General features: G+C 32.5%; 6 protein-coding genes and 2 long non-coding RNA genes across 12 annotated transcripts; 2 read left to right on the top strand and 6 right to left on the bottom strand.

The window, feature by feature from the left end:
* The first annotated feature begins 6,196 nt into the window (after positions 1–6,196).
* Positions 6,197–15,148, top strand: LOC134697890 (heat shock-related 70 kDa protein 2-like). Its single transcript, XM_063560176.1, has 3 exons — positions 6,197–8,102; positions 9,130–9,148; positions 14,384–15,148. The coding sequence occupies exons 1-3, from the start codon at positions 6,204–6,206 to the stop codon at positions 15,136–15,138; spliced, it is 2,673 nt and encodes an 890-aa protein (XP_063416246.1). The 5' UTR covers positions 6,197–6,203; the 3' UTR covers positions 15,139–15,148.
* Positions 15,149–24,419: 9,271 nt separating this feature from the next.
* LOC134696794 (heat shock protein 68-like) lies at positions 24,420–26,751 on the bottom strand. Its single transcript, XM_063558739.1, has one exon. It carries the CDS (start codon positions 26,717–26,719, stop codon positions 24,794–24,796), a length of 1,926 nt encoding a protein of 641 aa, XP_063414809.1. The 5' UTR covers positions 26,720–26,751; the 3' UTR covers positions 24,420–24,793.
* A 7,118-nt stretch (positions 26,752–33,869) lies between these two features.
* LOC134697093 (serine/threonine-protein kinase PLK4-like) lies at positions 33,870–52,791 on the bottom strand. 5 transcript variants are annotated; one of them, XM_063559132.1, is made up of 17 exons: positions 52,589–52,791; positions 43,275–43,466; positions 41,813–41,927; positions 41,446–41,558; positions 41,088–41,176; positions 40,637–40,869; positions 40,034–40,092; positions 39,543–39,793; positions 38,657–39,314; positions 38,203–38,447; positions 37,901–38,016; positions 37,568–37,645; positions 36,929–37,062; positions 36,480–36,686; positions 35,971–36,213; positions 35,580–35,686; positions 33,870–35,234 (listed from the first exon to the last, which is right to left on the bottom strand). In XM_063559132.1, exons 1-17 carry the CDS (start codon positions 52,622–52,624, stop codon positions 35,117–35,119), a joined length of 2,994 nt encoding a protein of 997 aa, XP_063415202.1. In that variant the 5' UTR covers positions 52,625–52,791; the 3' UTR covers positions 33,870–35,116. The 5 variants fall into 5 exon arrangements, with proteins under 5 accessions (XP_063415202.1, XP_063415203.1, XP_063415200.1 ...); XM_063559133.1 differs by lacking the exon at positions 52,589–52,791 and adding an exon at positions 45,199–45,301; XM_063559130.1 differs by lacking the exon at positions 52,589–52,791 and adding an exon at positions 43,608–44,165.
* A 176-nt stretch (positions 52,792–52,967) lies between these two features.
* Positions 52,968–76,082, top strand: LOC134695781 (97 kDa heat shock protein-like). Its single transcript, XM_063557191.1, has 17 exons — positions 52,968–53,291; positions 55,555–55,759; positions 58,007–58,129; positions 59,993–60,092; positions 61,132–61,265; positions 62,335–62,579; positions 63,083–63,159; positions 64,951–65,206; positions 65,897–66,030; positions 67,333–67,586; positions 67,977–68,069; positions 68,590–68,694; positions 69,678–69,803; positions 70,414–70,521; positions 71,541–71,660; positions 72,387–72,548; positions 73,777–76,082. The coding sequence occupies exons 1-17, from the start codon at positions 53,188–53,190 to the stop codon at positions 73,969–73,971; spliced, it is 2,541 nt and encodes an 846-aa protein (XP_063413261.1). The 5' UTR covers positions 52,968–53,187; the 3' UTR covers positions 73,972–76,082.
* Positions 76,083–80,433: 4,351 nt separating this feature from the next.
* On the bottom strand, positions 80,434–84,102 carry LOC134696780 (uncharacterized). Its single transcript, XR_010103012.1, has 4 exons — positions 83,688–84,102; positions 83,262–83,358; positions 81,534–81,698; positions 80,434–80,646 (listed from the first exon to the last, which is right to left on the bottom strand). It is a non-coding gene; the product is annotated as an uncharacterized LOC134696780 (long non-coding RNA).
* Positions 84,103–85,373: 1,271 nt separating this feature from the next.
* Positions 85,374–110,414, bottom strand: LOC134697046 (uncharacterized). Its single transcript, XM_063559062.1, has 7 exons — positions 110,383–110,414; positions 100,140–100,212; positions 89,282–89,381; positions 88,744–88,868; positions 87,169–87,268; positions 86,634–86,758; positions 85,374–85,580 (listed from the first exon to the last, which is right to left on the bottom strand). The coding sequence occupies exons 1-7, from the start codon at positions 110,389–110,391 to the stop codon at positions 85,507–85,509; spliced, it is 606 nt and encodes a 201-aa protein (XP_063415132.1). The 5' UTR covers positions 110,392–110,414; the 3' UTR covers positions 85,374–85,506.
* Positions 110,415–111,776: 1,362 nt separating this feature from the next.
* On the bottom strand, positions 111,777–118,513 carry LOC134696483 (uncharacterized). Its single transcript, XR_010102955.1, has 4 exons — positions 118,386–118,513; positions 114,398–114,558; positions 113,250–113,509; positions 111,777–112,016 (listed from the first exon to the last, which is right to left on the bottom strand). It is a non-coding gene; the product is annotated as an uncharacterized LOC134696483 (long non-coding RNA).
* LOC134697104 (uncharacterized) lies at positions 115,125–116,391 on the bottom strand. Its single transcript, XM_063559144.1, has one exon. The coding sequence runs from the start codon at positions 116,332–116,334 to the stop codon at positions 115,261–115,263; it is 1,074 nt and encodes a 357-aa protein (XP_063415214.1). The 5' UTR covers positions 116,335–116,391; the 3' UTR covers positions 115,125–115,260.
* Positions 118,514–121,896: the final 3,383 nt, after the last annotated feature.

Below are 121,896 nucleotides of genomic sequence, written 5' to 3'. Positions count from 1 at the left end.
ATAGTTTCAAATAATGATACAAATATTACCAAAACGTCAAAATTATGCGTGTCAGACGTAACAAATTATTCGCAAAATAACTTTTGCCGGAATTTTTGTGGTCTAATAAAAAGATTAAAATCCGCGAAAATTCGCATGAATGATAAACGTCTAATATAATCTTTGACGCCATTGCTGTTTTTTGTGTTGATCGAACGGTAAAAAAATATTTTTTCAAAAATGAATAATCCTCGCCATGGTCAGGTTTCTGAAAATGGTAAGTTATCAAAACTTATCGCTTTTTAAAATATCAGATGATATCAAATTTTGTTTTTATAAATTATTCCTACAAATGTGCTCAGATAGACCATTTCAAATCCGGAATTTTAAAGCACTCGCACCACAAATAAAAACGCATTGGCCTCGGGAAATTTCTTGCAAGATTGTCCAATGTCGAATTTCGCCGCTTTTTACAAAAACACTGTGAGTTTCAACGTCATTTTGTTAAATATTCAATTTGTAGCATATAAAACAGTGCTTTTTCGTAATTGTGCTTTCACCCCACAATACGATAACATACTTTTTGATAAGCTGTTAAGTCGAAATGACTTCGTTTTTCAACAAATCAAATGTCTTGCAAGTTTGTCCACTGAGCAATTTTCTTACGTTTTGAACGTTTTCGATTCGGGACGCTATACATATATGTGTTTTCAAATTATTTCTAAAAGTTTGTTCTTTGTTTTGGTGTTAAACACCACATCAATGTATAAGCGACATTTGTTTTATTGACCTGTCATCAAAGGTAGGGGAAGCCGGAAATCAGGCGACCTTAAGTTAAAATAGTTGCAATAACTGTCGATTAGGATCGGAGTCGAACAAATCTCGCCACGAGCGTATCTTAAAATTACCATGCTTTTTATCACTTTTATATGTACTCATTAGGCCAATCATCCTCCTAGGCCATCGAATTTGAAAGCAGTTCGTATTATCATATGATATATGAACGATATTTCATTGTTTTTAAAAAACAAGTACGGTTCGATTTTATGTTTTAAGATCAGAGGACAAAACAAAATAACCAAATTACAAATTTCGAAAATAGATAGAATCATAGAAACCACGATAAGAACTACAATATATAATAGTAGTTATAATCAAATAGAAAATGAATAATTATCTAAAATGAAAAAAACACATATGGTAATTTGTCAATAAATAGGTAAAATATACATTACAGAACAAAAGAATTTCATATCCGAGACAAAGAGAATTAAATATTGTAAAGAGATAAAGAAACTAAAAAGAAAAGAGCAAAAAAATAAAAGTTACAATAAATATAAAGAAAAATACAACACCAGCCGAATCAGAAGTCCAAAAAGTTCATTTGCTTGCGTATCTACCAGCAGCAAATATTTCATACATATTCAAGACTTTGAAGTATCCATATCGATCAAAAATGATTACAATCAAAACGAACAAATATACTCGATTACCGACGTAAAACGTCAATTCTAATGCAGCAACGTTTGTAACGTTCATTTTGATTGGATAACGTCACTTTCTTACATGGCATCAATTGACAATTGATGCTATGGGACCTACGCGCAAGCGCAGACGGCATATGACAGATTTTAAATACATGTTTTAACGTTGTTTTCTGTCAGTTTCATTAGAATGGAGATAACAATATTGTATTTTAAGCTCCGACGGCATCAATTGGGGATTTGATGGTCGCAAATACCCGTTTACTGTCTCCGCTAACGCGTCGCCAGTAAACTTAATTTGCGACCATCAAATCCCCAATTGATGCCGTCGGAGCTTAAAATACAATACAGTTATCTCCTAAATGTTGACGTTACCAATTGGGACGCAATATCGTGCGTAACGTCAAGACAATAACTTTTATTAAAAATCTGAACCATATCATGCGCATTGTTGGTACGTCAATTTCCCCTCATGCATCTGAGGTAAGTGTTGCTAGGTGTGCTGTCTTCGGCTTTAATGGTTTTGTGCAATTATAGGACCAAATGATGGTTATTTATATTTGTTATGATTGTTTAAATTGTTTCAGAGAAGATAAAAAAAAAATTATTACTATGAGGTTAACATAAGAATTATGTGTTACAAATACTGCAATATCAACATATATTGTTGATATTTCTTTCATCAATCCTGTATAGTTTCAAGAAAAATCTATTTGCAGTTTTAGAACAAAAAATTCATTTTAAAATGACCAAACAAAATCGACGGTTGCCACTGACAGCAATGTTTCTCATACGAGCATACCAAACGATAACTGTTTGCAATGAAGCTAGAATTGAGAATGGAAATGGGGAATGTGTCAAAGAGACAACAACCCGACAATAGAACATATAACAGCAGAAGGTCACCGACAGGTCTTCAATGCTGCGAGACATTCCCGCAGCCGTAGGCGTCCTACTTTACTGGCCTCTAAACAAACATATATATACTAGTTCAGTGATAATGAGCGCCATACTCAACTCCAAATAATACACAAGAAACTAAAATTAAGAATAATAGCAGACTAACCAAGGCAGAGGTCCCTGACCTGGGACAGGCGCAAAAATGCGGCGGGGTTAATCATGTTTATGAGATCTCAACCCTCCCCCTATACATCTAGCCAATGTAGAAAAGTAAACGCATAACAATACGTACATAATAATTCAGTTCAAGAAAAGTCCGAGTCTGATGTCAGAAGATGTAACCAAAGAAAATAAACAAAATGACAATAATACATAAATAACAACAGACTTCTAGCAGTTACCTGACATTGCCAGCTCCAGATGTCAATTAAACTGATTGAAAGATTATGTCTTCATCATATGAATATAATGCACAATCCATTCTGTTAGGGGTTTAGTATCATACCATCATATCATATATGAGAAGAACATAACCCGTGTCATGCCAACAACTGGTTTTTAAATAAATGTGTTTAGTTCCGATGCAAAGACCCAAAAAATGAATCTACCATACGTTATTCCGGAAGCATATATTACAGAAACGTATCTGTTTTTTCTTGATGATATAAAAAAGAAGATGTGGTATGATTGTCAATGAGATAACTCTCTACAAGAGACTAAATCACAGAAATTAAAATTAAAGTCACCGTACGGCTTTCAACAAAGAGTAAAACCCATTCAACATAGTCAGATATAAAAATCCCCGAAATTCTTTTTTTTTAAACTTCAAACGAAAAAACTAACAGCCTGAATTACGTAAATACGCAATGAACGAAATATAAATATAATACACAGCAACAAACGCCAACGACTGAATTACAAGCTTCTGACTTGGAACAGGCACAAGCAGAATGTATGCATTTTTCCTTAGCTAAAAAACAGAATTAGATGAAATATTTCTATGAAGAAATATTTTTTTTGAGGAGCCTAAATTTGAAGTTTTCTCTTTCGGAGCCTTATAAACTATAATAAATTACAGTCGAAATGATCTTTAATCTTATCAAGACTATTACATAAATCTTCTCCTCTGAAACTACAGGCCAAATTTAACCAAACATCATGGGGGTATCTAGTTTTGTTTTTTTTTGTTTTTTTTAAATATGTCCGGTGGCCGAGCCAACCAACCAAGATGGCCGACATGGCTAAAAGAACGTTGGGGTAAAATGGAGATTTTGGCTCACATCTCTGAAACCAAAGCATTTTGAGTAAATCTGACAAGATAAAATTGTTCATTAAGTGAAGATCTATCTGTCTTGAAATTTTCAGACCATTCAGGCAACCTGTTGTTGGGTTGCTGCCGCTGAATTTGTAATTTTAAGAAAATTTGCAGCTTTTAGTTATTATCTTGAATATTATTATAGATAGAGATAAACTGTAAACAGCAATAATATACAGCAAAGTTCGACTTTTGGGTTTGAATGTCACTCTCGTATCTTTCGCCTATTTTCAATTGTAAATTAAATAATAATTATCTGAGACAACGTGGGGCCAAATGAGATACAAATGGGACTAAATTTCGACTAGCGGCTTGATATTTTACAGTTTCTAGGCTGGTATTTTTCGCAAATACCCCTCCATAACATAACATCTGTTCATATTTATATAGTTATTGTGTATGTAAATTCTATGGACCTATGCTTATGCATGTTTTTCCCTTATACTTGTATTCTTCTTTAGGCCCTTAAATTGGCAAAACCATATCTTATCTATCTATCTTAACGAATGACATATGACAGTCACTGGCAATGTTCCTGCAGTGAGGCAAGATAGGATTAAACCAGTTATTACGACATGGACCCTCACCATTTAATCTGAGTCAAAAGGAAAGGACAGAACGTATAAGGGACCTATAATTTGATTTTTAAGGCGGGGCTAGGATGAAAAATGTTGACCTGCTTTTTTTCAGTTTTAACCTCTGTCCTGTTTTTTAATTCTATTTTTTTACTCAATTTGGTGCTGCCTTTTTATTTTTTGCTCTATTCGGTCCTGCCTTTTTTTTTTTGCTAGTTTATGCTTCATTTTTTACATAGATTGTCATCCTGCGATATTTGTTTACCAAGTTGCTCATCCTTTCTATTATCTTTACTCAAAACTTCTGTCCTGCTTTTTTCAAATTTCACCCTATTTTTTTTTTATCTTATCTAAATTCGACTAGTTGTGTGGTAAGAACAACTTTTAATTATAAAAGTACCTCAGAATTTAATAACATTAGTAGTGGTGGTCTGGCATAAGGTTTTAGAATAAAGAATAACGGGGAAAATAGTACAGAATAGAGCACAAAAAATAATGAATAGAGAGAGAGACAATGCAGAAAAGATAATAATTGGGGGCTTACATATAAAGAATAGATGATAGATTGGCGGGGAGGGGAGGGATTTAAAGAATAAAGTAAAAAAATAACATAAAAAAATATTTATTACACTTATGAAGGTCCCCCAATCGAGGACCTCTTGGTAAGCATAACACCGAATAAAATTGTTATGATGCAATATTTTTTTATGACAAAATAATCGATATTTAACAAAATATTACAGCAGACTGTATCGTTGACCTAGTAAGAATAAGCTGGGCGTCCAAGAAAGAAAGAAAATATTTGAACAAAATTTGACCATAAAAAGCTTCGGTCTCACATACGTTGAAATGATCTAAAATGACCTGTCCATGCTTCCAAGTTTTTAAATTCTAACTATATCCTATAGTGGGAGCTATATATATCCTACTGGTGTTCGTACCTATTTGTCGATCGAATTTATTTCAATTTTACAGCGATCAATTTCCACAAACTTCTACCACTTGCCTTTAACAATTTACTTTACATATTTATCATATTTGTAATCACCCAACAATTCTTCATTTATTGACTAAACGCGTTAATTCGATAACATACTCGGAAGACTTCACTTACACTTATTTTTAGAACATTTATGTTTATCAATCTAAGAATAGAAAACCCATATTTTTATTAACGTTCGATGTCTTCGGACGTCATCTCTCGTAAGTACGATGATAAACGAGAATCTTCGAGTTAAAAATAGAAACACCTGATTATCCGAGAACATTCGTTTACTTTGTATATATAAGTAGCACGCTACGCCAGTGTCAGAATCATATACAAAGTAAGACGATATACAGGCAGAACACAAAGATAGATATTACAAGACAGAATTATTGTTTAAACGAAAAAAGGTATGTAATAATTAATCAATATTGTATTTTGCATTATGTTTTGCTAACTAAACAGAAAGATTCAACAATACAATGTTTTTATGATGGAATCTTGCCTTATATTGGCACATGTAAGAAATTTGTTAAAATTGTAGGTGCACGAATTCAGCTCAGCATCCGTAAAACGTTCATCTATTTTTTTCAAAATTGGTAAACATCCACTTCATTTTTATGAAATTTTAGTTCCTGTATACATTGAAATAAAAGGTGGTTTTTATTATAATCAATGAAATAAATTGTATCGTGATGAAAATTAAACATAAGCTCATCAAACATTAGATAAATGGGGGGGGGGGGGCATAAATCATAAATGGTCAGTGTCTTAACTAACGTCAGTTGTTTATCAGAGCAGCGACTCAACAATAAAAAAAGAAACCAATGACATACGTTGCTGTAACATACTTTTAATATTTTTCATTCTAACACTATACTGATTTTTATTTCTGATTTTTAAAATTATAATAAATAATAAATGAATAGTTAGATAAAAAAAAATACTATTGTTATATTTTTAAGATGGCAGGAAAATCTCCAGCAATTGGAATTGATCTTGGAACAACATATTCATGTGTCGCTGTTTTCCAGCACGGGAAAGTAGAAATAATTGCCAACGACCAGGGTAACAGAACAACTCCTAGTTATGTTGCCTTCACGGATACAGAGAGACTTGTTGGCGATGCAGCAAAGAACCAAGTAGCACTGAATGCAGAAAATACTATTTTCGATGCTAAGAGACTGATCGGAAGAAATTTTACCGATTCCGCCGTACAGTCCGACATGAAGCATTGGCCATTCAAAGTTATCAACAGTGGCGGTAAACCAAAACTACAAGCCGAACACAAAGGAGAAACAAAAACATTTACACCAGAAGAAATAAGCTCTATGGTTTTAGTTAAAATGAAAGAAACTGCTGAAGCGTATCTGGGAAAAAGGATAACAGATGCTGTCATCACGGTACCTGCATACTTCAATGATTCCCAAAGACTAGCCACAAAGGATGCTGGGTGTATTGCAGGACTGAACGTACTAAGGATTATAAACGAGCCAACTGCTGCGGCATTAGCTTACGGTCTGGACAAAAATCTATCTGGTGACAAGAACGTTCTGATATTTGATTTGGGAGGAGGAACATTTGATGTCTCCATTCTGTCGATCGGTGAGGGTTCATTGTTTGAGGTACGTTCCACAGCTGGAGACACTCATCTTGGAGGGGAGGATTTTGATAACAGAATTGTTAAACATTTCATTACTGAATTTAAGAGGAAGCATGGTAAAGACATTTCTAGAAATAATCGTGCAATCAGAAGATTATTAACTGCATGTGAGAAAGCAAAAAGAACATTGTCCAGCAGTACAGAGGCTAACGTGGAGATTGACTCATTGTTTGAGGGCATGGATTTCTACACAAAAATCACCAGAGCACGATTTGAAGATCTATGTCAAGATTTGTTCAGAAAGACTATGGAACCGGTCGAAAAAGCTTTGAGGGACGCAAAACTGGACAAGGGAAGTATTAATGAGGTTGTACTTGTTGGAGGCTCAACAAGGATCCCAAAAATACAGAAAATGTTATCGGAATTCATGAATGGAAAGGAATTGAACAAATCTGTCAATCCTGACGAAGCTGTGGCCTATGGTGCAGCCGTACAAGCAGCTATCCTATCAGGTGATCGTAGTGACGTCATTAAAGATGTACTGTTAGTAGACGTAGCTCCATTGTCCCTCGGAATCGAAACAGCCGGTGGTGTCATGACAAAACTAATTGAAAGGAATACAAAGATCCCTGCAAAAGCGTCCAACACTTTCACAACATATTCAGACAACCAGCCAGCAGTAAGCATTCAAGTTTTTGAAGGAGAAAGAGCAATGACCAAAGACAATAATACTCTTGGAAAATTCGACTTGACTGGTATACCTCCAGCTCCTCGTGGTGTACCTCAAATCGACGTAGAATTTAACATTGACGCAAATGGACTATTACACGTATCGGCTAAAGACAAAAGTACAGGAAATACAAAGCAAATTACAATCACAAATGACAGAGGAAGGCTCAGTAAAGAAGACATTGATAGAATGGTTTCCGAAGCAGAGAAATACAAAGACGAAGATGAAAAACAAAAACAGCGAGTTTCATCAAGAAATCAACTTGAGAACTATATTTTCAGTGTTAAACAAGCGACAAATGACTCTGGTGACAAGCTGACATCTGAGGAAAAACAAACTGTTACAACAGCTTGTGAAGAATCACTTAAATGGTTAGATCAAAACTCATTAGCAGAGAAAGATGAATACGAAGACAAAATGAAAGAACTTCAGAGAGTGTGTTCACCCGTCATGACAAAACTTCATGGAGGTGCTCAAGGTGGACCGGCTGGTAGTGCAGGGGGACAACACGGGGGACCAACTGTGGAAGAAGTTGATTAAGATATAAATTATAAATTATAAATGACATTGCTTAAGGTGGTATGGGTGTCTTTCGCCATCTTGGATTGTAAAAAACAGAGAATCTAAGGTCCATATTTTCTATCAAATTAGCAAAATTTGATGCAAGAATGCAGATATTTCATGTGTTTTTACATTTAAAAGATTCAATTTTTAAGAATATAACTTATAAATATAAATATATGTACAAGTGCAGATTATTTTTGGTTATTTTTAAATATTTTGAAATTGTCATTTTAAGGGGAGGTAACTCTAAAACAGTGCATTTTCTGTTGGATTGTTCATGGAATTTTCCTACTTTGTATTTTAGCCGGAAAAAACGTACGGTGACCCTATCTTTTCTTTTGATATTATCAAAGCATTGTTTGAAAGCTATATTTTCCTAATTTATTTTACAATTCTATCATTTCGTTTAGTTTCTATTCACAAAATGGTGTTTTTTCCTGTATAATCCATACAAAATGTGTCATTTTGTCATGACCCGTAGCTTAAAAAAATGCACGGTGACCTATCATTTCTATAATATTTTTTAACATGTATCAATAGATACTACATTTTGGCAAAGTATGAACAAATTCTATCATTTTTATTTTAGACTCCCATACCACCTTAAAGTGATTTTCGAGATTGCTTGTCGTTAAAATATAATTATGCAAAAGAATATGTATTGGACTTTGAATGGCATTAACATTGAAAAATAATTGTATATGTGTTATCATATTAAGTTTTGTTATTTTTCTAAGTTACACAAAGCTTTTAGAAATACGGAGTTATTTAGTAGAGTGCTATAATCATAACATATTTTAGTTGTACATGTGTTGGCATTAACATTAAAACATATTTAGTTATCATGTAGTTTTTCAGTAGATAAAACTTAATTATGACATATTTAGTTTTGAAACATAAATATACATTTTGTAAACTATTTTGTTATTCAGTAATAAACTGTGTTAAACATTTAATGATTTATTTGTTCAGTAATTTAGATTTTTTTCCCCAGAAAGTGATCTCTAAAAGAGGTGATTTATGTCAATGAGATAAATAAGTCTAAAATTGAGAGATGTTCCAAACATTTGAAACTCTTGGTACGGTAACAATAACATGTGGTATGATTACCAATAATGCAACTCTCCACCAGAGACCAAAGTCCGTAAAATTTATTACCGTCTCCGTACGACATTTAACAATTAGCAAATTGATATAAGAGGATGTGGTATGGTTGCCAATGAGACAAGTCTCGGAGTCCGTCCAAGTCACAAATGTTAAAATTAAACTGATGGAAAGTCATCTTACATTTACAATAAGTCTTATTATTGTCATTATATTAAAGATGTGGTATGATTACCAATAAGGCAACAATAATTACCGTACAACCTTCGACAATTATCAAAACCCACACTGCAAATCAATTTATAAATGACCCGAAATGATAAATTGCAAAGAAAAGAAAGAAAAAAAAACATAACGGTCTGATTAAAGTGCATGAAAAAGCAACTGAGTACATTATTACAAATTTTCATATTCTCATGGTATTGCTTCGATAAAAATGACATGCACGTAATAAATTTTAAGCGTCAAAAGCGCTTTCCTGGATTTAATTTCATCAGGAAAGCTTAAACTCTTAACATCTTATTACCAGGAATTGTGAGCGTCAAAGGCGCTTTCCGGACTGAGCTAAACTTCATCAGGAACGATCAAACTTATAAAATTGAATACCAGGGACGTGTAAATACGTATTAAAGTAGAGGAGGATATAAAAGGAATTGAGTTATAGTCTATAGCAGTTGATCTCTAGAACTAAGATGTTGACACCTATAACTGATTGACCAATAGCAGTGGTATCGCCCGAGGGTAACGACACATGATACAGTAAAACCTGACTAAACCGAATTCTGCATAAACCGAGAATCTGTCTAAACCAAACATGTTCTTAATCACCGTCATATCAAACTGCATGCGTTGGGAACCTGATAAACCGGAACAAAATCTAAGTCCCGGGGATGTTCGGGTTAAACAGGTTTCACTGTACATGCAACTTAATGAAACAATTCATTGCAAGAGCTTAATAAGATATAAAAAGATGAGGAATGAATGCAAATGAGACAACTCTCCATCCATGTTACGATTTGTAAAAAAAGTAAACCATTACAGATCAAATATAGAAAAAGAAGATGTGGTATGATTGACAATGAGACAACTGTCCACAAGAGACTAAAGTAACACAGACATTAACAACTATAGGTCACAGTACGGCCTTCAAAACTGAGCAAAGCCCATACCGCAAAGTACGGTCTCAGTCAACACGAAGCCTTATCTCATACCGAACAGCAAACTATAAAGGGCCTTAACATTACTAGTGTTATACCATTTAAACGAAAAACAACGGTCTTATCTATAAATATAAAAATGATAACCGAGAAACATTTATGAACCACACCAACTAACGACACCTAGTTAACAAGATATTTTTGTCATTTTTTGGAAAATTGTCCCCTCCCCCCTCCAATGGTAATGAATGGATATGTTGTATTCATTCCTTATACTAAATTCATCCATGGCAAATCTAGAGCAATGGCATGGTTATCTGTTTGCTGAGCTTCATCTTAAAGTCAAGAAAAGATTACTTTTGGTTTTGGCGATATTGACTTCATATTCAATGTTATTTTCTCGTAATGTTTTTTTGTACATTTGGTACAATATATCTACCATGACTTGATCAATTCAAATGGAAGTATTATTTCAAAGTTTAATGCAGTTGATATAAAAAAGAAGATGTGGTATGATTGCCAATGAGACAACTATCCACAAAAGACCAAAATGACACAAACATTAACAACTATAGGTCACCGCACGGCCTTCAACAATGAGCAAAGCCCATACCGCATAGTCAGCTATAAAAGGCCCCGATAAGAAGTTCCCTTTTAATTGTGATAATTACACTAGTCACATTAGAGACATGGTTTATGAAATAAACCTGCAAATTAATTGTGTGTAACAATCACACACTTAAAAGATTTATACAGTTGCTTTGGTATACATCAACGAGAAAGCAACCCAACAACAACAACAACAAAAAAACAGGCAGGTTGCCAATCACAAGGTTACAAAAGCTTTTTTTGATTCAATGGTTTCACTTTTTGTTTTTAGATATCTAAGATGTGGGATTATTTTCATGACAAATGTGTAATACTCTATTTATTATACAATTATCAAACGGCCTGCTGGGTTTTTTTTCCTTCTAAGGTAGCTTTCTCAGCATCAATTACCCCACAAAATCATCGCAAATATAAGATCAATGAGATGTGGTATGTTTGCAGATGAGACAACTTATCAAATCACGAATATGAAAACAAATACATGTCACCGTGGAGACTACAACAAGAAAATCCGTACTGTACAGTTGGCTGTAAATGAGGAAAATATATGACAAGACAGAAATCAGCGATTAACACTGAAAACAGGGTATTATATCAATCCTTTTTCTACTTGAAGTAATAGAATTTAAAAAAAAAAAGACACTACATCAGATATAACATTTCCAAATTGTGAATTTTCCATTACTATGTAGCAATGTTCCAGCAGCGCCTGCATACGGAATCTATATATCTCCCAGTTGATACGATATTCCAAAACTTGTATTTCCTACCATGATTTCCTTTACAAAGAAGCTATTGAACCAAGAGTTCCAAGTGGTGAAGTTGAAATCATCCCTTCGTAAATTATACGGACGCTATACAATTCGGTTTTCTGTTATTTAATATCCGGTTTACAGATGATAGCGGACATGCATGTTCCTTATGTCGCAACTACGATTCTGTCCCCTTTTCGCGAATGTAACCTAATGAATTAGACATGTTATCGGGTTTGTACTTACAAGAATAACAGAAAAGGTGCCACATGTGGAGCAGGATCTGTATTTAAGATGACATAAGATCACCCACATTTTTTGTTTGGGTTTGTGTTGCTCAGTCTTAAGTAAATTCTATGTTGTGTTTTCTGTACATTTTTGTCTGTTTTTCTTTTTTTACCATGTCGTTGTCAGCTTATTTTTGACTTGTGAGTTCGAATGTCCCTCAGGTATTTTTCGCTTTTCTTAGATGATAATATAAAAGTTTAAAACCATGGAAATTACAACTGGAGTATTTGCAGTTTTTCTTAAAATGTGTCCGACTAGCTGGTTTAACATCTACTTTGTTCTTCTGAGATTGAAAACATGCACGGGGGCCTCGGTTAAGGGTTCCTAATTTCTTAATTCTTTAATTTTTGTACAATTTTTATCATTATTTATTTATTTAGTGCATTATTTTCTATTCTTTATAGTTAAGCATTCCGTTGTTCTCTATTCTGTATAATTTGGCAATAATTTTTTTATTCATTGTCCTCTTTTTTTCTATTCTTTATTTTTTTGCACTTTATTCTTCACTTTTTGACTCACTTTTCTATTTTCTGTAATCCTTTTCCAGACCCTCATGCATGATCAAGAATACTCTAAGTTATATCAATAAATCTATGCGAGACATATATCAATGGAACAGCAACCCAACGACACACTATCAAATTAAACACTCGAGAATTCGACATAACAAAATGGAGAATGGGGTTTGTGTTGCTCAGTCTTTAGTTTTGTATGTTGTGTTTTCTGTACTTTTTGGTATTTTTGTCTGTTTGTCTTCTTTACTTTGACCATGACGTTTTTGTCGACTTGTGACGATTTTCAAGAAAGAAGACAACACATGCTTTTCACCCTTGTATTTCACTTTAAGCTATGTACTCAGTGTTGGATGAAAGTAAGGATCATCGGGAACAATCCATCAATTAAATAGCCAAATGATATGTTTGGCCAAATTTGCATTCGTCACAACTCGGCCAATTACGTACCTCATAGTGAGAGTAGCGGAGTCACCCGAGGGTTGCCGATTGGCCAAGTTTGGTTCCAATTGACCAATTATTCTCAGAGGAATGGTTGCTTATACTTAATTTTTGCATCAACTTAATTTAGACTCTGATAAATAGTTGTCACTTAGTTGGCAATATTATACTGGCAAGTATGGACACAACATTTAAGCTTGATACAGCTCTGAATTTGGATTGTGATGAAATAGTTGACACAACATAGGTTTCTGACACAGAATGAATGTGGTCTAAGAACTTAAACTTAAAAACTTTAAAAAAAAATAAAAAAAATTGGACATTTACCTATTATGGTCCAATATTCAAAATCTAAATACATTGTTAGATTCAGCATATCATAAAACCCCAAGAATTCAATTTTTGATTAAATCAAATAATGTTCAATTTTAGACCCTTTATACCACAATGTGGACCAATTTGATAACCGGGCCCAAATATTAAAAATCTAAATAAATGGTTAGATTCAGCATATATTGAAGAACCCCAAGAATTCAATTTTTGTTAAAAAAAAATTTAACGAAACGCAACACTAGATTATTCTTTTTAAATTTCTGAATGAATTTGTCACCGTTAAAAGCAATGACTGCCTGTGACAAACGCCAAAATGATTGTCAGAAAGGTCAACCAATTCTGTTTGACATGTTTTGGGTTCTGTTTTACACCTTCTGAATTTGCCTTTGTACCACCCATTACTATGGGGTTTGGCAATTATGCAGTTTATATCTTTCGGGCTTTAGATGTTTTTCTTCAGCCGATTCTTTGGCAGTACAGTTTATGCATGGGAAACATTTATTGGATGAATCTGTGCGCAATGCTATTCCGCAATTGGATTACCAGTTGTAAACATTTCTCGCAAATAACGTTGGGTAATCAAATTCTATTGACGTTACATTGTCACTGCATGTTGATCTGGTCATTGATGGTCGACAACACATCCCGTACAGTAAGGACAGTAAGACGAGTTTCTAAAGTCAAAATTTATGTTTGCAGCGCGTTGTCATATGTTGATTATTTCTAAATAAAAAGAAGCATGGGTAAGCATAGATAGTAGTTGTATGAGAATCAAAGATCATTTGGTAAAAATAAAACAGAATGAGTGTTGCGTTTTTAAAGTCAATCAGTATATCATGTGTAATTTATTTATTTAGACTCGGTGTGATTTGTAGGTTGACATATCGTATAGACCACTGTCGTCTGTCCTTGTAGAAGACTATGTCTGTTTATTCTACATTGGCTCCAGTGGCAGATCCAGCCATTTTAAAAAAGGGGCGGTTCCCAACTCAGGACAAAAGGGGGGTCCAACTATATGTTCCCATTCAAATGCATTGATCGGCAAAAAAAAGCGGGGGTTCAAAACCCGGACACCCCTGGATCCGCCAACGTAGCTCCATTGTCCCTCGGAATCGAAACAGCCGGTGGTGTCATGACAAAACTAATTGAAAGGAATACAAAGATCCCTGCAAAAGCGTCCAACACTTTCACAACATATTCAGACAACCAGCCAGCAGTAAGCATTCAAGTTTTTGAAGGAGAAAGAGCAATGACCAAAGACAATAATACTCTTGGAAAATTCGACTTGACTGGTATACCTCCAGCTCCTCGTGGTGTACCTCAAATCGACGTAGAATTTAACATTGACGCTAATGGACTATTACACGTATCGGCTAAAGACAAAAGTACAGGAAATACAAAGCAAATTACAATCACAAATGACAGAGGAAGGCTCAGTAAAGAAGACATTGATAGAATGGTTTCCGAAGCAGAGAAATACAAAGACGAAGATGAAAAACAAAAACAGCGAGTTTCATCAAGAAATCAACTTGAGAACTATATTTTCAGTGTTAAACAAGCGACAAATGACTCTGGTGACAAGCTGACATCTGAGGAAAAACAAACTGTTACAACAGCTTGTGAAGAATCACTTAAATGGTTAGATCAAAACTCATTAGCAGAGAAAGATGAATACGAAGACAAAATGAAAGAACTTCAGAGAGTGTGTTCACCCGTCATGACAAAACTTCATGGAGGTGCTCAAGGTGGACCGGCTGGTAGTGCAGGGGGACAACACGGGGGACCAACTGTGGAAGAAGTTGATTAAGATATAAATTATAAATTATAAATGACATTGCTTAAGGTGGTATGGGTGTCTTTCGCCATCTTGGATTGTAAAAAACAGAGAATCTAAGGTCCATATTTTCTATCAAATTAGCAAAATTTGATGCAAGAATGCAGATATTTCATGTGTTTTTACATTTAAAAGATTCAATTTTTAAGAATATAACTTATAAATATAAATATATGTACAAGTGCAGATTATTTTTGGTTATTTTTAAATATTTTGAAATTGTCATTTTAAGGGGAGGTAACTCTAAAACAGTGCATTTTCTGTTGGATTGTTCATGGAATTTTCCTACTTTGTATTTTAGCCGGAAAAAACGTACGGTGACCCTATCTTTTCTTTTGATATTATCAAAGCATTGTTTGAAAGCTATATTTTCCTAATTTATTTTACAATTCTATCATTTCGTTTAGTTTCTATTCACAAAATGGTGTTTTTTCCTGTATAATCCATACAAAATGTGTCATTTTGTCATGACCCGTAGCTTAAAAAAATGCACGGTGACCTATCATTTCTATAATATTTTTTAACATGTATCAATAGATACTACATTTTGGCAAAGTATGAACAAATTCTATCATTTTTATTTTAGACTCCCATACCACCTTAAAGTGATTTTCGAGATTGCTTGTCGTTAAAATATAATTATGCAAAAGAATATGTATTGGACTTTGAATGGCATTAACATTGAAAAATAATTGTATATGTGTTATCATATTAAGTTTTGTTATTTTTCTAAGTTACACAAAGCTTTTAGAAATACGGAGTTATTTAGTAGAGTGCTATAATCATAACATATTTTAGTTGTACATGTGTTGGCATTAACATTAAAACATATTTAGTTATCATGTAGTTTTTCAGTAGATAAAACTTAATTATGACATATTTAGTTTTGAAACATAAATATACATTTTGTAAACTATTTTGTTATTCAGTAATAAACTGTGTTAAACATTTAATGATTTATTTGTTCAGTAATTTAGATTTTTTTCCCCAGAAAGTGATCTCTAAAAGAGGTGATTTATGTCAATGAGATAAATAAGTCTAAAATTGAGAGATGTTCCAAACATTTGAAACTCTTGGTACGGTAACAATAACATGTGGTATGATTACCAATAATGCAACTCTCCACCAGAGACCAAAGTCCGTAAAATTTATTACCGTCTCCGTACGACATTTAACAATTAGCAAATTGATATAAGAGGATGTGGTATGGTTGCCAATGAGACAAGTCTCGGAGTCCGTCCAAGTCACAAATGTTAAAATTAAACTGATGGAAAGTCATCTTACATTTACAATAAGTCTTATTATTGTCATTATATTAAAGATGTGGTATGATTACCAATAAGGCAACAATAATTACCGTACAACCTTCGACAATTATCAAAACCCACACTGCAAATCAATTTATAAATGACCCGAAATGATAAATTGCAAAGAAAAGAAAGAAAAAAAAACATAACGGTCTGATTAAAGTGCATGAAAAAGCAACTGAGTACATTATTACAAATTTTCATATTCTCATGGTATTGCTTCGATAAAAATGACATGCACGTAATAAATTTTAAGCGTCAAAAGCGCTTTCCTGGATTTAATTTCATCAGGAAAGCTTAAACTCTTAACATCTTATTACCAGGAATTGTGAGCGTCAAAGGCGCTTTCCGGACTGAGCTAAACTTCATCAGGAACGATCAAACTTATAAAATTGAATACCAGGGACGTGTAAATACGTATTAAAGTAGAGGAGGATATAAAAGGAATTGAGTTATAGTCTATAGCAGTTGATCTCTAGAACTAAGATGTTGACACCTATAACTGATTGACCAATAGCAGTGGTATCGCCCGAGGGTAACGACACATGATACAGTAAAACCTGACTAAACCGAATTCTGCATAAACCGAGAATCTGTCTAAACCAAACATGTTCTTAATCACCGTCATATCAAACTGCATGCGTTGGGAACCTGATAAACCGGAACAAAATCTAAGTCCCAGGGATGTTCGGGTTAAACAGGTTTCACTGTACATGCAACTCAATGAAACAATTCATTACAAGAGCTTAATAAGATATAAGAAGATGAGGAATGAATGCAAATGAGACAACTCTCCATCCATGTCACGATTTGTAAAAAAAGTAAACCATTACAGATCAAATATAGAAAAAGAAGATGTGGTATGATTGACAATGAGACAACTGTCCACAAGAGACTAAAGTAACACAAACATTAACAACTATAGGTCACAGTACGGCCTTCAAAAATGAGCAAAGCCCATACCGCAAAGTGTGGTCTCAGTCAACACGAAGCCTTGTCTCACACCAACCAGGCAGCTTGCCAATCACAAGGTTACAAAAGCTATTTTTTGGATTCAATGGTTTCACTTTTTGTTTTTAGATATCTAAGATGTGGGATTATTTTTATGAAAAATGTGTATTACTGTATTTATTATGCAATTGTTAAACGGCCGCCTGCTGGGTTATTTTTCTTCTAAGGTAGCTGTCTCAGCATCAATTACCCCACAAATTCATCGCAAATATACGATAAATAAAATGTGGTATGTTTGCAGATGAGACAACTTATCAAATCACGAATATGAAAACAATACGTGCCACCGTAGAGACTTCAACAATGAACAAGAAAACCCATACTGTACTGTTGGTTGTAAATGAGGAAAATACATGACAAGACAGAAATAAACGATTACCACTGAAATACAGGCTCCTATATCAATTCTTTTTCTACTTGAAATAATAGAATTAAAAAAAAAACGACACTACATCAGATAAAACATTTCCAAATTGTGAATTTTCCATTACTATGTAGCAATGTTCCATGCAGCAGCGCCTGCATACGGAATATATATCTCCCAGTTGATACGATATTCCAAAACTTGTATTTTCTACCATGATTTCCTTTACAGAGAAGCTATTGAACCAAGAGTTCCAAGTGGTAAAGTTGAAATCATCCCTTAGTAAATTTAAGGACGCTATACGATTCGGTTTTCTGTTATTTAATATTCGTTTTACAGATGATAGCGGACATGCATGTTCCTTATGTCGTAACTACGATTCTGACCCCTTTTCGCGAATGTAAATTACTGAATTAGACATGTTATCGGGTTTGCACTTACATGAATAACACAAAATGTGCCACATGTGGAGCAGGATCTGTCTTTAAGATCACCTAAGATCACCCACAGTTTTGTTGGGGTTTGTGTTGCTCAGTCTTTAATTTTCTATGTTGTGTTTTCTGTACTTTTTTGTCTGTTTGTCTGTTTTTCATTTTTTACCATTTCGTTATCAGATATAGGAAGATGTGGTGTGCGTGCCAATGAGACAACTCTCCATCCAAATAACAATTTATATAAGTAAAATATAATAGATCAATGTACGGCCTTCAGTTTCTTTTTTTCGACTTGTGAGTTTGAATGTCCCTCAGGTATCGTTCGACTCTCTTCGTTTAATATAAAAGTTTTAAACCATGGAAATTACAACTGGAGTATTTACAGTTGTCTTCTAGTTTTCTTAAAATGTGTCCGACTAACTGGTTTAACATCCGCTTTGTCCGTCTGAGTTTGAAAACATGCTTGAAGGCCTGGATTTGAGGTTCCTGATTTCTTAATTCTTCAATTTTTGGACAATTGTTATGCAATCTTTATTCATAACATCAATTTCTGTTTCTTTATAATTTAGTACTTCATTGTTCTTTTTTTTCCATTGATACCTATATTATTCAATATTGGTATTATTTTAGTAGGTTTCTCTATATGAATTGGATTTTGAATAAAAAAGCATTCACCCGTCGGCCTCAGGGAATATCAGTTTTTCAAAAGTCAATAAAACCGCATATTTACCTTAACAAAAGACAGTAATTGTATAATATTCTTTTTTTTTTAATAATAATAATTTCATTTTGTCCATTCTTTGTTTTTTGCCCTTTATTCTTCACTTTTTGGCTCAGTTTTCTTTTATCTGTAATCCCTATCCAGATCACTATGCATGATCAGGAATACTCTTAGTTATTTCAATAAATTATATGCGATATATCATGGATCAATGGAACAGCAACCTAACGACACAATATCAAATTACACACATTCGACATAACAAAATGGAGAATTGGGTTTGTGTTGCTAAGTCTTTAGTTCTGTATGTTGTGTTTTCTGTACTTTTTTGTCTTTTTGTCTGTTTGCCTTCTTTACTTTGACCATGGCGTCTTCAGTTTATTATCGACTTGTTATTCAGTGGTTCTCGTCTGCCATTCTTTTATTCGAAAATTGCTTTGTTTAAAATTTATCGGTTGTTTTTCTCTTTAAACTGATTCACATATTTCAGCCGACTTAGCAGTCAGGTAAGTCAGATGTTTCTAAAGAAAAAGAAGCATGGTAAGCATAAATAATAGTTGCATGAGAAACAAAGATGATTTGGTTAAAAAACCAACAATGATTGTTGCGTTTTTAAAGTCAACCAGTATATCATGTTAAATTCATTTATTTAGACTCGGTGTGATTTGTAGCTTGACATATCGTATGGACCACTGCCGTCTGTCCTTGTAGAAGACTATGTCTTTGTTTATTCTACATTGGCTCCAGGGCGGATCCAGCCATTTTAAAAAGGGGGTTCCAACCCAGGACAAAGGGGAGGTTCCAACTATATGTTCCCATTCAAATGCATTGATCGGCCAAAATAAAGGGGGTTCCAACCCCCGGAACCCCCCCCCCCCCCCCCCTGGATCCGCCAATGGGCTCAATGTATAGGGGAGGTTTGAGATCTCACAAAACATGTTTAATCCCACTGCATGTTTTCGCTTGTCCAATGTCAGGAGCCTCTGGCCTTTGTCATTCTTGTATGAAACATTCCCAATTTTCATTCTCAATTTTATCAGGCTACACTCTCGAGTGCGTAATTCAATCATGTCGTTGGATTGCAGAGGTGGAAAATCCTTAGTTAATTAAAAATTAAGTAATGGATTTGATTTTATGTCTTTACTTCAAGTACACAAAGAAATGATATAGAAGCCTGTAAGTGGATTTGATTTTATGTCATTACTTCAAGTACATAAAGAATTGATATAGGAGCCTGTAAGTGGTTGTCGTTAGTTAAGTCTGTCATATTTGTATTTCGTTTGTTGTTTTGTCAATTTCTGCCGACTGGACAGTCTATGTTTTCTCATTGTCGAAGGCTGTACGATGGCATGTAATTAATTTCATACTCATGAACTCATCTGTAATCATACCACATCTCATTGATCTGGCGGGACAGACGGACGAACGGACACACAGAGTGAAAAACATAATGCCCCTAGGTTGAGAATAACTTGCAGTCTAACACCATATCTTAACAACATTGAGGATAAAAAGTGAGTATCATCAAAACCAAAAGTGAACTTTTTGTGACTTTAAGATGAAGAACAGCAAACGGATAACAATAGGCATTCCATTGGAATGATACACCATAGCCATTCAGGAATGAAATAACCGATCATATGACTAAAAAATTTGTGAGGGTTCCGCGGAACCCAGTGTCTCGCCTTCTTTTGCTGTTAATCACACACTCAACAAAAATGATGAAAAAAATCAATAAAATATTCCTCTCGATACTATCTTTTGATTGTCAGAAGTGTCTGTCCAAATTTGGTAAAAATCCAGAATAGTTTAAGAATCTTAAAAATGTCTAAAAACTTTAACTACAGACTGTTTGTAATATGTTAATTTAAAGGAAAACTAAGTCCATTTATAAGTAAAATACGGGAAAAATATGGAATTTTTTTTTACTAAATTTACTTCTGGATACTATTTTATAATTAGAAACATGCATCTGTCAAAGTTTGGTACATATCCAGGATAGTTTCAGGAAGTTATCAAAATTTTAAAAACTTTAACCACGAAGTGAATGTAATGTTTCCTGGCAGAAAAACTAAAGCCATTTATAAGAAATATACAGAAAAATTGGAATTTTATTTTTACAAAATTTACTTCTGGATACTTTCTTATGATCAAACAAGCTTCTGTACCTGTTTGATACAAATCTAGGATAGTTTAAGAAAGTAATTAAAATTTTAAAAACTTAAACCACAGAGTGAATGTAATGATTCCTAGCAGAAAAACAAAGTTCATTTATAAGTAAAATATGGAAAAAATGGAATTTTTACTTCTCAATATTATCTTATGAACATAAACAAGCTTCTGTCGATGTTTGGTAGAAATCCAGGATAGTTCAAGAAAGTTATTAAAATTTCAAAAACTTTAACCACAGAGTGAATATTTGTGGATGCCGCCGACGACGACGGAATATGGGATCGCTATGTCTCGCTTTTTCGACTAAAGTCGAAGGCTCGACAAAAATAATAAAAAAAACTTAGTATCACAGATAAACTCCCTTGGGCTTACTCAATTCTTTGTGCTCAAGGTGGACAATAAAAACTTAGTATCACAGATAAACACCCTTGGGCCTACTCAATTCTTTGTGCTCAAGGTGGACAATAAAAACTTAGTATCACAGATAAACTCCCTTGGGCCTACTCAATTCTTTGTGCTCAAGGTGGACAATAAAAACTTAGTATCACAGATAAACTCCCTTGGGCTTACTCAATTCTTTATGCTCAAGGTGGACAATGAAAACTTAGTATCACAGATAAACTCCCTTGGGCTTACTCCATTCCTTGTGGAGTAGGCCCAAGGGAGTTTATCTGTGATACTTAGTTTTTATTGTCCACCTTGAGAACAAGGAATGGCTCAAGGTGGACAATAAAAACTAAGTATCACAGATAAACTCCCTTGGGCCTACTCAATTCCTTGTGCTCAAGGTGGACAATAAAAACTTAGTATCACAGATAAACTCCCTTGGGCCTACTCAATTCCTTGTGCTCAAGGTGGACAATAAAAACTTAGTATCACAGATAAACTCCCTTGGGCCTACTCAATTCCTTGTGCTCAAGGTGGACAATAAAAACTTAGTATCACAGATAAACTCCCTTGGGCTTACTCCATTCCTTGTGCTCAAGGTGGACAATAAAAACTTAGTATCACAGATAAACTCCCTTGGGCTTACTCCATTCCTTGTGGAGTAGGCCCAAGGGAGTTTATCTGTGATACTTAGTTTTTATTGTCCACCTTGAGAACAAGGAATGGCTCAAGGTGGACAATAAAAACTAAGTATCACAGATAAACTCCCTTGGGCCTACTCAATTCCTTGTGCTCAAGGTGGACAATAAAAACTTAGTATCACAGATAAACTCCCTTGGGCTTACTCAATTCCTTGTGCTCAAGGTGGACAATAAAAACTTAGTATCACAGGTAAACTCCCCTGGGCTTACTCAATTCCTTGTGCTCAAGGTGGACAATAAAAACTTAGTATCACAGATAAACTCACTTAGGCTTACTCAATTACTTGTGCTCAAGGTGGACAATAAAAACTTCGTATCACAGATAAACTCCCTTGGGCTTACTCAATTCCTTGTGCTCAAGGTGGACAATAAAAACTTAGTATCACAGGTAAACTCCCCTGGGCTTACTCAATTCCTTGTGCTCAAGGTGGACAATAAAAACTTAGTATCACAGATAAACTCACTTAGGCTTACTCAATTACTTGTGCTCAAGGTGGACAATAAAAACTTAGTATCACAGATAAACTCCCTTGGGCTTACTCAATTCCTTGTGCTCAAGGTGGACAATAAAAACTTAGTATCACAGATAAACTCACTTAGGCTTACTCAATTACTTGTGCTCAAGGTGGACAATAAAAACTTCGTATCACAGATAAACTCCCTTAGGCTTACTCAATTCTTTGTGCTCAAGGTGGACAATAAAAACTAAGTATCACAGATAAAATCCCTTGGGCCTACTCAATTCCTTGTGCTCAAGGTGGACAATAAAAACTTAGTATCACAGATAAAATCCCTTGGGCTTACTCAATTCTTTATGCTCAAGGTGGACAATAAAAACTTAGTATCACAGATAAACTCCCTTGGGCTTACTCAATTCCTTGTGCTCAAGGTGGACAATAAAAACTTAGTATCACAGATAAACTCCCTTGGGCTTACTCAATTCTTTGTGCTCAAGGTGGACAATAAAAACTTAGTATCACAGATAAACTCCCTTGGGCCTACTCAATTCCTTGTGCTCAAGGTGGACAATAAAAACTAAGTATCACAGATAAACTCCCTTGGGCCTACTCAATTCCTTGTGCTCAAGGTGGAAAATAAAGACTTACAGATAAAGTCCCGTGGGCTTTCGCAATTCCTTGTGCTCAAGGTGGACAATAAAAACTTAGTATCACAGATAAAATCCCTTGGGCTTACTCAATTCCTTGTACTCAAGGTCGACAATAAAAACTTAGTATCACAGATAAACTCCCTTGGCCTTACTCAATTTCATGTGCTCAAGGTGGACAATAAAAACTAAATATTTTACAAATTTTATAACAAAATAATTAAATGGGTTAAATTAAATCCTCTACTGTCATTTAGCCCTAACTTTCTACGTATTTGTAAAACAAGCAAACTGCAAAAGCAAGATACAAATTGGCCCGAAATGATAAAAGTCAGCCAACTGAAACGAGAAAACCCATTGTTGAAGGCCGTACGGTGACCTATAGTTGTTAATGTCTGTGTCATTTTGGTCTTTTGTGGATAGTTGTCTCATTAGCAATCATACCACATCTTCTTTTTTATATAATGGCTTGATTTCAGATGCACGAAAAACAAGTATGATATTCAGCAACACTGTGAATATGTTCAATTTTCAGATTCTTCAGTTATTGCTTCAATAAGAATATTAACTTCACCAGGAACGCCCAAACTTAAACATTTGAATACCAGGAACGTACATTTGTTAAATTCCACGGAATTTGTTGTCTAGTGAAGAGTGGCCTTATTGGTAATTATTCCACATGTTATTGTTGCAATACGAATTTTGTTGTTTCCATGGTTACGGTGGCCATTTAAAAAAAATTCCAACTTCTAAAATCAGCTCTGCTTATGCCAGTGACCGTTTCTGCAAAGTTTCAAAAAAAAAATCCAACTTCTAAAATCAGCTCTGCTGATGCCAGTGACCGTTTCTGTAAAGTTTCATCCAGTTTGCAGCATTTTATTTATTTTTTTTAAAGTTTTGACCTTTTTGCATTGTGTTCATGGTAACAACAGACATTTCAAAAAGTTTCAAGTGTTTGAAACCTGTCTATATTATACTGATCTATCTCATTGACATGCATCCCCACTTTAACGGTCACTTTCTGGAAAAGAGTGTCTAAATTACTAAACAAATAAATGTTTTATACAGTTTATTACTGAAAAACCAAATATTTTTCAAATTTTATAACAAAATAACTTAATGGATTAAATTAAAGTTCTTTCTTCTGAAAAACTAAATGATAACTAAATATGTTCAATGTTAATGCCACTACATGTACAACTAAATATTTTAGGATTAAAGCTCTTACAAAACAACTCCGTATTTTAAAAGGCTTTGTACTATTTAACTACAAAAATAATAAAACTTATGATAACACATGTACATCTGTTTTTCAATGTTAATGCCATTCAAAGTCCAATGCATTTTCTTTTGCATGATTATATGTTAACGACTAGCAATCTCGAAAATCACTTTAAGCAATGTCATTTATAAAAGTATTTGTTTCTTAATCAACTTCTTCCACAGTTGGTCCACCAGATGTGTTCTGACCCCCGTGTTGTCCTCCTGAACTACCAGCCTGTCCACCGTGAGCACCTCCATGAAGTTTTGTCATGACGGGTGAACATATTCTCTGAAGTTCTTTCATTTTGTCGTCGTATTCGTCTTTCTCTGCTAAGGAGTTTTGATCTAACCATTTAAGTGATTCTTCACAAGCTGTTGTTACGGTTTGTTTTTCCTCAGATGTCAGCTTGTCACCAGAGTCATTGGTCGCTTGTTTAACACTGAAAATGTAGTTCTCAAGTTGATTCCTTGATGAAACTCGCTGTTTTTGTTTTTCATCTTCGTCTTTGTATTTCTCTGCTTCGGAGACCATTCGATCAATGTCTTCTTTGCTAAGCCTTCCTCTGTCATTGGTAATTGTAATTTGCTTTGTATTTCCTGTACTTTTGTCTTTAGCCGATACGTGTAAAAGTCCATTTGCATCAATGTTAAACTCTACGTCGATTTGAGGTACACCGCGGGGAGCCGGTGGTATGCCAGTCAAGTCGAATTTTCCAAGAGTGTTATTGTCTTTGGTCATTGCTCTTTCACCTTCAAAAACTTGAATGCTTACTGCTGGCTGGTTGTCTGAATATGTTGTGAATGTGTTGGATGCTTTTGCAGGGATCTTTGTATTCCTTTCAATCAGTTTTGTCATGACACCGCCGGCTGTTTCGATCCCGAGGGACAGTGGAGCCACGTCTACTAACAGTACATCTTTGATGACGTCACTACGATCACCTGATAGGATAGCTGCTTGTACGGCTGCACCATAGGCCACAGCTTCGTCAGGATTGACAGATTTGTTCAATTCCTTTCCATTCATGAATTCCGACAACATTTTCTGTATTTTTGGTATCCTTGTTGAGCCTCCAACAAGTACGACCTCATTTATACTTCCCTTGTCCAGTTTTGCGTCCCTCAAAGCTTTTTCGACCGGCTCCATGGTCTTTCTGAACAAATCTTGGCACAGATCTTCAAATCGTGCTCTGGTTATTTTTGTGTAGAAGTCCATGCCCTCAAACAATGAGTCAATCTCCACGTTTGCCTCTGTACTGCTGGACAATGTTCTTTTTGCTTTCTCACATGCAGTTAATAATCTTCTAATTGCACGATTATTTCCAGAAATGTCTTTACCATGCTTCCTCTTAAATTCAGTAATGAAATGTTTAACAATTCTGTTATCAAAATCCTCTCCTCCAAGATGAGTGTCTCCAGCCGTGGAACGTACCTCAAACAATGAACCCTCACCAATCGACAGAATGGAGACATCAAATGTTCCTCCTCCCAAATCAAATATTAGAACATTCTTGTCACCAGATAGATTCTTGTCAAGACCATAAGCTAAAGCCGCAGCAGTAGGCTCGTTTATAATCCTCAGTACGTTCAGTCCTGCAATACAACCAGCATCCTTTGTGGCTAGTCTTTGGGAATCATTGAAGTATGCAGGTACCGTGATTACAGCATCTGTTATCCTCTTTCCCAGATACGCTTCAGCAGTTTCTTTCATTTTAACTAAAACCATTGAACTTATTTCTTCTGGTGTAAATGTTTTTGTTTCTCCTTTGTGTTCGGCTTGTAGTTTTGGTTTACCGCCACTGTTGATCACTTTGAATGGCCAATGCTTCATGTCGGACTGTACGGCTGAATCGGTAAAATTTCTTCCGATCAGTCTCTTGGCATCGAAAATAGTATTTTCAGCATTCAGTGCTACTTGGTTTTTTGCTGCATCGCCAACAAGTCTCTCTGTATCCGTGAAGGCAACATAACTAGGAGTTGTTCTGTTACCCTGGTCATTGGCAATTATTTCTACTTTCCCGTGCTGGAAAACAGCGACACATGAATATGTTGTTCCAAGATCAATTCCAATTGCTGGAGATTTTCCTGACATCTTTGATTATAGTACTCTGAAAAATATAATAATAGTATTTTTTATTGATCAATTCTTGTATTTTATATATATATTTTGAAAGCAGAAATAAACAGTTAGGAAACGACCATTTAACTTCCATGAAAAAGGGGGTGGGGGTGGGGTGGGGGTATTTTTTTCTAAAAAAAAAATGTGTTAAACTGACAAGCATTCTGGTCAAGCAGAAGACAAAAAAAAAATATACTGAATGCAAAGTCCCACATACCTTAACGATTATACTGTTAAATTTTGAAAAAAGTAATGATTGATCGAGTTGAAAAACTACAATAAATTTGTTTGCGCTTTGTGCATTTGGGTGGGAAAAAAAGTTCTAACTAAGAAAAAAAAAAACCCGCCCCCTTCCGTTTTTGAAGTTAAATGGTTGCTGCCTTAGTATAGTGTTAAACTAAAAAAACATTCCGAAGTATATGAAAGTATGTCTTATTTATTTGTTGTCGTTGGGTCGCTGTTTCGGATGAACATTTAACGTTGAGGCACAGACCATTTATCTATTTTTTGGGGCGCATATATAGTGTTTCTTTTATCATTACGCGAAAATTCATTTCATTATTTTAATTAAAAACAACCTATCATTTCAATACATACAGGAAGAAAAATCCATCAAAATGAAGTGGATGAGGTGGATAATATTTACCAATTATGAAAAGACACAATCTAATTTTTTTTTCACGTCCCCTCCTGCATGTCTAATAGGAGTTTTTCCGACTCTCAAAATGTTTATAAAATAGAAGCTAATAATTAGATACTCAGGTTCGATCCGCCATTTTCTACATTTGAGAATGCCTGTATCAAGTCAGGGATATCACAGTTGTTGTTCGTTGGTTTGATGTGTTTTGATCATTGATTTTTCCATTTGATTATGGACTTTCTGCTTTGAATTTTCCTCGAAGTTTAGAGTTTTTGTTATTTTACTTTTTACGAATGCTGTGCTGAATTCATGATTTTAAGATTTTAATATATTTCTAACATGTGTGCTAACATTAAAGCAAAATTCTCTGAAAGTTTATTTTATAATAATTTTATTTGCAAAATACACCCATTTGTGTCAAGCAAACACAAACATTTGTTGAATCGTTCTGTAAATTGTGTAAAGTTATAGCTAAAAATAATGCAAAATATAATATTAAAAAATTATGGCTTACCTTAATTCGTTTAAACAATAATTCTGTCTTGTAATATCTCTTTGTGTTGTGTCTGTATATCCTGTAACTTTGTATATGTTTCTAAAACTGGCATAGCGTGCTACTTATATATACAACGTAAACGAATGTTCTCGGATAATCAGGAGTTTCTATTTTTATCTCGAAGACTCTCGTTTATCATCGTACTTACGAGAGATGACGTCCGAAGACATCGAACGTTAATCAAAATATGGGTTTTCTATTCTTAGATTGATAAACGTAAATGTTCTAAAAATAAGTGTAAGTGTAGTCTTTCGAGTATGTTGTCGAATTAACGCGTTTATTCAATAAATGAATAATTGTTGCGTAGTTATGAATTTGTTAAATATAAAAAGGATTGTTAGAGGCAAGGTAGTAGAAGTTTGTGGAAATTGATCGCTGTGAAATTGATATAAAATCGATCGACACATAAATGTACACAATAGGAGGAATAAGTAAGAATAACAGTAAGAATCTAAAAACTTTTTATAGGAATAGGTAATTTTAGATTATTTCAACGTAAGTGAGACAGCAGCTTTTTGTGATCAAAAAGACTACGAGCAAAAAACATTTTTTTTTTTGATAATCTCATTTTTTATAGGGAGGACTTCATTTTTGTATAGGGAGATCTCATAAAACACGTTTAACGCCGCCGCATTTCAGTTGCGCCTGTACAAAGTCAGGTGCTTTTGACCTTTGTTAGTTTTGTATGGGTTTTTTTCATGCAATTTTAGTTCATTTATTTTATATGTTTCGGAGTTTAGAATGACGTCCATTTTCACTGAACTAGTAGACATTTTTGTTTAGGGGCCAGCTGTGGACCACCTCCGGGTGCGGGATTTTCTTACTGCGTGGAAGACAAATCGGTTGTCTTGGGCTGTTTTCTGCTCTTTGGTTGGGTTGTTGTCTCCTTGATATATTCTCAATTTCCATTCTCAATTCTATTATGTTGAACTAGCTCTCGAGTGTGCAATTTGATAGTGTCGTTGGGGTGCTGTTCCATTGACATATAAAAATTATATCGCCAGAGACATATAATACATAGAGAATAATACATGGCAAAATCCGTATCATATGTCGTATCATCCCGAGACATCAATATCAGCCCGAGGGCCCTTAGGCCCGAGGGATGATATTGGTCGAGGGTGATACGGCATGTGATACGGATTTTGCCATGTATTATACGCTTTATCATATATTTCAACAGAAGAGTTTTATATTATATGAACTGTTTTCTGATCCATAGCACTGGGTTACCTTCAGTTCTGCTTTTGTCTTGTTTCAAAGCTTTAAAATAACTGCTCAATTATTTATACGAAGCACCTAGGTTACCTTACAATCTGTTGTTTTGAAAATATTTTGTTTATTATTGTATTATTGAGTGTTTTGTATTTTTTATAGTTGAATTTAGTGTGCCGAAAAAATTGTTGTAAAAACTTGATGTTCGTGACGTTACATACCAAACAATGACGTCATTAAAAAAATTACCTATTTTTTTTTTTTTTTTTTTTTTTAAATATTTAAAAAAAAAAAAAAAAATTTTAATAGAAAAAAAATTCTTAAGCAAAAAAAAACCCAAAAAAACTGACTTAAGTTTAAAAAAAAAAAAAAAAAAAAAAAAGGTGCGATACGGGTTTTACCATGCGATACGGGGTATGCGATACGGGTTTAGCCATGCGATACGGGGTATGCGATACAGGGTAGGTGATACAGACTGGAAAAAAGAACCTTTATTAGATATACAAAATAGCTGTATTTTGTACTAAATATATGATAAATTATTTTATCATATGTTTAGTAGTAAATACAGTAGTTTTGCATATGTGATAAATAGCCTGCTGTTTAATCCATATCGCGCAACTTTGATGCGCACCCTTTATCGCATACCCTTTATCACACCCCTACCCTTTATCGCATCCCTACCCTTTATCACACCCCTACTTTTTTTTTTTTTTTTTTTTTTACATAAAGTCAGTTTTGGTTTTTTTTTGCTTATGAAAAATTTTCCTCAATTTTTTTTTATGACGTCTTTGTTTGGTATGTGACGTAACGAACGTCGTTTTCATATTGTATGTGACGTCAAGAACGTCAAAAAAAATTCTTATTTTTTGGCACACTAAATGCAATTATAAAAAATACAAAAATAAACAAAATATTTTTAAAACAACAGCACGTAAATTGTAAGGTAACCAAGGTGCTTCGGATTAGTAATTGAGCAGTTCTTTTTTAAGGCCATTGAAACAAGACAAAAGTAGATCTGAAGGTAACCCAGTGTTATGAATTAGAAAACAGTTCATATAATACTCTTCTGTTGAAACATATGATAAAGCGTATAATACATGGCAAATCCGTATCACATGCCGTATCACCCTCGACCAATATCATCCCTCGGGCCTAAAAGGCCCTTGGGCTGATATTGATGACTCGGGATGATACGACATATGATACGGATTTTGCCATGTATTATTCTCTATATATGTCTCTGATATCGCATATAATTTAGTGATATATAGTGTTCTTTAATCTACATGAGGGTCTGGATGGGGTTTACAGAAAAAAAGAATAATGAGCAAAAAAGGAGAAATAAAGACCAAACTTGATAATAAAGAAAAAATTAAAAAAAAAATCTCTGAAAATTAAAAAATGAAGAACCCCAAATCCAGGCCCTCATGCATGTTTTCTATCTCAAAGGGACAGGGTGGATGATTAACCAGTTTCTCGGACACATTTGAATAAAATAAAAAAGAAGACATGCATGGTTTTCAGGTACATAAAGAATTGATACAGGAGCCTGTAATTCGGTGCATGGTTGTTGTTGGTTTCTGTCTTGTCATATTTGTTTTTCGTTTATTGGTTTGTCATTTACAGCCAACTGAACATGGAGTTGTCAGTTTTCTTCGTCTTTGGTTTTTCGTTTTTTGCCATGGAGTTGTCAGTTTTCCTCGTCTTTGGTATTTCGTTTTTCGCCATGAAGTTGTCAGTTTTCTTCGAATTTGGTATTTCGTTTTTTTTTGCCATGGCGTTGTCAGTTTTCTTCGTCTTTTGTATTTCGTTTTCTGCCATGGAGTTGTCAGTTTTCTTCGTCTTTGGTATTTCGTGTTTTGCCATGGAGTTGTCAGTTTTCTTCGACTTTGGTATTTCGTTTTTTGCCATGGAGTTGTCAGTTTTCTTCGTCTTTTGTATTTCGTTTTTTGCCATGGAGTTGTCAGTTTTCTTCGTCTTTAGTATTTCGTTTTTTTGCCATGGAGTTGTCAGTTTTCTTCGACTTTGGTATTTCGTTTTTTGCCATGGAGTTGTCAGTTTTCCTCGTCTTTGGTATTTCGTTTTTCGCCATGAAGTTGTCAGTTTTCTTCGAATTTGGTATTTCGTTTTTTTTTGCCATGGCGTTGTCAGTTTTCTTCGTCTTTTGTATTTCGTTTTCTGCCATGGAGTTGTCAGTTTTCTTCGTCTTTGGTATTTCGTGTTTTGCCATGGAGTTGTCAGTTTTCTTCGACTTTGGTATTTCGTTTTTTGCCATGGAGTTGTCAGTTTTCTTCGTCTTTTGTATTTCGTTTTTTGCCATGGAGTTGTCAGTTTTCTTCGTCTTTAGTATTTCGTTTTTTTGCCATGGAGTTGTCAGTTTTCTTCGACTTTGGTATTTCGTTTTTTGCCATGGAATTGTCAGTTTTCTACGTCTTTGGTATTTCGTTTTTTTGCCATGGAGTTGTCAGTTTTCTACGACTTTGGTATTTCGTTTTTTGACATGGAGTTGTCAGTTTTCTTCGCCTTTGGAATCTTCCGATTCTCTTTTATTTAGTACATGCATAATTAGTTTGACGAAGATTGATTGATTGTTGGTGTATTAACAGCACTTTCAAGCGCCACTTTTGGGCTATTTCGTGGCAGCCAGTTTTTATTGGCGGAGGAAGCCGGAGTACCCGGAGAAAACCACCGACCTTCGATAGGAAAACTGACAATCCTAATCAATTTAGATTAGAGTCAAAGTGCACCCGCACGAGCAGGGTTCGAACTCACTACCTCAGTGTTGACGGGCTAGTGATTACATTAGTAGAACTACTTAGACCACTTGGCCACCAGTTTGCATGCAGAAGATTGGTCTACTCAACTGATTTGTAACTTATTACCAATGGTTTGATTGGTTGATTTATTAATTCAATTTGATGTCCAGCAAAAAATATTAATAATACTCGTGTTAGATAACATATAAATGAAATAACTCTGTATTGTTATAAACACTCTTAAAATCATATATTTAATGTGCAACTAAAATGATAACACTATGCAGCGAGATATATCACCCTACACGGATACATTATTCAGACTCCATTCTCATTAGTCTTTGACCTTACTCCTAAATGCTGCATTCTTACTGGAGAAGCTGACCTTACTCCTTAATGCTTCATTTTTACTTGAGAAGCAGCAAATACCTATTCGGTGGAGGTTACAAGCTCCAGTCCTTGAGGCAAAAATGCTACCATGAGCAGTGGCAGATCCAGAAATTGTCATAAGGGGGGACCACTCCAGTCATGCCTCAGTGATACACTCCCACCCCCAATAAATCTGTCTCTGATGAGTCCAAAATTATGTTTCAATAGTTTGACATATTATTCATTTTGTATGCTCTATCATCTGCTTGTTATGATCAGAATACAAAGTTTGATAATGACAGATAAGAAGTCCAATTATTTCATTTTTACTGAATTCAGTGAGGTTAATATACACCATAACATAAAACACATAAAAATTCTTAGTTTTGTAGTTATTTGACAACTTTAACATAAAATGGCTGTCTCTATATATAACAGTTCATAGTGTTGATAAACTAGAATTCTTATTAAAAACAAATGGGAGTTACATGAATTACTTGTATTTCGATAGCAGACAGACTCAACCTGGGTCCTTGGTCATAAAGCTTACTCAGTATTAAGTTCAAAATATGTGCTTGAAACACCAAATCCAGTATTAGGATTGTTTGAATTCTGAGTCCGAGTACAGTTATCATATGACTGCAAGGCCAAGTGTCACAAGTCATTTTGTGAGGTATTTTTTGGGTTCTAAGAACTGATCGGATTTCTAGTCCTTTCACCTGATTTTTTAATGTTGTACTGTTTCAGCAATGTCCTAGTTTTGTCAAGCAAACATTTTTAATCCAGTCACATATTTTATATGTCCCATTAGTGTCCAGTGGTTTCAATTTGCCATAGTTGTTTTTTGTTATATTTTATTTGCCTAAACATGGTTTTCTTCTTTTAGAATTGTTTCATATGTTGTTATCTTGTGTAGTGTTATTGCCTTCTCTACAGTATGAGTTTTGCCCATTGTTGAAGCGTGAACTGTGTCCTGTAGTTGTTTACTTCCTACAAATTTCATATAGGATTGTATATGTACTTTTGTTAAACCATGAAATCAAATATCAATGAAAATGCCATTTTTCCTTAATCCAAGACAATAAATGAACCCACAGTCCATTTAAGGTGGTACCTAGCACTACAGGGAGATAACTCTGAAAAATCAGCTAAACGTTTTAATTACGTTGTGTTGTTAAATGAATATTAAGCTTCTCAATGACCAAAATAAGTGTTTGTCAAACTGCAATATGACCAGTGTAATTTTTCTAATAAAACGGTTGGTTCAAATTTTCTGAAATTTTTATATTTTTGTAAAAGGGTTAAAGTAAATACTTTGTCAAAATTTTAAGAAAATTAAACGAGTCAAATTAATTTTATTTTAAGTGGTTGGTACCACCTTAATTTAGATTCAGGGGTTTTACTGAGATTGACAACAGATGATGTTTGGAAAAACATTCCCCTTTGCTCTTTGCCAGACTTCAAATGTTTTTTGTTGTGACGCTAACAAATACCTGTTGTTTTTTTATTACTTCCTTCAATGCAGTCAAACTAGATGTAAAAATTACCCATCTTTGTTTAGCAAATAAAAATCAATATACAATATTATTATACTCTCAATTTTATTTCTTTAAGACTAGTTTTTCTTCAATATATAAATGCATAAATAGAATAAATTAGTTTTCAGATGAATATCCCAACTTAACAAAAATAAAGAAGCCAACAATTCTATAAAGTGAAGTTCAAATTGATATAAGGATGAACACTGAACATTTTTATACTCAATACTATTATTTAGGCTTGAGAAAAAAATGTTTGTGTTAACCTGAAGCAAGTGAGAAAATTCTGTAATGGCTGACTAAGTGTATAGCTTAAACATAGTATATTTGATTTTTTTTTTATCTTGTGATCACTTAACAATGTTTTTGGAGAATTTATAACAAAGATAACTCTTGAAGTAGGTAAATACAGTTTATGTGTTGCAGAGCATGATTTTCCAAATAAATTCTCAAGAAAAGCAATAACTGTTGAAGTACTCTTGAAGAGCAGAACTGATTTTAAACTGACTCATTATACAAAATAAACAGATTTTAAGTAAGGCAAACTCACTTTAAAAAAACTGATGCGGAGCCATATTTACCAATTAAATTGCAAATTAGCTGATTTTAAGTAATAAGGCAGTTTATTTCAGGTAATAGAAAGGATAATAGGTTTTTCTTACAAGAATTGTTGGCTTTCGAATAACAAACATTTCATTTAAAATAAAATATTTGAATTTAAAAAAAAGTTATAAAAATTTTATCTAAAAAAAAACAAACCTAAATTCAGATTGACTTGTACATGCTAAAACATTTCATCTCCGGTAAAATAATAAGAAAAGTTGCAATTTTCAGTTGTCATGGTAATTTAATACAAGTAAAACAAGTACAAAATAATTTAAAAACATCTAAAAATACTTTTAAAACGTCAGATAATAAATAAATTAATCTAAATGCTAAAAATAAATTAAGGTAAAAACCAAATTTAAACAAGAATATGGGATATTCAAGTAAAACAAGCACTAATAATCTAGTATGAACAATAACAAAGAGATTCTACACAACAAATACTATACACTAATATCTACATGTCTGTACACAATAAATGCAAAGAGTCTATACATATATAAGTCTATGTACGGAGGTATACAAGTAAAAAGTCTAGAGAGACACAGAATGAGCAGCTGCCTGTTGAGTCATCACAGGAACAATTCTGACACTACTATACATATCACAGCACTAGAGAAATCCTGACCGAGGTCATGGACGAGGACGGATATGGCACTCTATGGAATGTTTTTAAAACAGGTCTCCTCAGCGTGGGGTCATTACTGAAGATGTTGGTGAGTCCTGCAGTAAATGTTCTAACACCAATGGGACCTTTTCCAGTCTTGCTCGCACAATATCGGGTAAAATGTCTGTTCTTTGGAATCTAAAATATAAGAGAATAAAACATAAGTATATTGTAAAGTCAAAATTTTATAATTAAAAAAAATTTACTTTGTAAGATTATATATTCTCTGATTTTCTTAATTACATTGTCAAAATAATTACTAGCTTTTAACAGTACAACTTGATAATTCTACTTGTGATTCTATTCAACTTATCTTTATACAATCTCTTCTTTACCAATAATTTTATTAAAATAATTCTTATATAAATGCATATATGAACTCAGTTAATATCCACTTTTTAATAAATTTTTTTGATAAATAACGACAAATTCTAATAATTGCTTCAGATTTAAGATTACACTTCTTATTTGAGAGAAACTTACCTATAAAGTTTTCCTTGACAGTCAATATATTTGACATTTGTTGTAGAAGACTTGACACCAAGCTGGGTTCCGTCATTGAATTTTACCCATATTTCTCCATTAGAGTGCTGCAAAATAAAATATAAAGCCATTAGAAATATGTTTCCACAAAATTTATAAATCTTGCATTTGTAAAAAGAAAGAAAAAAATGTCTGTTTTCAAAAGTTCAATTATTTGATAAAAGAAAAAAATAATTCTTAAAATTATTATTGTCTCTTTAAATTACCAATATAAATTTTCTAAAAATTGATAATGATAAAGGTTTAATGATGAAGAAATTAATTCAGAATTTAAATTAATTTTAAAATATTGTGTAATTTTTTTAATTCAAGACAAGGAAATGATATGTACCTTTGACGCCCATCCAATATCTTGCACGAAAACTTGTTTAAGAACATCTCTGGTGACTTTGCGTAGCTGACTTGAACCATTGAGACTTGAGGTGGGACTAACACCACCATTGCTGACTGTTGATTTCTCGTTGACAGACTTGGACTTTAGAGTTACGTCCCTTGATGTGTCAGATGGTGCTGTTTCCACTCTGCTTGTACAGTCTGTTACAGCGCTTACTACTGTGCCGTCAAATGAAGACATCTAAAAAGAAGGAAGAATATTGTTAGATATTTTTGTACATCTAGAAATACATTTATTTAGTGACTAAAACATTGCAAATAAGAAATTGTCCATGTTTATGTTGACTTATTTGTATTACAGTAAAACTGAAAACTTTTTTTTGGAAGATAACTTTGAAATTTGTTTACAACAGCAATTTCAATGTATTTTCTAATTCTTTTGTTAAAATAATTCTGACAATTGTTTGACAATAATGAAGTAAAGAATTACTCAGATTAAAAACTTACTGTAGCGTGTCTGTTGGAGTCTGATGAAGGATTGCTGTTGATTTCTACTGCCAGGGAACTGCCTGCCCCTGTTGATGGAGAGGAATCATTTAAATTTGGACCGTTTGGTCGTCTACCAATGATCACTGGGAAGAGCTGCTCTCTTAACCCACATCGGCTGTGTACAGAACTGATTACCCTGTCTATTTCTTCACACTGTTGCCGACACTAAAAATAAACAAAGAATGAACAATTAAATGTCTAGTTATTTATTTTTATTCAAATTATTTTTAAAATTACTGAAGTAAAATTGAATTTTTTTATTTTTTTATTTTTTTTTAAATAAAAAATTCTCGTCAAGTTTTTACAGCTTTAAGTTTTTTCTATTTACATGTTCATTTAGAAAAAAGATGAATACTTTTTCAATCTTCAAATAATAATTTTAGGACTTCTATTTTAAGTGAACATACCTGTTTGACATATTCTAACAATTGTTTGGTATCTTCAGCCAGTCTCTGGGCTGTTTCCTCTGAATCTAGCACCAAGGATGTCCCAGTTTTCTCAATAATTCTCATACTACTAGAACTCATTGTGAATTTAGCACCTGAAAAATTAAAACAAACCCCATTAAAATATGAAATAAGAAACTTAAAACATAGAAAATTTACAGCAATTCATATACTTTCATCAGTTTTGGGTGTGTTTATAAATTTAAATGATGATTTCAATATATCTTACATGATTCATTTTAGTTCTAATTTTGATTTCAATGTTTTCATTTTTTCCATTGTTCTTAATTTAATTTAATTTTTTTAAATATAAAGAAATTTCAGAATTTTAAATTCATAGGCATAAAAAATATGAGAAAAATTACTACAATGTGCCAAAAAAGCCAGAAGTATCAGATTTCCCATATATATAGTGTTAAAAAGAAAACAGGAGTACAATATACACACTGTGAGCTATAAAGCATGAAAATACCATGTGCAAAAAAGGTGGGAAAAAAAATCACACACAACATTAATTCTGGTAAAATGTGAGAGGAGTGAGTATGCACATCTATAAAGAAAGTAGTTCTGGTTAGCTATAGCCACAATGTGTCGACTTACTCCACGAAGGGACAAATGGATACGGTCTGGACTCCATTAAATCGCTTAGACTATCATCGTCTTCCAAAGGATGGGAGCCTTTACAAAACATTTATCATGTTAATATTTCAGAAAACTTCATCAAACGTTAATAAATCTATATATGTATATATATTTCAATCATTCAAAGATATATATGGGGAGAACAAACTCGTGCAGAAGACTTCATTCGTAAAACATAAACATTCACAATTTATATAGTTCACTCTTGTAACATAAAAATTAGTAATTTTAATATTGAACAATTATTTTCAAAAAAGATAACATATACATGTTTCAATTTTCAAAACCTACCATCATAAAATACTGCTTCAAAGTCTGGAGATGGACTGTTTTCCATCAACATACATTTGGCTTTCTGTGTATACATAGTTATCTTTGGAGTCTTGGATCTCACCAGTTTGACAAATCTATAAATAAAAAGTTCTTTTATTACAAATGTTTGACCTTTAGTTAAAGTTTTTTTTTCTTTCTTTTAATTAAATTAAACAAGTTTGGGATCATGAATTAATCTTACAAGAATAATTAAATAAAAACAATTATTTCTAGAAAGGAGTCAGTAGAAGATTCAAACAAATGAAAGGGAAGACAATTACCTTGCTGCATACTGGTACTTCTTCCAATACTTTTCAGGTAACAGATCAAATACAAATGATTTGATTGGTTCAGTTGGCAGAGCAACAGGTTCTTCTCCAACTGGTTCCCCTTTGCCTCTGTTTGGCTGGTAAACATTGATTTTCTGACCATCAACAGATATCACCATGACTTCAACAACCTTTTCAACCTTTTGCTTCAGTTTGACAAATTCCATGCAAACTTCTCCCGATTCTAAAATGTTGACCTGTAAAACAAAATATAACCATCTTTACAATTCATAACAACAAAGTATTTATTACCAAATATTGAAAACAAAGAGAATGTTTTACTTTCTATGCAAATTATTTTTCAACTTAAATTCTCAAAGAAATATTTTTCTTTTAAGCATCTGAATCTTAATGATTATTAAAAAAATTTCATTTCATAATTACACTGCTATCTATATAAACTTACAATGGCATTTCTCGTTCTTTGTCTGATTGGTCGAAGACGAATGGCAGTTAATGGCAATACAACATCTCTAATTGTTTTTGTTGTTGAGCTAGAAGCTTCCTCTACCGATCGTTGTGATTTAATTTCTACTTTAGCACCTTGCGAATTACAGTTAGAATCTTCTTCATCATTATCGAGGAAGTTTTCTAACGATCGACTGCGTCCATATTTTTTCATCTGACTGTGTTGTCGTTCCATATTTTTTACACTGTCTTTAGATTTTTCATGCCAACTGCCATGTTGACCAGTCGAGTGACTGTCACTATCAAAATTGAGTATTTTCTTTGTATTGTGTAGACTAAATTCATCTTGAGATGAAACGTCAGAGGCTACGGAAGGTTTGCTGATGTCGGTATGACTTGGTTTGTCGTTGCTATGCAAAGACATGCTACAGGACCAGCCTGACGAGTTACTTGGTGTGTTGGCACGATCTTGATATTTTGCTGGATCAAACTGTTGACCAGCACGGTTGTTTTGTTGCTCAAGGTAATTCTCCATTTGTTTAGCTTTGAATAGTCTTTCTTGAGCTTTATCTTGGTTAGTATTCCTAAGGAAATGTCCAGAATCACCCTGCTGCTGTTGTTGTTGGTTCATTTGCATTCTTGCTGCTTCACGTTCACTGAAAATAAAGAAAATCATTGATTAATACTAGTCTTAACAATTCTTTAAATTTTCTTATTTATAAATGTCAGAAATGGAACGTTTGCCAATAAATATGCTTTATATTCAATGAGTGCAGCAAAATAAATTATGGAAATCATAATTTTTATATTTTTTTTATAATTTCAGTCATAAGTAGTTTAATATTTCTTTTAACGTTTTTAAAAAGTATAATTGATATGCCTACCTATCCCTTAGTCTAACTGGAGGAGATGGTGGATGCCTCAATTGTGGCGTATTTGGTCCAGAAAAAAGGTTCAAATCCTCAGAATTCTTTGAGTATTTGTCTTTCTTCAATTGGTCCTCGTCACCTTCAGAGATTCCAGATTCCATAGGGAATGCTGGGAAGGGGCGGGGCCTTGTTGACACCCTGGATGCTGTGGTAGAAATAGTTGCCATGGTTCCTCTACCACTGTCTATAGATGTCTCACCGAAATTCTATGAATAGAAAATATCATCATTAAATTATTTCAGTTACAAATCTTGAAATTTTTAAAACTTTGTTAAAAGAATTACTCTTTATACTATGTTTTTTTAATCAGTTTTAATATCAAGTAAATCTAGATTTTTTAAATTCTCTTTTTTTTTGTTTAGTATCAAACAAGATAAACTAGACAAAGAAAATAATATAAATGTATAAATTATATAAGCATAAGATAGGTGTTTGTAGACAATTACCTGTGGACCTTTAAATTCTGTTGATGCATATTTGGTCATGAAAGGATGATTTAGCACCTCTGAAAAATAAAATCAATAAATATTAAAACAAATAAAAACAAATCTAAAGAAAATTTAAAGGAAAAAAAATCTATTGTTAAAATTAACTTTTATCTTTATATAAGTCTGTGTACCTAAGCTTAACATCTTGTAACTTTTAACAGTGAAATGATTAAAACAAATAATTTCCAGTATAAATATATGAGTAAATGATAGTCATGTTTATTCTTGTTTCAAAAACTTTCCTTGACAAATTTTAAACTATTGAATATGATTAAGGGGTATAAAATATTAATTAATTGATGGAATATAGTCAATGGTTGGACTAATTTAATTTCCAATGACTTCAAGTACCTTAATTGGATAATATAATTAACTGAACATGTGTTTAATTTTAAAAAAAAATTTAATTTAATTTAAATAAACAAATAAATGAATTACTAAAAATAATTTAAAAATATACAGCAAAGATTTTGAACTAAATACAAATTTTAATTAATTTTTTTTGAAATATTTTCTTCATACTTCTCCCCCTCCCCCCAATATAAAATCTTTTCTACATACCTGGTAAATGAATTCTATCTTTGGGATTTTTCTTTAACAATGACTGTAAGAGGTCTTTGGCCTCTTGTGACAAATGATCGGGGAGATCAAATGCTGCTGTAATAACTCTGTTCAGTGTACTCCTTACAGCATCTGTATCAAATGGAGGCTTGCCTACCATAAATGTGTACAACATACAACCCAAGGACCAGACATCAGTTTCTAAACCATGAGCTCCTCTTATGGCTATCTCACTGAAATATAAATTAAATTCATGTTAAATCTTCATAACTTAATTTCACAATGTAAAGACTACAGTTTTGCAGTGAATCTTTAAAACTTCAAATCTTTGAAGGAGAAAAGTTAATAATTTTAATTCTTTTTCTTGGCTGAAATCAGAATATGCAACATCTTAAAATTTGAGCATATTGAGTCACTATCATTTTCTTTTTCAAAATTATGATTTACTTACGGAGAAATATAATTAGGTGTTCCACACATTGTAAAATGTTTTTCTTCAGTATAGTTCAGTTGTGTAGCAAGACCAAAATCTGCTATTTTCTGAAAATATAAAAACATATAATTATTAATAATGTTAAGCTTTCCATCCAAAAAATTTAATAAATATTTTAAGTTGACTTCTTATTCGATGAGACATTTTCTTTTTTTTTTTAATATGTTTCTCTTCTTCTTACATGACATATAATCACACTTTTAATTTTTAGTTTTACATCATTTTCTTAGAAATTTAAAGACAAATCTTAAAAGAAACAAAAAGAAATGCTTAGACATGTATGAAAATAAAATGAATGATTTTAATATACACTTACAACGTCCATAGATTTTGTGAGTAGTAAATTGGCAAGAGTCAGATCCCTGTGGAGTATTCCATGAGAGTGGAGATATAACATGCCCGATACAATCTGTACCATGAAGTGTCGAGCTGAAAATATAAAGACGAAGGTTAAATAAAGTTGAACACAAAAAAATTATTACAACTTAAAACTGCAATGTTAAAAATTAGTTATTTTAAGTTTAATTTATAGAATGGGTATACTAGAGGTACGTTGAATGCAGCTAAATTTTCGAAACCCAATATTTTTATTATCATAATAGCAACTGTTTTCATCTTTTCTTGCTTAAGTTGAATAAAGCTCCATAGTTTATTTATTTTTATAAATAATGAAAAACACTAACCTTCCAGTTCAGATAAAACTTTGCAGTTGGCTTTAAGATATCTGTTGAGTTCTCCATTAGCACAAATTTCCAGCACCAAGTACACATAATTGCTGTCTTCGAAATAGTTGTACAACTGCAAGAAAAAACATACAATGTTTCAAACTTACAGGTTTAAACATGGGGGTGGCAGTTATTTAATCCATTCATATTTCCTATAGGGTTGCATAATCTGATCATAGATTTAAACGGATTACTATTGAACAATAGTTCAAAGGAAAGTTCAACTTTTCCCCTGACCTTTGATCAATTGGACACTTTAAAGTAATAAACTAAAGGTTAAATCAATACATTTAACATGCTAAGCATATTACTGCTTTAGTATTTGGTCTGGATACCATTTTGGCACATATACACAATCTGTGATTAAATTTTGAACTTTACACCTAAAAACTGACCAGTTGCAACACTGCACTTAAGGAGTAGTGCATATCTGCACAGATTTGTTCCAACCTGCACTGAAAGTTACCGGTTAATGTTCGATTATCAAATTTTTTAATGCATTCCATTATGCCAAAAAGGTTTGGCTATTTAGGTTCAAGTGCCTTTAAGACTGAATGATCAAAAGAAAAAAATGGAAAGGCTTGCAAAGGTGTGTTTGAGATTAAACTCTTCAACATCATTATAAAATTTAAAAAATTTAAGCATGTTTTTTTTCCAAAATCATTTTTTTATTCCTCAATTATTTTTCATGAAAATTAATTTCTTATTCCATATTTTTATTGTGATCTATCTTATTGAATTAAAGTAATTCATATTGTTAGCTGATTTGTTTATTGATAGGTTTGGACAATACAAGCTAAGTAATAAAGAAATTTACAGTTAATTTCTTACAACACCCAAGCCAAATGATCAAGTACTGTTTTGATAATTAACAACATACAAGCTTACTAAAACAAGCAACCTAACACCCTTACTAATCATTCCTTTTCATTAAAGTGTTTAACTAATCTCATTTCAAATGTTAATTTCATGCAATTGATGTCATTAAGGTGAGTATGGTTGACCTCATTAAGTATCTCACAAAACAGCTGATTACTCAGTAATAATGACATAAGAAATACTTTTACAACACCTTGATTAACGAGTCTGCAAGCCACCTACATAGATGATAATGTTTATAGCTATGAACAATCAATAAATGTCCCATCTTACTCATCGTCAGTTTCATCATCTCAAATCTAATATGCAATTGTACAAGTGCATCAATGATACTGACATACCCGATAATAAACATGATAAATATCTGCATACTCCAATTATTGGGAAATTAACATAGCTACAAGTGATGAAGTCACTTTGAATTAGCTCTTTATCCTTTGTGATGACAGCTTCGTCAAAAGATAACTATATAGTAGTGTAGTATATAGTACTATGATAATTTTCATAGTCAGCATTGTGTTCAAGTTAAATTTATATTTACCTCTAAAATTGCTGGATGCTTCAGTCTTGAATGAATTTCTACTTCTTTTTTCACTCTAGCAGCCATGCCAGCTGCCTTCATCAGTTTCTTGTCAATCATCTTGATGGCGACCTCTTCGCCTGTTTTGTTTGACCTTGCCCTGTACACACATGCGAAACCCCCCTTCCCCAACAAGTTCAACACTTGATAATCCTGAAAAGATAAATGATTCTGTATTAGAAGTTGCATTAACACTTAAATAAGTTAAATTCAAGGATGCATTTAACCTTCAAATTTCAAACAATCAACAAAATATTTATTTTTTTAATTATGCAAATAAGTTGACAAATTTACCTCAATGGAACCATTATCCTCATTGATACTGAAGTCACATGGTTTAATAAGTTCATCTTCATTAATTCTGTTAATTTCACACTGATCACATGAATTATCTTCAACACTCATAATGTCTATTTCATTTATAGAGAAATCACATGGCTTGCATAATTCCACAGATTTAATAACATCTAATGGTTTAAGTATTTTCTCCATGTTGGTATTGACCAAGTCAAAGAAAATTTGAGCTTTTGAAACATCACTATCAGAGAGATGATATTCCTCTAAGTTTTTGATCAACATTTTGAGATTTCATAGCTAACTGAATCCAAGCCCTGGATATATATACTATATCAAGGTTAAACATTGTCCATTTCATGTTTTTTCTTGTATCAAAACATGTATTTCACTTGTTTATTAGATTAATTACAAACTAATTAATTTAGTCCAGCAGTTAGATGATTGAAACACAATCATTAATTAATCCCTTAATTGTAATGGGTGAGTGTTCCATGTTGTTATGTGCCATGTCCGGACAGACCATGCCTAGCATGACACCTATAGTGTAATTTCAGGATTAACAGTCATGTTTAGACTTGGAAAATTTATTCACCTGTACAAGATTATTTACCTGAAGGAAATATTTAACAGTACCATACATTCTTCACATTATATCTTCAAAAGCATATAAGTTTGTTTACCCTTTAAACATTGTGTAGATTTCAAACTTTAAACTAAATTGTCTTTTTTAATTCCTAATTGATTTTTTTGATAAAAAGCTATATTGATTTCAATCTATTGTCAACAAACTTGTCACCTTTTTAACAACATTAAATATTAAACAAAATAAATTATTCAAATGTTTTAGAATTGATTATGATCTAATATTTGAACTAAACATTACCTTTTTTTTTAATTGCATGCCTAAAGTCATTGAAAGTCATATATAAATTTTATTTTGAACACACCCTTTTACTATAACAGTGAATTTATAGAGATGGATTTTTTTATCAGCATGGTTAATCCTAAACAAATATCATATTGTCAACCAATTTTATTCCATTTCTTTGTTTATAAATATGATCAAAATCATTGTTTTAATAGAAGCCTGAAACACTATAAATGATAGCTTACTGTAAAAGTGTGTGTGTATGTAGAGGGGAGGGGGGATTTCTTAATGCATTACAGTTTCATGATTAACTTTGAAAACTGTACAATTGTACAAAATTTTATTTTTTACTTCAAGTAGGCCTTTAACAGTAAGGGTTGGACTATATAAACATGACATATGTATATTTTTTTTCTGAATTATTTTGTGAATTCGACACAACACAATTATTTCAATATAAAAAAGAAGATGAGGTATGATTGCCAATGAGACAACTCTTTCTTAGGGGTTTTTCCATAGTCCAACCATATTTTTTACAAAAAGAAAAGTTGATACTAGCTAGACAATGGAGTACGTTTGTACAGAGTTGTCAGAAATAAATTTTAACCCAAAATGACAAACAAGTTTCAAATTTCAACAAGTAACTTTACAGCTAATAAAGCAAATTTTGAAAAATTAACTATTAATTTTCATTGAATAAGCTATTAATAATAAACTTACTGTAATATTTTCCATGCATGTGCATAACAATATCCACTTTTATAATAAATAAAACATATAAAAGATGGACAAACACATGGTCAAGCGTTGTCACATCTTTAATCCATAGGAAAATCCCTCTTTAATGAGCACATGAGATTTAGAAATTCTATAAAACGACGCTAACTTTTAACAAATAGCTTTAAAATTTCAATAAAAAGACTTAAAAATACTTGAGTAAATCTATGTGATCAAACATGGCTTTTAAAAAGTTATGTCAACAAGCTAAAGCGACCACGCCAAATTACTAAATAAGTAAAACTAACTGTACATTGAGTGAATTTAGAAGTTATTTAAAACCATTTAACTGTTAGGTTACAATGAACTTTGTATAAATTTACCAAATATGATGAATTTAATCAACATCATGAACATCTTAAGAAATAAATTGTCAAAATTGAATTTTGAATCAAATTCTATACATCATTTTTGAACAAGGATTTGTATAGTAACACTATTTTACAGTGAAGAATAAAATTTTGTTAGTCATTGAAAGTTATTGATTTGATACTGTAACATTGTATTTATTACTGATGTACTTGTCATGCTAATGCTCAACTCTGAATAATTCTTAGATACATGTGTTATAAACTACAATTTATCAATTTTTATTTTAGATTTTTTTTTTTAGTAATTAAGAGATGTAAATTTCTTGAGATGGAATTACACTGGAAAAATTAACAAATTTTAAATGTCTTACAGTGGCGGATCCATTAATTTTCTTAAAGAGGGGCCCTCTCCAGTCATGCTTCAGTGATTCCCTATATTATCAACCAAACTTTTCAATAAAAAAAGGGGGGGGGGGTCCCCCCAGGATCCACCTATGTTTTATTCAAATTTTTGAAATCAGACAACTTGCCTAAGGTCTGTGACCTTTTGCAAAGGTACTGGAAGACCAATAATTCTTATAAGAAAACCCTTAAATACATGCATGTATGATTTAAATTCAAGAACATTCATTGCCATCCTAATATTTAAAAGTTCTGATCCTTCCTCAGAGTTAGCGAAAAGTGGTGGTCCTCAGCATTTTACCACCAAAATTTTGCATAGGACTGATACAATTTTAGTATTTTTCAATAAAAACAATTTTAGTATTTTTCAATAAAAACAATTTTAGTATTTTTCAATAAAACTAATAGTGAGGACCAGCAGATTTTCATCAACACCACCAGGAAAAAAATAATTTCGCAAAACCTGCTTCCTACTCTGAAATAGTTTTGAAACTCTGTGAATGAAGGATATTTCTAATAACAAGCAATTTATACCAGGAACTCTTACAAATAAATATACAAGTGTTTTCAAGTCAAAGATGTGACATCTGCCCTATCATACATATTATCATCTTAGCAGTAATGACTAGGTCCATATTTTGGTATAGTGAAACCTATACAAAACGCTTGCAAAATTTTTTTAAATAGAAGAGTTGCTACTTCTATTTCCATTACATCAGACAAAGACAAGTGGAATTCATTTCCATTACATCAAACAAAGACAAGTGGAATTCTGTTATTCTGTTTTTTAAAGAGGTGTTCTGAAATAAACTGATATAAGAAGATATGCTTCAAGAGTACTACATTGTAGTGCGCAAATATTAATCTTTTTTAATTAACAGATGAAATAGTTATCAAAAGTACCAGGATTATAATTTTATACGCCAGACACGCGTTTCGTCTACATAAGACTCATCAGTGACGCTCAGATCAAAATAGTTAAAAAGCCAAACAAATACAAAGTTGAAGAGCATTGAGGACCCAAAATTCCAAAAAGTTGTGCCAAATACGGCTAAGGTAATCTACTCCTGGGGTAAGAAAATCCTTAGTTTTTCGAAAAAATCAAAAGTTTTGTAAACAGAAAATTTATAAAAATGACCATATAATTGATATTCATGTCAACACCTAAGTGCTGACTACTGGGCTGGTGATACCCACGGGGACGAAACCTCCACCAGCAGTGGCATCGACCCAGTAGTGTAAATAGTTATCAAAAGTACCAGGATGAAATGTGATCAAAATCAGAGAAACCAAGCCAGGCAGACATTTAAATCAAACAACCAAACCATACACCAAATTTAGTTGACTGATTGCTTATATAATGATTCATATAGACTTTTACTTATATAATGATTCATATAGACTTTTACTTATATAATGATCCATATAGACTTTTACTAAGTACAAAAGTGAAGTATACCAGAGAATGTTAAAGACCAAATTATGAAAACGTAACACATTGACCAGGTAATGAACCATGAAAATGATGTTGTGATCAGATAAACCCTACCAGACAGACATGTACACTTATAATAATATAATCATTCCATGTATAATATATATATATAGTCAACCTGATTGCTTATAACATCTAAGAAAGAGACTTAGCCAGGAAAACTTACATTATCATTAACCAATAAAACATGAAAGGGAGGTCAAGGTCAGATGAAGTCCTAGTGCTTATAGTATTTTAGAAGAGGAACTTAGTATTTAAACTGATTATTGACCAATTCAATAAACCATGAAAATCAGTAAGAATTTATGAATATGATACCTGTCTGACATTTTCATTAATTTTGGGCAAATATAGTTGACCTACTGCTTAGGCCAAATAAAAATATAGATGTGCCAGGGCACAGTTATATCCTGAAAAGATATTCATTTGGTAGGTCATTTTTGTTTGTTTGATGGATTATCTAAATTGGAAGAAAAGTTCTAGGGTAAGTAGGGTAACCATGGTAACTGGAGCTACACACATATTCTTATTTAACCTGAAAGTATTTGAGAAACAGACCTTAGTAAGTTACTTAATCCTTAATAACTGATCTATAAATACTGGTCAAGATCATGTGAACATTTTCTCAATTGTATCATGTAGAACTTTCAAGGAACATATCTCATTTATTGGTATTTAATGCCTTTTTCATCACTCTTGATTATTTCATGGGGATCAGTTTTTGTTGACGAATTCGAAGGAGTCTGAGAGAAGCACAAACCAGAGGCAGATTGAGGTGGGGGTGTGGCCAGGACCCCCATTTTGAGAAAAAAATTTGGTTGCTTGTATAGGGCTTCACTGGAGCTTGAAGAGATCGGGCCGGGCCCCCACTTATGAAAATTTCTGGATCCGCCACTGATATATAAGCACTGACAATCCTCAATGTTGATGGGCTCGATTCAGTTGTTGGGACTAATTAGACCACTGAAACACGAGCACAAGAGACAAAACTAAAGGGCTTGACTAAATTATATGTTGCTAGTCCTGCTCTTTTAATTGATCTGACCAGCTTATAGAAATTTGAAAACCTTTATAAATTTCCTATATTATAAAGAGCCACAACTTTAGATTGGTAAATGAATCAGAACTGTCTTCGTGTTGTGATTCTTAGCATTGTGTATGTGTTTTTTTTCCAGCTTGGAGACAGAGCAAGCAAATACATGTATATATTTTTCTGCCTCATCAAAACAATTTTATGAGGGATCTTTTAGCAAGTGTACTTGATTCGCCCTAAATAAGCTACTGAATGATTTGTAGAACTTTCACGATAATATCCATTTACAATGTAACACCTGAATGTTTAAAGCTGTTATCAAATTTCCTTTCAATCTTTTTAAGTACTAGGAACTTGGGTGATAATATATAAATAATTATCAAGTGACTTCAAAAGTGGATTGTTCAGACTTAGTTTTAATCTATGTAAAATTGTTAACTTTCGATTGTTTGAACAATATTTTTATTTACTGGCACCAGTATTTTCCGTAGGCCTAGCATATTATTGATGAGTGGGTCTCATTTTTAAAGGATGGGATTGTAAACTAATGCATCCTACCATAGCCATACCCATAGTCCGAACCTCCCACCCCCAACACAAAACAAATATTAAAGAACTGTTAAATTCAATCATTTCAATGTTCTGTTTGAATTGTGACTGTTAAAGTCGAGTTTGTGAATCCAACAACCCCCCAATGGAAATTCCTGGCTACAGGCCTGATAGCTATGTATGTAGCTAAATATGGTAATTTTCAGTCTATTTTTAAATTTTACTAACTTGAGGGTGAACATCAATATTCAATTGTTAACATTGAAGTTACAGAATCCTATCAATGCTGATTGGAAATTTATTTGTACAGATTGTCTTGCTGGGGAATAATTAAGTCAGGTCCCCCCAAAATGTCAATTTTTGTAGAGAATTGTTTTTGATCAAAACTATCTCCTTGTGGCCCCGACCTACCTAAAGATAAAAATGTATAAGTTATTATAATTACTATGGTCTTTACCATTATTACAATGACCAGCATCTGACTTCCAACACTATTGGTTATTTGTGGCATCCACTTTTTATTGGTGGAGGAAGTCAGAGAGAACCATGGATCTTCAACAGTAGAACTGTAAATCCAAGCTATAGTCTGATAGTTACACAATGTAATAGTCATAGAGAATTGAGTTGTCCACACTTGACAAAGTTGGAAGTCAAACCCCATTGTTGACAGGGTATTGAAAGTGATCAATTTGGTTGTCAAATTTTGGTAACATATCAAGATTGAACTCCCTGCTCAGCTGCTGTCAACAGTTCAGCTTGCATTGATCAGCAGAACTAAGTAATGTATGGGACTTAGGATATAGAAGAATGGTTGTTGATATTACAAATAAGACAGGATTGAGGGCAAAAGGATCATTCTATCTTGTAGAAAACATTAGGTTCTACATGTAATCTGGTAGTGATTGACAAAACTTGATATCCTAGTCAAGAGATATTGGAGTTGACTGCACCTGTCAAGTGCAGGGCTAGAACTAACAACCTCAGTGTCAACTGGCTAGTAAAAGAGGAGAAAAACAAAATAAAACCATGTAAATGTTTGTCAACAGAAGTGAAGTGTGAAAAATAAGAAGTGTCTAGACCATTTGATGAGACATTTAGAGTCTCTGAAAACACAGTAACTGCAAACCACCTGTGCAAGTGTTCTTTCCTTCATTTTGCTGTATTAAATTCCTTTCTTCAGAAAAAAAAATATAAAAACAATTAATTTAAAATTTAACTTAGTTGATTATTTAAAAAAAAAAAACACAGTTTGTTTAAGTAATATATATTATTGTATCTTTGTCTAGTGTTATATTTTGACACTCATACTGGTTCAAAACTTGAAATAAACAACACTTGCCAGTTTCAGGTGTACATGTATGTTTACCAGGTGTTAATAAGGTGAATGGTCAGTCAAATTATCAGCTTAATCAATATTTTAATTTTGCATAAGCGCATCACAGGTATGCCATTTCAAAATAACATGTACAATGTATGAAGTTATGTGGCATTATTAATAAAAAGTACAATGTCCTACACAAAACTACATTTAATTCATAATCTTTGTTTTCTCAATTTTTCCAAATATGGATTAACAATGTAAGTCCAATATAAGTCCTTAATTTAACTTGTTGGTTGGCCTCTTTTCAACTCAGTTTTATTAAACCTGGTTTGGAATTTAATGAGTTTTAACATTTTTTGGAGTTTATACATGTGCATTTGTAGGTATAAACACATACATGTATGTACCACTTAGGGGCATTACAATGTATGTTTTTTAGTCTGTGCATCCATTCATCTGTCTGTCCCGCTTCAGGTTAAAGTTTTTGGTAAAGGTAGTTTTTCATGAAATTGAAGTCCAATCATCTTGAAACAAAGTTTTTATCCCAATGTCACAGTCCACTGAGCAAAGAAAATGATAGTGGGAGTCAAGCATCCCTTGTACTATGGACACTTACTTGTTACAAAGGTATTGAAGAACTGGTGCAATTCAAATGAAACATATATAATTATTTTTTTAACAAATAGTATGATGATAGAAAGGATTCCCAAACAACCACGGTGATAACCAAAATGATTGAATAGTACAACTAGTCTAGGGTCATGAGGGTCAGGGATTAGGACATTTTATAATTCAATTACGGTCATTTTCAGATGACTTGAAACTTGAATTGAAAGTAAGGGTTCTTTTTTTTAACTGTCGAAATAACTCATATGATACATGTAGACTGATGCATAAAGTCATAGAGATATCGTTCCGGAAATTTGGAACCATAAAAACTGACCGGATTTTAAATTTTATATTCACCGGAAGTCACGTGTCGTTGGTAATTGTGGGAAATCTTTGCCAAACAAAATAAATATTCCCCCACTTCAAATGGAATCTTATCTTGTTTTATCCTTTCTTTTTGATATTTCTAGAAATATTTTACATCAATAAGCACAAAAAAGGTAACAACGTTAAAATTTCTAACCAGCAATAAATATTTCTTGTCAAAATTAGGTTTCAAAGTTCCCCCCAAAATTTGCTCTCAAACTCCAGACATAAAAAATGGCTTCGGCGTTATGACTTTGTAGCAGTGATATTGTTGGCTTTTTTCAAAACTACCTCTACCCTTTTTTATTGGGAAAATATGCGTCATTTTCATCAAATTGGGAAATTTAAAATATACCATGAATTTGACTGAAACTTCAATATACAGACCCATTTTCACAAGTCAAACCCTGCTATAAAATAAGACCCCATTTTATCAGTGATGATACATAAATAGACCCTCAAATCTGCACCTATAGTCATTTTAGGCATGAAAAATCTTTAAATGAGTGTTTTCAGTTTGTATTCATGTACAATTACTATTGAGACTGCACTAATTGGGAAAAAAATTGTCTTTTTGGGAATAATTCAAGCCATTTTTTTCTTCAAATTGGGATTCTTCTCCAGGGGAAAAAGCCTGTATTCTCCACTAATTTAAGGCAAACAATATCACTGTGTAGGAAAAGAGGGACGAAAGACACCAAAGGGACAGTCAAACTCGTAAATCTAAAACAAACTGATAACGCCATGGCTAAAAATGAACAATAGTACACATGACACAACATAGAAAACTAAAGAATAAACAACACGAACGGCGTCCCAGAAAAAAAAAAAATAGCCGTCCAAGACGTCATAATTATTTGGACTATGTGACGATTAGCCTGGAATAGTAATAAGGTGCATGTATTCCCGCATATTGAACATCTAAATTCAAAGATTTACAAATCGAAATATACTTACTTTTACTGATAACGAGACAATCATGTCAAAATGCTCAGTTCTGCAAACTGAGGATTTAGTTTTTTGTAAAGAAGTTGAAGCAAAAACCAAAACTTCAAATTCCATTTTAGCTGGACCAAATCCAATCCCCAACTGGTGTATTGATATAATTTATGGTCAGATAAGATTTGAAAAAAAAACATTTCTAATGAGAGATCGTTATTTCTTGACCAGGCCTGCAACGATCAAAAGCTTAATGACTTTCTAAGTTTTACATTTTTTTTGTTTATTTTTGATAACCTGCTACTTACATCTATTGTCTCTCCAACGCCGAATTGACCGGCCATTGTCTTTTTTAATCTGTATTAAAGTCTCTTTCCGTTAATTTTTGTAGATGAATATAAATCTGCATTGTTTACAGATAATCTGAAGATAGTGTATTCCTTTTCAAGCCTTGACACATCGTGTATTCATTTTCAAAATATTTTCTTGACGCGCCTCAACTTGAATGAGGGCAAGGCCGCATGGAATGAAATTTAAAAATAATAAAAAAAGTTGCCATAATAAAATTAATGATAAAAGTTTTTATGATTTATTTATATTTTATTATTAAACTACATAAATATTTTTTAAAATATGAAGTATTTTGTTTTATATTATCTATGGAAAAATTTACTGCTGACAATTCAACTTCCGTAAGTTCTCGAAGGCGGCGATATTCCATGTGATTTCTCGAAATTTCTTAGAAAGCCTAGTTTAATTTGTGTTAAACTTCCTTGTGATTTATTACTGGATAGTTCTTAACTTGAAGAAATCTTTATATTTGTCTGTAAATCAACATAGTTTATTTGTAAAGACATTTTCTTTTTTCTGTCAGATAATTTCCAACAGGTAACAAGAAAAGTGGAAAATGCCGGTCGGTTTTGATATTGGGAACAGTTCCTGTTTCGTTGCTGTAGCGAGACAAGGTGGCATTGAAACAATTGATAATGAATACAGTTCAAGGAATACACCGTAAGTTTTGTAATTTATTATTTAGAAAACCATTAAAATTATTTTCTTTTGTCCAAGTTTTATCCTTCAATATTTCAGTGTGATCTGGATCACATGTCTGTTTATATGATAGTATTCTAGAGAAATCTTAATAATGAAGTTTCCAATACACTTGCGCACACAATTAATCGCTTCCATCAGAAAAAAGAAGAAATATCTTCAATGTAAAATGTTGTAACACAATATACATTTGTACTGTAATAGATATACAATTCTCACTATTTGTCTGCCATCACTAGGCCGATCACAAATCTCTTTCCCTTTCATGAATGTGACCTACCTATTGAGACTATTTACCAGATTTGTATAACATGAGCAACATGACAGGTGCCACATGTGACATGTGGAGCAGGATCTGCTTACCTTTTCGGAGCACCGGAGATCACTCCTAGTTTTTGGTGGGGTTCGTGTTGTTTCTTCTTCAGTTTTCTGTGTTGTTTCCACATGTATACTATTGTTTGTCTTTTTCATTTTTAGCCATGGTGTTGTCAGTTTATTTTTCGATTTATGAGTTTGTCTGTCCCCATGGTATCTTTAGTCCCTCTTTTCAGAAAGGTTCCTGTAAGATTTTCAGCAGAATATAAAACACAATCGTGAAAAAATGATCGTTGTATGAAGTGACTAATTTTCGGGTCAAGCATTAGCAACAAGGACTTTCAAATAGGAATAGACATGAAAGATGTGCTTTCCCATTGATTTCTGATGTCACAAAAGTATTAAATTATAAAGTTGAAATACATTGTAAGGAGTCAGTAAAGATGATACCTAAAGATATAGAGGTTGCAATGTCTAGACTAAGCTACAACTGGTTGAGTAAGGGTTAGCTGATCCTGCCCTACATATGGCATCTGACTGTCATGTTACTTATTTAAGTCAGATATTGCAGGTAACATTCAATTTCAGGGAAAAGGGGGGGATTGTAGGTCCAATTCAAGGTACACAAATATATATACTCTTAGTTTGTATGCAATTCCTGCTGGAAAACTGCTTCATAGAAATGGGAAAGTATAACACTGACAAGGTTTCTAACAGTCTGTACCAAAAAACTTTTATCTACTAGTCCGAAGAACAATATTCAGCATTTTTTTTACTAGTCCACACAAGCTAAAGGTTTGGCAATCATACTAACTAGTCTGAATTAAATTTCACTGTCTGGGCATTGGACTAGTGGCTAACCATGTTGACTGCCCTAACAGTAACTAGGGTAAGACACATATGATATACATTGTATTTTGGTGTATAGTGTAAAGTTGTTGAAATATAACAATATAAAAAATAATTACAAAAGTTTAAAAGATTAGGCTATTTCTTCCCTACTGTGCTCATAATGTTTATAAAGGAAGGAAAGTACTAAAAAATGTATGTCCTTGTACGATACTTGGGAAGTAAAGTGTTTTCTATTTCCATCACTTATTTGTTTCAGAATTAACACATAGTGTTTTTATCTTAATTAGTTTATTTTGTTACATCAAGGCCAATCAATGGTTTCTTTTTGTTGTTTATAATAACGATACAGAAAATAAAGAGCAGTGATGTGAAGTCTTAAGCTTTAAATTATTCGATGTCGTAAAATAATAATCCCTTTAAAGTGAAAGATACATCAGGATTTATACTTGAACCTTGTTAAAAAAAGCTAAACTAATATATACAAATAGAATTTGTTAATGTCTCAGACTAAAAAATGTGTTGAGGGTTTCTAGACCAGCTTTTATTTTGAGCTACACTTACATAAGAAAAAAAAGGAGATGTGGTATGATTGCCAAATGAGACAACAACATGTATCCACCAAAGTTCAAACTAAGTTAATGTAATAAATTATAGGCAACCAAACAGCCTTCAACAATGAGAAATAAAACTATGTATGGACATAATGGTTGGACAGAAAATGCCTTGACACGCATATTATGAAACAATTCAATTCAGAAAATTAACGCCTTAATATAAAACAAAACAGTTTAGGAAAAACTGGCACATAAAGAATATGGTGTGGTTAATAAAATTGAGAATGGAAATGGGGAATGTGCCAAAGAGACAACAACCGGACCATAGAGCAGACAACAGCAGAAGGTCACCAAACATGTTTGTGGGCGCTCAACCTTCCCCTTAACCTGAGACAGTGGTGTAAATGTATAACATAAGAACAAACTATAAAATCAGTTGAAAAAGACTAATGACACTTTTTTTTTATTTCTAATACTTAATTATTCAATGATACCATTTTCAGTGCCTTTGTTTCCTTCAATGAAAAGAGCAGAAGTATTGGTGTTTCAGCCAAGAATCAATGTATTACAAATCTGAAAAATACAGTATCTGTTTTCAAGAGGTTTATTGGGAGAAAGTTCTCAGACCCCTTTGTACAACAAGAGCTAGCTGATTTTCCCAAACCTTACAAGGTGGAACAGGGAAAGAATGGAGAAATATTAATCAAGGTAACTGAGATACTCATTTAAATTATGGTTTGCAATACACATGAAAATCTCTTCTTGCTAAACTAAAAATAAGAAAATGAAAAATTAAAAAAATTTGGAATTAATTTTTGACAAACTAAAATGTACCATCCACTTCAGATCCGAAGGTCAAATCAGCTTTGGCAAATAGCCTAGGCTAGTCTTCCAATTGAAAGAAGGGAGATAACCACAAATTGTTTTAAATTTACAATATGAGCATAGGGAAATTCTTTCATTCAATCTTTTAGTGTTTCTTAGATTCAGAAATACCTTGACTTTAACAGTTTGCTAGATCTATGCAATCAGGGATTCCGCTGGCGGTCGCCATTTTCGCAAATTGCGAAAAAATATTAATTTTGGCGATTAAAATTCGTCATTGGCGAAAGAAATATAAAACAATTTATTTTCAGCCATCTTGTTTATTTATTTTTTAGCTCACCTGGCCCAAAGGGCCAAGTGAGCTTTTCTCATCACTTGGCGTCCGGCGTCCGTCGTCCGTCGTCGTCCGGCGTTAGCTTTTACAAAAATCTTCTCCTCTGAAACTACTGGGCCAAATCAAACCAAACTTGGCCACAATCATCATTGGTGTATCTAGTTTAAAAAATGTGTGGCGTGACCCGGTCATCCAACCAAGATGGCCGCCACGGCTAAAAATAGAACATAGGGGTAAAATGCAGTTTTTGGCTTATAACTCAAAAACCAAAGCATTTAGAGGAAATCTGACATGGGGTTAAAATGTTTATCAGGTCAAGATCTATCTGCCCTGAAATTTTCAGATGAATCGGTTAACCTGTTGTTGGGTTGCTGCCCCTGAATTGGTAATTTTGAGGAAATTTTGCTGTTTTTGGTTATTATTTTGAATATTATTATAGATAGAGATAAACTGTAAACAGTAATAATGTTCAGCAAAGTTAGATTTACAAATAAGTCAACATGACCGAAATGGTCAGTTGACCCCTTTAGGAGTTATTGCCCTTTATAGTCAATTTTTAACCATTTTTCATAAATCTAAGTAATCTTTTACAAAAATCTTCTCCTCTGAAACTACTGAGCCAAATTAATCCAAACTTGGCCACAATCATCTTTGGGGTATCTAGTTTAAAAAATGTGTGGCGTGACCCGGTCAACCAACCAAGATGGCCGCCACGGCTAAAATTAGAACATAGGGGTAAAATGCAGTTTTTGGCTTATAACTCAAAAACCAAAGCATTTTGAGGAAATTTGACATGGATAAAAATGTTTATCAGGTCAATATCTATCTGCCCTGAAATTTTGAGATGAATTGGACAATCGGTTGTTGGCTTGCTGCCCTCCAATTGGTAATTTTTAAAGAAATTTTGCCGTTTTTGGTTATTATCTTGAATACTATTATAGATAGAGATAAACTGTAAACAGCAATAATGTTCAGCAAAGTAAGATCTACAAATAAGTCAACATGACCTAAATGGTCAATTGACCCCTTAAGGAGTTATTGCCCTTTATAGTCAATTTTTAACAATTTTCATTAATTCGGTAAATTTATGTAAATTTTTACCAAATATTTTTCTCTGTTACTAATGGGCAAGGTTCATTATAGATATAATTGTAAGAAGCAAGAACGTTCAGTAAAGTAAGAACTTCAAACACATCACCATCACCAAAATACAATTTTGTCATGAATCCATTTGTGTCCTTTGTTTAATATGCACATAGACCAAGGTGAGCGACACAGGCTCTTTAGAGCCTCTAGTTTCGGGTTTCTCTGACTTTACTGATCAGACAATACTCGGAATTCACCTTTAACTCGTTAAGATTTTGACAGTAAATCAGTAATCAGCTGATTGCATTTATAGCTGAGCTATCGACAACAAAGGGCTTATTAATAAAGGGAAACCCTGGTTGCAATTCTCCCCTTCAACCCCATTGATAACATAAGAAAATTTACCATCTCAGTGGATAAATTTTATTATATAGTTGGTTTAGTAGTAGAATCTTTTCTCTTACAATACCCTACCGCACAATCACTACTTCTGGTGTTGGTTCACTTATATTTTTACACTCTTACAATAAATTTGAAAATGTCAATTGTTATAAGCTTTCTGAAAGGATATGGTTGCATATTATGCCACACAAATTTAAGCATATGGTTTATCAAATTTCAACAAACTTGTTAAAACGGGTTTAAATGCACACAATTAAAGAGATTTTTGTTAAACTTATAATAATGATGATATATTTTTCTTTGTCTAGGTTCAGTATCTTGATGGTGAGCAGCAGTTCACCCCAGAGCAGATGATGGCAGCTCTGTTAACAAAGTTAAAGCAGATATCAGAAACTGGACTGAAGACTAAAGTTGTAGATGTGGTGGTATCTGTAAGTGGACTATTTAATGATATAAAACAAGATATATAGGTAGAAGATTTGTTTTATCTTATTATAGGTCCTTCAAAACAGCAAAGTTTAATTCAAATTAATTGTGATTTTATGAAAGGATGGTACTGTTTAACTTTTTAAGTCTTATTTTTTTAGCTCACCTGGCCCAAAGGGCCAAGTGAGCTTTTCCCATCACTTTGCGTCCGGCGTCTGTAGTCGTCGTCCAGCGTTAGCTTTTACAAAAATCTTCTCCTCTGAAACTACTGGGCCAAATTAAACCAAACTTGGCCACAATCATCATTGGGGTATCTAGTTTAAAAATTGTGTCCGGTGACCCGGCCAACCAACCAAGATGGCCGCCATGGCTAAAAATAGAACATAGGGGTAAAATGCAGTTTTTGGCTTATAACTCAAAAACCAAAGCATTTAGAGCAAATCTGACATGGGGTAAAATTGTTTATCAGGTCAAGATCTATCTGCTCTGAAATTTTCAGATGAATCTGACAACCCATTGTTGGGTTGCTGCCCCTGAATTGGTAATTTTAAGGAAATTTTGCTGTTTTTGGTTATTATCTTGAATATTATTATAGATAGAGATAAACTGTAAACAGCAATAATGTTCAGCAAAGTCAGATTTACAAATAAGTTAACATGACCAAAATGGTCAGTTGACCCCTTTAGGAGTTATTGCCCTTTAAAGTCAATTTTTATCAGATTTTCGTAAATCTTAGTAATCTTTTACAAAAACTTCTCCTCTCAAACTACTGGGCCAAATTACACCAAACTTGGCCACAATCATCATTGGGGTATCTAGTTTAAAAATTGTGTCCGGTGACCCAGCCATCCAACCAAGATGGCCACCATGGCTAAAAATAGAACATTGGGGTTAAATGCAGTTTTGGGCTTATAACTCAAAAACCAAAGCATTTAGAGCAAATCTGACGTGAGAGATAACTGTTTATCAGGTCAAAATCCTCTGCCCTGAATTTTTCAGACAAATCAGACAACCTTTTGTTGGGTTGCTGCCCCCCGAATTGGTAATTTTAAGGAAATTTTGCAGATTTTGGTTAATATCTTGTATACTATTATAGATAGAGATAAACTGTAAACAGCAATAATGTTCAGCAAAGTAAGATCTATAAATAAGTCAGCATGAACAAAATAGTCTGTTGATCCCTTAAGGAGTTATTGGTCTTTATAGTCAATTTTTTACAATTTTCATAAAATTTTTAGAAAATATTTTCCACTGTAATTATTCAGCCAAGTTCATTATAGATAGAGATGATTGTAGCAACAAGAATGTTCAGCAAATAAAGATCTAAAAACACATCACCATCACCAAAACAATTTTTTTATGAATTTATCTGTGTCCATTGTTTGATATGCACATAGACCAAGGTGAGCGACACAGGCTCTTTAGAATAGAGCCTCTAGTTTAAATTTCTATTAGGCCAAAATAAATAATAGGTTGGTTTGCCCAAACGCTACCTACCCAGAAAAAAGCTGCCTACTCAAATTCTTTTATTGTCCTGATTTGAAGAAGTTTTTTTTTTAATCAAATAGGCGTGAAGATTAATAAACATCTGATACTTCAATTTCTTTTTTTTGAAAAAAAAAAGAAAATGCCTACCTACCTACCCACTGTCTCAACCTTTGAGTAGGGTTTGGGCAAACCAAAATATTTTTAAATGTGGCCTTACAAGTATGGATTATCCGCACACTTTTCTTATTAGTTTACAAGAATTTATACCAAACAAAATGATTTGAAATTTGATTTGAAAAATACAGTTTTGTTCTATTACATGAAATTCATGTAATACATGACCATGATCATGATGATGACATGTTAATTTTCTATTTTAGGTACCCACATTTTTCACAGATATAGAAAGAAGAGCAATGTTAAATTCATGTGAGGTAGCTGGACTGAATTGCATGAAGGTCATGAATGATTCAACAGCAGGTTAGTGGTTTTATCTTTATTTTCAACCAGGGTCTCAGTGGACGATGAGTGGTCTTCAATAGTCAAACAACTGTAAATTTAGAAATTATTGTGATGTTTTTATTATTGCAAAAATTGCGACAGAATTTAGATCGCAATTATTTCAACTCACATTTTAAAATTTAGTATACAACTTTAATAGGATTGTCTCAATATCCCAAAAATTAAAATCGCATATTAGTCTTTAATGACAAAATCGCTATAATAAATGCACGCAATAATTTCTGAATTTACAGTACTGTATAACTAGCCTGTCAACACTGGTTTGGAGTTATAATCCTGTATGAAGCATGTGCACTTGACTCCATGAATCTCATCTGACCAGGATTGGCAGTTATCCTACTGAAGGGTGGTGGTTCTCTCAAATAACTACCAACAGCCACAAAACAGAACAATAATGTTGAAAATGGCGTTAAACACCAGTCAATCATATTCCTCGCTTATCATTTTATGTTAGTCTTTTTATGTATTGAAAAATACATAAGATTATCATTTGTGAAGATCTGCAACTACAGCTTTATATTTTAAAACGTTATGTAGGAATGATTTTCCATAAAGCACCAAATTAGATTTCTTTTACACAGTTAACATTCGTTATGAAGAGGATCGCTACATATACTGTACCAATGATATTAGAAAATGTGGACATCCAAAGATCACTGATTTAAAAACATTTTAACTTCCAACAGGCACTGCTATCACTTAAATTTGATAGATTAAAAAAAAAGTAGCCTCATCTCATCTCAGTTTTCATGTCCCTGTCTCAATACTAAGGACACATAATACCCTTGACAGTCTGTCCAATTTCACATACTACAATGAAGCTTGATAGAGGGCATTTGAATCCAAGACATTTTCATCTTTTATTTTTCATTGTGTCTCATTTTGAAGGAAGATTGCCACTAATGCAAATTATGTTAACATTAAAATTATAGAATTGTCAAATAGAAATAACCAATACTTGAACAACTTCCTAATATAATATGACTTTTTATTCCAGCTGCTTTGGGTTATGGTATTTACAAACAAGATCTCCCAGCTGAGACAGAGAAAGCCAAGAATGTGGTGTTTGTTGACATTGGTTACTGTTCCCTACAGGTGGCCATTGTGGCATTTCACAAGACCAAGCTAAAGGTATGACATTGAAATACGCATATCAAAACATTAACAAAACTGTGTACATGATATAGTGTAAGTTATTTGCATATGCTTAGATCTCTCATCGGTGAAATGCAACAACAGCAACTGACAATGTGGTACAATGTAACTTAACAGAGCAGAATGTAACAATAATATTTGTGACATAATTAAAGTTTAATTTCTACAACAAACTTGAAAAATTGCAACTAGCATTTATGGCATATAAAAGAGATGTGAGCTGTACACCATGGAAACAGCAATCGAATGACATAAACAATAAAAAAAAACTTATACGGGCTTACAACAATAGACAAGTACCAATAAGTTACTGTAAATTGAGAAATTATTACATGCATTTATTATTGTAAGTTTTGAAGATGGACAAGATTGCTAGATAAATTATTGCGATTTCAGGAATTATTGCATAAAGATATTTCTCTAATTCTCTGTCAATTTATCCCTTTCTACACCCATTGTATAAAAAAAAATAATCAACTTGTGGTTTGTTTGATCTCAGTTCTTCATTGGTAAAAATCTGATTATGATGTTGAATTTTCTTGTTTTCCTTTGAATTTTGACGGCATGAAAAAAGGCGACCATGCATGATGACGTCACATAGAAAGAACAGATCTTTTTGCAGATCAGTCGCAAAGAAGGAACAAGTTTGCCTGTGTATTGTTTGAAAATCATTAGAGAAACAGATTCCACCACCAAATCTGGTGTAATACGATATTTATCCACTCTAGACAGTTAAATTTAAAATATTTAAAACGCTCAGCAAGCCTCACGTTTTTTTAACTATCTTGAGTAGATAAATATCGTATTACACTCGATGCAGTGGTAGAATCTATATGTATCATGTATCAGATATCAGAATGTGAGTTCTTATTATTGCAATACTCACCCATTTGCATTATTCACAATGATTTCTGAATATATGTAATGCTTCCTAGATTGCTTATTGATTCACAATAATTTCTGAATTGGTCAATATGCTAAACTCTATAGATTGCTGAGTGATTTTGTGAATTTGATAACATATTTTTGTGTTTAACTTTTGTAGGTTTTGGCAACAAATTTTGACCCTTGTCTAGGAGGAAGAAACTTTGACAAAATTTTGGCCGACTATTTTCAACAGGACTTTAAAGAACGTTATAAGGTTGATGCAGGAAAGAATATGAAAGCTAGACTGAGATTAGAAACTGAGTGTGAAAGACTGAAAAAATTAATGAGTGCTAACACACAATCCATTCCCATTAATATAGAATGTTTCATGGAGGACAAGGATGTGACAGGTAGAATGGACAGGTAGGTCACTATGCACAGGGAGCATTAAGTTTTAACCTTATCCATCTGTGTGGAAGTCCAATGTCCCAAAATTTTGCTGGCTCCACTTTTACTGTTCTGGAGTTATGTTCCTTTACAAATGGAAAAATTGCGGAATCTTAGCCTCAACCAAATATGAAACTTATCAACTATTATTACTGCTTATTACCACAAAACTCAAATCAAGTACACATTTGAGTAGATCTCTTTTACTTTTCTAGAGTTCTACATCCTTACAACATTACATGTATATGCAAGCAGAGGCATCATCTGTGGACATATTCGCCAGTTATTTATATTGTTTTCTCTAAATTAATAATAAAAACTAATTTTGTATGAACCAATGCAATAACTCTCTAAAAAACAAGAATTTAGAGAAACAAGAAATGATATAACGTTAACTAACATATTGTATTAATACATATATTATCGGAAAATGTAATTTTAATTCTTGTGTTAATTTTTAGTATTTGATTTTCTTTTAGAACACAGTTTGAAGAACTATCAGCTGGTTTATTTCAAAGAATAGAAACAGTTTTCCAGACATTACTAGAAAATAGTAGTAAGTATGACTTGCTTAATAGAACTATTCAATATTAAATTTGTATTATACAAATTTTTCAAAATATAATGGATTTGAAATATTTTTTTGCCCCACCTAGGGGAATTATGTTTTCCAATCAACTAGAAACTTGGTACACTTGTTTCCTATGATATGATCTTTCGAAGTTAAATGCCAAGTTAGAGTTGAGCCCAATTTCACAGACTTATGAACATAGAAAATGAAAGTGTCAGTGGGACATCTGTGTACTATTGACACATTCTTGTTTTTCATTTTATCTTCCATAAAATTCAAAGATAAACCCCAAAAATCAATTATAATTCATGGCTACAAGCAGTTAACCAATAAATTACCTCCCGTTGCAACTTTTTTTTTCATGGAAACCTAAAAAGTGTTAAAGATTTTATCCCAAATGTTTTAATTAAAAAAAAACACAAATTCTGATAATTAGAAAGTCATGAACTGCATAAAACTTTTTGACACAATTATTATCCATATAAATGTTAATCACAGTTTAGAAAATAATAAAAGGCTGTTCCAGATTTTTTATAAATGGGCGATAAATTGTTGGTTGCATTTTCTTTAGAGTGTTGTAAAAAATACAAGTTAAATGATAATTCTATATTATATGGGTTGTCTGGTCTGTTCTGTAAGAAAGGAGTCTTGCTCTTCAGATTTTAGAAAGTTCATAACTATAACAATAAGTTATGTTAAAGGGGCACTAGCTGTCAAATTTATGGTCACTGATTTGACTCAAATTCTTATATTTGATTTATAACTATGTAAAACATTTATCCAAACTACCAGAAGTCCAAAAGACACAGTTTGCAGAGCATGGGGTAGAGAATATGTAGGTTCGTTTCGTGTGAATTTTAGTCCAGACGCCATCTAATTATCTATCGATTTCACCTCACATGACTATATAAGCCATGTAAACATAAATAAAGATATGAATAGATTAAACCAACACATGCAATTGGATTTTTATAGGTCTGTTTGGTTTTATTTTGTAGATTGAGCCCTGGCATTTTCAGTTTAGGTTTTATTTATGAGTTTAAATGTCCATCTGGTATATTTCGACCCTCTTTTAAACGACTGTCATAAAGCGAAGTTTCTCATTGTTTTTTAACCGTATAAGAATGATTTTATATGAATGGAATAAGTAATCAAATGGTTTACCGTAGTTTCACTTTCATTGTTGACATTATTTTTCTTTAAAAATAACCAGTACACGTACAATGCATGCGTTGTCAATCTCTAGTTAGCTATAGGGTTAAACTGAAGTTCACATGAATATGGATTTAATGAGGTCGACTGATTCACTTGCAAGTGAATTAGAAAATATCAATGTTTCTTAGGGTAATTTGACAAAATTGAACTATTTTGGCTGCTAAAAGTGAACAATTATTTCACTATTTCACTTTCATTATTGATTTAACAAAAAAAATCTTACTTAAGATTTTTTTATATATCTCGTAGCTAGTACCCTTTAAGCTCCATCTTGAAACGATTATGACCAAATTAATCTAAAAAGTTTTCATCTTTCTTTCTGGATAAATAAACTGAATATCATTATAATGACAATTCAGCTTTTATTTGTAAATTACAGAGTTGGCTCTTTAGCATCATGTGATTAATACTATATTGCTTGAATGTGATGCAATCTGAAATAATTTACTTTATAGATCTGATTTAGTCTAGAAACAAGATTTCCCTTTTGATTAATAGGATATCTTATGAAATTTGTGGTTATAACATAAAGTAAAGTATTTGCAAATTGTCTACTTTCAGAGATGTCAACATCAGATTTAGCTGCAGTAGAAATTGTAGGAGGTTCATCAAGAGTCCCATCAATTAAAAGTCTAGTTAATAAAGTTTTTGGCATCGAGCCAAGTACGACACTGAATGCTGATGAAGCTGTGGCCCGTGGATGTTCTTTACAGAATGCCATATTAAACCCCACATTCAGAGTCAGAGATTTCTCCATCAATGATGCACAGCCATATTCTATTACACTGAGCTGGCAGGCAACAATGGAAGAAGACAGGTAAGGGGGTTCTTGAATTTTTTTTTCTAGTTGTGTCATTCTGGGAAGAAGATGTTAAAAGAGCCATGCATTCATTTCTTTATGTTGTCACCAATTTTAAACACTTGCCATTTTGAATTTACCTAACTTTTATTAAATTTTATTGAATCCACAGTATATTGTTATATATCCTGTATAATTTGATTAAGTCTGGTTTTGTGCTTTAGATGATTACAATTTTTCTTGTATACATACTTTTGAATAAGATTTTTTATCTCCAACAAGTTTCCTTGTTTTCCAACTAAATTTGAGGGTTATATTTGAAGATGTTATAATGCAGGCCACATTTTAAAGTAACAATCAAAACCTGGTATAGAGCAAATCGTACAATACAATCCTTTGTATAGAATGACTGTTCTACTTTATAAATTTCACACTTTTGAATTGGATACTCCATAGCTCACCATCTTAAGACTATTCAGTTTAGACACATGTGATACTTTGGGAAAGCACTATCAAGTAAGGATAACCCTTCTTAAAGGAAATACATCTCCTGCGCTTTTATCGTATGAATGCACCCAATGACAGACAAAATTCCCAAGTGCAGACCCTGTGCCCTTTCATAAAACACATGAATTGAAACTGATTTAATCTAGTTAATATTTAAGAAAGTTTTGTTTTCTTACATTTAACCTTTAAATTTAATTTCAGTTCAATGGAGTTATTTCCGAAATACCACATGATTCCTATGTCCAAAGTACTGACATTCTACAGAACAGAGCCATTCCAACTGGAGGCTAAATACACACACAAAAATGATGTCCCGATACCAGATACAAATATAGGTAAGAAAAATGTCTATTGATAGAAGTTCAAAGGATTACTGTCCTCAATATAAGGGGCTCTTGAATTGTATCCTGTATATGACATGTGTCTTTATGTAGCCAATTGAATAAGCGTTTTTATCTGGGTTGCCAGGCAAAAGCAGGCTAGTACTGCTTATTTTTAGCTCACCTGGCCCAAAGGGTCGTTAAGTTTTACAAAAATCTTCTTCTCTGAAACTACTGAGCCAAATTAAACCAAACTTGGCCACAATCATCATTGGGGTATCTAGTTTAAAAAATGTGTGGTGTGACCTGGCCAACCAACCAAGATACCGCCATGGCTAGAAATAGAACATAGGGGTAAAATGCAGTTTTTGGCTCATAACTAAAAAACCGAAGCATTTAGAGCAAATCTGACAAGGGGTAAAATTGTTTATCAGGTCAAGATCTATCTGCCCTGAAATTTTCAAATGAATCCGACAATCCTTTGTTGGGTTGCTGCCCCTGATTTGGTAATTTTAAGGAAATTATGCTGTTTTTGGTTATTAACTTGAATATTATTATAGATTAAGATAAACTATAAACAGCAATAATGTTCAGCAAAGTAAGATTTACAAATAAGTCAACTTGACCAAAATGGTCAGTTGACCCCTTTAAGAGTTATTGCCCTTTATAGTCAATTTTTAACAATTTTCATAAAAATTTTAAATTTTTACCAACATTTTCCACTGAAACTACTGGGCCAAGTTCATTATAGAAAGAGATAATTGTAAACAGCAAGAATGTTCAGTAAAGTAAGATGTACAAACACATCACCATCACCAAAACACAATTTTGTCACCAATCCATCTGCTCCCTATGTTTAATATTCACATAGACCAAGGTAAAGAGCCTCTAGTTAATGTTTCTGTTCGTCTGAAAGATGTATGCGGAAATATCCCTATCATCAAAGTTTTCTTGGGTTTTATGAAAGGAAACTGTTTAATATTTTATCTGCAGTTTGATAATGTTAACTTGAAGTGAGTAAACATTATATACATCGCCACTGTGAGCAGCCAATTTACAACACTCTACAAAAAAAATGAAAATTGTCATATATTTGAAAGGAAATGATCAGTTTAATAGGGTCCAGTATTCCTGTTACCATAATCAATTCCTTGCAGCAATGCAGTTCAATAGTCTGTATGGTCTTGTTAAAAGAATGAAATGGGTTGAATAATGGAGGGACACTTTTATTATTTAATTGTATGGGTAGTGATTTTGAAAATGGATTTTTATTAATAAACAAGAGGATACTTATTAAACTCTGTTTTCTTTTTTTAGGTAAATTCCAAGTTAGTAAGATAGAAAAACCCAAAAATGAAGACAGTGCCAAAGTGAAAGTGAAAGTAAGAGTAAATCAAAATGGTATCTTCACTGTTAATTCTGCTACCCTGTCAGAGACAATAGAACAAGAGGAACAGGATGCTAAGGCTGAGGAACAGTCCATGGATGTTGATGCTGAGAAAAAACAAGCTGAGGAGGAAGGAAAAACTCCAGAGGGAGAACAAAAACCTGAGGTCAATGGAGAAACTGAGGTAATGCAAATATTGGCTTAAAAGTCTACACGGAAAATGAGTAAAATTCAGGTTTTAGAAAGAAAAATATCTGATCATATTTTCTATCTTTCTAATTAAATTTGAATTCAAACATGGCACGAAACTTGTATACACAAACTCCTGGGGCAGCACTTTTATTGCAATATTCATTATCTTTGATTAATGCAAATATCATAACCCTAAGATTGTAATTACTGAAATTCCAAACAAACTGTTTACTTGCCTAGCAATTGTAAACTGGGGAGATCTAAATTAAAATTGTATGATGCATGACTCTTTCTGTGAACTTTGAACTATTATTAACTTCTAAAAATAATGATATTCTCCTACGAGTTTAATTCCATTTCACAACGTAAACGTCTTATTCAGATGCAAACAGACCAACCAGAAACCCCTGAAAAAACAGATAATGATGAAAAGAAGGAAGAAAACGCTGCTGGTGATAAAAAGTCAGAGAAAAAGGTATTCTATATAAAAATAATTTCAGCAGAGCTTTCGTAAATATTTTGCATGAGTTTTATATATAAAGACAAAATCTTTCCTTCGTTAGCTCAACAGGCCATGTTACAAAATATGATAGATACAAAGAAAATTTCAATGGAATTTTTAAACCACTCATTAATATATATTGAAAAGCAAAAATAATCATTGATGAAAGATATAAGCAAAAAATGACATGTGAGCAATTCAGGCTCTTGAGATCTTCTTGTTATAATAGTATGTTATAAATCAAATATTGGTTAAATCGGTGATCATGAATTTGATACCTTAAATCCCTTTAAGACTACTTTACAAGCAACATTGGTCCAACATGCATACAATATATATAAAATTCATTGAATTTTTGTCTCAAGCAGACTATTTATATCTCAGTTATTTTATATAAAAAAAAAACCTACAATGTACTATTCTATTTTTTGTTATTAAATTATATAAAAAAAAAATCTGATTTAATAACACTACAATTATTCTTTTCTTACAGTCTGAAGAGAAGAAGAAAAAGAAAGTGAAGAAAATAGATCTACCAATTGAAGCCTTTGTTCCTGAAATGTCCAAAAAGGAGATCAATGATCTAGTGGAAAAAGAGGTAAAACTTGACAGTTTATACCTGACCACTATCAGAAAAAGAGATTGATAAATTTAATTGAACAAAAATCTCTTCTTCTAAGTCTGTTTTTCAATTTTTCAATATTTATTTTTCAATGTTTAAAATATATATAATTTCACATTGCAGTTTGAAGCATACAAAAATACCCTCTGAAATTACACATTGACAATTAAATTTACTGCGGCAGAAAGGTATAGATTATCATGTTTTCTACACATTGATATCGTAAAATATCAGCCGCGAGTCACAATGTGAACCTTTTTGGGGAGTAAGCACAGCAAACGAGCTAAAAAGTTTCACATTGTGTTGAGCAGCTGATATTTTACGATATCTATACGTAGAAAACGTGATTATCTTTTTATCGTTCAATTACTTGTCTTTTCTTTCTTCCTAAGACAGTTTTATGCTTGACGAGAGCAAGCTTGATAACTTCTCCTCTCACATTGTGACGTCGCTGATAATGCCTGGTCTCGTTTTGAATTCATGATACGAGAATTACTGAGCAACAGAGCAGGGTGATATAGGCGTAGGGAAGGACAATAGAAATGACTATATGCAAATGAATATCAATACATCTGTTAACCAATTTTGGGTTTAAACTAATCTCTTTTCAGAATTTTAATCAATTTTATAATGAAATGTTATTAAAAAAAAACAAACTGCTAAAACAAATTTTAAATACATGTTCTATATAAATCAAAACCTGTGATATGTTTTAATTTCCCGAAAAAATGTAGATATGATAGTGAACTTTAAAAAATTGTGTTCAAGAAAAGATTGCTAGTCTAGGTGACTTGATAGTGTTTACATTTCTTGTATATTCTCCTTCCACTGAAAATCTAAAACATAAGAAAAGGGGAGACAACTTTTTTTTATGCATATGATTTTTCGTTTGCATTTATTGTGGGTAATGAGTTAAAAGAAATTTCGCTATATCTAACTTTTCATTTCTCTGGTGACAGAATCAAATGATTATGGCAGACAAGTTAGAGAAAGAGCGAGCTGATGCTAAGAATGCTGTAGAGGAATATGTTTATGACATGAGAGATAAACTGTCTGAAGCCTATGAACCTTTTGTTAAAGAAGCAGTAAGTAGCATGAGTATTTAATGAAAAATGAGCGTAAAATAAAATGCAATTATGTAAGCATATAATATAAATTATAAGAAGTTGTGGTATGAAAAATAAAAGAATCTGCAAAAATTGTTAAATTGGAATATCTATGGTTCTGAATATGTGAGACATTTTTTCAGTTACAATTTTATCACAAAATGACTGTGGCATACTGTAAACATCATGATCTATGCAGGAATCACATTTACAACCCTACATTATACCTCTTTTTATTATAGTAGAGAATATCTTCTTTAATTTATCCCTGTTTTTGATACTGTTACAAAATGATACTGATACAAAATCATTGATCTTTAACCATGAATATTTGCAACATTACAACATGTATATAGCACATGAAAGTCATATATTTATGAACGACACCAGTGATAACAAGGCTAAAATGATAATGGTGACATTTTACAATTCACCATGCTCCAATTTGGGGAAAATTGCTAGTTTATTGGAATTAGATATTGTAAAAAATTCAATCTACAAAGAATCTTTTGAATTAATTCTTAATTTTATGTAAAAAAATATAATTATCAAAGTTGATATTGATACCTTTTTTTGCCTTCCATTTTAGGACAGAGAAAAGTTTAGTAAATTATTGTCAGAAACGGAAGACTGGCTGTACGAAGAAGGAGATGACCAGAAAAAACAAATTTACCTTGACAAACTTACACAGTTAAAGGTATTCTGATTATTTATTTTTTTCATATTTTATTGAAATCTATCTTTTGTAGGAAACATCAAGTATCTGTACCTTATCCTGACCTCGTTATCTTTAGTTACGACAAAATTTATCATATATTTGTTACCAATACGTCAGGTTTTGCATATGCAATAACCGCAAAATTGCCCAGGGCAAAAAAGGGTATATTGATATTGTGCCCTGATTCTAAATGACATGACGTCATTGCGTCCTTAATGACACGTTTGTAATAAAACGTTTAAAATTTTACCTTTTATCTTTCATTAAATTGTTTTAAATTGACCTTTTTCTCTTTTCTTCAGAACTTAAATATGTGATAAAACGATTATAACATGTCTTTTCCATATTGGACCAGGTATCATCCCTCGACCCATATCGGCCCTCGGCTAAAGCCTTGCGGCCGATATGGGAGTCTCGGGATGATATAGGGCCAATATCGAAAAGGGCATGTTATAATCTATACATATATGTATACATTCAAAATTACTCTAAATATCAGCACAGCAATGTTAAATCTGCAAATTTGAAATATAGTTGTAAATATTTGTTAGTAATATATGCATACAATATTACATACTTAAACTTTATAAATACATAAAAAAGGATGTGGTGTGATTGCCTATTAAAAACCCTTCACAAGAGACCAAATGACACAAAATTTAAAAACTATAGCTATAGGTCACTGTATGGCCTTCAACAATGAGCAAAGTCTATAATACATAGTCCACTCTAAAAGGCCCCAAAAGACTAATGTAAAATAATTAAAAAGAGAAAACTAATGACCTTATAACATGTTTGGTATTCACCTTGCTAGATGTTGCATGCTTTAACATGTAATTAGTCTAAAGCCATCTTTCCCTCATATCAGGGGTAAAGCCTTATATACTCACATTATTTATGAAAATTTATGAAAATCTGAAAAAATCATTTGATATCAAGTAGATATTTAATTCAGAAATGCATTTAAAAGTCTCATTTGACTCATTGATTACTTTCAGAATATCGGTATCCCAATAAAAGACCGATATGATGAATTCCAGTGGAGGCCTGCAGCATTTGATGAATTAGGCCATAGTATACAACATGTCAGGAAATTTTTAGATCTCTGTGGTCAGAAGGTAAGACATAGTTCTTGAAGTCATTATATCGACTACTTAAATAGTGATGCAGGGGTTCATAGCAATTTTGTGTCCTTCACTCTACACTCTGTCTTTTAAATCAAAAATAGTAACTTATGCTATACTGTATATTGGGTTATTTTCTCGGGTGTAAAAATTCCTGATTTTCATTGAAAAAGGTAAATGAAATATTTTGGCGGATTCAAATACCCATGTGAACTTTTAAAATTGGGGTAGTTTATTTTGGCGATTTAATTCTATCCACGAAAATAAGTGGAAATTTACACCCCTTGAAAATAACCCGCTATACTGTAGCTTACCCCCTATACTGCCTGCACCACTAGCAACTAGTCCGATGTAAAATTATATTCTGTAATGCTAACGGTGACTTCAACAATTTGTGATGAGGTCAGTTGAAGAGGTACCACTTATGATAAGTCAATAATATTAGTATGGCAGTTGTACAAGCATTGTGACATCTCATTTTCATACAGTTTATTGGCCTTGGACAGATAAGATATGTGCACACAGGGGGACATTGGAATTCTGATTGCAAATTTGAAATGGGAGAAGATAAATATTTATTGAATAGCTTAAAAAATTGGTAAATACTGAAGCGGAAAAGGCTGAGATTCTCATTTGCGATAGGTTGAACAAAAGAAATCCACATGATCTGAATGAATGGAGGATATCTAGACTTTACTAAGCTGTATTTTGTATTTACAGGATGAGAAGTTCGCCCACTTATCACCAGAAGATATAGAAAAAGTGTCTAAATGTCTGGCAGAAAAAGAACAATGGCACAACAAAGCACTGATGGACACACAAAAACAAAGTTGTTATGATCCTCCAAATGTTTTAGCACAACAAATTCGATCAACAAAACAGGTAAGATAATCAAACCCAGGAGTGTTATTAATGTATGACATGAAATCTAAGATACCTAGAAAATCATCATTATAAACTACACATACTAGTCTGTCTATTTTGGGCTGTTATGATACACCTTACTAATTTATTTTGGGGCTGTTATCATACACCTAACTGATTATGCAATTGGTATTTGGATACAAAGGGTCGACAGTACCATAGAAAAAGATACAATCATTTATTGATATCAACCTTGAATACGTATACATAGGCTTATAGCAAACTTTCTATGCCCCAAAAATGGGCTTTATGTTGTCTGGTATGTGCATCCGTTTGTCTGTTCGTTATTCTGTTCTTTAGTCAGTCTGTCCGGCTTCAGATTAAAGTGTTTGGTCAAGGTAGTTTTTGATGAAGTTGAAGTCAAATCAGCTTGAAATTTTGTACACATTTTCCCTATGATATGGTCTTTCTAATTTTAATGCCAAATTAGAGTTTCCGCCCCAATTTTACAGTCCATTGATCATGGAAAATGATAGTGCTAGTGGGCATCTGTGAACTATGACACATTCTTGTTTTTAACAGAAATCGGAAATCAATTGAAAATCAAACAAAGCAAAAATTAAGCGTTCATTAATTCTTTGAAACGTTTCACAAGTAGTCTATTTATACTATATTTATGTTTATATTGGATTATATGGATTATATATCCTTCAGCAGTAATAGAGTTTATCTGAATGGATTATTAGATTTGATTTTTTAAAATTAGATTTTTGGTGTTTTAACACCACTTAAAAGCACCGCATTTAGGCTATTTCGTGGCAGCCAGTATTTATGGTAGAGTAAGCTGCAGTGCCTCTGAGAAAACCACAGACCTTTGATAGGGAATCTGACAATCCTAGTAAATTAAGATTGTCATCGAGTGCACAACCTCAGAGTTGACTGGCTAGTGATTACAGCAGTAACTACTTAGACCACTCTGTCACGAGGCCCCTAATTATCTGATGGCCTCTGGTCAAATCTGCTGAAAAATACCAAGTCCATGTTGGTTGATTGTTTTATTGGGACTTTTTGTAACTTGAATAAATACTTTATGTTAAAAGTTAAAAGTCCAATATAAAAATTTAGGTCAAAATTGGAGAATAAGATTGTAACCACATATGTCCCTTTTAAATCCTAAGTAATTTTAAAGGATTGAAATTTAATCATCTTGAATTGATAAATATTGTTATCTTATTTTGTATTTTAGTCATTAGATACTACTTGCAATCCCATTATGAACAAACCCAAGCCAAAAGTGGAACCACCAAAAGAAGAGAAAAAAGATGTGAAGAAGGAAGGAGAAAATAATGGAGAGAAAATGGAAACAGATTCAACAAAACCAGGTGAAACACCCGCAGATTCACCGAAAACAGAAGTAAAACCAGAAATGGACATCGATTGATAACGTACATTAATAGGACAAATTTATTTATTTATTGAAATGAAGTGAGAGGTCACGGATAATGAAGAAATAGTTGTTCTAGATCTTGAACTGTTCATTTAGCAGACGACATGCTGACTTCATTTTTGATAAAATTTAGGGGCACTAAAGATTTGATTTTGTAAAAAAGAAATTATTTTGTTTGAAATCTCTTTCCTTTAAGTCAGTTTTAAATCGGAGAGGAAACTAGCATTAAACTTTTTTTTCTGAAGTAGTTTACTGGACATGATTAGATATTGATGTGAAAATGTGACAGAAAGTTGTTTATAAATTTTTATTCTTTTATTCTTGCACATTATATAAGCATGATAAGTAAATTTTGTCTAAATAAATAGAAACAGTTATATGTATAAAACTAACACATTTTGTGGAATGTCTGATTTCATGTTTCGCATCAATATGTATGTTTTATTCACACATTTTCCATTGGTGACTGCATTTGTATAATATATCATTTAAAATAATATAATTTATACAACAAGCTGCGAGCTAATTGTTACTGTTAATATATGTGTAATGCAAGAAAGTGCTTTTGTGTTGTTTTGAATGGTTGTTATGGTAACTATGGAAAAATACTGTGTTGAAAATTGTAAAAGAATATGTACATAGACTTATTGGCAACTGAAATCAGTAATTTTGATACATGCATAAAACTAAGAACAATTGATGCTGGTCAAAAGACCAAAATAAACAAAATTTGACATTTTAAAAGGTCAACACAAGGTGTAACCACTGTCAACTTATTTTAGATAAATAGTGCTATCACATTGAACTTCTGACTTCAATATATAAATCAAATACTTTTACAGAAACTTTTGTTGAGGCATATTATAATTGTAACTTAATTTTCTCAATAAATTTCATGTTATATAACTGAGATTTCACAAAATCTGTCCAGTTTTGAAAACTTTATTCTTTTTTTCTTTTATATTGTTGATACTGTTATTCAGTGATTAACGGTTACAATTTTTACTCTGTTACTGTTGATTTATTGCTTCAATTTCAATCATGCATTTTATTGTCATCCAGTTATTTGTTTTAAATCATCTGCAGGTATATATATATAGTGCTGGAGTAATCGGCAGGGATCTACCCAAATAAGTTGTATATAATCTTTTACTTCAAGGATTAAGTCCACAAGGGTCAAACTATTACATATGAAACACATACAAGAATTCATCTATTAATTTGGTTACACAATGTTATATTTATTCCACAATTAGCAGTGTAATAAAGAGAGAAATATGAGTGAGGATATAACTAAATTATTCCCTCACTTCATTCTGAATTTTAAGTTGGACCAAAAACAGCAAGTAATAAAAAACCTAATGAATAGGTTTGGCTCTCCAGTGATGAAATATTAATTGAGAGAAAAAAAATATGAAAACATTGTACAGTATTTTAGAGAATACAAAAACAGTTTTAGAATATATACGTTTTTTTATTCTCAAATTTTTATAGATTTGAGAAAAATCTTCTTTTTACATACACTTCATAGAATTCACCCAACACATTGATTTTTAGACCAATATTTCTGTTGCTGAGCATTACCATCATTAGGTTTCAAATTATTTTTATTAAACGACAGAATGGTGTTTGGTATTAAATCTGAAAGCACGCTCATTCGTTTCCCTATGGAAACTTTTACTCCTCATATTAACATGTTTAATATTTAAATTTTACACGGAAACACATTAAAAATTTAACAAAAATGTACCAAAAAACTAGACAGAAGGATAACAACTAGAGGTAAAATAAAACGACCAGTAATACATTTTTCATAAAGATTATCACATGATAAACATGTCACTATTTATAGTATAAATGAACCATACATTGTTGTAAACTTGTATGTCATTTGTGAAGAGTTGATCATACCACATCTTCTTTTTATACATACATATCTGTTATCAAATATATGTATTTTACGGAAAGAAACCAATTTGTAAAGTTAAAATTGACCGGTCAATAGAATTTTTCAGTTCAGCAAAGGAGCAGTTAGTAATTCATCAGCATTTTGTTATGTCATGTGATTGTAAAGTTTATGTTGCCGATTAAAAACTGTAAATATACATTTGTAAAACTGATTTACTGTTAGAATTTGCTCAATGTTGTCTGTATTGCTGTTGGCAGGCAAGTATTGTCCAGTTATTCAGTGCTTGTCCTTAGTGCAGAAGGTCATGGGTTCATTCCCAGAGCAGGTTGAACGAGATACTTTAAATATTAATAAAATGCTGCTTGTCTGTTTTATAGTTAGCTTTAAGATTGGTTGGCTAGGAGATTTAATAATAGTAACTACAATCCCCTTCCCTTTCATAAATGTGACCTACCGAATAAGACTATTTACTGGATTTGTTATCACATAAGCAACACGACGGGTGCCACATGTGAAGCAGGATCTGCTTACCCTTCTGGAGCACCTGAGATCACCTTTAGTTTTTGGTGGGGTTCGTGTTGTTTATTCTTTAGTTTTCTATGTTGTGTCAAGATTGCTATTGTTTGTCTTTTTTATTTTTAGCCATGGCGTTGTCAGTTTATTTTAGATTAATGAGCTTGACTGTCCCTTTGGTATCTTTTGTCCCTCTTTAATAATGTGAACAGAAGGGTAAAATGTCTTCTTACAGACATAAAAAATCTGATTCAGTGTTTTGGACCAGTACAAAGCAGGGGTATATTTCAAGTATTCATTACAAAATCTCATGAAATGTTGAAAGTATTTTAATACTGTGAATTCAGAAAATTGTTTGGAAATTCGAACAAAAAAAGCAGGTAAAATTTCTTAATATACATATTGCTGTAGCAGATTTTGATTTTATTCCAGTTATGACCTCTAGCCTGTGGAATTTGTGAACAAGTTCCTAAATGTTGTGTTCATCTATTGATTGACTGATTGATTGTTCCTTTCTTAATGTCCAGTGGTAAATATTTTATGCATGTTCAGAATGAGAAAAAAATAAAGATTAATTCATTAGTTTTATCAAGTTAGGCCAACAAGTATGAATAGGTGGAAAATTATGACTGCCATTGGAAATGAGGGTATGTTGGATGTGGGTTATAAATTCAAGCTTGCAACAGGCTACATATAGAGTACCCAAAGAGTTGACAAAGAGCCTTATAAACTGTCGGAGAACATGACAATCTCAACAGGAGGCATCAGATTTAACATCCATAAAAGAATAAACGGAGTAATCAAACATTCTTTATATTTAGTGTATGAAATGATTAAAAGGTGTACATGTTTGACTGGCAGATTTCTCTGATCTTGACCTCATTATTATGGTTCGTTGGTCAAAGTTTAGAATTTATAATTTTGTCCGTTTATTAGATACTATAAAGCTTTGGGTAAACTATTTTGTGTATGGAATGAATGCATGATGTTCATGTCTTGTCATTCAGGGTTCATCTGACCTTCTTATTATTTATTTTGCGTTTGGTTTGGTATATTTGGCTGTTATCACATGGGTTAAAAACGCGAGGGTTGAATTGGGCATTGAAATATGAGCATGTAAAAAGTTTCGTCAGTTAAAACCTTGTCTGAGTGGAGCGTCCACTTGACTGTTTGATATGTACAAGATCGCAGCAATGCCAGGACATAGTGTGGACGAAATTTCCAATGTCTCTTGTAGACAAAGATCCAAACAATCTGCACATAAAGAACTTAAGTAACAACTTTGAGGGATCAATAGGTAGACTGTTGCAAGGTTTAAATATTTCCTTGTCAAATAATTTCTCTCTGGCATTCTGATTTTCGGCTCTGCATTCTCGTTCAAACTCCTTTAGGCTCTTAAACCAAAAGTTCCTAATGGCGAAGTTGAAATCATTCCTTCTTAAATTGTATGGACGCCATCACGCATTGGCTGGCTGTTGTGGAATAACCGTTTCACAGATGATATCGGATATGTTTCTTGTGTCGTAACCACACTCCCCTCCCCTTTTCACGAATGTGACCTACCGAATAAGACAATTTACCGGGTTTGTAATAACACGAGCAACAAGACGGGTACCACATGTGGAGCAGGATCGGCTTGCCCTCCCAGAGCACACGAGATCACCCCAGTTATTGGTGGGGTTCGTGTGACTTAGTCTTTAGTTTTCTATGTTTTGTCTGGTGTACTATTGTTTGTTTGTCTTTTTTTAGCCATGGCGTTGTCAGTTTATTTTCGATCTATGAGTTTGACCGTCTCAAATAATTTCTCTCTGGCATTCTAATTTTCGGCTCTGCATTTTCGGTCAAACTCTTTTAGGCTCTTAAACCAAGAGTTCCAAATGGTGAAGTTGAAATCATTCCTTCGTAAATTTTTCGGACGCCATCACGAGTTGGTTGACCGTTATGGAATAACTGTTTCACAAATGGTATCGGATATGTTCCTAACGTCGTAACTATAATCCCCTTCCATTTCATGAATGTGACCTACCGAATTTGACTATTTACCGGATTTGTAATCACATAAGCAACACGACAGGTGCCACATGTGGAGCAGGATCTGCTTACCCTTCCGGAGCACCTGAGATCACCCTAGTTTTTGGTGGGGTTCGTGTTGTTTATTCTTTAGTTTTCTATGTTGTGTCATGTGTACTATTGTTTTTCTGTTTGTCTTTTTCATTTTTAGCCATGGCGTTGTCAGTTTGTTTTAGATTTATAAGTTTGACTGTCCCTTTGGTATCTTTCGTCCCTCTTGTATCTTTTGCCTCTCTTTTAAATGATTCACCTACTGTAATCATTGTTTATTTGTTCTCGTCCTGAACATGCATGAAATGTTTGCCAAATGACATATTATGCAAATAATAATCAATCAAAACTAATGGTTATTATTTCAAAAGTATTTACGTCAATTGATCAGTTTTCTTATGTCTCAGATCTCTTTTCATGGGCTATTTTTAACATAGTATGTATTGCAAACATGTGACGTGTATACGCTTGAACATAAGATTTGGTTTCCTTAAACTATTGTTGATGACATGTGTAATTAATATGATAATTTGATATGGTTTGCATATCTACAAATACTTTCCATGGTTTACAAATGGTTTACACATACCATGTTGCCAAAACTTTTTAGCTCACCTGGCCCGAAGGGCCAAGTGATCTTTTCTCATCACTTGGCGTCCGTCGTCGTCGTCGTCGTCGTCGTCGTCGTCGTCGTTAACTTTTACAAAAATCTTCTCCTCTGAAACTACTGGGCCAAATGAAACCAAACTTGGCCACAATCATCATTGAGGTATCTCGTTTAAAAAATGTGTGGCGTGACCCGCCAAACCAACCAAGATGGCCGCCATGGCTAAAAATAGAACATAGGGGTAAAATGCAGTTTTTGGCTTATAACTCAAAAACCAAAGCATTTGGAGAAAATCTGACATGGGGTAAACTTGTCAGGTCAAGATCTATCTGCCCTGAAATTTTCAGATGAATCGGACATCCCGTTGTTGGGTTGCTGCCCCTGAATTGGTAATTTTAGGGAAATTTTGCTGTTTTTGGTTATTATCTTGAATATTATTATAGATAGAGACAAACTGTAAACAGCAATAATGTTAAGCAAAGTAAGATTTACAAATGGTCAGTTGACCCCTTTAGGAGTTATTGCCCGTTAAAGTCAATTTTTAACCATTTTTTGTAAATTTTATATATCTTTTACACAAATCTTCTCTGAAACTGCTGGGCCAAATTAATCCAAACTTGGCCACCATCATCTCTGGGGTATGTAGTTTAAAAAATGTGTGGTGTGATCCGCCAAACCAACCAAGATGGACGCCATGGCTAAAAATAGAATATAGGGGTGAAATGCAGCTTTTGGCTTATAACTTAAAAACCAAAGTATTTAGAGCAAATCTGACAGGGGTTAAGTTGTTTATAAGGTCAAGATCTATCTGCCCTGAAATTTTCAGATGAATCAGAGAACCCGTTGTTGAGTTGCTGCACCTGAATTGGTAATTTTAAGGAAATTTTGCTGTTTTTGGTTATTATCTTGAATATTTTTATAGATAGAGATAAACTATAAACCTCAATAATGTTCAGCAAAGTAAGATTTACAAATATTTCAACATGACCAAAATGGTCAATTGACCCCCTAAAGAGTTATTGTCCTTTATAGTCAATTTTAAACAATTTTCATTAAATTTGTAAATTTTAACCACCGGTAACATTTTCGACAGAAACTACTGGGCCAAGTTCATTATATATAGTGATAATTGTAAGCAGCAAGAATGTTCAGTAAAGTAAAAGTCTTCCCAAACTCGATAAGCGGTGATGTAAATCAAGCCCAATTTAAATAAATTTGTTTCACGATTTCGAAATGTGCATTTTGAATGAATATTCAAAACCTCATTGCATGGCAATGAAATCTATATCCACCACTCAGTTGATTAAAATAATAGATTAAACACAGTGTTTTTATTTGATAATCATTTATTATTAGAAATATTTCTATATTCTTCTTATCATCATGATAGATGTTTTGGCAACATGGTTAGAGAAAAAGTGCCAATATAGGTTGGAACTGAACTCTTTGTTGAGTGCACTCCAAGTGCAATTTCCATACCACCAAGGCCCACCTCCCTTTGCACAGTCACCACTGCTCTGATCATTGTCTTGGTCAATGGTGGAAAACAACAGTCCATTTTGAGACGTCATCGAATCACCTAAATAATGTATTAATGTTGATACATTGTATTATAAGTATATGTTCTTGTTGTAGAGCAAGACTTGAATTATTCTATGAGTTACAATCATAAACAAGAGGGTCTAAAGGATGTCTTCATTTCTGTTTTCTTAATTAATTCGATCATTTTCTCTATTCTTTATAATAGACAACACCATTATTCTATATACTTTTTTACGTGTTCGCGTTCGTTTTTCTCTATTCTTTATATTTTGTTCGTATTTTATTTCTGTAAACCACATCATAAACCTTCTATCTTATAAATTGTGCGGTAATCTTGAATAAAAAAAAGCGATATTTCAAAAACTCAGTTTTCAGTAATTCAGGATAAAAAAAGGGAAATAACCAGTAGATAAAAATTATTGTTACTAAAATTTCGAGTTTTGTACGATTGAGTTGTGTATCATTCTAGGTTTATATCAATTCCACCGGATAAGCAAATAGAGTGCTATAAAACAAAACAAAACTATAGAACAATAGAAAAGATGATTATATATTCCGTTTCAATAAAACAATTTTACAAATTTTGTATAAAATGACGTTTAGAAACTGTGATGTTTGCCGTTTTTCTTCCGGTACCATTTGAAGAATAAAATTACAAGAATTATCCCGTGATGCATCATTCAAACCATATATCAAGATAAAATGTTTATATTCAGTTGTGATATTCACCCGAAATATCGTAAATATATCCGCCCTTAAAATATGTTTTCTCGTTTATATGATGAATTGATCGAAATATCACGTCTTCTTGTAATTCCAGCCGTTTAAAAATGAATACATGAAAGGTCCAGGGCTGATATTCATAAATTGTCATAAAACTATGCATATCAGCCCTGCTTAAACATTCGAAAAAAATTTGATTACCTGCATTTCCCCTATAACTCCCAACACTTAGTTTTTATTTTGAAGCTGCATCTCCAATACTGAATTGTTTGTACACAGCGTATCTTTTCTTATTTTTGTTGTCTGTCAAATCTATCCTTAGTTCATATTTCTCATTAGTTGTCATATGATGGATATGCTTGTTTCCTTTACAATAGAATAATAATAATGAAAACAAAAAGGAAATATATTTTTATTTGCATGAAAAAAATCTACAACAGAATACAACCAAAATATCAGTATATTCCAGTGGGAAATACATAACAATTATCAAGACACTTATTATTTCAAAATTAAATCATCTATTTTTAACATTACAAGCACCATGCTTTACTACTGTTAAACAACTTATTCGTGCAATATATTCATTTATTTTGGAATACAAGCCCGAAAGATTAAATTTTAACGTGAAAAATTCTATCTTTATCATAAATTTGGGTCTGAAAATGCTAGATATTGAAGAATTATATATTAAAGGATTCAAACTAACGTGAATCCGACATGTACAGTTGTGAAAAAAAACACAACACTTACTCAGAAAGTTATAAGAAAGCACAGAAAATATTAAAATTGAAAACATAGTATTTCTAGGTTCACCAAACAGATGAAAAAAAAACTTTAGGAAAGAGGTTTGTAAACATGGACAAAATGCAAAATAAACCAAAAAAATGAAGAAGAATTTAACAGACTATCTTTGGAATAATAAAAAAATCAAAATACAGTCTTTGAATTATTCATGGACCAAGTTTTCCAAATAATATACGAACATTTGTTTTATCAAATAAAGGGTCAACAGATATGTTCAATGTTTTATTAGAAAAAAAATAGTACCAGTCTTAACACAGTGAAGATAAATGGTGTCTTGATTAAACAAAGAATATGATTGGAAAAAGTGCATAATATGTCTTTCTACACCACAAAAAGCTCTATACCTCATTGGTTCCAATACAGAATAGTACACAGAATCATAGGCACAAATGAATTTTTATTCAAAATTAAGATAAAACAAACGTATAAATGTAATGGAGCTATTGAATATATTGAGCACATATTTTGGTTTTGCTATAAGATAAGATATATGGACTAAACTTAGTGACTTATAACCAAACACAAATAACGATTCTATTTGATATAGATATTAATTAATTTGGAAATCTAGGAAACAAAAGAAAAAATGGGATAACAAAAACTTAATAATGCTCCTTACAAAATTCTATATTTATAAAACAAAACTTTGTGAAAATGAGGTAAATATGCATGTTTGATGTTTTGTCTATGTTTATAACTACATTTATATTCATCTTAGTTAATGTCTGTACGAAAATAATTGAAAAAAATCTTTTGAAGGCGGTATTGTGAATGCTGTATGTAAGACATGTTCTTTGTTTTTTGTTCGTTTGTTCGTTTGTTCTTTTGTTTTTTCTTTTTCCAAAATTTAAATTCCTGTGATTTTTAATTATTTCTTTTTTTTTCTTTTTCAAATATATGGATCATTCTATATTGACAATGTATTATATGGATATCAATCAATCAATCAATCAATCAATCAATTTTTTATAAATACATAAACCTTTTTTTCATAAATGTTCGACATATGATCAAATGATAGTTTAATATTGAATCCTGAGACCGTGTTTTGATATTTAAAATTGATTTTGCGCTTTAGCCGAGACTGAAAGGTATTAGCACAAAGTCGATAAAATGACTTACCTAACCAATATTCACCTTCAACATTCCCAAACCCTTTGTCGTATTCTGCCCACTTTCGTTGGAAATCCACAGTACCATCATAGTGTCTTTGGATTATCTAAAGAATAGGAAATTTTATTTCAATACGATATCGGAAGAATTTTCTTTTTTTATAAATATTTTTAATGTATTTTTCGAAAAATAAAAAACCGATTCATTAAAAGGTGTGAATAAACTCGTCATAGATACAAGGATTAAAATTTTATATATACGTCAGACGCGCGTTTCGTCTACAAAAGACTCATCAGTGACTCTCGAATCAAAAAATGTTTAAAAGGCCAAATAAAGTACGAAGTTGAAGAGCATTGAGGACCAAAAATTCCTAAAAGTTTTGCTAAATACAGCTAAGGTAATCTCTGCCTGAGGTAGAAAAGCAAAATGTCTTACCTTGCATGACAAAACTAGTAAATAGCAGACAGACAATCACAGTAACGGTAGACTGGCAATCCATTGTTGTGTCTATTGGTCTGTAAAACTAAAAATAAAAAAAGATGAAAAATGCAATTCTTTGAAAAGAAAAAACTTGTACCAATATGAAACAAAATATCCCCAAAATTTGTTTATTGTTCATTGTTTTAAATATTTGAAATTAAAAAATCATTCAATTTGAAAATCAAAGAAATATGCATGCTAAAAATGAAATCTAGCACGAAGGGATTTATCTTAAAAATAAAGCATAGTTTTAACTCTCAAACGTATTACCTGGTAGAGAAGTCAAGAAGCTGTTGGATGTCTGTATCTGGGAAACGTTGAGTTTCAATCCTTCTTTTTAATATACGATTTAAGATAATTGTTTCGTAACAATTGTATGTTAGGACAAGATTTTACTAACATTTTGTAACAGCCATAACAGTTTGACGAATGTCAGTTTGGGGCTTTTCCTTTTTTTATTTACTAAACGCTTTTTAAATTATTTTAATCTAAAAAGTTGAAATCCGGTTTTCCTAATATATGAACAAAATTAAAGTTTTAAAGTCCACTTTAAAGTTTATTTATTTTTTGCATTCTAAAAGTTCATGTTATTATATACGTAAGAAAATGTGTATCTTAATAATGTATCCGTCGTTAATTTACTAAGATGCATTGCTAATATTAAGTGAAATATATATCAAAAATCATATATTTTTTTTCGTTTTCGATTTTTTTTATCGTTCCGTTTAGACTTATGTTTTTCAGGTAGTTTTGAACTATACACTAGTTAGTTACTGATATTAACAAATCGTTTATCTATTCGTATTTCAAGGTTCGCTGAAAATGGAAAAGGATGATGAACGCTTTTTCCTATGGGCAAATATTTCATTTTTTCCTTTTTTTGTTGTTAGTTTCGTTATAATACATATTTGGTTTTATTTTGTTATGTTTTTAGTTTGTAAAATGACAAGCGGTATACCATTGTTGCCTCTAATAAACTATTCATGGGAGAAAGGTACAGTTAATTCACATGCATTATCTTAAATGTAAATAATAAGTTTAAAATTTAGAAAGACAAAACAAGGAAATTATCATTGCAACAGCTTAGAGGATAGTGTTGTTGACTTTTTCGCAATCTATTTTCTTCAGCCTTCGTTTCGGTCAATCAATCTTCATGAACCTACATAAATTTATCCACCCGCCCCCGTTCCTGGTTGGCTCGTGTTGCTCAGTCATTTTTTTTTCGTGTTTTGTTTTGTTTTTTTGACTTTTTTATTTTATTTCTCGCATTGACTAATTTATTTTTTTGGGGGAGGGGGCTTTTTAGCTGTTCAGGGTGATCCAAGACTCCGTGTTTCTTGGGTTAATTGCCACAGTAAGATAAAAAATATCAATTATCTATAGCAAACATGTCATTAAAGTAATGGTAAATTCTACCAAATTTATCAATTAAACGCAAATAGACTATAAATCTAAACACTATGGGAAAAGTCTGTTTTCAAATGGGCCAAATTATTGCCCGAAGGAATGCATACAACCTTTTAATAAACATTACTAGCGAACGTTCATAGTGTATAGAAGAAGTCGACAGCTATGAATCATTTAACAAACAAAACTGAAAATAAAGAAAATTACCAAATACTGTTATATCAATTTATTTCATAAGTTAATATTGACAATATAAAATTTCTAAGGGTGCCCAAAAAGATTGTGTCTGTATATAGGTTTGTTTGACTGTTGATTTATAAATAGTTTTACAAGTATATTTGTTCATACAATGAAATACATTTCCCCTCTAAAACAACTTATAAAAAGTAAGTCCTGACACTACTGCGATCAAGTTGAAAATAAGACTTCCGGAACCGTTTGCTGCAAAGTAAAATGTTTTGTTATAAATACAAGGTAACAAATCGTGAAACATCCGGGATGCTATTAGAAATAATAAACAATTGCATTGAAACATTCAGGGTGTTATTAGAAATAATAAACAGTTCATTGTTGAGTGACAGCTATTATTGTATAATATGGATGCTTCATGCACTGTAAAAATGGAACAAAATGGAACAAAACGATCCTTTAACATTTCATATTGATCTGAGAAAATAAATTATGATCTCATTATTTAAATTTAAATTTAACATATTGCAATGAGAAGCTCTCGTTAATGAAAGTATGATAATTCGTGTATTGGTGGTGCATAAAAACCGCCCGCGCGCGTTGTAGCAAGAAAATGCTAGTCGTATTGCATGATGATATCGTACAAAATGTCAGATAACTTCTATTTATCTAGTTTTTATTCATCGAATGATATCGACCCTTGTATAAATGATAGACAAACCTTAAGTTTCGATAATTACAATGTAGCTAGAGGAAACACACTAAATTTGCTCAGACATATTTTGTAAGAACTATTTTGGGTAGTCAATAGACATTCAATCTATACTATATATCAATTTCTCTAATTCTATGGAAATTTATCCCTTTCCGAACCCATTGTATAAAACAAAAATAATCAACGTGTGGTTGCTGGTGATCTCAAAAGATCATTGGATGATTTTAAGGGTCACGACCTTTTCAACTAACTGAATGAACACAATTTGATAACAGGTGTTAATGAAATTGACAACTTCGTGCAATGTGAAAGGCACTCGAAGGGGATTTTCGGTTAACAAAAAAAAGGAAATTTCTTTTTAATCATTAGAGAAACAGATTCTTACATAGTTACTCGTGGATTATCGTGGATTATCAAATCTCGATAGTTAAATTATAAATTTTAAAGTCCTCGCCGAGGCGGCTCGGACTTTAAAATTGATAATTTAACTATCTCTATTGGATAAATCCGATAATCCACTGGTATCAATGTAAGAATATTATATATATATGGAAGCCAGTGATATAAAAGTAAAGTTTTAGAATACATACCACCTCCACATCCAGCCTCTGAAAGGACCTGTTTGACAGGAGCCAATGTTTCACTTAAAGAGGAAGGATCCACGTTGCAATCAGTTAAAGCTTTGTTCACACAATCCAGAAAGGAATTTCCTGCACTGTTTTTCAAATAAATTATACATTTCAATACTAAAGCATATAAATATATACATATATTCGTTTTCACAATATACACAATGATTTAAAAGTAATATTGATATTGAAATTCTGATTATTTCCTAATATTTGCAAGTTATCAATGATTTTTGTTCATTTGAGGGAAAGAGGAATACATCTGTCAGCAAGAAATTCATCAGTATATATTTATGTTTTTTGGTGTTTTTTTTCTAGCAGGTTATATACCGAAATTACTCTCCTTTTGGTGGATGCATATAAAGGAATGTATCTAATGACGCCAGACGGTACCTAATAATGATACATTTAAAAGGTCATGAAAATATTTATCAGCAATACAAAATAAGTAAAAAATCAATTAACAGCAAACAATATAACATAAAAATAGTCTTACTTGCAAACTGTATTCTTGTCATCGGCTACTGCTGTCGCACTGGTATATTTTGAGGTGCATGATGGTATTCTTGATGTGGAACATTTCTGGCCATCACCTCCTTATTAATGAATTATAAGTAAATGATTAGCTGTTTAATTTAGACGTCCCTTTTGTTAAGATAGATAACTGATTGACTCTCAGACAATACCTTTCTTAGAGAAAAAAAAGAGAAACAATCATCCGACGCAAAAATAATTTATCAGACGTAGTTGAGTAAAAATATTGATTAATCACTTATAAGTCGGTCAAAGTGAAGTAAATTAATCACTTATCGGTCATAGTAAATAATACTAATCACTTATCGGTCATAGCAAACTAAATTAACTTCTCGGTCAAAATCAAGTAAATTGATCACGTATCGGCATTATGAAGTATATTTATCAATTATTTTTCAACGTGAATACTTAATCATAGAGAGATATTTTGATTCTTTATCGGTCATAATAAAGAATATTGATCCCCAATCGGTCATAGTGAAGTAAATTTTATCACTTATCGTTTATAGTGAAGTTTATTGATCACGTATCGGTCACAGTAAAGTAAATTGATCATTTATCGGGGATATTGACACATATCAATCTCTTATCTGTCATATAGTAGTATATTGATCATGTATCGGTCACAAAGACGTTTATTGATCACTTATTGGTCATAATGAAGTAAATTGACCATTTATCGGTGATAGTGAAACATATTGACATATGAATTGACATTTAAACTGAATTTCAATGTTTTCATATCAAAACATATTTTTAGTGGTGGAAAGACCTTTAATTGTTCTCTGAACAATTGTTTTATAATTAGGTAATTCCACTTTTCTGTGGAAAGAACTATTGTATTTGTTCTGATTATAAGGTCTTTCCACTTTCCCGTGAGATTTATTTCCCCTTATGCTTTAATATAAGTGATATGCATTTCTATCTTGTTAACCATAAGTGATAGAGGGAATACTGTAAAACATGGTATGGTACGATGGTATGGTATGTGTTATGGTAGAATGGTATGGTACGAATACCATCATACCATGGTATGGATGAATGCTACCATGGTATGGTATGATGGTATGGTACAAATTCCTATACCATGGTACGAATTCCTAGACCATGGTACAAATTATTATACCATGATATAACTTGATGGTATGAAGCATGCTATGATTTTTCAAGTAGGATTTTTTAAAATTAATTTAGGTAATATGAAATATGATTTGTTTTTAATTTGTTGACATTATGTATCTGCTTTATTTATGAAATTAATATTTAACAAAATAAATGTAGACAAACCAGATAGACTATCACTTATATATATAAAGCTGTGCACAGAAAACAAGAGAAAACTCAATTTAAACAACTCAGATAACTATTAATCATTAGAGAAACAGATTCTTACATAGTTACTCGTGGATTATCCAATCTCGATAGTTAAATTATAAATTTTAAAGTCCTCGCCGAGGCGATAATCCACTGGTATCAATGTAAGAATATTATATATATGGAAGCCAGTGATATAAAAGTAAAGTTTTAGAATACATACCACCTCCACATCCAGCCTCTGAAAGGACCTGTTTGACAGGAGCCAATGTTTCACTTAAAGAGGAAGGATCCACGTTGCAATCAGTTAAAGCTTTGTTCACACAATCCAGAAAGGAATTTCCTGCACTGTTTTTCAAATAAATTATACATTTCAATACTAAAGCATATAAATATATACATATATTCGTTTTCACAATATACACAATGATTTAAAAGTAATATTGATATTGAAATTCTGATTATTTCCTAATATTTGCAAGTTATCAATGATTTTTGTTCATTTGAGGGAAAGAGGAATACATCTGTCAGCAAGAAATTCATCAGTATATATTTATGTTTTTTGGTTTTTTTTTTCTTCTAGCAGGTTATATACCGAAATTACTCTCCTTTTGGTGGATGCATATAAAGGAATGTATCTAATGACGCCAGACGGTACCTAATAATGATACATTTAAAAGGTCATGAAAATATTTATCAGCAATACAAAATCAGTAAAAAATCAATTAACAGCAAACAATATAACATAAAAATAGTCTTACTTGCAAACTGTATTCTTGTCATCGGCTACTGCTGTCGCACTGGTATATTTTGAGGTGCATGATGGTATTCTTGATGTGGAACATTTCTGGGCATCACCTCCTTATTAATGAATTATAAGTAAATGATTAGCTGTTTAATTTAGACGTCCCTTTTGTTAAGATAGATAACTGATTGACTCTCAGACAATATCTTTCTTAGAGAAAAAAAAAGAGAAAAAAAAGAGAAACAATCATCCGACGCAAAAATAATTTATCAGACGTAGTTGAGTAAAAATATTGATTAATCACTTATAAGTCGGTCAAAGTGAAGTAAATTAATCACTTATCGGTCATAGTAAATAATACTAATCACTTATCGGTCATAGCAAACTAAATTAACTTCTCGGTCAAAATCAAGTAAATTGATCACGTATCGGCATTATGAAGTATATTTATCAATTATTTTTCAACGTGAATACTTAATCATAGAGAGATATTTTGATTCTTTATCGGTCATAATAAAGAATATTGATCCCCAATCGGTCATAGTGAAGTAAATTTTATCACTTATCGTTTATAGTGAAGTTTATTGATCACGTATCGGTCACAGTAAAGTAAATTGATCATTTATCGGGGATATTGACACATATCAATCTCTTATCTGTCATATAGTAGTATATTGATCATGTATCGGTCACAAAGACGTTTATTGATCACTTATCGGTCATAATGAAGTACATTGACCATTTATCGGTGATAGTGAAACATATTGACATATGAATTGACATTTAAACTGAATTTCAATGTTTTCATATCAAAACATATTTTTAGTGGTGGAAAGACCTTTAATTGTTCTCTGAACAATTGTTTTATGATTAGGTAATTCCACTTTTCTGTGGAAAGAACTATTGTATTTGTTCTGATTATAAGGTCTTTCCACTTTCCCGTGAGATTTATTTCCCCTTATGCTTTAATATAAGTGATATGCATTTCTATCTTGTTAACCATAAGTGATAGAGGGAATACTGTAAAACATGGTATGGTACGATGGTATGGTATGTGTTATGGTAGAATGGTATGGTACGAATACCATCATACCATGGTATGGATGAATGCTACCATGGTATGGTATGATGGTATGGTACAAATTCCTATACCATGGTACGAATTCCTAGACCATGGTACAAATTATTATACCATGATATAACTTGATGGTACGAAGCATGCTATGATTGTTCAAGTAGGATTTTTTTAAATTAATTTAGGTAATATGAAATATGATTTGTTTTTAATTTGTTGACATTATGTATCTGCTTTATTTATGAAATTAATATTTAACAAAATAAATGTAGACAAACCAGATAGACTATCACTTATATATATAAAGCTGTGCACAGAAAACTAGAGAAAACTCAATTTAAACAACTCAGATAACTATTAAGTTAAGATAAGACATATATAATGTCCTTTTCTGACACGTTGCAAATGGCTGTCAATTATACTTTGAAATTTTAAGAAGTTCTGCATATCTTTTGATTATAATCTAGACTAGAACACACCCGCGAAATCGCTGGCATTCAGAGCGTATTAGAAAAGATGTAAAGTGTTGTAGGCGGAATTATGTAATTCTCAAATTTCAGGGAAAGTATCAAAAGTCATAGGTACTTGGGGACATTAAAATGTTTTTTTTACCCTCCTCCTTTCTTTCCAAAATTCCCATTTTTTTGTTTTCTATTTATTTCATTATGAATATACATTTAGTACATTTACATGTATTATGAACATTCTTGTCAGGAGCCTGTAATTCAGTGGTTCAGTGATATTTGTTTTTCGTTCATTTTTTGTACATAAATAAGGCTGTTAGTTTTCTCATTTGAATTGTTTTACATTGTCATTTCGGGGCCTTTTATATCAGACTATGCAGTATCGGCGTTTGCTTATTGTTGAAGGCCGTAAGGTGACCTTTAAATGTTGATTTCGGTGTCATTTTGGTTTCTTGTGGAGAGCTGTCTCATTGGCATTCATACCGCATCTTCTTTTTTTTTGTAAAACATTTAGTGACTTGAGAATTTCAGAAAATGTATCAAAAGTCATAGGTAATTTGGGACAGGATAATTGTTTTTCTAGCCCGGCTCCTCCTTTTTCCACAAAAAAATCCTTTTTTTTTGTTTGTTCTTTATTAATTTTAATGACACATGAATAATTTTAGCGCTTATCTGTATATTATGAACATTCATTAAAGGGGGGTCGGGGCAGAGGCGGATTTAGGTTCTGAATTAACTATACAAATCAAATATCTCGACATCCCGAAATTCGAAAAAAGAAATCCCAGATCCCGAAATGGTCAATCCTGAAATTTCGATCTTAAATAGTTATCAAAAGTACCAGGATTATAATTTTATACGCCAAACGCGCGTTTCGTCTACATAAGACTCATCAGTGACGCTCAGATCAAAATAGTTAAAAAGCCAAACAAATACAAAGTTGAAGAGCATTGACGACCCAAAATTCCAAAAAGTTGTGCCAAAAACACCCGTTCCAGACGTCCCGAAAGTGTATTTTCTTTTTACAGTCAATTCTCAGTTTAATAATTGATCCACAAAGGTCATTGATATATTATTCAGACCCTCTCTATTAAATAAACCCCGTGACTGCTGAGGTGACTGCCGTGGATAGTAAACTTGAAAATGATATCAGACAGAAAATACACTTTATTCGTAGTATATGTATTTGTTTAAAAGTAAAAAGAAAAACGCAAACCGGAGGTCTAATCTGACTTAAATTTCGTCCAATGACGGATATAAGACAGAAAATACACTGTATTCGTAGTATTAATGTATGTTCAAAGTATACAGAAAAACGCAAACCGGAAGTCTAATCTGAGTTAAAATTTCGCCCAATAACGGAAACATATCCGGACGTCTTTTTTCACGTTTTTCACCCAAAATAACTCAATCTGAATAATCATATGAATGGATGACCAATGCGATTATGCACTGTATCCAGAGGACACAGAGGCATGATGATTAATTTTTTGTGGAAAGAAGGCAGGCCTCTACATTATCATTTTTTCTTACTTGTCCCTTCGGACAAGTTGCAAGAAAATCAACTTGTCCGAACTCATAACTAACTTGTCCGAATTTATAATTGAAAATTCTCCATATTGATTATGCATGCTATATGCAATAATAACACTTGCCCTTTGATTATACCTAATAAAGATCAATAAAGGGAGCCTTTTGTTATGTAATATGAATACTACATCAAAATTCATTTTATTATTTCAGACTGAAGGCTTATTTGCAAGACTGAGCTCTCTAACACATTGTCACTATCATGTGTCGTTCATTAAATCATATCTCTTCCCATACCACTAGGTTCTCCTATTCATGGACCTATATTCATTCTGAATTGGTGGTATGGTTTAAATATACCTGGCACCTTGTTTGCAAATAAACCTTTTTAATTTATTGATGGTGCCAAACAAGATTTTACAATTTGTCTTGATTTTTACATACATTGATATATGATCATGAAGTACATAAAACATTTTTAAATTAGTAAAAATTCTGCCTTTTTAGATTTTATCTAATTTTTCCATCTTAACTTATTATTTTAACCTTTAGATCTTATTAAATTATACCTTTTTTAATCTAATGTTATGCCTAAAAGCAAAATCAAATGATACAAACTTTAATTTAAAATTTTAAAGTTAAGGTAAAACTCCATATCATGCATATGGAGGTGCTCCTAATTCAAAAGGCTTATACTAAGAAGAAACATTTACACTGGTTTCCTTCCCCCTACTTATTTTCCCCTGGTCAATGGCTGCAAGCATGTTCAAATACGTTCAATCAGAGACATAGTATACAAGTTTATATGTTTCTGGTTCAATCAATGAATATTTATTTCATTTTGTATGATCAATAAAACAATCATTCATATTTTTAGGAATGTATAAGTCTTGAATTTGATCTATTAACATCTAACATCGATTTTTTCACTTGTCCCATCGGACAAGTAGTATGATGAATCTACTTGACCGACACCTATTTCCACTTGTCCCGGACAATCGGACAAACGGTAATGTCGAGCCCTGAGAGAAGCGACACCCAAAATGAGGTCTTCTCCTTTAATAGTATAGATAACGTAGTTTTAAGTTTTATTGCATAACCTTCTGTCAATGGTCAACTTTTATATTGTTTTGAAATATGACACTTTAAACAGTTGAGAATGGAAATGGGGAATGTATCAAAGAGACAACAACCCGACCTTAGAAAAAACCACAGCAGAAGGTCACCAACAGGTCTTCAATGTAACGAGAAATTCCTGCACCCGGAGGCGTCCTTCAGCTGGCCCCTAAACAAATATATACTAGTTTAGTGATAATGAACGCCATACTAATTTCCAAATTCAACACAAGAAACTAAAATTAAAATAATACAAGACTAACAAAGGCCAGAGGCTCCTGACTTAGGACAGGCGCAAAAATGCGGCGAGGTAAACATGTTTGTGAGATCTCAACCCTCCCCTATACCTCTAGCCAATGTAGAAAAGTAAACTGTCTACATCTAGGGCCAAGACATTCCACTAAAAATGTGAATAAAAGGTGAATGCATCTCCTGTGCGGATAAGAAAACACCATACTTTCAAATTAAACTGTCACTAATATAATACTAAGTTAGTTGATAGATACCACATGTTGTAGAGTGTATTTTGTTTTCTTCATTTATATGTAAAAACAATGTGCATTGTGGAAGTTAATACACAATATCAACCAAGGAATGAGTCTTTTTTTTTTATTATGTGAGATTTTATTTATCAACTTTATTTCATTTTTGTCGAGCCTTCGACTTTTGTCGAAAAAGCGAGACTAAGCGATCCTACATTCCGTCGTCGTCGTCGTCGTCGGCGGCGTCGTCCACAAATATTCACTCTGTGGTTAAAGTTTTTGAAATTTTAATATCTTTCTTAAGGTACCAGTCTTGTATTACAACTCCAATTTCCGGTGCATGTCAAAACATGGAGGGAAACAAAATAGTGCATTTTTTTCTGAATTTTTTTCTGAACTCAATTGTTTCTGTTTGATTATAGGTTTATGCTGAATTGAAACATATATATAGACTTTAAAAAAAATCTTGCATCTTTTGGGGATATCAATCCAGGAAAGTGGAAGGATATCATGTTTACTGGAAGTGGTGCGGCCTAGTAAAAATAGCAAACAGAAAGTAGAAAAAAAATGTTTTGACTTCAGGATTGCGTAACTTTTTATTCTTCGTGGCAAGACCCCCTTTTTTTTCGATTAAATCACAATTTCACATTAGTACATACATGATATGAACATGAAATTTTTTTTCTATGTAGCATTTTTTATTTTTTTATTTTCAAAGATCAGCTGTTTAGCATGTAAGCCTATGGAGCAGTCAATTACAAGACTGCAACCTTAAACCATACTGGATTACTTCCAAACATGGACAGAAGCTTGTTTATGATCATAAGATAGTATCCAGAAGTAAATTTTGTAAAAATAAAATTCCATTTTTTCCGTATTTTACTTATAGATGGACTTAGTTTTTCTGCGGGGAAACATTACATTCACTCTGTGGTTCAAGTTTTTAAAATTTTAATAACTTTCTTAAACTATCCTGGGTTTGTACCAAACTTGGACAGAAGCTTGTTTATGATAAAAAGATAATATACAGTAGTAAATTCTGTAATAAAAAATAAATCCATTTTTTCCGTATTTTACTTTAAAATGGACTTAGATTTTCTGCAAGGAAACAACACATTCACTCTGTGGTTAAATTTAAAAAAAAAATAATAACTTTCTTATGCTACTTTTAATTTGTACCAAACTTAGACATAAGCTTGTTAATGATCATTAGCTAGTATTTAGAAGGAAAGTTTGTTAATATTTTGTACCTGTGTATCTGTATTTTACTTATAAATGGACTTAGTTTTTCTTCCAGTTAGCATTACAAACAGTCTGCAGTTAAAGTTTTTAAACATTTATTAGATTCATAAACTATCCTGGATTTTTACTAAACTTGAACAGAAGCTTCTTACAATCAAAGTATAGTATCAAGAGGAATATTTTTATGATTTTTTTCCTCATTTTGTTGAGCCTGTGATTTTCAGCAAAAGTAGGCGAGACACTGGGTTCCGCGGAACCCTTATAATTTTTTTTAATACATGCTGAGAATGACAGCTATTTCTATGCAGATAGAGATAAGAATAGGTTTCTTTAAAATGTATTTCATGACAAGGTCAATTATAATTGCCATGTGTTGTAAATATTTGAACTTTAATTATATCAACATCTAAGAACGACATTTTTTCGTTTGAGCTTTAATAAAGGGTTATAATAATTTGCTAGAAGAAAAAAATCTATTATTTCATCTAATGTTCCATCGAATATTATGAATACATATTGTCCCTATACCTGCCATGATAGAATATTATGTAATGCAGAAAGTATTTGATTCATTATTTCGAATATTTACATGATTAAGTATATCACAGATTTCCTGTGAAGGGACTGCACCAATTACCGCAACTATTATTTGTTTACAAATTTTTCCATCGAATTCAAATGCATTGTTTTCTAAAATGATTCTCAACAAATGTATTAATAAACTGTCATGGACTCGTTTAACAGGACGTTTGAGGAAGATTAGTAAACATCTGTGTTAAATTATACGAAACCAAAAGGCTATTTGCCATAGGTTCTAATTTCTCAATAATATTAATGAATGATGTAGTATCCTTTATACATTGTATATGTAGATTGATTATGTATTTCAAGTATAAGAAAATGATGACCATAATGACCTACAAGAGGAGGGGGACATTACCTTTTTGTGTATTTAAATAGCACATCTGAGCTCGCCCATGAGCATGAATGTTAGGCCCGGTGTTTCTGCTGTGTTTGGGGGAAATCCCTGAGTCCGGCTTCATCAGTGGTCGACTCATTAAGTTGTATATTGGCGTATTATTTATGTTTTTTGCTTTATTTCGTATATTATATTGGACCATACACCGGTTGTCTTTGGATAACATATTAGTTGATTATGATTTATTTTTTGTGAGCTCAGTATCATATTGTGTTGTGGAAGGTCGAGCAGACTATACCCGCTAATGCTTTGATAATAGTTCTTGTTAATTTGTATGTCTTCTATAAGCTTATAATAGGCTGATGATTAAATATGTTCACACATTCAGGGTTTAATGAAATAAGGTTCCAGTGTTTTGTAATTATATTTTTAAGTTTCTGTATAGATGGGTTGAATTTTGTTAACATAACTAATGTTTTTTTAATTTCAGTTCTGCTACTGATAAAAGGGGAAATCTGCTTATACAACGCCCGACGAAACGGGAACATGTATGTCAATATCCTATCTAAAGAACTGATTCAGCTTTTAAATGTGGGTGTGCAATTCTTTTCTAATTAATTGTTTTGATTTTAAATGTCTTGGAAAAATTGAAAGTTCAAACATGAATACTGTGGATTCATTATTATTCGTTGGATACCAATTTTCGTGGATTTCGTGGGTACAGGTGAACCACGAAATTTAATGTTCAACGAATACCAAATTTTCTATAGGGTTGTATGCAGATTTCGCAAAAACCACGAAATCAAATATCCACGAACATGTAAGTTTTCCTCAATCCACGAAAATTGGTACCCACGAAAATAAATGAATCCGCAGTATTTTGTTTACGTTGTTTTTCAACAAATATTCTTGTTTCTGTTACTCATTGAAAAAAAAATTTGTTTTGGAATAGGTCAAACGAACACTTGGTTTTTAATTATTATTTTTTTTTCTTCCGCCTAATTGTTTTCTTGCGTAGTATTGATGTTTCAAAAGATGTCGCTTAGATATTTGGAATATGGTATCGTATAGTTAATACGCTTTAAAAATTGTCAAAGGCGTAACCAAATACTTAACGTTGTAAGAGTTGTCTCCCAAAACACGGTTTTTTTTGTGGCCACTACTCCTTCGCAACCGTAAAAGATTAAGACAAATTTATTCAACCAAATTGCTCGTTACATCTTCAGAATTAGGATTTTAATTTTGACCGAAGCTATCCAGAGACTCCGCATGAGAGTTATTCCCCCTTATGTATTTGATATAAGTGTAATGTGTTTCTAACTGGTAAACCACAAGTGATAGAGACCTATGGTCTTTTGTTTTAAGATCATTTGTCTAAAAAAACGAAATTTCGGTCAAGGTCAAGGTCATATTCTAAATTTTGATTTTGGTTTATTTTCAAACACTGTAAAACATACCGACAGATTATTTTTACTAAATTGTTAATTGCGACATGTCGTTACTTTTTTATTTTGGTTGAATGGTTACGTAGACAATTAATGGAAATTTCCACCCATTCTTTATCTATAATAACGCGTATAGTGATATAACTCATTAACCATACATATTAAAGACCTAGGGTCTTAAGATTTAAGGTCCTTTGCTAGTGACCCTGAAATTTAGGACAAGGTCATAGACAAGTTGGACGTTTAAGAATTTGACCTTTGCTTCAAATTCATATTAATACATCATAAAGCCATATGAACTAACGTTTCAAACTGATTTTTCATATTTTAATATCAAAATAGATCTTTACTTGTGGGAAGACTTTCAATTGTCCTCTGAACAATGGGTTTTTAATTATAATGTTTAGTCTAACGATGTATATCAAAATGTTTCCATTATATATTTGTGTAACAGATTATTAAATGATTATCCCAAATATTGTTTTTTTGTAAAACAAAATATCATTTAATTGTTAATAACCCCCCAATAGACATGTAAGAAACCAAATCACATACATTTATCCTAAACAACAAAAATATTAGCAACATTGGTTGTGAAAATGGCATAAGAGGAACAAGGAGAAAAGAACTGGTCAAATCAATAAGTCTCCGAAATTTGTTTGAAAGACTGAATTAAACTATTTATTTTATTTACAGATACGATTCCTCCCTGATTAACGGAAGAGGAACTAACACAGGAAAAATGATAGATTTAGTTTTGATTATATTTTAAATATTTATTTATTCTATAATTACTTTCCTTTACAATACATCATTAGGAAGCGATAACAAAAAGGGAGAGGTTGCAATATTCCCATGTTAATCTATTTCTTGCTATCTTGACAAACCCCATTTCCGATACAACAATTTAACATTGAAAAATTAAACTTAGCAATGTATTGTTAAAGGAAACTTGCAGCACACCCAATATCGCTTAAAACATTGATAAGAAGTTGAAACTTACTCTAAAAAACGACTGATTTTTTTATTTTTTTTCAGTTTTAGTTCTTTATAATGTATTAGTTGAAAGGAAGAAAATATGTCTACTGAGATGCTTTACCGGTATATTTATGGACAGAAAAGAATACAACTGTGTAGTCATTCATTTGGAAATTCGATGACGAATGTCAAGAAGGCATAGAGACACTACATAAGGTGTTTGATTTATTTTATATTCCACAAATTTGATTATGCTGAATACGTACATTTTCCGAGCTTATACATGCTCAATCTAAAATTATTGCATTTGTAAAAAAACAAAACAGTACTTTTGATCTTTTGATTTCTAACTAAATAATTTAAATAACAAAATTATCATTATTTGCGATTCTATTCTCTATGAAGGTGTTGTACATAATAGAGAAAAAGGGCTAAAAATTAAAGAGAATAGAGAATAAATTTTGCCATAAAATTCTTTAAAAGTTATCATGTGAAGGCCTTTTATAAAAAAGAAAGTGATAATTTGGCCTTATTTTTTTTCATGCATTGTATTTGAAGTAATGTACTCATTTTAAGTAATGCCCTTATTTTAAGTAATGCACTTATTTTAAGAAATGTACTCATATTTATCAATGCATTGCATTTTAAGCTATGTACTCATTTTAAGTAATGTACTCGTTTTAAGTAATGTACTCATTTTTAAAAGTAATGTACTCATTTTCATAATGTACTTATTTAAGTAATGTACTAATTACTGGATCATTTTGGTCTTTTGTGAATAGTTGTCTCATTGGCAATCATACAACATCTTCTTTTTTATAATTCTAAGTTAATATGTACTCATTTTTAGTGAATATGTAATAATTTTAGGTGAATAATTTTTATGTACTCCTTTTAAGTAAATATATAAAAAAGAAGATGTGGTATGATTTCCAATGAGACAACTATCCACAAAAGACCAAAATGACACAAACATTAACAATTATAGGTCACCGTACGGCCTTCAACAATGAGCAAAGCCCATATCGCATATAGTCAGCTATAAAAGGCCCCGATAAGACAATGTAAAACAATTCAAACGAGAAAACTAACGGCCTTATTTATGTGAAAAAATGAACGAAAAACAAATATGCAACACATAAACAAATGACAACCACTGAATTACAGGCTCCTGACTTGGGACAGGCACATACATAAATAATGTGGCGGGGTTAAACATGTAAGCGGGATCCCAACCCTCCCCCTAACCTGGGACAGTGGTATAACAGTACAACATAAGAACGAACTATAAAAATCAGTTGAAAAAGGCTTAACTCATCAGATAGACAAAAAATACAAGTGGACGTGGCCGGGTACTTATACATCCCGACACAAAAAGAGACAATGAACAGATCTGAGAGTACTCACAGTTATCTGACAGCTGGTTCAAAGCCATTAACAACTAATAAAAAAATCATGCCTCTAAGACTAAGCAATCAATCCGTACACATTCAACATACAATGGATTTAGTGTAAAGACGTCATAAACAGCCAGAGAAAAACATGACCTTGTGCAATGCCAAGTTACAGGTATCGATATGTTCTCATTTTAAGTATTGTGCTCATTTTAAATAATGAACTCACCTGCCTCAACTGTGCTCTGTAGGAATTTTGAATACAGGAAAAAAATGGCTACACAGTTCCATACGCTAAATACCTGTTGGAAAATAACGATAAGAAATGAGAAAGATACCACATTATTGATAATAACATTAATGGTACCAATTTTTCTGCACCAGATGCGCATTTCGACAATACATGTCTCTTCAGTGATGTTCGTGGCCAAAATATGTAAAATCCAAAGCTTTTTATAAAAGATGAAGCGTTATAATCCAAAAGTTCCAAAAAGTATAACCAAATCCGTGAAAGGAATCAAAACTCTGCATGACGGAGATACATTCCTTAATTTATAACAATTTTTAACATTTTGTAACAGCAAATTTAATAACACAAAAAAATCCGCATTTTCATGCCAGTACCGGAGTACTGGCTAATGGGCTGGTGATACCCTCGGGGACTTGGAGTCCACCAGCAGAGGCATCGACCCAGTGGTAGACTTGTAATAACATTAACGGTACCAATATTTCTGCACCAGTTGCGCATTTCGACAATACATGTCTCTTCAGTGATGCTCGCGGCCAAAAAGTCAGTGATAAAAGTCAGTGAAAAATATTCATGCATGTAAATAAAAACAAAAATCTATCAATATGAGATATTATTGAGATGAAGTTTTCAGAGCGTTTAATGTTTTTTTTTATTTTGTTATAATTAATGATGTTTAAAAGATTGACACACTAACACATTTGAAATCCTTAGTACTCTATGTTTAATGGCGTAGAACTACAGTAGAGGCACATCAATTCAATTAGTAAAGATAAAAAGTATCTGATAAGTCAAAAACAATGCACTGTAATAAAATCAAAGGTTCCAATTTTACTGTACCAGATGCGCATTTCACCAATTTAAGTATGTTAAGTGATATCTTGGCATTGGAATGAAGGGCAAATCGTGCAGACAGACCTAATGCGGGAAAAAGTATTTCGCCGAAAAAAAGACGAGAATGTAAACATCTGAAGGTCATCGTTCGATCTTCCATCCATACTGTATTACGATTTAAAATTATACGGCATGACAAAATTTAAAACAAATTGAACAGCCAATCGGATACCCAACCGTCGAAAAGGTTTCCCTGTCCGAAGGATAAATACAAAGAATATCATTTTGGGGTTACATATAATAACCCAGACATGTATATAGCTTCCTTACTCCGGCCTCATCCCCTATGATTTTAATTCACCCTCTATGGTTCATAGGGGGTCAGTAGTTAACCGTTTAACGAATTTATCGCACGCTTTATTTTTTCTGCTTCGTTTTGTTGAACAATAAAAAATGAAACACAGCAAGATTAATAGATGACGTCACCATCACCGCGTCGTAAATCCCCTATGAAATTTACTAACCCGCTACGGTTTCATAAGGGTCACCACTTGACGGCGTTAAACCAATCACAACCTGATAATTTACCTGCGATGCGATAACAACTCTTTTCATATACTTAGACTAAATAACATATGTTTTTTACTGTATGAAATAACATTTATCGTTCTTCCCTACGTCTATATTAACCTGCTCTGTCGCTTAGTAATTCTCGTATCAAGACTTCAAAACGAGACCAGGCATTATCAGCGACGTAACAATGTGAGAGGACAATTTATCAGCGACGTCACAATGCGAGAGGAGGCGTTATCAAGCTTGCTTTCGTCAAGCGTAAAACTGTCTTATGAAGAGGATAAAAGACCAGTAGTAGAACGATACAGAGATAATCGGGTTTTCTTCGTATAGATATCGTAAAATATCAGCCGCTCGACACAATGTGAAATGTGTTAAGCTCGTTCGCTACGCTCACTCGTCAAAAAAGGATCACTTTGTGGCTGGCGGCTGATATTTTACGATATAAAGGTGTAGAAAACCCGATACTCTATACTAATAGTTATTAAAGGAACCAGGATTATAATTAAGTACGCCAGACGCGCGTTTCATCTCCATAAGACTCATCAGGGAGGCTCATATCAAAATATTTATAAATCCAAACAAGTACAAAATTGAAGTGTTTTGAGGATTCAAAATTCCAAAAAGTTGTGCCAAATACGGCTAAGGTAATGTATGACAGGGATAAGAAAGTCCTAAGTTTTTCGAAAAATTCAAAGTTTTGTAAACAGGAAATTTATAAAAATGACCACAAATTGATATTCATGTCAACATCGAAGTATTGACTACTGGGCTGGTGATACCCTCGGGGACGAAACGACCACTAGCAGTGGCATTGGCCCAGTGGTGTAAATAGTTATTCAAGGTACAAGGATTATAATTTAGTACGCTAGACGCGCGTTTCGTATACATAAGACTCATCAGTGACGCTCATATCAAAATATTTATAAAGCCAAACAAGTACAAAGTTGAAGAGCATTGAGGATCTAAAATTCCAAAAAAGTTTTGCCAAATACATGAAATACGGATAAGGAAATATATGCCTGGGATAAGAAAATCCTTAGTTTTTCGAAAAATTCGTTTGTAAACAGGAAATTTATAAAAATGACCACAAATTGATATTCATGTCAACACCGAAGTATTGACTACTGGGCTGGTGATACCCTCGGCAACAAAACTTAAAATAAACTATTATCTGATTGTGCATGTTAAACACTACTCAATATCCATGCTGTGTTGTTGATTGTTGACAAACAGGTGACAATCGTTAAACTTTGGCTTCAAAAAACGAACTTTAATTACCTGCCAGATTTTCACTACAACACTGACCGATTGAAAAAAAAAAACGATTATACAAAATTTATGCGAAAAAAATTGATAAAATAGTGCACAGAAGACTAAGTTTATGATGTTTGTATGCATATGTTCAAGAGTTGGAATAACATTATTTATCACCGGTTACTCGTTTATTATGACTTTAGAAAAGTTGACTTTTCCAAACAGTATCATTATGTATATTTTTTTCGATTCGTCCATATTAAAATATTTTTCTTCTCTGTTGAGGCATATAATAGAAAGATTTCACATCGAATGTACTAAATTTGGGGTCCGACGTCCGTGAACTTTTCACTCTTTGATCTTCTATTTGGGAACCACGTAAAAGGATCAATATATGAATCTGTTATTTTTCTCCATTATTGAAGGATATGATAAAAAGATCATAACATGTAATTTTTCATATCGCATGTATTATCAGCCCTCGCTCAATATCAGCCCTCGAGCCATGCGGCCCTTGGGCTGATATTAAACCTAGGGCAGATAATACATGCGATATGAAAAATGCCATGTAATAATCTGATATTATCACATGTTTTGATTGTTATCAAATGCCTTTCGGTGACGTTATCGCATGGCATTCCGGTGATACTCGTCAAATTCCGGAAAATACACCTCAATGCTACGTTTTCAGTGAAAAACATTACAAAGTAGTGTACAAAACAATTATTTGGACACTGTAAGTATATTGTTTAAAAAAAATCAATAATAATAATAATCATTAAATAAACGCATTTTTTGAAAGTTTCAAACATAATTAAGAAAGTTTCTTTAAAAGAAGTTGACTTTTCCAAAAAGTGTTCATTATGTATACTATTAAACTATTTATTTTGACGATTCGTTCATATTAATTAAGGCGAAGTGTACGTAATTGCACGCCCCTAGCGGAATACAGGATTAATAACGTTCGACGTTAGTTACGCAAGTTATCTCCCTTACTCCACGAAAGAGAAAATACTTCGTGCGGTCTATCATAAATCCAACAAGCACGCCCGTGCTGTCTTAAAAAACCTAATCAAGACAAATTTTCTGAATTACTTCATTTAGAAATCAAAGCATTCTATTGTTTCGTGCAGCCTGACTTTAATACTAGTTGATTTTTTATTGTTTTAGGCGAATGGGACATGAAATGCATTTCGTGTAAAAACTTATGATATCAACAGATTGTAAAAACGTCTCACAACAGAATTATAAAAAAAATAAACATGTGACGATTCTACTTCTTTTGATATCAAATTAATTAAAATTATACCTGAATTGACCCAACAATATCGTTTTAAAAGCCGTAGTTTTGAACAAAAACACACAGTACTCAACATAAAGTATAAAGTTACCGAACAATTAATGAATGACATGTGAAATTAATTACTTTAGATTAAAAAAAACGTTGACATTATCATATTCGTATTTTGTGCAAATGAAAATTCTAGGACATGTTTTACAAATGTATATCAATTTAGAAAAAAAGACGATACCAAGAGAATATAATTTGACCACTAGTCTAGGCAACACTTATACAAGTCGGAAGAACAAAGACGAAAGTTAACAAATTAGGCTCCAAAAATATACTCATAGTAAACTAAAAAGTGATCACTCTAAACATTTATCTTAGAATAAGTAAAAACTATGTCATTCAACTTCCAGTTTTCAACTTTTTATACATGTGCAGAAAATAAACAGATGTCTTCTATTCCGTCCGAAATTTATGGGAAAACTGAATCTAAATTTAGAACCAAATTGAAATTGAAAGTACAAATTAATACACATGATTCATGTATGATAAAAATATATAACTCGTCATTTCTTCTTTTTCAAATTCCAATTTCGAATATTGTGCCTGCATGTGAGCATCATTTCAAATTAGAGAAAAAAAATGTAATTTTGACTGAGTAACGTGTTATTTCTAATAGACCCTAAAATAGGTCTCAATTCAAGATTATGAATGAGTAGAACATATCATTACAGTTAAAGAAAAGAGGTCAGGAAAGTTTTGTGGCACTTGTAACTGTAATTTAATGTTCAGTGGAATGAGAGGTGAAATAAGTTCGGACTTTTTATAATTTCGCCAGCATTTTAAAGATTTTTTTTTAATTTAACGGAAGTCTACTGCAAGGGATGCATATAAACGACCTCAATGATTACCCAGGAAGATCTCGCACTCGGTCAGCTCTATGCTTTCACTTAGTTCACGATAATAGATCATAATACAAGAATTGAGAAGCCCGTGGTGTACTAGCAGGGGCGGATCCAGCAATTAAAAAAAGGGGGGCCCAACCCAGGACAAAAAAAGGGGGGGGGGGCGTTCCAACTATTTGTCCACATTCAAATGCATTGATCGGCCCAAAAAGGGGGGTCCAACTCCGGTAAGGATCTGCCAATTACTTGTCCAATAGTGATAACAATCGTTGAATATAAATCATTTCAAACTCCAGTGATTTGTATTATTGGACTAATAGTTTACTGGTTGTTATTCACTTGGGTTCAAGTTTTTTACTTCACAACATGGTATTTGTTTTTCGTAACTATGTTTTTCATGAATTAGGCTGTTGATTTTCTCGTTGGAAATTTTTTGCATTTTTCATATCGGTGTGTTTGTGGCCTATACATTATGTTTTTGTCCCTTTAATTGTTGAAAAGAGTTTGATTGTTAATAGTTATTGCTTACATCGACTTCATTTAACCAGTGGCGGGTAGTTGACTCATTGGATGTCATACCACATCTCCTTATTGTTTTATATGAAATAAATAGGAAAGCCGTGCGTTTGCATTATGCAGAGGCTATAGTCGTACGGCACTTTGCTAGGTAAACCCGTGTAGCAATACAGTATGAATAATCTCCGTGCATTACACTGAGTACATTCTTGTAACATTTAATTAGGTAAATTTTTAAAGCATCGAACATGATAATTCTCGTAAGGTCGCATTCTTATATAATTAATTTTACACCAGTTAATTTATAGCATTACTCTATATTCATCGCTATCTAAAGCATTCCCCTACACAAATTTTATTTCATAACACTGCATGGGTATGTTACGGTCGTTATTGCACTGACTAGGTACGTCGATCTCAAAAGGATCCTAAGATAAGATAAGATAATTTTTATTAACCAATCATGGTGCCCAAAATTTGAGCTATACAATCAAATGAATGAATTACAAAATAAAGCACAGAAAATGATTAGAATGATTAAAGTACATTTAGACAACAAAAAACAAAAACAACACATGAATACACACTTACACTAATTAACCTGATATAAACCAAGTTATTGACAAAACATAGTTGTTATGGGTGCCACTGTGACCTGGAGAAATAACATAATTCTTTATAGTACTACGTCTATGGGAGACAACTCCTGATCAATTTTATTTCCTATAATTATATATCTATCTATATTTTTCTTCTATTTATTTTTTTTTTTTTTTTTTTAAACAACAATATTTTCTATAATTTTCTTTCGTTCTTCAAAAAGGGAGTGCAATAAATTAGATAAGTTTGAAGTTACAAACAAATCTTCAGATGAAAGAATCCAAACAAATTTCATTTCATCAGATAATCTTGAAAATTTTTTGAATTTGGAATTTAAATTAGATAGATGTTGAGATCGAGTATCTTTTAGAACAGGACATTTTAAAAGAAAATGTAGTTCGTCTTCAACTGCGTTCTTACATAGCTTACACTTTCTGTCTTCAGCTTTAATCCCAAAATACCTCCCATATGATGTGTAAGGTTTTCATTTTGAATATACATGTATGAAATATCTGCGACTGGTAGTTATACCAAATACTCCGATCTTTTCTATTTTTTTTTTAAATGTATATATAAACGAGTCCTTCTTTTTAACCTCATTTCGGTCTAAAACATTCTGCAGATTAAATGAAGCGCTTTTCTGGATTAACCTAGATTAGGGACACTAAAGGCAGATCATTTTAAAGCCATGGATGTATAAGAACTAAAATAGTTGAAGAACCAAAGTATGCATTATGCTTATTGTTTAAATCCGTGTTACCCCAAGGGTGACTGGGAAAACGAAATATGGTCGCTTGGTCTTCTCCCGACCTGCAGTAAAACATTTGCCGAAGAGGGGCGTCCGTTTGGCTGTGCAGGATTTATTAAGCTCGCAGTCACGTCCGGTCAGAATGGGAACGCTAAATCCGATGCCTCGTGTAAAGAGAGTGCCACACTCTATGCCCGTTAAAAACCATTGCAACAACTATAATTTAAGGGTTAAATATGTGGAATGTTGCACGCGGCAAAATTTCTGTCCCTATCCAATCTACCCTCATTTTCTAGTGGCACTCCAAATTTCCTAGATCATCATCCCGGATGGCCTCTCTTATGAACAAAACTTCCTATTGTATTTATTATTAACTTGTTCTCGTCCTGAACATGCATGACATATTTGCCACTGGACGTTAAGCTACCAACAATCAATCAATCAATTTAAATCCTTAAATGTGGATTTTTAACAAATCATGCATGGAACAAACAAATATTTTCTTATGTTACTGAAACTTCATTCAGCAAACATTACATCATTCTTTGTCATTTAGTTAGTTAAAGAAAAGGGAAAGTGATCGAGATTGGAAATTTTGTAAAATAAAATATGTTTGGCAGAGATACGTCTTTAGCATGTGTGTTAGCATGAATAATGAAATATGTTTTTTTGATGTAGACTATATTGTGTGCAAATCCTCAGATTAACAACATGCAGAAATGACGAACATGAAAATATGCAGAAAATAGGTCCACTTTTTTAAATACAAACATGCAGAAGTAAGATTGAAAATGAGGCGTATACCCGATCTTAGCATTAAAGCCGATCAATTCATTCTGACAACACTGTGTTAACCGGGACAAATTCAAACTCGATATTTGATTCATAAAAGAATTAAACAATCCATGCCATCATTGAAAAAGGTTCGGAAATCACTCTAATATAGAAAAGAAGAAATAAGAGTCTACGGTAAATTTCTTTCATTTGCGGTAAATTAATTTACAAATTTGCATTTTCTTTTGCGACAGAAATATTCTTAAAAATAGTTAGTTTATTTCCTTATCAAATTATAGCGTTAGATCATTTGTAATACATATGAAGATGGGTAATACACACGCACGCCATTGCTACGACATTGTACGGTATAATAGAGTTCCGACGTAGAAGTTGCGGCGACGTTACTGCAGACAATGACGTCGCCAGATAATTTCAATGTTCCGGCCAAAAAACTAAACTTCAACAGAGAGTAGCGTAAAAACTAATACGGTTGCTAAGGACTTTCCTTGCACCGATGGATTCGTCTTTCATTTTTAAATCGTATATCAATTTTAGAAAAAAATCCATTGTCCAACAAAATAGAAAATCTTGATAATGTAAAAATATCTGCTAATTTTGATGATTTTCCCTATATATCCTTTGTAAATTTGGTGTATCGTGTAGTTAATTTCAACGGCTCGTATCTCAAAAACGAAAACGGTTACCCCCTTTTTTTATTTCATTTTCTGGTGTAATTTTACAAGCAGAATTCGTATGTGAAATTTAAAAAAAATCCATTGTGAAGTTTAATTACGTACACTTCGCCTTAAAATATTTTTCTTCTCTGTTGAGGCTTATGATAGAAAGATTTCATATCGTATGTACTAAATCTGGGGTCCAAATTCAGTGAACTTTTCAATCTTTGAATTTCTACTTTGGAACCACGTAAAAGGGTCATTTTAACGAATCTGTTATTTTTCTCAATGGCTGAAGCATATGATAAAAAGATCATAACATGACAATTTTCATATCTCATGCATTATCAGCCCTCGGTCAATATCAGCCCTCGAGCCATGCAGCTCTTGGGCTGATAATGAAACTAGGGCTGATAATTCATGCGATATGAAAAATGCCATGTAAAAATCTGTTATTATCGTCATTCCTTTCGCATATATCAACCTGCCTTGTTCTGTAATATTTGTATCACGGCTTTGAGATGTGATCTAGCAGACGACGTCAAAATGTATGGGGATAAGTTATCAGCGACGTCAACATGTATGAGGATAAGTTATTAGCGACGTCAACATGTATGAGGATAAGTTATCAGCGAAGTCAACATGTATGAAGAGAAGTTATAAGCGACATCTCAATGTGTGAGAGGAGACTTTATCAAGTTTGTTCCGTCAAGTTAAAACTGTCTAAGCGAGGTGGGGTACGGGCGGTAGAAATATCAGTAATAGAACAATAAACAGATTATCTAGTTTTGTTTTGATCGACATATTAATATTATTGCTCGTTTGCCCGCTCATTCGCCAAAAAGGTGCACAGGGCGGCTAGCGGTAGAGATTTTACAAAATCAATGTTGTATCTGTATACATTTATACATGTATACATGGCAAAATCTTTATCATATGCCATATTATCCCGAGATACCAATATCAGCCAGAGGGCCTTTAGGTGATACGGCATGTTAAATACGCTTTATCACATATTTCAACATGAGAGTATAAATGATCTGCTTTCTGATCCCTAGCACCTGGGTTACCTTCAGTCCACTTTTGTCTTGTACAGCATGTCACCATGTGCTGCCTGAAGTCCCTCCTCCCAAATATTTTTTTTTTCTCAAGAATTACAACAAATACAACACATCAAACATGCATACAATATTATCAATTTAACAATACATTTGAATATATATTTATTTATGACAAAAAACATTGTAAATTCACTTTTTATATTTAGATAAGAAGAAGAGAACAAAAAAAAAAACCGGAAGAAAATATAATTAATGTTTATGTACCACTGTGTGGCACTTCAGAATTGTAAAGAATTTTATAAAAAAGAAAGGGGTTAAACATATCCTGTTAGATTTTAAGTACATAATAAATTGTGCTATTAACTACAATAATATTTATGTTAGCTTTGACAACAAGTATTTGTAAAAAATAAATGACAACTCTTGTCTCTTTTTTTTGACTGCTATTATTTTTTCTAAATTGTGGAGTCAATATGGTTTTATATTCATTTTGACTAAAATTTTGAAAAAAGAAGTTAAATCTCACTCAGGATATTGAAAAATTCCATGGTTATAATATTCAGTGGGTAAGATTCGAATTCACTGGTTATCACGGACACAAAAAATAAAGAATCATTATTATACACAGATTTGCATATATTGGAAAGCACTTGACTGTATGAATAGAAAGATAATCTTAAAGTAAACTTTAAATTCTAGCTCAATATAAAATTAAGAAGATGTTCCTATTGAAAATGATAAGAGAGAGTAAAGCTTACACCGTGTCATGTATAAAAACAATTTTTTTTAACTTTTAAATTCTAACGGTATTGTTTCTCGTTTTTGATAGCGCATTTACCACGAGAAAATGTGAATACGACATGGAGGAAACGAAAGCTGTAAATAGATTTTTATATAAACAGTCTCAATGTAAGAATAAGATAAAAAATAAAATTCATTTTTCAAGATACAATTATTAACCATTTTTTATAATACTGCACAAAAATACTCACGATTGCCATCGTTCAAGTTTACAGACTATGGTTGTAAAATTACTAAACAATATCAATTTTATATATAAGTTCGAATACGCGGAAAATGATTTTAAACAATTATATGCTACCGTTCGATAAGATTTTATTTTCCTTGTTAAATTGTTATCTTCATTGAAAACTTTTCCCATGGCCACGTGCATTGTATTTTAATCCCTTTTATAACGATTTCCGAGGTCCATGTACTTAAAAGTACAATTATGTCTGGCGTCATATCGTACAAACAAGCATGCCGGTAATTGGTTTGTTCCTTCTGACATTTTCGGCATTTTTAAGATTACGTGTATTCATTTCCCTACACACTATTGTAGCTCTTATATAAATTGAAATAACTAAATATAACATTTATAATCACGAAACCAAAAGAAATGAAATATTTTTCGCTTTGAGAGTAGTAACCTTTAAATCAAAGTCCTGGCCTCACGGTCATAAAACTTTCGAGCATGATTTTTGTACTCAGACTAGAAAATCAACCAATCAAACTGCTGGATTTCATGTTTCGAGCATGATTTTTGTGCTCCGAGCACTGAGCAAAGTTTTATTCCTTCAAGACCTGATGTTTACTCCCAATCTGAGTATCTAAAAATATGATTACTTGCTTCTTCTTCCGTTAACACCCATATATCTCAACCACTGATAATAATCATTCTTATAAATAACAAAAAAGAGTAAAGTGCAATACCACACGACAGAGCCGAGGGCTGGTTTAATAACAACCATTGAATAATATTTATTGTATACAAATTTCGAGTCAGTACGAAAAGTCATCATAAATATATATATACAACGCGTCTAAACATCAACCAAACGATGTTAGAGCAGTAAATTTGCTTCCGCAAATTCTTGTTCTACCCTCGCCGGGAAACGAACCCATGCTACTGAGATATCGTGACACCAAATCGCCTGTACTATAGCCTTCCCGCTAGAAATATATATATACATATATACAACTCGTCTAAACATCAACCCAACAATGTTAGATCTGTAAATTTGCTTTCGCAAATTTTTGGTTCTTCCCTATATATCATATGTACTAGTATTCCAATACCCACAATCATTTGTAAACAATCAATCTCTTAATGCATGATACAAAATATCAAATAGCATGGATGTAAACATTAACGTGACCTATCGAGTAGACCCTGTCGTGCCGAATGATTTAACCGCCAAATCACACAAACCACTTAACCTAAACGCCATCTATGGGCAGACAATTCAGAAGAAAATAATTTCATTCTAATTCATAAAATCAACCGACTGAAATTATATTTCTTCTTCCGTTAACACCCATATATCTCAACCACTGATAATAATACTAATAAATAACAAAAAAGAGTAAAGTGCAATACAACACGACAGAGCCGAGGGCTGGTTTAAGGTTCCGCTTAAGTCAAAATCATGTTCAACTTTAAACTTTAATATCAGACTATATACTGGATAAAACATACCATATTATATATCAAAATCTTCCTTGTGATGAGCACTATTCAAATTAAACAATTCTAAACAACAATATATGTTCATAAGTCAAAAATTATGTATACAAGTAAGTCCATCTTATAAAAAATCCAGTAATCTCCTAAGTCACAAAAATCCTGAAAAAAAGACTTTAAAGTATAAATCAAGTGTCTATCTAGTACAAGCTACCATTTATTAACATTAAAATGCATGCAACAGGTCATATTCAGTGATTTAAATGTGTGGCATTTAAGAAAAATTGAAGGCCATTTTTGTTTTGGAACTATTTTTTTTTAAAGTATGGAGCACAGTGTTACTAAATAACATATATATGAATCTTACAATATTTAAAATATGTTTTTGAAGATGAAAGTTGGAAAAGGTTCAATACAATTTATGTTTTATTACAAATAATGCAAACAACCGTAGCAAATACTTCTTTGCAAAACTGGATAATGATGTGTGTGTGTGTGTGTGTGGGGGGGGGGGGGGGGTAACATTACAAATTAATTGATTAAACCCTTCATTTGTTCAAGAATTATAATTCTTGTATAAAAGTTATCAACATTATGGCACTAAATTCTAGCATAACATCATTTTAATTCAAAAAGCTGTTTGTGCATGCATGCAGGTTATGGTTTTACAATATTAAGCATGAAAACCCACTTTGGTATTTTGAATCAAGTATGTGCAAAATTTTGTTGCAATACCATCATGACCATATACAATATGTAGATATATAAGTAACAATAAGAAAGTTTAACAGAATCATATACATGATATATTAGTTTAATAAAAATCAAAATAACTAGAATATCAAATATGATATTTCACAAGAACTTTCATGTCTTTTGACAATCTTCGGGTGAATGGTGACATAATTTTATTAGATGAGATGTAATAGATATATATATTCAATATTTGTTAACCTGTCCTCAAACAAGACATTTTTTTGTTGTTTTCTGTTATATGATATCTGATTTTTCATGTGAAATACTTTGCCTATTTTGCTTAATTATAGGTATAACTATTATTTATGGTATTTTAATTTGAATGTCTGATATTTGTTTCCTTGCATTATTGCTGCTTACTGATGAACCCTACAGTTTCAGGAAAATTCATAGATGATGTTAGTTTTAGTTTGTAAATGTTTCTTTTGTGGTGTCTAATTCACATATACCCGATATCATTTTGGTGGTTCCAGACATTAATAATGAAAGGAGTATGTATTGCAGAACAAAATACTACATAATTATGGCAAAAATGTCATCATTTAGTGTTTGCCTTTTTGGCCTTCAACAGTAAGCAGCAGTCCACACTACATAAGCAGCAAGTTCTCTGAAAAATAAATATTTATTTATCAAAAGTACCTTTTTTCTTATAAAACTGTTACACATCAATGAACTGCACTGATCCATATTGATAATCCTGTATTAAATGGTCAATTTCAAATGGTTCATCCTCTCCCTCATACAACACTTCGTAAATGGCAGTTAATCTTCCATCAGTTCCAGATATCAAAGATACTACAGTCCCTTTATACCATTCTTTTTGTTGTGAAGTTTCATCAATTATCCATTCATGTTTAATGCTTCGGCCCAAAAATTTAATTTGTCTCTGTCTTGTTTTCCTAAAATATTAAAACCTGTCATATAAAATATTTGTCTCAAAATAAACAAAGAATTATCAATATGGTGTTTAGGTTTACAGATCACTTACAATAAATGTTTGCAAGCTTTGTGGAGTTTTACTTTTGTTTTTTATGACAAACTGATCACAGTGCAGGATTCTGATGCTCCCTGAATATTTCTTGTAGCAAGGGAGATTTATGTGTCTGGGTGATCATGTTTTCCATATCTTTTCTTATATATTATGTGGTTACATATGAAGAAATAAGGAAATGGGGTATGCATCAATGATACATCGTCCCATTTGAAAAAAGTATTGCAAAAACTATATGTGAATATAAAACAATGTAAGAAGTACATGTAATAGCTTTAAATCCTGGATATTAGTCCACCTGCTATCACTCCGATTTCTTGGTGAGAGTTCATGATGGAAGAGCTAATTGTTGAATTATTATTATTTTTGTGTTTCTTGGTTCTTTGGTTCTTTTTTTTTTTTATTACACATATATGTACCTACAAAATCAGAACATTTACATAAAAAAGTTGATGCAAAAGAAACAGACATTTTGAGCATAATTCTTTCCTAAAGCCGATTGTGTCACACCTGTGATAGTTCAAAATGCACATACATGTATGTAATTGGGCAATATCAAGATGTATGTAGATATGAATTTTGATAAAAACAAACTTTCATAGACATTTGTTTGTTGTGTTGTATGGCCTGTTGTTCACTGTTGAAGGATAATGTAAATTTTGTCACTTTCTACTTTTTTAGATGTTATCTCATTGACATACATGTAATAGTGTATAAATATATATATTTCTAAAGGATAAATTTAGAATTGATCACTTTTCATTTTTTTTTAATTACTATTCAAAGATTGTTTTACCTTTGACTTATTTGACCTGACCCTTGTGGTTGATTGTCAGTGATATCAGAGTCTGAGGAACTGGATTTTCTTGATTTTCGTTTCTTGGTTTGTTTATTTGATGAGGTTGAAGACTGTTTCCTCTTTCCTTTTTGTGTCTTTGGTTTTACTGGGTTGACATACTGCAATGACAAAAATCATATTATGACAAATGCATACATGTAGTTTTATACAACTGAATAACAAAGGTGAAGAATGACAGCAACACTGAAAAATTAAGCATATACATAGTAATGATTGTAGAAAACGTGCAGTAATTTTAAATGGTTTTAAGCAGTTTTAATAAGATTAACATAATTTTATCAAATAAAAGGGGCTTTTATGGACATTTTTTATGTGGTATGGCCTATTGAGCATTGTTATCATGGTAACGGATTATGTAATATTTTTCTATATTGTCTCATTGACACAAAGTGACATACATCATTACACATACACCTTACAATTTCTTTTACATATAAAAAATGTTACCTCAGTGATAATAAGAAGCAAAGTTAATTTCTAATTAAATAAATGAATAAAGATATGTAAGTATTTTTGGGAGATTGTCTCCTTGATACATGTACATACCTTTGTTTTTACTATTTACAACCTTTATGTAGCATACATTTCAATTTGAGCATGATTATATTTCAAAATCATGTATATAAATGTATGTCAAATATATAATACATCTTGTTCTGGTAATTTTGGTTTGAATAAATGTCAAGAGTTTTGCTTTATCATGTACTAACAAATGATAGCACAAGATATTAATACCTACCTTTAATTGATATTATTTTAAATTTATTATCTTCATTTGTTATTACTTTATCATATAGGTATCAGGACTCATTTCTTTTTATTATATATGCATTTGTGCATATTTTCAGACTTACCCACATCCCAGGTTCTCTAATTCCTGGACTTTTCCCCTCTCTAGGTGAAGCTAATTCAGGAAGTATTGCCTTGTTGTAAAAAGATTGAAGTTTCGGAAGCATTGTATTTTCCCATAAAGAGACATCTCGATAAATTCTCTGAATAAAAATTTGGTGAGGATTCAATGTGCGGACCACAAAATCAATCCAGTCTTTATTGCAGATGTTAAGAAGTCCATGACATTGGTAAAAGTAGTTGTGGTTTTCTTTTAGTTGCAGTTTTCCCGATATATTTTCTAAGCAGAATGTTTTGTTTGCTGATGCTTGCCAAAGGTTTAAAGGTTTAGAATGTAGTAAGTTTTTTATTTCAATAATACCAGTTTCTCCTGTGGATATAGTAACTATGCCATCTGGGCTAGCTGCCAAGTATTTGTTGGTATGATGCATGACCAGTCCACTGCGTTCTACAGATACATTTTCATTTTCTTCAGCTTTCTTTAGTTTGTATTCCTCTATTGTTGTGTCTTCTTGGTTAATACCATTTCTTGTGTGACGATTTCCACTGAATGACGAATAAAGAATGTTACGGACAAATTTTGCAATAGGCAGAGATGGATTTCTTTTGACAATTGAACCAAAGTTAGATGCAGTTATTCTCTTTTTCCTTTCTGAATGCCAAAGACCTGACTGAGATTGAACAACTGTAGAAGTAGTTATATTTTTACACTGTTGGGCCGAAAGATTGATATGAGTTTGTAAAAATTTATCTTGAAGTTTTTGAAGTACTGTAGTGGAGACATCTTCTACAACATCAGTAGCTTCTGGACCATATGCTCTAGTAGCTTTTCTTGTGGTGCTTGTTTTCAGGCTTGAGAATTTCTTTTTCCAACGAAGTTTATGAACACTTGGTTTTGATTTATACCTGGTGGAATTAGCTAAAGTTTGTTCATGACGGGCATAAAGTTTTCTATAGAAAAATCCCGGTTCTGTCCCTGTAGAAGATTCCCAAACCTTGCATGACCACTGTGGACCTAAGTTCATCCTTAACGCACCACCATAACAACGAGCATGCCATGAACCCCTGTTACAAATGTTGTAAACCTTACCACCATCAAACTTTATCCTTATATGCATCCAGCTTTCAGCTAGGTTGGTAGTGCTGTTTCCCAAAAGTCTATCAGATTTCTCAGCGATCCTATTGAGTATTGATGTTACATCTCTAATAATATGTTGTTCTACGTTGCTGTAATCAATAGTTGTACCACCACAGGCCTCTTCCTGGTATGAAATGGAAGATCCTTCAGTCCAGAAGTCTATTTGGTCATTAATTATTACAGCTTCAATATTATCTGTATCACTTGGGTTAGAAGTTGGTGCAGTTTGATTTTTGGCCTGACAAAAATCAGAACACTGGTCATGCTGACCAAAAACATGATGAACCGAATTTCTTATGTCATTATTTAACTTCTTTATTGCATTTTGTTTATCATATTTCTTCTCCTTGAATTCTTTTGAACGTACTCGAATGGCACATCTTAAAGAACTTACTAGCCTTACTCTTGTTGTTTTTGAAAGATGATGCCTACCTTTGTAAAGGGGATTGTCAGTCACAAGTTTCTCTAAATTTGACCTGTAGCATTTTGAGACATGATTGGCACATTCCTCTTTTTTTACCGATCTTCCCCAACCTGGTACCTCCTCTCTTATTTTGGCAAAGACTGATGAATCACCATCACCTACTACCTTCATGTATCTAACTCCATGTTTTTTCTCTGCTTCTAGAAACCCTTGCAAAATAACGTCACTCTCCATTGACTGGCTGTCCTGATCCCAATTTTTAAAACAGGTGTGTTCTTTCGTATTATTGGTGCTACATATGTAACAATATTTATTCCTCACGCCAATATGTAACAATTTCTTCGTCTCTTTCCCAATAATTATGGCCACCCCCCCTGCTGCATTATAGGAATGTTTATGGGTACGTTTAGACCAACCTCCATCTGTAATTACCGTTATAGCTGGCACTTCTTCATGAAAATCCTTTCTATCGATGGCAAGAAGTCTTTCTTCATGCCCAGCTGACAGCATGTCCTTCTCTAGAATAGAGTGCCACCACTGGCCGATCTCTGTTTCTATTGCAGTAAATTAGGGCTGTGATAATCCGGGCGAATTCAGTGTGGCCAAAAACTCATTTAGATGGGACGGACCGTTCCCAGTTACCATACTGCCCCACACAGCCCTCACGTTGATATCGAAGCGTTTTGACCCAGGGACCTTTGGGCTACTATCTAAAGAAAACTTTTTGTGACACCCTTGACACTGCGCCAACATCACACTAGCCAATCCAAACGAACGAACCTCAGTTTCAAGTGTTATGGGTGGTTTTCCTTGGTTTGTTACTTTTATGGCTTCGGCACATAAGCATGCATGCATTGTAATGTCTGATATGTGCGATTGTAAACAATCTAAGTTCATTAATCTGTAACCTTTTGGGCTTAGATCTTTCATCTTGCGAATCTTGAGGTTAAGTTCACAACCAGTAGCAAAGGATGCATAAACAGATGTTTTTGATATGTTTTTACGTATGGTGGTGTTGTAGAACTTATGAATTTTTTTAATTATCAGCTTCAAACTTTCCTTTTGGGACTGCCTTGACTTTTTAATAGTATAGGTTGGTCTTCCTTTGTGTTTTTCTCTCCTTTTTTGCCTATGTCTGCCTAAACTTCTACCAAATTTCTTACTTAATTTTACTTTTCTAGCCATTCTTACTACAGGTGCTGTGTACATGTGCTTCCTCTTGCTTTCCATATAAAATTGTTTTTCAACAATGTGTAAAATAAATTATTTTTTTTACTTACCTGTCAATTTATGACACTTTTATCTACACTTTTGTGCTTCATTTTGCTTCATACAATTTTATTTGTAGTTTTAAAAAGTTATTACTTACCGGATACTTCACGTGTTGTGAAATGACGATGGAAAAAATCATACTATTTTTTTCATTTTTCGCTTAATCCTTTCGTCTGATGGACATATTATGGACTTTTATAACAGTAATATACATATTATTATAAGGGGACATTATTGCTTACCAGATCGTATACACCGATTGTCTATAAATTAGATTTTTTCCCACTGTTTACAGGTTCGTGATCAAAGATCAGCACATTTTCTTCTTTCCGGAAGTTGTGTACCTAAAAATAGTACGTAGTTTCGTATTATAAAATCAACATTAAACTTATTGTTTTCCAATTAATGGTTGAAGAATTGAAACAAATATAAATGTTTAAACTTAGAAACGATCTATCAAAGAGTCCTTGGGTATATATATCGTTTTCTTAACAATGCGAAACTGCGTATTGATTTTTTCCGCTACTTTCGGTTTCAAAGAATGGATGATCAGCTGCTTCAGATGCCTTTTTAACAGTGTAAATGGTAAGGAAATTTCGATCCAAACACATACAACTATTCCCAAATAACGATATTTTATTTAATATAAGTTTTATGTCTGATCAAAATCTATAAAGCAGAAAAAGTAAGCATAATCAGTGTGTCGTCAAAAAAAATAAAAATGGCTGCCTTCATCAAAGATGATATGGTAAAACATTTGTCGTTTTCACAGAAACTGGCTATCTACAACAAATTTAAATGATAGCTTGCACTGCGTATACACATTCTTATTAAAATGCAATTAATCTTATACTTTAATATTCGTTAATAAATGTCCTGGATTTTTTTTTAAAATGTGTGTTGTAAACTTCATTTTTTAATATTTTATTGGTGAATACTCTATTTGTTAATATGAGTTTCTTGAAGTCATGTTTATTTTTTTCAACCTTATACACATATTTATAATTGGTACAAATTTCAAGCTTCAAAAATATGTATTTTTTATAGAATTTTGACATTTTAAAATGCTCCACCTTTTTGGAAAATTTGACTTTAGTGGAACCTTAATAACAACCATTGAATAATATTTATTGTATACAAATTTCGAGTCAGTACGAAAAGTCATCATAAATATATATATACAACTCGTCTAAACATCAACCAAACGATGTTAGAGCAGTAAATTTGCTTCCGCAAATTCTTGTTCTACCCTCGCCGGGATACGAACCCATGCTACTGAGATATCGTGACACCAAATCGTCTGTACTATAGCCTTCCCGCTAGAAATATATATATACATATATACAACTCGTCTAAACATCAACCCAACAATGTTAGATCTGTAAATTTGCTTTCGCAAATTTTTGGTTCTTCCCTATATATCATATGTACTAGTATTCCAATACCCACAATCATTTGTAAACAATCAATCTCTTAATGCATGATACAAAATATCAAATAGCATGGATGTAAAAATTAACGTGACCTATCGAGTAGACCCTGTCGAGCCGAATGATTTAACCGCAAAATCACACAAACCACTTAACCTAAACGCCATCTATGGGCAGACAATTCAGAAGAAAATAATTTCATTCTAATTCATAAAATCAATCGACTGAAATTATATTTCTTCTTCCGTTAACACCCATTTATCACAACCACTGATAATAATCATACTAATAAATAACAAAAAAAGAGTAAAGTGCAATACCACACGACAGAGCCGAGGGCCGAAAACACAAAGAACGGGAAAATTTTAAAAGGTGATCTATATCATGCAATAAAGTTCTGAAAATAATGCTATAGAAATTATCTACAGAATCCTTCACGATAATATCGTTTGCCGTTTCAGAACACCATCTACCGTGTCTCTATAAACTTTAAACCTAAATTAGCACAAGCACTAGCACCTTCAGACCTAAAACTGTCAAACCCATAACACTTAATATCAAGAACATACGACCGAAAACTTCAATAAAGAGCTCGGACATCCTAAAGTTGGACACTGGCGTATTCTTTTACGTAAAACATCAACATCTAAACATTTGGACAAAATGTAAAAAAAATTGGACAAAAATTAAATAAGTAATTCATCAAAATAGCTAGAAAAACCAGCCCAATGCAGAAATAATTCAAATTTTTCACTGACACTTATACGAATGACACTGAATCGCCTTCTCTCAATCTGCATACGTCTGTTTTGATACGTTGATTGACAATAGACATAAATTATAATGATCTTAAATAACTTCAAATAATCACTCCGTCGAATATATAGCAACTCATAAACTCGCAAAAGCAAAGAAACACGTACAAATATTAAATACGCTGACTATACAAGTCACTAAAAGAAAACATATATCTAGCAACCCACATTATATGCAGTAATTCTACCGAAACAGGCTCCTTTATATTCGTAGGAGCAGGCAAGCTACGCCTCACATCTTCTAGTAGGTTAATTACTAAAGACGAATTCGTCAGTAAACATGATGATCCAATAAGAGAATGTATCCACTGTAAAGAGTAAAACGGTTGTTCAACTGGACTAACAGTATTTCTCGAATGTGTCAATACAGCTAAATATAAACCAACGTAAAAAGCTTTTGCTGGTACGACATTGTACGATATAACCATTTTCAATTCTGTTTGATGCAGCCCAATTATTCCATCGTAAAAAACTCTGATAATATCCTTTTGTAGTAGAAACTGCTTAGATTCCTACATTAGTTCTGAGAGAAAATTCACTTTGCTAACTAGTGAAGCAGGTTACTTCTGCAATTCTTCCGGTGAGTGCCTGCAAAAATATATTTGTAATTAAAAGATAAAACATAACTAATAAAAGCAATCTAAAATTATAACTATCAGCTAAGTACTATGCATCTAATTATCCGCAAAATTCATATGAAATCTCAAATCAAAAACTAACTGAAATTCAAATTCTAGTAATCTATACCAAGAGATCAAGAGAGATCTATCATAAACATGCTCACATCAAAGTGATCTATAATCCATGCTCACATCAAAGTGATATTAAACATGCTCACATCAAAGTGATATTATACATGCTCACATCAAAGTGATCTATAATACATGCTCACATCAAAGTGATCTATAACTGGATGAAAAATCCATCATTAATGCTATAAATATGCAAATGGTAAATCAACATTGCCAAATATGGCATTTTTACTCTACCAGCTTTATAAGACATATAAGCATGTCTGTAAGTAGAAAGATCCATAAAATTTGTCACTTCAGAAATGAAACCATCACCATATAGAAAAAGCTTTAGCCCCCCTAAAAAACCCAGCAGAGAGCCAGTATAAAGAGTTTTCACTGTCGAAAATACATTAATTCTCGTGGGAACAAAGAAATAGGTGAAACGAACAACCAGTTAATCCGTCGCCAATCAATCGTGAAAGCGTCAATACCTGACGAATTCACATTCCAAAATCTGGAATAAAAAACTATCAATTTAAAATTGACATCAGAGGCAAACTAATGAACCTCATGAAGTCCCCCAAGGGATTCAACTATCTGAAATACAAATTCAGAATTAGCCTGTAGCCAATCATGTTAATCAACAATCCGAATAAGATAATCTGCTCTCTTATTCTCAGTACGTAGACTCACTACCATGTCAATAAAAACATTGTGCAATATATGTGCTAAACTGTCTAAAATTACCTTTTGCAATACTGATGTGGTGCTCCT

Source organism: Mytilus trossulus, chromosome 14, assembly GCF_036588685.1.
Source record: "Mytilus trossulus isolate FHL-02 chromosome 14, PNRI_Mtr1.1.1.hap1, whole genome shotgun sequence".
In the NCBI taxonomy this organism is placed as follows: Eukaryota; Metazoa; Mollusca; class Bivalvia; order Mytilida; family Mytilidae; genus Mytilus; species Mytilus trossulus.
This window is presented reverse-complemented; position numbering and strand designations above follow the sequence as displayed.

What these genes read in the sequence shown, in the direction of transcription:
- LOC134697093 (XM_063559130.1), bottom strand. Translation starts at nt 43,892, where the DNA reads ATGTTGATCAAAAACTTAGAGGAATATCATCTCTCTGATAGTGATGTT. An exon ending in AGGATAATGGTTCCATTGAG is followed by an intron (nt 43,467 to 43,607) that starts GTAAATTTGTCA and finishes TTATCTTTTCAG; the next exon opens with GATTATCAAGTGTTGAACTT. An exon ending in AAAGAACGAGAAATGCCATT is followed by an intron (nt 38,448 to 38,656) that starts GTAAGTTTATAT and finishes TTTGTTTTACAG; the next exon opens with GTCAACATTTTAGAATCGGG.
- LOC134696794 (XM_063558739.1), bottom strand. Translation starts at nt 26,719, where the DNA reads ATGTCAGGAAAATCTCCAGCAATTGGAATTGATCTTGGAACAACATAT.
- LOC134697890 (XM_063560176.1), top strand. Translation starts at nt 6,204, where the DNA reads ATGGCAGGAAAATCTCCAGCAATTGGAATTGATCTTGGAACAACATAT.
- LOC134697104 (XM_063559144.1), bottom strand. Translation starts at nt 116,334, where the DNA reads ATGAACTTAGGTCCACAGTGGTCATGCAAGGTTTGGGAATCTTCTACA.
- LOC134695781 (XM_063557191.1), top strand. Translation starts at nt 53,188, where the DNA reads ATGCCGGTCGGTTTTGATATTGGGAACAGTTCCTGTTTCGTTGCTGTA. An exon ending in GTGACAGGTAGAATGGACAG is followed by an intron (nt 62,580 to 63,082) that starts GTAGGTCACTAT and finishes ATTTTCTTTTAG; the next exon opens with AACACAGTTTGAAGAACTAT. An exon ending in ACAAACTTACACAGTTAAAG is followed by an intron (nt 70,522 to 71,540) that starts GTATTCTGATTA and finishes GATTACTTTCAG; the next exon opens with AATATCGGTATCCCAATAAA.
- LOC134697046 (XM_063559062.1), bottom strand. An exon ending in ACAGAGCACAGTTGAGGCAG is followed by an intron (nt 89,382 to 100,139) that starts GTGAGTTCATTA and finishes TTCATTAATAAG; the next exon opens with GAGGTGATGCCCAGAAATGT. An exon ending in GACAAGAATACAGTTTGCAA is followed by an intron (nt 86,759 to 87,168) that starts GTAAGACTATTT and finishes TTTGAAAAACAG; the next exon opens with TGCAGGAAATTCCTTTCTGG.